This window comes from Hibiscus syriacus, unplaced genomic scaffold (assembly GCF_006381635.1).
Source record: "Hibiscus syriacus cultivar Baekdansim isolate YM2019G1 unplaced genomic scaffold, ASM638163v2 tig00111008_pilon, whole genome shotgun sequence".
Taxonomy (NCBI): Eukaryota; Viridiplantae; Streptophyta; class Magnoliopsida; order Malvales; family Malvaceae; genus Hibiscus; species Hibiscus syriacus.
Window position 1 is genome coordinate 1,705,414 of NW_024062951.1, and position 124,593 is coordinate 1,830,006.

The 124,593-nt window shown below is 33.5% G+C and overlaps 15 protein-coding genes and 3 pseudogenes across 24 annotated transcripts in view; 10 read left to right on the plus strand and 8 right to left on the minus strand.

Moving 5' to 3' along the window:
• LOC120149658 overlaps window positions 1-1,937 on the minus strand; it is a 2,637-nt gene extending 700 nt beyond the window's left edge. The window contains exons 1-5 of the mRNA XM_039162386.1: window positions 1,520-1,937; window positions 1,319-1,404; window positions 446-524; window positions 308-367; window positions 1-88 (exon numbers count right to left, since the gene is read on the minus strand). The exon at window positions 1-88 is cut by the window's left edge and continues 34 nt beyond it. Of these exons, the coding sequence (XP_039018317.1) occupies window positions 1-88; window positions 308-367; window positions 446-524; window positions 1,319-1,404; window positions 1,520-1,867 (661 nt within the window). The 5' untranslated portion in view covers window positions 1,868-1,937. The remainder of the gene's footprint in view (window positions 89-307; window positions 368-445; window positions 525-1,318; window positions 1,405-1,519) is intronic.
• A 16,620-nt stretch (window positions 1,938-18,557) lies between these two features.
• Window positions 18,558-18,896, plus strand: LOC120149740 (60S ribosomal protein L31-like). The gene has a single exon (XM_039162455.1). It carries the CDS (start codon window positions 18,558-18,560, stop codon window positions 18,894-18,896), a length of 339 nt encoding a protein of 112 aa, XP_039018386.1.
• LOC120149626 lies at window positions 18,573-44,673 on the plus strand (annotated as a pseudogene).
• Window positions 22,337-25,234, minus strand: LOC120149625 (vacuolar protein sorting-associated protein 32 homolog 2-like). Its single transcript, XM_039162362.1, has 7 exons — window positions 25,152-25,234; window positions 24,920-25,023; window positions 24,049-24,148; window positions 23,311-23,396; window positions 23,106-23,197; window positions 22,788-22,902; window positions 22,337-22,670 (listed from the first exon to the last, which is right to left on the minus strand). The coding sequence occupies exons 2-7, from the start codon at window positions 24,989-24,991 to the stop codon at window positions 22,479-22,481; spliced, it is 657 nt and encodes a 218-aa protein (XP_039018293.1). The 5' UTR covers window positions 24,992-25,023; window positions 25,152-25,234; the 3' UTR covers window positions 22,337-22,478.
• LOC120149627 lies at window positions 26,772-31,845 on the plus strand (annotated as a pseudogene).
• On the minus strand, window positions 33,118-45,752 carry LOC120149624. 2 transcript variants are annotated; one of them, XM_039162361.1, is made up of 6 exons: window positions 45,743-45,752; window positions 35,368-35,786; window positions 35,138-35,250; window positions 34,331-34,435; window positions 33,663-33,930; window positions 33,118-33,445 (listed from the first exon to the last, which is right to left on the minus strand). In XM_039162361.1, the coding sequence occupies exons 2-6, from the start codon at window positions 35,741-35,743 to the stop codon at window positions 33,396-33,398; spliced, it is 912 nt and encodes a 303-aa protein (XP_039018292.1). In that variant the 5' UTR covers window positions 35,744-35,786; window positions 45,743-45,752; the 3' UTR covers window positions 33,118-33,395. The 2 variants fall into 2 exon arrangements, with proteins under 2 accessions (XP_039018292.1, XP_039018291.1); XM_039162360.1 differs by lacking the exon at window positions 45,743-45,752 and having other exon boundaries at window positions 35,368-35,967.
• Window positions 39,343-40,359, plus strand: LOC120149741 (profilin-4-like). The gene is made up of 3 exons (XM_039162456.1): window positions 39,343-39,482; window positions 39,566-39,766; window positions 40,225-40,359. The coding sequence occupies exons 1-3, from the start codon at window positions 39,354-39,356 to the stop codon at window positions 40,357-40,359; spliced, it is 465 nt and encodes a 154-aa protein (XP_039018387.1). The 5' UTR covers window positions 39,343-39,353.
• On the minus strand, window positions 44,874-48,210 carry LOC120149621 (annotated as a pseudogene).
• Window positions 48,211-49,734: 1,524 nt separating this feature from the next.
• LOC120149620 (arginine--tRNA ligase, chloroplastic/mitochondrial-like) lies at window positions 49,735-55,532 on the minus strand. The gene is made up of 18 exons (XM_039162356.1): window positions 55,404-55,532; window positions 54,815-54,885; window positions 54,584-54,723; window positions 54,355-54,430; window positions 54,150-54,251; window positions 53,783-53,998; window positions 53,382-53,462; window positions 52,899-52,982; window positions 52,684-52,788; window positions 52,166-52,344; window positions 51,692-51,776; window positions 51,289-51,475; window positions 51,050-51,119; window positions 50,865-50,934; window positions 50,611-50,700; window positions 50,366-50,434; window positions 50,188-50,292; window positions 49,735-49,932 (listed from the first exon to the last, which is right to left on the minus strand). The coding sequence occupies exons 2-18, from the start codon at window positions 54,821-54,823 to the stop codon at window positions 49,822-49,824; spliced, it is 1,779 nt and encodes a 592-aa protein (XP_039018287.1). The 5' UTR covers window positions 54,824-54,885; window positions 55,404-55,532; the 3' UTR covers window positions 49,735-49,821.
• A 4,843-nt stretch (window positions 55,533-60,375) lies between these two features.
• Window positions 60,376-85,425, minus strand: LOC120149618 (golgin candidate 1-like). Of its 8 annotated transcripts, XM_039162351.1 has the most exons (24): window positions 85,258-85,422; window positions 83,899-83,979; window positions 83,067-83,116; window positions 82,341-82,967; window positions 82,176-82,238; window positions 81,625-81,702; window positions 81,325-81,528; window positions 80,642-80,698; window positions 80,468-80,542; window positions 80,315-80,386; window positions 79,389-79,451; window positions 79,188-79,286; window positions 78,813-78,890; window positions 78,620-78,688; window positions 77,905-77,952; window positions 77,723-77,818; window positions 77,545-77,621; window positions 76,752-76,797; window positions 76,575-76,673; window positions 76,449-76,493; window positions 76,213-76,301; window positions 76,097-76,137; window positions 61,699-61,701; window positions 60,376-60,386 (listed from the first exon to the last, which is right to left on the minus strand). In XM_039162351.1, the coding sequence occupies exons 1-21, from the start codon at window positions 85,283-85,285 to the stop codon at window positions 76,230-76,232; spliced, it is 2,127 nt and encodes a 708-aa protein (XP_039018282.1). In that variant the 5' UTR covers window positions 85,286-85,422; the 3' UTR covers window positions 60,376-60,386; window positions 61,699-61,701; window positions 76,097-76,137; window positions 76,213-76,229. The 8 variants fall into 8 exon arrangements, with proteins under 8 accessions (XP_039018282.1, XP_039018283.1, XP_039018286.1 ...); XM_039162352.1 differs by having other exon boundaries at window positions 76,097-76,301; window positions 78,813-78,884; window positions 85,258-85,425; XM_039162355.1 differs by having other exon boundaries at window positions 76,097-76,301; window positions 83,067-83,089.
• LOC120149623 lies at window positions 65,816-67,152 on the minus strand. Its single transcript, XM_039162359.1, has 3 exons — window positions 66,691-67,152; window positions 66,458-66,616; window positions 65,816-66,369 (listed from the first exon to the last, which is right to left on the minus strand). The coding sequence occupies exons 1-3, from the start codon at window positions 67,087-67,089 to the stop codon at window positions 65,893-65,895; spliced, it is 1,035 nt and encodes a 344-aa protein (XP_039018290.1). The 5' UTR covers window positions 67,090-67,152; the 3' UTR covers window positions 65,816-65,892.
• Window positions 68,686-70,424, plus strand: LOC120149622 (senescence/dehydration-associated protein At4g35985, chloroplastic-like). The gene is made up of 4 exons (XM_039162358.1): window positions 68,686-69,373; window positions 69,470-69,636; window positions 69,771-69,855; window positions 70,219-70,424. The coding sequence occupies exons 1-4, from the start codon at window positions 68,703-68,705 to the stop codon at window positions 70,397-70,399; spliced, it is 1,104 nt and encodes a 367-aa protein (XP_039018289.1). The 5' UTR covers window positions 68,686-68,702; the 3' UTR covers window positions 70,400-70,424.
• A 4,949-nt stretch (window positions 85,426-90,374) lies between the features above and the next one.
• LOC120149742 (probable lactoylglutathione lyase, chloroplastic) lies at window positions 90,375-94,963 on the plus strand. Its single transcript, XM_039162457.1, has 10 exons — window positions 90,375-90,495; window positions 91,031-91,111; window positions 92,672-92,879; window positions 92,963-93,087; window positions 93,254-93,318; window positions 93,456-93,668; window positions 93,810-93,857; window positions 94,136-94,232; window positions 94,384-94,524; window positions 94,766-94,963. The coding sequence occupies exons 1-9, from the start codon at window positions 90,375-90,377 to the stop codon at window positions 94,401-94,403; spliced, it is 978 nt and encodes a 325-aa protein (XP_039018388.1). The 3' UTR covers window positions 94,404-94,524; window positions 94,766-94,963.
• Window positions 94,964-98,448: 3,485 nt separating this feature from the next.
• On the plus strand, window positions 98,449-105,705 carry LOC120149744 (aldehyde oxidase GLOX1-like). The gene is made up of 6 exons (XM_039162458.1): window positions 98,449-98,865; window positions 98,940-98,993; window positions 99,113-99,293; window positions 99,458-99,642; window positions 105,097-105,324; window positions 105,439-105,705. The coding sequence occupies exons 1-6, from the start codon at window positions 98,449-98,451 to the stop codon at window positions 105,703-105,705; spliced, it is 1,332 nt and encodes a 443-aa protein (XP_039018389.1).
• A 1,444-nt stretch (window positions 105,706-107,149) lies between these two features.
• On the plus strand, window positions 107,150-108,996 carry LOC120149569 (peroxiredoxin-2). Its single transcript, XM_039162306.1, has 3 exons — window positions 107,150-107,372; window positions 107,489-107,568; window positions 108,664-108,996. Exons 1-3 carry the CDS (start codon window positions 107,218-107,220, stop codon window positions 108,915-108,917), a joined length of 489 nt encoding a protein of 162 aa, XP_039018237.1. The 5' UTR covers window positions 107,150-107,217; the 3' UTR covers window positions 108,918-108,996.
• Window positions 108,997-110,576: 1,580 nt separating this feature from the next.
• LOC120149745 (peroxisomal fatty acid beta-oxidation multifunctional protein AIM1-like) lies at window positions 110,577-111,679 on the plus strand. The gene is made up of 7 exons (XM_039162459.1): window positions 110,577-110,606; window positions 110,717-110,795; window positions 110,946-111,002; window positions 111,092-111,159; window positions 111,275-111,392; window positions 111,476-111,519; window positions 111,620-111,679. The coding sequence occupies exons 1-7, from the start codon at window positions 110,577-110,579 to the stop codon at window positions 111,677-111,679; spliced, it is 456 nt and encodes a 151-aa protein (XP_039018390.1).
• A 1,146-nt stretch (window positions 111,680-112,825) lies between these two features.
• LOC120149768 (rop guanine nucleotide exchange factor 9-like) lies at window positions 112,826-115,191 on the minus strand. The gene is made up of 7 exons (XM_039162476.1): window positions 114,902-115,191; window positions 114,626-114,742; window positions 114,329-114,483; window positions 114,128-114,202; window positions 113,770-114,036; window positions 113,367-113,687; window positions 112,826-113,295 (listed from the first exon to the last, which is right to left on the minus strand). Exons 1-7 carry the CDS (start codon window positions 115,098-115,100, stop codon window positions 112,984-112,986), a joined length of 1,446 nt encoding a protein of 481 aa, XP_039018407.1. The 5' UTR covers window positions 115,101-115,191; the 3' UTR covers window positions 112,826-112,983.
• A 1,760-nt stretch (window positions 115,192-116,951) lies between these two features.
• LOC120149767 (subtilisin-like protease SBT6.1) lies at window positions 116,952-122,434 on the plus strand. 2 transcript variants are annotated; one of them, XM_039162474.1, is made up of 10 exons: window positions 116,952-117,572; window positions 117,657-117,785; window positions 117,948-118,100; window positions 118,423-118,539; window positions 118,961-119,145; window positions 119,931-120,194; window positions 120,299-121,370; window positions 121,480-121,962; window positions 122,048-122,108; window positions 122,201-122,434. In XM_039162474.1, the coding sequence occupies exons 1-10, from the start codon at window positions 117,006-117,008 to the stop codon at window positions 122,287-122,289; spliced, it is 3,120 nt and encodes a 1,039-aa protein (XP_039018405.1). In that variant the 5' UTR covers window positions 116,952-117,005; the 3' UTR covers window positions 122,290-122,434. The 2 variants fall into 2 exon arrangements, with proteins under 2 accessions (XP_039018405.1, XP_039018406.1); XM_039162475.1 differs by lacking the exons at window positions 116,952-117,572; window positions 117,657-117,785 and having other exon boundaries at window positions 117,996-118,100; window positions 118,413-118,539.
• The last annotated feature ends 2,159 nt before the right edge of the window (window positions 122,435-124,593 follow it).

Genomic DNA, 124,593 nt, shown 5'->3' on the forward strand with positions numbered 1-124,593 from the left:
CCCCAATGTTGTAAAATGTAGTCGGATTCACATTTGCTCCTTGAATAGGATCATAACTTGGTTTTTTCTCTAAAGGAGATTGCGATAACTGCGGACAATACAACCAAAAAAACAATTTTTTTTCTCTTTGAGGTACTGGATATGGCAAGCTCAATCCGAATCAAAGAACATATATTCATTAGGGACTTTTGAGTATCTAGGAAGAGTAATCCAAAATATAGCAAAAAAAGACCATCTAATTAATATAAACTCATTTCCGACATTTAAAATTAATGTATCTTCATTTAAAACAGAAAAAGAAAATTACTTGCATATTCATGGAATTGCAACCACCAAGCCGCCCAATGATGTGCCATGAACGAATTGTCTGCAAACAACTAGATTATTTGCGCCATTGAATCTTTTGATAAAGATAGTACCATTAAGATTCAAGGAAATCACTTACATCACAAATTAAGGAGATATCTTTTTCCAATGGAGCATTGTAGAATTCAAACCAAATGTACGAGTTTGAGAAATCAAACCTGCCAGTGTGGACAAATAAAGAACTGATAAACAAAACAGAAATTCTGACAATTTCGATCAACCATGAAAGAAATACTAGAACACATTAGGAGTGAGGAAACATGGACTACTTGAGTGATAGGAAATGAAAAGGCAATTACAATGAAAATAAGTCCAGGAGTGGCAAAGGAGGAAAAGGTGGTTCAAGAACTTTCAACCCATTTAGTAATTCATGATCAGCTACAACAAAGCTAAATTCCACAATCATGGTGTGATTGGAAAAATGTTTATCTGGCAAGGCCTTTTCGATATCTCTTGGTCCGTTCTAACAAACTTTGTCTCGTAAAGGTCTCCACAGCTTAATTTAATAAACCATAGAACTATAGAGGTAGCACAAACATTTTCATAACTTTCCCAAACCTCCCAATTCAGATAAAATCCAATACATTTGAAAAGTAATTATTCTCCTTATAGCTAAAATGATCTGCTAATGCTGTAACAGAGTCCGAACCCCAAAATCAGCTCAACAAATGTAGATAAACTATAGAAATATTAAGACAAATCTGGATTCGATGATAAAAGTGTGAATGAATACTAAGTCAAAGCAATCAAAAGTCTATTGAAAAAGTACTTATTCTTCTAATACTCAAACGATCCACAATTCATTTCAAGAAATTTGCAGAAACTACAGCAAAGATTCAGACAAATCCGAATACGAAAATCAACAGAGAGTAAATGAATATTAGTCAAGGCAATCTAAAGTTGAATATATTTCAATTTAAAATTAAGCAAAATCAATCTACTTATGAACTCCTTGTTGAAAGTTACTTTCATGGGTGTCCCAGAACCAGTCTTTGTGTGCAAAATTTTGTTCCTTTTCTTCCTCAATCTGTCTTCCATCTGAAATGATAAATTATCTCCACAAAGTAAATTACTCTAAAAAAATTCACGAATATGCTTAAAACCCATAAATATCAGCAAAACAGTTAACAAGTTGACTCCAGTTTTCACTCACTTTTGACCGAGCTTTTTCTGGGTCATCAAGACAACTCCCAAGAATCTCAGCAAATTCAGGGTCTTTATCATAATTCTTCTCCTCTTCTCTCCCTCTTAATCCACTACTCCGTGCCTCGTATTCTTCATCATCTTCGTCTTCTATCTCTATATCGAAACTCTGGGAACTTATATCTTGGCTTCTTTTAGCTTTAACCACCAAAAACGAAGCCTTGGGTGAAGCATAATGGCTCCTTACGACGAATTTAACGGCTGAAAATGGCAGGAGAGCTTTGAAATGGAAAGGAAATTCAGGGAGAACACTGTTGAAGGATTGAATAAGAGAGGCTCCGGGGTTTAGCGTAAGCATTTTCCTTTTAGTTTTGTCTCTGTTTAATGTACAGATTTTGCTCTGTAGCTTTCCTTCGATGGTGTCTCCACAGGGTCAAAACCCAGCGAATATGATCTTATCTTTTTCTGCTTCGAACCAAAGCCCTTTGATTATCGGATTGGGTTGGGTTCGGTGAAATTTGTTTTTCTTTTGCTAATCAAGTTAAAAGTTTGGTTAATTTTTTTAATTAAAATTTGATATAAAAATAAATGCTAAAATTATATATATAATTAATTTAAAGTATTTAAATATGTTTTTGTTAAAATAGATATCTAACGTTTTTTTCGTTACACTTTTAAATATTTAATGTTTTGAACATTATCATACATATAAAATTTTATTTTAAAATACACTTAAAACTAAAATTTAACTTCATGGCTGGTAATTTAACTCCTTATTTTTCTTTATTTTTTTACCTCTTCAATTCATGGTATTGTACTCTTTTTTGGTGGATGTTCTATTGGTTTGGGTTAAATTATCACCTTGATTTCAAATTCCTTTACTTGATTTTATTACTATTTTCAACATCTGGATGATGTTTATTAATTATATTGCTAGTTTTTACTTCCAGTTGCTTGTGATAAGTGGATTAGCTATTATAATCAAGAATATAATTGGGTATCTACTGGTTTTTCATGGGGGATAAGAAATGGAACTTTAAGAGGTGGGCTTGTAAGTGATCCTGAGATTCATGATGCGTATATCCATGTCCTGGTTGTGTAACTTTTCGACTTATATAGATTCTGAGATATTCTTGTACCCATGTGAATTTCGAGCTTTGTATAATGTTTGCATTGGATGAAACTATTATCATGTCAGCATTTGTGAACAGAGATTTTGATAGCATTGTCTTGATGCAAAGTATCATATAATTATAGTACTAAATTGTTGTCCTACCGAGTCATCTTTTTTCTTGAAGTACCTATACCCGAGTGTTAAGAATAAAAGTTGTTAGAAGTCAGTTAGGGAAGTTAGAAATCTGTTAAAGGATTAGTTAGGCAGTTAGCCTTTGTTGTAAATACTATATAAGTGATGTAAATGTGATAAATTAATATATCGAGGTATTTTTAGTAATCCCTTTGTTTTAACATGGTATCAGCCTAATTTCGATCTTTTTCTTTCATGGCTTCTGTTTTTTTTTTTCCTTTTCGTTTTACCCCTTTTTCGCCTGATTACATTCTTTCCCCGTTTTTTCCTTCTTTTTCTCGATGATGCCTGCTGCAGAAGGAATTGACTTCACTCACTTACTCTATCTCCATCCATCTGATATGACTGGCCTTTTGCTCGTTTCTCAGCCACTGATTGGCTTAGAAAACAATAGTGTTTGGAGTCGTTCAATGAAGATTGCATTACTTGCAAAAAACAAGCTAGGGTTCATCGATGGCTCTTGTCAACGAAGCGATTACAGTGATGCGTTGCAAGTACAGTGGGATAGATGTAATGCTGTGGTCTTATCTTGGATCTTGAATGTCGTCAGCAAAGATTTGTCAGCCGGACTTGTGTTCGCCTCCAACGCTGCTTCAGTTTGGAACAATTTGCAAGAGCGGTTTGATAAAATTGATGGTTCTCGCATATTTTTTTTTGCATCGAGAGATTGCCACTCTCTGTCAAGGTGAATCCACCATTTCTGTTTTCTTTACTCGGTTGAAAATGCTATGGGATGAATATGAATCTTTGATCCCGTTTACTGCCTGTAGACACTCATTTTCGTCCATTTATTTATTTATCTTCATATATATCTATATTATATAGTTTGCAAATGGTTTTTGAAAATATATATATATATATAATATAATTTTGAAAACATTTATATATTATATAGTTTTCTAAAACGTTTTTGAAAATAAATATAATATATAGTTTTCAAAACATTTTTGAAAACATGTATATTATATAGTTTAAAAACATTTTGAAAATATATAATATATAGTTTTTAAAACATTTTGAAAACATTTATATATTATATAGTTTTTTAAAACGTTTTTGAAAATAAAATATAATATATAGTTTTTAAAACATTTTTGAATATATATATTATATAGTTTTTAAAACATTTTAGAAAACTATGTAATTTTGAAAATATTTTTTAAAAATATATAATATATAATTTTAAAATGTTTTTAAAAATATATATTATATAGATTTTTGGAAAATGTTCTTTTGTTTTAATTTATTTACCTTTTTATTTTTTATTTATAATTATTACTTATTTTTATTTTATTTCTTTTGTTTCATATCCGTTTGGGGTCCAATCTATCCAAGTCCAGGGTTCAATATTGGTTAAGCGGGCCTGAGCCAGCCCAACAGCAGATTAGGGTTATCACGTATGTCCAACATCGCATATGATCTTGGATCGTTGGATCTGACCCAATCCAACGGTCAAGATCTAGTCAAAGAAGGTTCCAGAAGCAAGAACGGCTGACCAAAATCCTCGGCCAAATCGCAGGAAAATCGGAACCAAGGCCAACTGTTCAAGCACAACACCCGGGACTGAACCATCCCAGAAAATCGACGAGCACCCCACGATATCCGGAGCCACAACGACCGGTGGGGTTATAAAAACCCACGGCCACAAACCAGAATACGGGGGAAGATCATGAACCCATATCAACAGAACTACACACATCAACAGTAAACCAGACAGTACCGTCATCGAGAGCCAACAAAAGAACCCAAACAACCAAACATCAAAAGCAAAACATAAACCAAAGGCCGAAGCCCCACAGTAAAAAGCAAAGCAACGCAAAGATCAGCCGCGGTGTTGAGGGAATAGCCACCGGAAGTCCGAAAGTCGGTGGACTTAAAAGGTAAAACCCGAAGGTTGAGGCGTAAATCTACGCCGTTCAGAGCTTTTTCAGGAGTTTTTGCTTTCGGATTTGGGTTGAGGGCGTTGAGAGAAAGCTTTGGGGGTATTTTGTTTTTTTTTCGGCCACCGCCGGCGGTGGCCTACGACGACGGCGGGCGGTGGCGAACGGCGGAGGCATCGGTCGATTTCTGGGTTTGGGCTGCCGTGTTCTTCAAGATGAAGAACACTGTGGAAAAGCAGAGAGTATTGAGAGACGAGAGAGATGATATTTTGGGAGAGGAGAAGAATGAGTTGGTTCTGGGCATTTTTTTTGCTTATATATTAACCCATCGAACAACGACCCGACCCGTAGGCCAGAGAGGATCCTCGTGTTCTTGGAAAGAAAAGGGTAGATTATGTTTTGGTCCCCACTTCTTTTGAAACATTTTATTTGGACCCCTAAATCAATCTTGTATTTCGATTCCTTCTCAATTTTACCTTCAGCTTTAGTATTATTTCAATTCCGTCCTTTTTATACTCTAATTTATATTATCTTAATTTATTTATTTTGTTTTTTTATTACTATTTAATTGATACTACTCTTATATATATATATATATTTTATTTATTTCTTTATTTTTATATATTTTATGATTTTTTTTATTATATATATTCTATATTATTTTTTAATTATTTTCTACTTCCTTTTTATTAACTCTTGTCTATTTTTACCATTTATTTTGTTCTATTTTACTATTATATTGACGTACATATGTATATTTTTTTTCCTTTTCTTATTCATTCTTATTTTTCCATCTAATATTTTTCGACATTTTCAGAGTTAATTTCAATCGATCAAAGGTAAACAATTCAAATCGGGTAATTTAAATTTTAATTTTAATTTTAATTTTCGCAATTAAAGACAACCGATGAATTAATTGGTACCGAAAGGGCGGTTCAAGGGTGCTAATCCTTCCTTGACCGTAACCGACTCCCGAACCCGACACGTTTCTGGTACAACGCATATCAGGTAAGATGGTGTCCGACCCACCTAAAGTCGTTTTAAAGTGGTCGGTGGAGACTCTAACACAATTCATTCAAGTCGAAGCCTAATTCCGGGCCCAACCCAACCGAAAGACGGTTCCGACAGCTTGGCGACTCTGCTGGGGACAGGTAAGTGAGTCAGGCCGAAATTAATTTTCGTTTGTCTTTTTATGCGAAAATGTTAAATTTAGATTTAAATTTATTTATTCGATTCCAGTTATTTACCTTTGATTATTTTTCAAATAAATAGTTGTACTAACATTTTTTAATGATTTCAGATTTTTCAAAGTTTTCATCTCAGGCTCTATACCCGACTCCAAACCCTATTTAAGTGGGGGTGAAAGCGACGCCTTCGTGTGAATTTATTCACTGTGCGGGCCTAGCAAGTAGCCTTCGGGATTCATATACCTTATGTCTTCGTGTGGATTTATTCACCGTGCGGGCATAAGGGAATGTGTCCTCTCGAGTTTAACTTAGTTCACACAAGCCTGTGATGGGCTTAGGACTAAGGGTCTGGTAAGCCCAAGGGGGCACCGGCAAGGAGAACTCGAGTACCTTTTTTAGAACCTAAACCGGGAAAGTACAAGGATTTAGAGCCCACCCCAAAACCTCATTCCAAACCCTAGGTTGTTTTGTTTCCTGCTTTATTTTCTGTTCAAAGCATGCGAACTAGACAAATATGCGGTTAGGATTTGTTTGAAGTTAGCATACGGGATAGAAATCATGTTCGGGTAGGAATATTAAGCATGTTCGGGTAGATATTATGTGGGGTAGGATCTTTCATTTTATTATTGTTTTGATTTACCTCACTAACTCTCTTATTTTTTTTTTTTTTTTTTTTGGTTCTCTTTCATTTTGTTCTCATCATTCGCATCATTTAAAAGAGGTGTTGATCCACCAAAAACGTGTTTGTTAAACATGAATAATCTGCATTAATGGATAAAGGGGTTGTAATACAAGAGATGAAAATGCAGAGGATAATCTACAAGGCGACTATGTGGTCCCCACAATTGAAGAGTATATCACTCTGGTGCATTATAAAAGACTCTGGATGAACCGGGTATACACCAAGTAATGAAAGTCTATCTTTGAAAAATTGACTGCCAAAGGTTGCAGAGCAAAACGAGGAAAAGGTTACAGACCCGGACGCTCCTTTCAAAAACTACGAGAACAAGACGGCGAAACCCTAGCTGAGTTGAATGTCATTGCTGACGAATTCAAGAAGAAAACTTCGATAGAGGGCTCCAATGGTGTTGCTGCTAGGGAACAGACTCGGTAGAGAGTGGAAGTCGGAGGTGCAGTCCTTCGAGACTCTTTTTGGGGCAAACAACTCATCATCTGCATAAGTCGGAGCGGTTCGACAGGTTATCCAACCGGTGACAGACGAAGGCAGAAGACTAGTCAACATGTCAGAAGTTGCCAGAATATTCTTGTCTCTTAAAAGATAAAACACTTTTGTCCCCAATAAGGATTATTTTTAATAACAAATACATTTTTGGATTAATGCCTCGATCATTTCATGCATCATGCATTTAGACATTTTGCATTTTGTTATTTTCTTTGCATTTTGTTATTTTCTTTGCATTCACATTAACTAACATATACATGTCTCATCAAAAGGAGTAAATACTGGATACACCGTCTCAAGCGTTGGACACACCCCATCCACATAACACTCGTTTGAAGAAGAAGAGGATGGAAGCCAGAATTACACAAATCGAGGAGAATATATTGAAACTACAGAAAGAGCTAAAAGACAAGATAAGCCAGAACAATCGAAATACTCTGGAAACAATCACAAAGAACCAAGAGTCCTTGGTTGATCAGATCGTTGCCAAGTTAGTTGGCCTACAGCAGACCAGTGCGCCTGGGGCAGGTTCACCGGAAGGGGTAACTATACAACCTACCCCGCAAGTGGTTATCTCGCCTGAAATCTTACCAGAACTTTGAGGGGACTCATCTGCTGCAAAAACAGAGCCCTTGTCCTCTGTATTTAACACTAGGAACAATCCAGGTTATTATCATGTATTGGATTTGGACGAAGATGACAAAACGAAGAAGATGGAGGAAAAAATCAAACAGTTGGAGAACCAAATGAAGGTAGTCAAAGGAGACCATGATTACCATGAAATTGATGCAGCAGAACTTAGTCTAGTCCCGGACTTAGTTCTTCCTCTGAAATTTAAGTCCCCGGAGTTCGAGAAGTTTGACGGAAACAGTTATCCATCTGCTCACATCACCATGTTCTGCCGAAAGATGACAGGATATGGAGGAAACGACCAACTCCTGATCCACTGCTTCCAGGAGAGTCTGTCGGGCTCAGCCATTCGGTGGTACAACCAGCTGAGCCGATCAAATATCAAAACCTGGAAGGACATGGCCAAGTCATTTCTAGAACAATACAAGCATGTCAATGACATAAGGCCAGATCGAGTTACGCTACAAAGCATGGAAAAGAAGCATAACGAGAGTTTCAGGCAATACGCACAAAAGTGGAGGGACTTGGCTGTGCAAGTTCATCCACCGTTGGATGAAATGGAAACCCGAAAACTTTTCGTACAGACCCTGAAGACCCCATACTTTGGACACCTAGTTGCGATCACGTCAGGGAGCTTTTCAGACTTGGTTATGGCTGGAGAAATGGTCGAGTCGGCCATAAAGCAAGGCAAAATTAAGGATGGGGAGGCCAGTAGGAAACCTCCTATGCGAGAGCGGGATGGAGAGATTAACAACATTAACCATGCCAGTAAAGGTGTTACGATCTCCAAACCGAAATCAACTACAGCTGTACCGTCAGGTACTTCTAAACAAGATTCAAGAGAACCAAGGAGGGAAATGGAACATTTCAACCCTATTCCCATGACCTACAAAGAGCTTTACCATCAACTTCTTGACACCCATGTAGTGTCACCATACCCGGTTGAACCCTTGAAACCCCCATACCCCAAGTGGTATGATGAGAATGCGCATTGTGAATATCACGGCGGAGTCCCAGGGCACACAATTGAGAACTGTTACGCATTCAAAAGGGTCATACAAAAGATGCGTAACCAGAACTGGATCGACTTCAACAACTTGGGGGCATCCAAGTGAGGGAGATTATTTCATCATTTGAGGCATTCTGTTTGAACTTGTTTTTTTTCACTTTTTCAAGTTTTTGTAAAAACATTTGAATAAATTTATGTTACTTTAATGATGACGAGCAATGAATCACATTTGTAAACTTGCAATTCTTTGAATATCATTTGAATTAAGAAACTCTGTGAATGGTTCAAAGTTTCAGATCTTTGACAAAGTAACATGTTTTAAAACAAGGACCTTGACCTTACCCAGAATATACCCTCAAACACCGTACCCTGCTCTTACAATTAACCAATACAACCTTTTCTTTTCATAAGGTGCGGACAACACGGGGCATCATTTGCATATGACAATTACTATGTTTTTTATTTAAGACGTTCAGTGACGATGATGATCCTTACAGATGGAATAGTTAAGTAAGCAAATCTAGTTTAGGTCAGTTGTTTGGAAATTGAACTCTAAAGATGAGATTCCTTGACTTTCAAAAACACCTAGACTATAACAGGTTCTTCTTGGCAATCTTAAGAAATTAAATCTGTAAAGCTGAGCTATTCCACTAAGGCAATTGGTTACAGAGGAAACTAAAAAGCCCTGGCATTATGAATAGATTACGTTCAAACCATGGCATTGCTCGAACACTTGGCGATTCGGTGTTTGCTCCACTGCTATTGTCCGGCCAAAGACTCTGCGATGAGATGAACCCTTCAGTTAACTTGATAAAAATGATTATAATGTTAAGTTGTCCCTCTAAAGCAATTGGTTAAACGCCCCGGCTTTATGGATTCAGCTAGCCATATAACGGCAAATTAAATCAAATTTATCTAAGCAAGAAATTTTCGGTAATGATGGACTAAGGGAGTTAAGGAACACCTGTTATAGTCAACTACACACGAGCACTCAAGAATTTCATTTTTAGATCGATATTTTTGCACTGCCTTTGTTAGAGGAGCCTACAAAGCTTGAACAAATGGAAGATTTCAGAGGACCGAAATAAAAGGTCTAGTAATTTATCATGCTAGTTGCAACATTTTGTCCGCACCCAATTGAAATGCCAAGGCAAATTGTGATATTTAAAAAAATGTCATTGTGGGTTACCGAAACCTTATAAAGGAGGCCAACCTAAAGCCAACTCATCCATTTGAACATTTGTCAAAGAGCTGTAACTCTGAAAGCATTAAAGGAGCTCTTGATTCCTTTGATATTCTTTGAACTCACGTTTACAATTTGATTCAATTGCGAACAATATTTTTCAGTATTTTTTTCTCTCTCTCCTAAAACAAGAAAAAGGAAAAACGTTTTCAAACAGAACAGTCTCAGATATGAAAGGTCTATAAAGCCAAAGCTCGAGAAGCAAATGGGGCACGATCCATTCCAAGGACCAGATTGATAGGCCAAACATGAGACTCCATCCAAGAAATAACACATAATTCATTCATGTTGCATGCATCTTAGACATACTTAGGTGTATCACATTCGTCATTTTGGCATACATGATTTTTTGCAGCTTTTAGAATCAAGTTTCAACTTCAGGATGAAGGATACTCGATTCACAAGCGCCTTTGAAGAACGATGGTGGTTGCTTAACTCAGCAGTGAGAAGCTACACCTCAACCGACTTGACATATCTACAAATCTCAGAATCAATTTCAGATAGGTTCGAGAACCAATGCAGAACAAATCCAGTTCAGCTAAACTCAACAATGAGCGCATGTTTCCAGTTAATGTCTTCAAGCCAGATTTCAATTCCACAACGGAAGATATCCGGCTGTCAGAATTTATCAATGGGCTTCAGGGGAATCATTCAAAGGCCCCTGAAGAACTACGACCGACTTAGACCTGTGAAGGGAAACCATTTCTTAAGACAACATTTGCAGCATGACTTAAGTTGAGAAGTGTTATCTACCAACCAAAGACCTTCGAGTTCGACTACATTCAACTACAAGGCACATCATTTGCAGCATAGCTTAAGTCGAGAAGGGCTATCTGCCAAAGACCCTCGAGTTCGATTACACTCAGCTTTGAGGGCACATCATTTACAGCACAACTTAAGTCTAGAAGGGTTGTCTGCCAATAAAAGACCTTTGAGTTTGACTACGCTCAGCTCAATGGCACATCATTTGCAGCATAGCTTAAGTCGAGAAGGGATATCTGCCAAAGACCCCCGAGTTTGATTACACTCAGCTTTGAGGGCACGTCATTTGCAGTATAACTTAAGTCTAGAAGGGTTGTCTGCCAACAAAAGACCTTTGAGTTTGACTACTCTCAGCTCAACGGCACATCATTTGCAGCATAGCTTAAGTCGAGAAGGGCTATCTGCCAAAGACCCCCGAGTTCGATTACACTCAGCTTCGAGGGCACGTCATTTGCAGCATAACTTAAGTCGAGAAGGGTTATCTGCCAACCAAAGACCTTCGAGTTCGACTACACTCAGCTCCAAGGCACATCATTTGCAGCATAGCTTAAGTCGAGAAGGGCTATATGCCAAAGACCCCCGAGTTCGATTACACTCAGCTTCGAGGGCACGTCATTTGCAGCATAACTTAAGTCGAGAAGGGTTATCTGCCAACCAAAGACCTTCGAGTTCGACTACACTCAGCTCCAAGGCACATCATTTGCAGCACAACTTAAGTCTTGAAGGGTTGTCTGCCAACAAAAGACCTTTGAGTTCGATTACGCTCAGCTCCAAGGCACATCATTTGTAGCATAGCTTAAGTCGAGAAGGGCTATCTGCCAAAGACCCCCGAGTTCGATTACACTCAACTTCGAGGTCATATCATTTACAACATAGCTCAAGGCAAGAAGGGCTATTGGTCAATAAAATTGTCGAGTTCAACTCTATTCAGCTCGACGATACCTCAATCACACTACTGTCCGGCTGCAATCAAGGTTTTCAAAGTCAAGAAGAACACCTGGGTTAACCGTGCCTTAGTGACAAAAAAAATCACTTTCCGACAGTATAGCTTAAGTCGACGAAGACCTTTTGAGTTCGGTTTTATTCAACTCAAGGGCCTATCAATCACATGGTGGAGTCAAAGAACTACTTTCCAGTCGGATTTCTAAACCAAGGTCTTTAAACCGAGAAGAAGACTGAGATTGACTACAATTGGGCAACGAGAATTCACGTTCCAATTCAAATTCTAGACCACAGCTTCAATTCCATATCATTTCAAGATGGACTCGACTTTGCGACGGAGGAGCCATCCGCAACCCAATTCGATAGGGAGTTATTCTTCAACTCCACCGAACGAAAATTTGTGTCTTTTTATCTTTGTCCTATTTTTCGTTTCACGAAAAAGGACAAAGAGGGGCAGCTGTAGACACTCATTTTCGTCCATTTATTTATTTATCTTCATATATATCTATATTATATAGTTTGCAAATGGTTTTTGAAAATATATATATATATATAATATAATTTTGAAAACATATTTGAAAACATTTATATATTATATAGTTTTTTAAAACGTTTTTGAAAATAAATATAATATATAGTTTTCAAAACATTTTTGAAAACATGTATATTATATAGTTTAAAAACATTTTGAAAATATATAATATATAGTTTTTAAAACATTTTGAAAACATTTATATATTATATAGTTTTTTAAAACGTTTTTGAAAATAAAATAAAATATATAGTTTTTAAAACATTTTTAAATATATATATTATATAGTTTTTAAAACATTTTAGAAAACTATATAATTTTGAAAATATTTTTTAAAAATATATAATATATAATTTTAAAATGTTTTTAAAAATATATATTATATAGATATTTAGAAAATGTTCTTTTGTTTTAATTTATTTACCTTTTTATTTTTTATTTTTTATTTATTTTTATTACTTATTTTTATTTTATTTCTTTTGTTTCAGATCTATTTGGGGTCTAATCTGTCCAAGTCCAGGGTTCAATATTGGTTAAGCGGGACTGAGCCAGCCTAACAGCAGATTAGGGTTATTACGTATGTCTAACGCCGCATATGATCTTGGACCGTTGGATCTGACCCAATCCAACGGTCAAGATCTAGTCAAAGAAGGTTCCAGAAGCAAGAACGGCCGACCGAAATCCTCGGCCAAATCGCAGGAAAATCGGAACCAAGGCCAACTGTTCAAGCACAACACCCGGGACTGAACCATCCCAGAAAATCGGTGAGCACCCCACGATATCCGGAGCCACAACGGCCGGTGGGGGTTATAAAAACCCACTGCCACAAACCAGAATACGGGGGAAGATCACGAACCCATATCAACAGAACTACACACATCAACAGTAAACCAGACAGTACCGTCATCGAGAGCCAACAAAAGAACCCAAACAACCAAACATCAAAAGCAAAACATAAACCAAAGGCCGAAGCCCCACAGTAAAAAGCAAAGTAACGCAAAGATCAGCCGCGGTGTTGAGGGAATAGCCACCGGAAGTCCGAAAGTCGGTGGACTTAAAAGGTAAAACCCGAAGGTTGAGGCATAAATCTACGCCGTTCAGAGCTTTTTCAAGAGTTTTTGCTTTCGGATTTGGGTTGAGGGCGTTGAGAGAAAGCTTTGGGGGTATTTTGTTTTTTTTTTCGGCCACCGCCGGCGGTGGCCTACGACGACGGCGGGCGGTGGCGAACGGCGGAGGCACCGGTCGATTTCTGGGTTTGGGCTGTCGTGTTCTTCAAGATGAAGAACACGGTGGAAAAGCAGAGAGTATTGAGAGACGAGAGAGATGATATTTTGGGAGAGGAGAAGAATGAGTTGGTTATGGGCATTTTTTTTTTGCTTATATATTAACCCATCGAACAGCGACCCGACCCGTAGGCCAGAGAGGATCCGCGTGTTCTTGGAAAGAAAAGGGTAGATTATGTTTTGGTCCCCACTTCTTTTGAAACATTTTATTTGGACCCCTAAATCAGTCTTGTATTTCGATTCCTTCTCAATTTTGCCTTCAGCTTTAGTATTATTTCAATTCCGTCCTTTTTATACTATATTTTATATTATCTTAATTTATTTATTTTGGTTTTTTATTACTATTTAATTGATACTACTCTTATATATATATATATATTTATTTATTTATTTTTATATATTTTATGATTTTTTTATTATATATATTCTATATTATTTTTTAATTATTTTCTACTTCCTTTTTATTAACTCTTATCTATTTTTACCATTTATTTTGTTCTATTTTATTATTATATTGGCGTACATATGTATATTTTTTTCATTTTCTTATTCATTCTTATTTTTCCATCTAACATTTTTCGATATTTTCAGAGTTAATTTCAATCGATCAAAGGTAAGCAATTCGAATCGGGTAATTTAAATTTAAATTTAAATTTTCGCAATTAAAGACAACCGATGAATTAATTGGTATCGAAAGGGCGGTTCAAGGGTGCTAATCCTTCCTTGACTGTAACCGACTCCCGAACCCGACACGTTTCTGGTACAACGCAGATCTGGTAAGATGGTGTCCGACCCACTTAAATTCGTTTTAAAGTGGTCGGTGGCAACTCTAACCCAATTCATTCAAGTCGAAGCCTAATTCCGGGCCCAACCCAACCGAAAGACGGTTCCGACACTGCCTGCGACTGTGATGTTTCCCAGCATAATATGAAACATCTTATTCAACAAAAATTGTTTCAATTCTTAATGGGATTAAACGAGTCTTACTCAGCAATTAGGAGCCAGATTTTGCTTATGCAGCCCTTGCCTACGGTGAATCAAGCTTATTCCATGATGATTCAAGAGGAATCACAGCGTTCTCATCTCTCTATAGCTGCTGTACCTGATTCGGTGGCCTTGTTCTCTAGTTCTGCTGCTTTCTCTGAGAGAAAGCGTTTTTCTAGTACTTGCGATTACTGCAAGATCAAAGGCCATAAGAAGGACCAGTGTTATCGTCTAATTGGATTTCCTTCCAATTACAAGTTTACTAAGAAGAAGGCAGTTTCGAATGTTGTGGCAAATTCAACAGCTTCTACTGACCCGGTGGCTGCTTCCACTCGACTTAATTCAGCAATTTCTTCTCCTCCGTTGTTCACTCAAGAACAGTATGAACAAATCTTGCAGTTGCTGAACAAACCACCTGCAGATTCTGCTGTTAACCTTGCAGGTATATCTTCTAACGATCCTCTACATTCCAATGTTTCGCTTAAATGGATTGTTGACACGGGAGCAACTGACCATATTGTATTTGATTTTAAGAGCTTGAATTCTTTTAGTCCTTGTGATTCCTCTACTCGGTTCATTTGTTTCCCTGATGGAAAAAAGGTCCCTGTTACTCATCTTGGTTCCTGTTCTCTCACTTCAGATTATAGCCTTGATAATGTTCTTGTTGTTCCACAGTTCAAACATAATTTACTGTCAGTATCACGGCTTACTCATGATCTTGATTGTTCTTTTACTTTTTACCCTGACTTCTGCCTTTTACAGGATCTCTGCACTGGAAGGGTGAAGGGGATTGGTAGGCAGTCTAGAGGATTATATTTTTTTAAGTCTGCTTCTTTTTCTTCTGGTTTGTCCATTCCTCAGCCCCCATCCTTCAATTTTTTCCTTTACTGCACCTTATATGAATTCTGCCAAGCTTGACACTTGTATTTGGCATGCTAGATTAGGGCATTCTGCTTTGTCTACAATGAATAAAATAGATTGTTTGCATTCTGTTAAATTTCAACATGATTTGGTGCATAAATGTTCTATTTGCCCTTCAGCTAAACAAAATAGATTGCCTTTTCCTAAAAGTAACTCTAGGTCTGCCATCCCATTTCAGCTTATTCACATTGACTTATGGGGTGCATATAGAGTTTCTACACACAGTGGTCATAGGTTTTTTCTTACCATTGTTGATGATCACACTAGGATGACTTGGTTATATCTGTTGAAGCACAAAAATGATGCTCTTTCCTCTTTAAAACAGTTCATTTCTTTAGCTAAAACTCAATTCTCTACTTCTGTTAAAGTAATTAGGAGTGACAATGGCTCTAAATTTTTTAATTCAGAATGTTCCCCTTTTTTTTCTTCCCTTGGCATTGTTCATCAAAGTTCTTATGTGGGTACTCCTCAGCAGAATGGTGTTGCTGAAAGAAAACATAGACACATCTTAGAGGTTGCTCGAGCTCTTCGTTTTCATTCTAATGTTCTTATTAAATTTTGGGGTGTGTGTGTACTCACTGCATGTTACATTATCAATAGGCTTCCCTCCTCTGTGATTAAATGGAAAACACCATTTGAGATGCTTTATCACAAATCACCATCTTTGTCTCATCTTAAAGTCTTTGGTTGTTTATGCTATGCAACTAAGCCACACTATAGTGATAAATTCTCATCAAAAGCCATTCATGCTGTGTTCTTAGGTTACTCTACTACTAAAAAAGGCTACATTCTTTTTAATCTTGACTTAAAAACCTTATTTGTTAACCGAGATTTCATTTTTCATGAAGATATCTTTCCATTTAAATTTGTTTTCTCCAATCAGTTTTTTTTTCCACCTCATCCTGATATACCTGACTCTGATTTTTTACAACTCTCATTCCCTTCCTCACTTAAACAAATTCCTTCCTCAGATTCTGTTTTGCCTTCAGATTCTTCAGAAAACTCCACTAATCCTTCTTCAACTGATTCAGAGGATCTTTCTAATGCTTCAACAGATGTAGTCCCAATCAGTATTCCTCAAGCTTCTGTCCCTAATCCTGTGTCTAATATAACATCTTCTAGAGTTTCAAAACCTCCATCTTGGTTACATGATTATGTTCATACCTGCCAATCTACTTCTCCTTCAGGTCAGTACCCCATATCTCACTATATTTCTTATTCTCATTTACCACAACATACACAATATGTTGTTCTTTCTGTTTCTCATTTTCCTGAACCAAAAACCTTTCAAGAAGCCCAATCTGATCCTAGATGGGTTAAGGCGATGCAAGAGGAAATTCATGCTCTTGAGTTAAATAAAAGTTGGTCTCTTGTTTCCTTGCCCCCAGGAAAAGTATGCATTGGATGTAAATGGGTGTTTCGTGTTAAGTTCAAAGCCTCAGGTGAAGTTGAGAGGTTCAAGGCAAGACTTGTGGCTAAGGGTTATAATCAAAGAGAGGGAATTGATTTTGTGGATACCTTTTCCCCTGTTGCTAAGCTTACCACAGTTCGTTTTATTCTTGCACTTGCTGGCATTTTTGCTTGGCCTTTGTGGCAAATGGATGTTCACAATGCTTTCTTGCAAGGTGATTTACTTGAGGAAGTTTACATGGAGTTGCCTCAAGGGTTTTGTAGCCAGGGGGAGAATGTTGTGTGTAGACTACAAAAGTCTCTTTATGGCTTAAAGCAAGCCTCAAGACAATGGAATGCCAAGCTCACAGAAGCTCTCATCTTAGCAGGATATAGTCAAAGCAAATATGATTATTCTATGTTTACAAGGAGACAAGGGGATTGTATAGCAGTACTTCTGGTTTATGTTGATGATCTGCTAATCACAGGAAATGATGCTAAGATGATTTCAGAGTTGAAAGGGGTGCTTCATAAGAACTTCAAGATGAAAGACCTGGGAGAACTGAAATATTTTCTAGGCTCGGAAATTTTGAGAACAAAAGAAGGGATATTGTTAAATCAGAGGAAGTATGCTCTTGAACTTATTCAAGATGCAGGGTTAGGGGGTGCAAAACCTGCTGCAACGCCCTTAGAACAGAATTCTAAACTCACTACAATGGAATATGATCATTCCCTGCAACAAGAGAACAAAGATGAGGATTGTTTAGTTGACAAAGCAGAATTTCAAAGGTTAATTGGCAGGCTGCTCTATTTGACACATACAAGGCCTGACATAGCTTTTTCAGTCCAACACCTTAGCCAGTTTATGCATAATCCGAAGAAAGAGCACATGGAGGCAGCTCTTAGAGTGGTAAGGTACATAAAGAACAATCCTGGGTTAGGGATTATCTTGAAAGCTTCAAGTAGTTGTCAACTGATGGCTAGCTGTGATTCGGATTGGGCAACATGTCCAATGACAAGAAAGTCAGTGACAGGTTTCTGTGTAAAGCTGGGTGATTCACTAGTTTCATGGAAATCAAAGAAACAAAGTACCATAGCAAGATCCTCAGCAAAAGCTGAGTATAGAAGTATGGCAACAACAACTTCAGAACTGATTTGGTTGCAAGGGTTGTTAAAGGAGCTTGGTGTCAACAATAATCAACCTGCAAAGATCTTCAGTGATAGCAAAGCAGCCCTACAAATTGCAGCAAATCCTGTGTTTCATGAGAGAACAAAGCATATCGAAATAGATTGCCATTTTATAAGAGAAAAAATTCAGCAAGGCCTAATTCAAACAGAATTTGTACCAACTGTAGAGCAACAAGCAGATATTCTGACAAAGGCTCTTGGAGTTGTGCAACACAAGTATCTCTTATCCAAGTTAGGAGTGAAAGACGTATTTCACTTCCCTACTTGAGGGGGAGTGTTAAGAATAAAAGTTGTTCGAAGTCAGTTAGGGAAGTTAGAAATCTGTTAAAGGATTAGTTAGGCAGTTAGCCTTTGTTGTAAATACTATATAAGTGATGTAAATGTGATAAATTAATATATCGAGGTATTTTTAGTAATCCCTTTGTTTTAACACCGAGGCATATTCGAATATGGGGACATGATATGCTCCTTTGAAGGACTCTCCAAATATATGATAATCTTGAAAAAAAAATTGAATATATTTGTGTCCGACACTTGCACCCGACACCGAATAACATATGTAGTAGCTTTGTGGAATGATGAAACTGTACTTCTGGTATTGAATTGATGATGACTGGGAAAAAAGTTTGGAGTAACTTATTCTTTCCTGGAAATGTTGGAAACAACACATTTAAGAAGAAGGCTCCCAAGGCAATAAAGGAGATCAGGAAATTTGCAGAAAAAGCCATGGGGACAAAGGATGTAAGGGTTGATGTGAAGCTGATCAAGCACTTGTGGAGCAGAGGGATCCGAAGTGTCCCGAGAAGAGTTAGGGTTCGCATTGCTCGTAAGAGAAATGACGATGAAGATGCAAAGGAAGAACTCTACTCTCTGGTTACATTTGCCGAAATCCCAGCTGAAGGACTGAAAGGTTTGGGTACCAAGGTCATTGATGATGATGATGAGTAATTCATTTATTTTAGTTAATGGAAGCTTGCATTTGTTGACCAAGAAGTTTACATTTGAGTTTTTAGATAAGTTTTGCATTAATCACTTGAGGCATACTATATTCCTCGTATATTTGGTTCCTTTGTTTAGCTAATTAAGTATAGATGTGCGTTTAGTCGGTTTGATTTTTAAAATCATCAAAACTGAGTAAATCATTAAACCATCAAAATTAAATAAACCAAAATAATTTTATTGCCATAACCTAATTAATCAATATTAACTTTTTTTTCGTTTTAATATTTATTTATAAAATAAAAATCTATAATTGTAAAATTAAATATTTATATATAGTTAATTAAATTATTTGATTGAATTATTTTATACCTCTGGATATTTAATTTCATATTTGGTTTAACTGAAAAAAATGTTAAAATTAAAATTTTCTTCACTTATGTGTCTAAATATTACAAGTGTTCTATTTTGTTATTGTTTTAAGATTGAATTGTCAACGTTTGTTAAATTCTCAAGAAACCAAAAATCAATATGTCATCTGATGATTGTTTGATATATGGTATAGAAAATCAATATTCCTATTTTTTAAAAATGATTTAACCCCTAAATTTATAAATTCGTAAAACCTCTCAGTTGGTAGGAGAATACAGTGTCAATTTGTTGACGATGACGAATCAATGAGCGATAATTGGGTGAAGTACAGAACGAAATTTGAGGGTTTCATGCAAGGGTAAAGAAGTGAATGACATCGGTGAGATCCGACTACAAATAGATAACGGTAATTGATTCAATGGTGATATAAGGAATTTTCAGTTTTAGGATTAGGGATTTAACAAGCATGAAATTTAGGATTCTTTTTAAATTTTAGGGTTTTAGTGATTACAAGGTAGTACTTATTCGAAAGATTCTTAATCATTTGACAATAAACGTTAAAACACCCCTATTGAAATCATGCTCAAACTCGGGATTTCTAGTTATAACAATCATCCCTTTAACTATTGAGATCGTTTGATTCGTGCTTAATTAAAACATTTAAATCATTTATTCTCACTTAAAAGAAACATATAAAGATCACAAGACAAAAAAAATGTAAGGAAGACCAAGTCTTATAATCACTAAGGCCTCACCAATTAGCTACTTAGGTAAAATACTAACATCCAATTCCTAACTTTAAACTGAAAATTAATCAACGCCATTTTTTTTCCTCTGAAAAAAAATATCAAAGATCAGCCCTACCTGGATACCTTGGGAAAGGGATAACATCCCTGATATTGTCAATGCCGGTAGCAAAGAGAATCATTCGTTCAAACCCCAAACCAAATCCACAGTGTATAACCGTTCCATAGCGTCGCAAGTCGAGATACCACTCATATGGCTCAAGAGGCAGCCCCATCTCCATGATTCCGCAAGCCATAAACCACCAAAGGAAACTGTAATGTTTACTCACTATATGTGAAAGCATGCAAAACCTAAGCATCATGAAATGAAGTTATGAACAAGGATATACTGCCTCTTACCTTTCCCGAATAACCTTGCGCGTAACGTTCTTCCCTTTGACTTCCCCCAATCAGTTCTCCAACCTGACATGTTCAGAAGATATCCACTCTCAGACATAACATAGCAAAAAGAGCTGTAATTTAAACAATGGAAATGGAAATGCACAACCTTTGGCACAAGGACATCCATGGCAGCAACAGTTTTCAAGTCATCATTAAGCCTCATGTAAAATGCTTTGATTCCTTTTGGATAGTTATAAACAATAACAGGCTTTTGAAACTTAACCTCTGTCAAGTATCTGCAAATCGAGTCGAATGCAAAAAAATATGTTAGGCTCCACGTTTGAAGCATGTGGAAAGAAACAATTTAGGGATTCACATTACCTTTCGTGTTCGGATGCTAAATCGATCCCCCACTCCACTGCCTTCTCAAATTTCTTACCACTTTTCACGGCTTCCTCTAAAAGTTCCACTGCTTCGGTGTATGATATTCGTACAAAGATTGGGAGATGACCCAGATATTACAAGAACTGAAGGTGATTAAAGCTAACTGAGTGATGTGCACAAAAAAATGATTATGATGGTTTAACCACTTAACTCCTGTTTTTTGTTATGTATTTTTTCGATCACCGATCGTCAATTGGATATTTCTTCAAGAGTAAACAACTGCATGTTTCGAGAAGGGTAATACAGTTATTTTTTATTTCGATATTCAAATGTATAAATATTAAATGCTTAATTTAATCTTAAGGGAATGACGTTCATTTCAACGGTTATACCAATCAGGACATATTTGATTCTAAAACAGTGATTATACATCATATAATTCAACTTAATTTTGATTTCTTTCATATTATATTCCAGATCAATATAATATTTTATTTTACAATCCTTTATTTCCAATAATTTAGAAGTAAATTCTAAGTTGATGCCAAAATATGATTTTAAATAATAAGATTATAAAGAGTATGATAAATTTAGAAGCCAGTCATGTCTAAGTGACTTGTTTGATAACAGGATAGACTCTCTCTTGATAGAGGCGGCTCATCCTCTCCCCAGTTCCCACTCAGGTGCTTTCAAAACCCGATGATAGAATATGAGAACTAATCTCATTTATCAATTGGATAATTAGCTAGAACTGTGGATATTGTAATGACCTAACTGCAAATAAAAAAAATTAGGTTACATGCATGATAAGAATAAATAAATAAATTTAAATATTTAGATTTTGTTTATAAGATTTGAATATTTAACTTTGTTATTTGTTAATTCATGTTTAAAATAAATGCATGAGTTAAATTAAGACTACAATAGATGGATAAATGTTAAGACTTAAATTTAATTTATCTTTAATATTTCATCACCGTTAATATTTTAATGTGAGTAAATAAAATAAAATTGCAATATAAGATATAATTTTAAAAAGATGAATAGATAATTTTTTAATGAAATATTAATATTTAATATGATATTATTATTTCAGGAATATAGTATTAATAATACTTTTAAGTATTTCAATATTTATAACATCTTTATAAAAGCAGATTTTCCACACACAAAATAATCAAAATGGGAAAACATTTTATTTTTAGTTATCCAAATATTAAAAATTCTTTATATAAATTTCCACACACAAAAACGAGACCTCCTTTTTGGTAAAAATTTGATTGTTGATATAATTAAAATTGTATAACAAAACAGTCAGGATAATTTAATTCGCTCACCAATCATTTATTACTTCGTAAAACATTTCGTTCGACATATATAATGAAATTTATGAAGGCTATTAGACTCTTTTGATATGAACATCATTCTTAAAGGAAACTTTCATTTTCGTTTTTCTTCATATATTTATGTATATAGTATATAATACAAAATAATTAATTTTGGAACCAATATAAATTGTTAGGGAGAGGGGTTATTAGTACAGATAAGTGGGATTCGTTTCGTTTCATGAAATTTTTATGTGCATCATCAACCATTAATTTTGCAAATAAATTCAGAGATGATTCAATATTACAAATATATGACCATCGGATAATTAGCTATGTTTAAGTAATTCACCCAGCGAGTGAACTAACTAGGATTAATTACCTTAAAGTGCCATCTCAGCCTGCAATGCAGCGAGTTCATCTTCCTCAGCTGTGCGCTTTGGAGGAACGGGTCGAGCTGGTTGCCTGCCAGCGGGTACCTGGACAGGAGCTGCAGGAGCAGTCGTTGCAGGTTGGAGAAGCTGCTCTTCCAACTCAGCACCTTCAAGTTCTTCAAGTTCTGCTTCCAATTCATCCTACACCATCAAAAGTAAACAACTCATTGTTAGATGCATGAAAATGCCAGACGTGACATTTATAAACATAGATAATACCGGTAAGAAGAAAATGAAGAGTGGATCAGAAAGTATAACCTCGTCAAAATCAGCTGCAGCCCCGATAGGATTTGAAAGTGCTTCCTGAATCTGTTTCATATTCTCAGTTTGTTCATTGATTTCATCCATTGTCTTGTCAACGTCATCTATATTCCTGTAAAGAAGGCCATTTTTGGTAAAACAGTGAGAATTAGCCATTGTTCGTGCTTCATGAAAATCGAAGAAAAAGCACTGATTTAGATTAGCGTGAATGCCAAGCTAGCATGCTTCAATAGTGCAATAAATAGCGATACAAAGGGCAAGTACAATTAAGAAAGGCATATTTAGGCTAACAATAAAAATATATTGGTTACACACGTTGCTTTCTGCATCGCCTTCATTGCTGCTGCTCCAGTTCTTAATGCATCTACAGTCTCAGTAGTGGCTTTGGCGCCTTCTAACAATATCATCTGTAGAAGTTGATATAGATCAGTCAGTACAGCACCATCAAAAATGGATAAGAAACTCAAAAAAGCCTCCAACTACAGGTTAAAACACTAAATTAACAAAATTAAAAGCTTACTTGATCGTGAACACGAAGCTGGAAGTTCCCAAGCTGTTCAATTTGCTGTTCATATAGTTTCTTCCTCTTCAGGCACTGTATAGCCGCTGCATAAGAGTAGCATAATGAATACCAAGAGTCGACAATATATATATCTAGCAATCACAGTGCACAACATGGTTTTAACTTTTAAATTAAGTCGTCGTTCAGATGATAAAAAGAATAAAAACTATCTAAAGTTTATTCTAGAAGATCATTGCTTGCTAAAACCTCACATGATATGAATACATAATGAATCAGAAACTCAAGAATAATACCACAGCATGGTAATGTTAGTCAGCATCAGAACATCACTTGATGTCTGACGATCAGTCATTCGGAAACCAAAGGACCCCAAAGATAAAGCTTGCAATGCGGTAATACATTTGGGTGTTATTTCATGGCATCTTCAATCTGATTTGAACTTTGCTTCCTTTTGAGAATTAAAATTAACCAGAGGTTGAAAAGGGGAAAAGCGCCCTTGGGGGTTCCAGCATTTAGTAACCTAGAAGCCATCACTTGATATTGCAGCAAGAAAGAATTTTACATCATCTAATATGACATATTGATATATAAGCATCGAGAAACCAAACAAAATAACTATATAATTCAGTATCAAAAGTCAACCAGTTGAATAAAAAAATCAAGTATTTTTTTCAACAGAGAAAAAAAATGGAAACCAAGAAAAAACATTAACTACTTGCGTGTATATAACCATACCTCTCTTATTTCTCCCTTTGGCATATTCCTTGGCCTTTTCAACCTCTGCAGCAGCCTTTTTCAGAAGTACACTTTCCTTTTTCTCTAGCATTTCAAGGGTCTACGTGATGGAGATCATCATAGGGATCAGTTTAATCAAAATATCAAAGAGAAACAATATAATCCAATGGTTTGAAATAAACCGATGCAATTTGCAGCACCAAGCGAAATGAAATCTGCCAGAATGAGTTTTTGATTACCATTGTGGAGTTTGAATGCACGTCCAGTGCACCATCAATATACCCAAATTTCCAACCTTATAAAAATGATCATAGTCCATCATTCGGTGAGACCGTTAAGGAACATGCTTACACAATGAATGTCATTCTTTCCTTTAATCCTTAAAACCTTTATCTAATGGCATTACTCCATAGATTGTGCTAGAAGCATAGGAAGAAAATTCCATTCATTGATCTATATTGGTATCCCGAAAACCATTAAAAACTATCGCAAAATTTTCACCTTCGAATCGTCAACAAATGACCAGTTTCCCCGACCAAACATGAACTGTTTAACAAAAGTGAAAAACTCTATTTGATGCATTCCAGTGAGATATTCTTTTCTTTTTCCCTTTTTAAAGAAATCTTATACACACTTCAGTTGTTTTTACAGTACTTCCAAAATGTAATCAAACAATTTAAGAATCCACCAAATGAATTGCCAGCAATTCAATTCTTTCAAGCAAATCCCACAACTCCCAACAAATTATGACTGATAAATTCAATCCACCGAGTTCACCAAACGCAAATTTCAAACCCCCACAATTCACACAAATTATATCAACCAAAAAAAACTAACTTCCTAATTAAAATGGGGAAAATCGAGGAAATACCTCATTTAATTTGTCTAACGTGGTTAGAGCATTTGTTTCCGGCTTGGTTTTCCCAAAAAGCCCTTTAAACATGGTTAACACTCGGCAATTAAACCCCCGATCTTCTGTTTAACAACAATCACCAATACGATCAGATGAAAGATCTGTCACATAATCGATCACTCGTTAAGAGCATAAAGGATACGTTGGAAAAGTTCAAAAAGAAAAATACTGCAAAAGGAGAGAGTCCAACCAAATCTGCAGAATTTGAGAAGTTAGGGATTTTTGAGAAATCTGTGGGAAGAGAGAAGTTTTGGGAGTGGGATTGACTTTTAATCGACGGTGTCGGCTTTCCACGTGTCGCTTTATGGAGATCGGTCCCCATCTCCACACAATGTATTGATTTATACACTCGATGAGCAATACGCCGTCGTTGCTAATACATTTATTTGCAGTCGTAGTCAACGTATTTGCTCGAATATTTCATGCTAACATATAAATATTGAAAATACAATGGCAATATGTCCATGTTTTGATTTTTTAACAGTTTAAAATAGTTATAAGTTAATATTTTAAAAAATATTTTAATATAATAAAATATACATATTTTATCGACATAATTATTTAAAAAAATTAACATTTATAAGTTATTATTTTGGTGATAATACATTTTTAATCTAGATTTAGTGTAACTATCATTTGATTTATTGATATTATATAAACTTTTATAGAATCCATTAATAAATAAAAATAAAAAAGTATTCAAATTACAATAAATGTTTACAACTATATCATAAACTAAATACATAATAAAGATAACACAAGAAACTAATAGTTTAAAATCACACAAATAAACGCTAAAAACCCTAATTAAATAAACTCAAATAAAATGTAGATACTCCCATCAATAATTTATCATCAAAATATATTCTTTAAAAATAATATTATAATTATATTTTATAATTTTAGGTTGTATTTTATTTATTAAATAATGTTACAATGTGAAAGAATGTAAATATATATATATATATATATATATATATATATATATATATATATATATATATATATATATATATATATCTTATTTGGTTAGAGAAATTTAAAAAATGGAACAAATTTATATCATAATGTCATAAATAATTATAATTAAATTTGTATGACAACTAGAATAATTCAACTCGAATTTTATAAATTCAATCTAATTTATTTTAAATAAAGTTTGATTCATAAAATATGCATAATCAACTAAATTAACTTAAACTTTTTAACTTGAATCGATTTATTTCTCACCCCTAATTCAAATTATATTTCTCTCACGTGTCAGGAGAAAACTCCGCACGTGTCAATTCCTCGTCAATGGCGTCCATAGTCCCTGTACTATATGTACCAGCAACAGTTTATCTGGGGAAATATGAAAAACCAATTGCGGTGATTGCTTTCATTGGTACTGGTGCAGTTGAGACAATCATGAATCCAGAAATACTCCATCCCTAATGGTGAAAGCCTCATACCAGATATTTCAATTCTGCAGCAGATCAGACCTTTGCAACTCATCTCATCAGCAAGTCTATTACTATTCAATTTTTCCAGGATGTTCTTTTACGACCACAGTCCTTGGATCACAACTTCCTGGAAAAGATTTGGTTGTATGTTTTGATCTATATACCAAGGCAAAACTCTTCCAGAATACAAACAAATGTTTAAACCATTTGTAAAAAATTTCAGATTATATTTGATGGAGACAAAGGAGAAAATCTCTTGTACTATTGCAGAACTAAGTCAAAAACTTGTACAGAATCACATGAAGAATTTTTGTCTAAATGCGATCATCCATTATGGAAAAATTCGGAGTTCTTCGTCCAATTACCACATACCGAAGCTGAGCAAAACACCAACGGCTCAACCGAGTCGCTCGCATCTCCCACAAAACCCTTCGACATCCATACCAGACTGAATTCACAGCGTCCGTACGATCTAAGGCTTTTCGGAGACCGCCGATCACTATGTACCGAACCGCGGCTTCTCTCATCCGGTCTCTCAAGGTAAGTTCAGTTGTTTCCGAAACCTTAATTTATGATCGCTGATGATTCGATCTCGCTATTGCAATTGGTCTCATATCTCGAGTATAACAAGGCTAATTCGATTCGATTCTGCTTTGAGTTTCTTATTAGTCAATCTGCGGTTGGTTTCGTTTTTAGTTGATAGATATGTTCTTTTATTTGCTGCTAATTCTTAGTTGTTACTTATATTTATAATTCAATTAATCTCATCTTTTTGTAGAAATAATAAATTGGACTTGATTACAAATCTGAGCTTCGTTCAATTCCAGACTATATGTTTATTGAGTGATTGTCTCATTTGTTTGGTTTTTTGTATTCGATTTTGTTAATTGATTTATCGAGTGACCATGCCTTTAGAATTCTAGTTTCTAGAGCAGCTTTATATTGTATAACAGTAACAGTTTTATTAGTTTTTTTTAATAATTTGAATTTATTTAGTCTAAAGAAAAGGGGATGGGGGGAACTAACTTGCTTGGATAAGTGCAAACTGTAAAAAAAAAACTACTCATCCTGAAATGTGTAGTTCCTAGAAACAAAAGAGAGAATAATGCGCTAGAGTTTTGTCCTAAAATCTTGATTCATATAAAGCAACTGATTAACTTACTAACATTATTGAAAGATTGTTGAGTCTAAATATCGATATATTATTAATGAATCAACATATGCCTGAGTGTGTTTTGTACTTTATCCATCGCCTTCTAAAGGAGTGCTTTATAAGCAGTCCTAGAAAGCGTAATGCTCAAGGACAAAAGTCGGCTGTGTATTTCCCGTTAGACCTTTTTCAGTCTGTTGGAATTTTGAGGATCAATTCTGACCTGCCTATATTTTAGAGAGATACACGATGCTTTTTGCTCGACTCTTTACAGAAAGAGCATGGAACATATGATATCTAGATTTATCCTACTAATTGCCTAAAGCTGCTAGTGCTTCGCAAAGAAATTTCCCATCAGTTCTTTATCTGTGTGGGAAAGGAAGCTTGTACAAGATAAATCTGTCCATCACCTAATTTATACTTGACCATAGGTTTTGGCCATAACTTTCTTCAGTTTCTTGCTACATTTATGAGGGTGAAGGCCTGTCAAAATACTTCTGTTTTTCTTTTATTGACATTTCTTCTTCTGCTTTTTTATTTATAATTGTTTTATTTGTTTGGGAGGAAATTTTTTAAAACAAGTTTGGGATGTCAACTTCAAAAGGGTTATTATTGTGAAGATAGCCGTTTTTGAGTTATGATTCATTTGGTAAAGTTTTCCACATACTGATGGTCTGACTGCTTGGAAATGTTCTATGTTTGCATGAATGTTCGAGTATAGGGTCACACATTATGCATAGAACCTAGAAGGTTTGCAAGTTCCGCTACTGTTGCTACAACATCATCCTCTTCTGGCGGCCTCTTAAGCTGGCTAACTGGAAGTCAGTCCAAGTCCATACCACCACTAGATTTTCCCCTACCTGGTGTTGCCATACCACCTTCATTGCCTGATTATGTTGAACCTGGTAAAATTAAGATTACAACTCTTCCAAATGGCATCAAAGTTGCTTCGGAAATCTCAGCAGTATGTATTCTTTTGTGAAGAATGTTTAATATAGAAGTTCTCTTCTTTTAGAAAGAAGAGAACTATTTTTCTAGTTTATTGAGGAATTGACTATTGTTTTTGTTGCCGAGCAGAGCCCTGCTGCATCAATAGGCTTATATATTGACTGTGGCTCAATCTATGACTCACCAGCCTCATTTGGGGCCTCACACCTGCTTAAGCGTATGGCCTTCAAAAGCACAACAAACCGAAGTCATTTGCGTATAGTGAGGGAAGTAGAGGCAATTGGTGGCAATGTGAATGCTGCAGTTTCTCGGGAGCAGATTTGGATATACCTTTGATGCTTTGAAGACAAATGTTCCTGAAATGGTAGAGTTTCTTATTGACTGTGTGAGAAACCCTGCTTTCCTGGATTGGGAGGTCAATGAACAGGTAAATGTCTTAATCTTGCTGCTTTTGCGCTAAATAATTCTGTGCAGCTTCAGATTAAATGCCCTTGTGAAATTGCAATTTGGTATTTGACCTTGTGCAGCTTCAGAAGGTAAAAGAAGAAATTTCCGAAGCTGCAAAGAATCCGCATGGCTTGCTTTTAGAAGCCATTCACTCAGCTGGTTATTCTGTTGCATTGGCAAATCCTCTTTTAGCCCCAGAATCTGCTGTTAATTTATTGTATAGTACAGTTTTGGAGGATTTTGTTGCGGTGAGTCTAATATAACTTAATTTGCTATGCTTTAACCATTAATTGTGTATCGTATTACACATTGTATATCCTCCTCACTAGTAAGCTTGTTTTGCCATGAAAATATTAGGAAAATTTTACTGCTTCTCGGATGGTACTGGCAGCAACGGGTGTTGAACATGAAGAATTGTTATCTATTGCAGAACCACTTTTGTCAGACCTTCCCAAGGTCCCTTTTGCTCAGGAACCAAATTCTGTGTACGCTGGAGGAGATTATCGTTGCCAGGCTGATTCAGGGGTATGCATCATAATAAATACTTAGAAAGTGAGTTTTTCTTTTATTTTTCTTCCCAGTCTGAGTCTCAAATGATTATAAATTGCAGGATCTAACTCATTTTGCTCTTGCATTTGAACTTCCTGGTGGTTGGCACAATGAGAAGGAAGCTATGATTTTAACCGTTCTTCAGGTTTTAACGTTGGATTTCTTTATCTGCTCAATGTCCTTGTTATGCGATGTTATAATTTTTGATGTAGTTCATAAAAGATCTTGCTATCTTGCTTGCTTGATTTTTATTGCATTTTTTTGTTCTCCCTGCTTGCTACCATGATTTCAACATAGGAAGATTGATAAATGATAAATCTAATTGTTCTCTAGATTCTAATGGGAGGAGGTGGAACATTTTCAGCCGGTGGCCCTGGAAAAGGAATGTATTCAAGACTATGTAAGTTGATTGTGTTGTATACTCTTTATCTTTCAGTATATGACATTTATAGTTTCAGAACAAAGGTAGAAAGAGCTTTTGTTATTTTAGTGAATACTTTTAACTTTTTTCTGCAACTCGACATCTAATTTTTTTAAATAGTTTAGCCAATCTGTATAATTCAGCTTGAAAGTGTTTTGGTTAGAGCAGATCTTCGCATCTTGAATCAGTATTCACAAGTTCAGTCATTTTCACCATTCAACAACATTTACAACCATACGACTTATTTGGGATACAAGCTACAATTATAAGTCTGCTTTTGAACCTTTCATTACTAATTCTTGTATAGTTCTCTATTACTTCTTCTATCTTCCCCGCTGCAATATGTCTTTGTGTAGCAAAAGCTCAAGTAGAGAACTTTCTTTTATTGATTTTCACATTGTTCTGCACGGATTTTTGGGCATCCTTTTTTTGCTGGGGAGAGATACCTTTTTTTTCCTTTTTATCTCCACTGTTACTCTTCTTTCTTTTTGTCTCATTTTGCTATTTCTTCTGGCACTAGAGATGTTGCAGCCACAGGCTTGGCCAAAACTATAGAATAACAGATCAAATTTGATGGTGTTACGGATGGTGTTAGGGATAGTGTGTTCTGGAGTTTATATTTCTTTTGGTAGATTGAATTAGGAAACCTTTTGGATGGTAAAGCTTGTAAATCATACCAGTTAAATGATATCAAATGCTAGCGATTTGCAATTACAGCCAAGTGAAATCGGCAACTTCCATGTAAGTTAACGTTAGGGACTTTCACAACTAAATCATTGATAGTTGATTTTCTTGCAAGACACCTGTTTGTTAAATGCTAGTAATAGGCTTGGTTAAAAAGGCCACAATGACCTGCATTTGAATGTTTTCTTTGCTTAACCAATTGTTCTATATTGTTACTCATCTGTTCCCTCGAGTCTCTTTTCTTGGACTTTTAACTAAATTGATTATAGATTTCCAACTGTACAGATACTGTTTGCTGGTAGTACTAATCTTTATGACACTGATGTTTCTGGACCCAGAGTTCTGATTTTGTACCATCTGCTATCGATGTAGCTGTCAAGGAGCTTATTGCTGTTGCAACACCTGGAAAAGGGTAGCAGCTCTTTATTCTGGAAATTACTTGGTATTTTCTACAACACCCACTCGATATTGCCTGTTACTGAAATACTTTTTACTGTTTTCTTTACAGTTGAGCAGAAAGAACTGGACCGCGCTAAACGGTCGACCAAGTCTGCCATTTTGATGAATTTGGAATCCAGAGTATGTAAACCGATCTCTTTAGTTTTTTTATTATAGTCAAATTCAATTTTGCTCACCTAGGATTCATATTCTCCTGTCAAGTTTTGCTGTTTACCCGCGAGGTGTTTTCTGCTGGCGGTTGCTTCAGAAGATATTGGTAAACAAATCTTGACATATGGTGAGAGGTATGACTATTTATAAGATTCTCAGCTTTTTACCATTTCCGTGATCGACAATGACACTGCTAATTAGTTGCTTCTCATCGACATCTATGTGTATTACTGCTTGCTTTTCATATTAAAGTTTATGCGTAAACTATTATGATATTTCGTGTAACCAAATTGTCTTGAATTTATCACGAAGCCTGTGGTGCATTTCTTGAAGATCGTTGATGAAATTACACCCAAGGATATTTCTTCAGTAGCCCAAAAGCTTCTATCTTCTAATCTCACAATGGCATCGTATGGGAATGGTAGTTCTCTGTTTAATTTACTTTAAAAACACTGGATTTCATTTGTTTTATTAGAATGCCATTTAAAAAGATTAATTCGATGGTTTTGCACGTGTTTTGCAGTCATTAACGTCCCAAGATATGATTACGTTAGCAGCAAATTCAAGGGACAATGAAACTGGTTAGTTCAGTCAAACTCGGGTATTTCCTCTGTTTCCCGACAGAGCTATTTTTCGCGGGATATGGTTGAACAGGAGTTAAGGTTGTGCCATTTTGAAAAATAAATTGTGTGCCCCTTAGCTAGTGAAACAATAAGGTTGGCATGTTTTTTTGCTTAATTCGATGATTTGGGTCTGCGTATTCTTTTTACTTTTGTTTTATTACACAAGGTGAACTCAACAATGGTTGTTGGACTTGGAGCACAAAGTTTGACTGGAAATTGCTTTGGTCTATTTATGTCAAGACTTATGAGATTACTTTGTTTACTTTTAGGCAAGCCAGACTTATGACACTTAACTATCACGTGCTACTCTATAACTGAAAAAACTTTGTTTACTCTTTTAATGAATGGCACCTAGCCTGTATAATTTTACTCTTTCTGTTTAAATGCATGGAAAATTAAGATTATGCGTATTAAATGAAATGAAATTATGAGAATTTTGGAAAATCGTCTCTTTTAAAAATTGATAAATATACAATATTAATTTGGACTATCCAGATTCCTTATTAGAGTTGTTACAAAATTGAAATTCCTTCCTCGAAATTAATAGGTTGGAAAGAAGTCCGTTGATGTATATTTATATAGAACTTTGTTTGTTTATGCTTTACAGGATGGTTGCTTGTATTTTTATGTTATTTCTGTTTGAATCAAAGGAAAAATCAATTCTTAAAGAGCATTAAAGGCTGGGTTTTGTCCACGAGTGTTTACTAAATCAAATTCCTGATGTATTCAATCCCAAGGCTCCTTAAGGAATGGACCATGGCTAAGATGATGTCTCACTGCAAACCAACAAGATGACAATGAACAAATAGTGGAAGAATAAATGCTCTCAACAATTTATATAAATTATGCACTTACCGTATGATATCTCTCCAGTAAGGGTTGCTACATTATCCACAAGATCTTCCCAAGCTTCAAAGATGGTTGAAGTGAATGAATATCAATTGGTTTGACGTTCAGGTGAGTCTGGAACCAATGCTGGAAGCTTATTTGCAGGAGATGCAGATGCGATTTGATGGTTTTCGGGGTCTTTCCTGGTTGCTGATATTCACTTAACTCTGGTTGATGTTGTGAAGTTTACAAAACCTGGCTGTAATTGAGTAAGATCATGTGGAGCAAAAAAGCCAAATGGAAGATTACCGTTCCCTTGAAGCTGAGAATCTATTGAAAGGAGTTCAAGCAGGTGGAAAGTTGGTCCTTCTACAAAATTCATTGCATGCTTGGTAGTAGTTCCCAGAAATTGAATTATGTTATGATTGCTAGAATGTTGAAAATCATTTTCTATATTACGCTACCAGAGTGAAAAGCGAAATTTGATTCAACAGGTTTACATGAGTGATTGCAAACCATCAAATTGTATCTAACCATGAATCAAAATCATTCAAGACTTTTGACTTTGTGACCGGTTGTGAGGATGAAGACTGAATATTGTTCTCAGAAGCAACCTTTTTCCCAGACAAACCATTTGGGTTTACCATTTTGGATGTTTCTTGTAATAGATCATCAAGTAAATCTTCAGAAGCTGAATTAACTGCTGCACTGTTTGATGAATCAATATATCGGTTTACCGATGTTGAAGTATCTTGTAACAAATCATCAAGTGAACCATCAAAACTGGAAGTAAAGCGTGGAACTTTGTCTGACCCAACACCCTTTCTTGCATATTGTGGAAGAGATTCACTTGAGGATTTTTTGGAACTTGAGCTGGGAGTATCGAGAATTTTAGTATCACTGAAAGAATTAAGAAGCATATCCTCTACAGGTGCCGCTTCAAATGTCAGCACTTTTTTGTTGGACACAGATGTAGGATTAAGGCTGTCCGGAGCTCTACTCTCACTGAATTCACCATGTTGACCATAAATAGAATCACCTTGAACTTCAGGCATCAAACCCAACCCTCTGTTAGACAATATTGCATCTATGGGCTGGTTGCCAGTGCCAAACGACATATCCTCAACAATTTTAGCAGCGAAGTTGACCTTCTCAGGTAAATCGTTAAGAGTTATTTCTTCAGTTATCTTTGCTGCCCCATTTCGATCAGATGCCGCTTGCATTTGCTGTGATTCCTGATTGTTGTTTAGCCTTGAATTCTCAGGACGCTGGCATACAAACCAGATAATACGTCATTAGGTAGTCAAGTCTAAATTATAAACATATGAAGGTCAAATTAATAAAATAAAAGAGAAAGAACCGGAATTTTAATTCAACTATAAACTATATAAAAAAAAAAGCATCAGAACAGTACGAAAAATGTAAAACGAAATGGCAAGATTTTTGGGAAAGCTTTATCTCCCATTTACTACCAAAGACCTTCAATCCTATTCATATCTTAAGGCTTCTTAATAATGATCTCTATAGTTATTAGTAAAAGACTCGAACACCATGTTTTTACTTTTAGCGTCCACTGTCCAGAATTGCAGTTTCCTCATCCTCGAGGCATTGAAGTATGGATATGAATCAACAGTAACGTGAACATCAATGAAGGAGAATTGCACATACCAGATTTGGTGGTAATAGATCTTCTTCAATGAAAAGCCTCTCGGATAAATCTACTTTTTCAAGTTGTTCAGCAAGAGCATGCAAATTAAGGGAGAGAAACGAGGCCTACACGAGAAAACACAAGGAAAAGGGGGTGAAAAGATAAATAAAAGCTAAGGCATTTGATGCAAGGCCAATGGCTGGCAGTAAAAGGTCTTTATAAAGAAAATGGAAACAGATAACTAACCACCGGTTTCACACTCCTATAGTTATATTATTGAAGTGTATTTCAATTTTCTTCGGACTTTTGACGTCATAAACTTCTATGCCCATAGCCTATTTAAAAAATAGCTTTAAACGAGTACTAAAACTTTGACATGGATACTAATTACTGAAATACATTCTATGTGGAGTTGACAATTAGCAAAGGGTACATGTTTATAACTTCCTAATTAAGATGACATATCTTTCACTAGTATCAAATATACACACCTATCGAACATGTTTTCCTTGCACTTTTAGTGCCAAATATACATACATATATAATATGTATATATGGGCAGTAGTGAACCCGGAATTTAGCTAAGTTATTTTATATAATCATGTTTAAGAGGTGAGAGGTGACGTTTAACAGGTGAGGAGTTCAACTCTGAAACCGCGGGGGGGGGGGGGGGGGGGGGGGGGGGCAGGTGATGGATCACAATTAAGATAGCCATAAATACTTTCCAAAATAAATTCCAATTCCAGACACAAAATCTTCTGTGATTATAGATTTGTAATTTCTAACTCTGAAAACAACAAAGAAAATAATAAACTAAAAGCAACTACCTCAGGATTTGCATTTGTACCGTCATCTACCAAAAAGTTATCATTACCAGTCCATGACAAAATACCCTCTCCCCTGACTGCAAGCATAGAACCTACAAATTGATTGAAATCTCCTGAAAAATGCAAAAAGACATTGAACATCACTATGAAAAATGTTTTAAAAAATACATAATTATTAAAAAGAACTTCCATAAAATAGAAAATTGATAGAACAAATCTAATATAAGTACCGGGAAGTATTTCATCTAAAGAAGATAGGTTATCTGAATGAGGATTTGAGTGGGATTGAGATTGAGCCTCAGCAATCAGGTGACGGAAGTCCGCTCCTTTACTCTTGGGCACAATAATATCGGGATCTTGACTTAGATCTTCAGAACCTGAATCAAATTCTTCCTCGTAACGATTCCGATTCGATGGTAATGCAGATATACGCTGCGCCTGCAGAGTTTTCTCTGTGATTTGTTTGAATTTCTGCTTTTTCGAATTCGCAGGGTCGTTAACACCGGCTGATGATGGAGGGTTTGACTTTTTAATCGAATGAGGTTTTTTACTATGGTGTTGAGAATGAGCTCTCTTTGATTTCGCCAATGCTTTGGTGTCCATCATTAATTCCAAATACTTCTGGAAGAGATCTTTTTAAAAGAAAACCCTAAGCCTATAATTTTCGGTGAATATTTGCTGCAGAGAGTGGCTTCGATGCGATGAAGGAAACTACCGGAGAAAAAGGAAACTGTAAACGCCGTTATCGTGACCGGAATAGAACAGGGAAACACCCAACCGATCTGCCCAGGGCTTGAGGGCGAACTTCCAAATGAAGTCGGAAACTTAAAAAGAAAGAAACCCTAACGAAAAACATAATAAAATTCGATATATCAACTTATGGGTTAATTCTGTGCAAGGCCCTAAACTGTACCCTTTCTTTAGTTTATACGTTAGACTTGGTAGATATTCTCTACCAACTTATCAGGTTGAGCAATCGAGTCGAGTCAAAAAAAAATTGAGTTATTTGAGTTGATGAGTCTTGTTTTATAACTCAAATTTGATTTAAAAATTTTTATATTCGAGTCGAGTTTCTATTAAAATTTAATTGTACATATTTATAATATTTTGATATTATTTTATTCTAATTTAAATGGTTTTTTATAATTGTATACATTACATATATATATATATATATATATATATATATATATCTTCATATTTTTTTATATGTGATATATCATACAGAGTCGAGGCACTCGGCTCAAACTTGAAAATCAATCCACTAATTACTCAAAATTTTGAGTTATTCAAGTTACTATTCGAGTTATTCTAGTTGTATTTTATAACACGATTTGAACTTCAAATTTTTTCAAGTCGAGTTTATAAAATTATAGCTTGAAATCAATTTGAGTTGAATTTTTTTAGTCGAGTCGAGTCGAAAATTTTTTTTCCCCTGTAATCCAAAATGTTATAACCCAAAAATATAAGTAACCAAAACTAAACTTTTTTTAAAATTGATGACCAAAATTGAACAAACTAAAATCAACAGGGTTCATATGTGTAGTTTACATTTAATTCTAATACAATTCTAAGAACAATTCATTAATTGTAATGTTAGTGTGTTGTATTAATAATGTATTTCGATGTGTTATATTTATTCTAGAATTTTCTCTATTTTAGACTTAATTAGTAATAAGATAAAATTATTAAATTAAATTTTAAATGATTTTTAATTAAATAACTTTCCACAATGTTAATGAGTGTTGGCAAGTGGTTGAGATACATGAATTTGAGTTTATAAGGTTAAGTTCGAATTTTAGTACTGTTAATCTTGGTGAATAATCTGTAAATTCCTATGTTAATCTTAATTGGATATTAGATATGACATGACCCTGAACTGAGGAGCCACCCCTGACTTAAATTTTTATGTACCCAAAAAAAAACCTTTCCACAATGTATTTCTCATTTATAAGTTATACTTGCGCACAAATTAAATTACGTTAGTAGTTAAATGAATGATTGTTATTTATATAGGTCTCAAATTCAAATACCAAAGATTGCAGGATATTTAAATGCTACTTGTCAAAGATACTATCACTTCTAAACACCATAAATTAATAAAAATAAATAAATTATGCTTGCCTTCATTCTTTAAAATGCATTTCATTCCCGAGTTATAGTGAGTTAAACAAGGACCATTTAAGCTTATTACATGGTATAGGCTAAAATATTATGTAATTTAATTTAATTTTTTTTGTCAATTAATAACGCCTCTATTATTTAAGTCAAAAAAATATTCTGCTATAATATTATGATTTAACTCACACACACATAAAAGTTTTCATCCCTTTAGATTTTGTTCATTCATCTGGTTGGATCACTTTTGTCTTGACATTTTATTGTAAATTATATGATAAGAGTGATTATTTTTAAAATAATAATTAAACAATTTAACATTGATGAATGGCCCATAGATATGTTCTATTTTCACAAATCATACAATATCATTAAGAAGATATTTTTCTACTCTTTCATCGAACTACGATTCCATATATATAAATGCATCTACATCATGTATGAGCAGCATACTCTACATATCAATCATAATGCATCAATTCCTGCTATATTAAAGTATGCAAGTCATTTATAAGAGTCCTTCACAATACTCCTTTGCCATTTAATAAATTGGAAAACTTACTCAAACTTCTTTAAATTCTCACTAAAAACTCATTATATTTTCTTTGTAATGAACTTACATTTTTAATATAACAAATATTGATAAAATGATTTTGGACTTAAATAAATAAAAATAATTCAAAGTTCAAATAAACTTGAAAAATATATTTTAAATATGAGTTAAGTTTTTTTTTTGAATGTATGGCTAAAAGGATTGATACCTTATCGAAAGAATTGATCCCTTCTTGAGGATAACAAAAATGATCATTCTCTTCCCTTGAAAGATCAATCCATTGGTTGGCAATGATCAAAATTTTTAAAACGGGCCGATCTCTTTCATAGAAAGATCGATCACTCGTACCATAAATACTTTATATCGCTCTTATGTAACAACTAGTAATTATAAAGATGATATAAAAATAAGCTCAAATCATCTTAATAACAAGAAGAAATAATATTGAAAGAATATACTGAGATCATAGAATTTTCTAAAACTTAATTTAATTATTGTAATTTTCATTGTAAAAACACTTATGAGCTTTATTTATTGTCAATATTGCTCAAGTGTTCTTCGAATGAGAGCTTAATGTTATACAAACACATTTATCTAGTGAGTTTAATTTTAGGAGAGAGCTTATAAGATTGCATCTTATCTTTAAAGGTAATAAAATCTAGTAAATTTGAGAAATTCTTAGTGTGTACAACTAAGGTAATAGATATAGGCTTAAATTAGAATATGAATCACTCTGAGTCGTTGTGTAAAATTATTTTATTTTTAGATTATTCTTATCATAAGTTTTTTAAGAGATAATTCACACCCTCTTAGCATATTTAGATTGATCACAGCTAACAACTGGTATCAAGGCTTAATTCGTTAAAAGATTTAACAACCTCTTGAAAAGATCTTTGAAGATTTGTAGTTATTTCTTCATCAACCAAGAAAGATGACTTTCACTTCCGGTTCTTACTACATTGAAAACTGACATTCCATCTCAAGGTCTTCCTAATTCAATGGTACAATCTAATTTTATCGGAAGAATATAATAATGCTATTCATTCAACAACAAATCTGGGGAGTTGCTTGTGTTTAAAAGCAAAAATGAATAGAATGATGAAGATAGAAGGTAAATACAATTAAATGTTAAAACTATGTATTTTCTCGTTTGTGTACTTAGACCGGGTGAATATAATATATTTTTATCTTTTAGAATCTTATATTTACAAATCATATTTTTATTTTAAATAATTATTATTGACACATATACATACATGCCTTATAGTAACCTAGTAATTTTGTTTAAAATCCACAAACTTAAGTTGGGGGGAAAGAGAGAGAGAGAGAGGGTCATGGGGAAATGGTTACGAAAATAATGGGGACGTGAATGGCAGTTCAAATTAAAAGGTCCAAAACCCCTCATTTTAGGCTTTCAAACCCCCACTTCCCTATTTATCAGATCCCTCTCACCCTTTAACCTTTGCCCTTTTTATCCAACTTCAATCTCCCAACATCTCATGCAAAACCCCGAATAGAATCACAATCCAATCAAAGTAAGTGAGAATGTCGTGGCAAACTTACGTCGATGAGCACCTGATGTGTGACATCGAAGGCACAGGCCAGCACCTAACAGCCGCCGCTATCATCGGCCATGATGGCAGTGTCTGGGCTAAGAGCTCAGCCTTCCCTCAGGTCCTATATCATACTAATTCTGGTCGTCATTCGGTTGTGTGATGGGTGTTTGATTTAATTCCTCTTTTTTCTTATTTTTGCAGTTAAGTGGTAGTGAGATCAGTGACATCATGAAAGATTTTGATGAACCAGGCCATCTTGCACCTAAAGGCTTACACCTTGCTGGTACAAAGTATATGGTCATCCAGGGTGAGCCTGGTGTTGTCATCCGAGGCAAAAAGGTTATCCATTCCATTATTTCATTACACCTACATTTTTTTACTGCTATGCAAATGGGAAGATGTGTAGCGCTGGAAATGAATCGAGCTGCAAATTGATTGTGAACCGTTTATTTATTAAATGAATGAAATGTTCGTTTAAATGATTCAATATGAATAAATGTTTCGTTCGTTCATTTATGTTTGTGAACATCCAGTAATATGTTCGTTTAAATTTATTCACATATGTATTTCTTACCCAGTAGCTCATTGTCCCTTTCATTTCAGGATAGATTGAAAAAAATCTTAAATCATTTAAATTTATGTTCGTTTGTATCCATATACGTTTGTTTATGATTGTTTTATTATTTTAATGAGCATCATGAACAAACTATAATCCTTAACGAACACGAACTATTTTTTTTACTTAATTGTTCGTATCTATTCATTTAAATTTAAACAAACGAATATAAATATATAATCATTTGTGTTTGTTCGATTCAATTCTTTTACATGCCTAAAGCTGTGGATGTATGTCATGGCAGGGAGCAGGAGGAGTGACTATAAAGAAAACAGGACAGGCTCTTATATTTGGTGTGTACGAAGAGCCGGTAACCCCAGGACAATGCAACTTAGTTGTTGAGAGGTTGGGTGATTATCTTGCTGATCAAGGACTCTGAAAAACCCTACCTTCCGGATCTTTAAATCTATTGTTTTGTTGGCCGATTCTCATGTCTCTTTTGATGAATAACAGGAAATTTTGAAATCTGTGAATGTATCGTTTTTGTATTGAATTTATAATAATATATATGCATTTTAGCTTCACATGATTATTTTTATAAACTACTAAAAGTCTTAGATATAGCATCGTTTATATGTTATATACAAAAGGAAACTTACGCTGGAGAGCGTTTTAAGAAGTGTTCCTCTGATATATAATTAGTTGGGTAAAATCACTCAAGTAGAAAAGTAGAAAAAAATCACTAGTAAAGAAAATTTAATAATTAATTGGATAACGCACACATCAGATATAATTACTTGAATTTAAGATCTTAAAGAAAAACAACATTCTCTTTAACTGTTACAATCCTTCCATTAATTCAATTGAGATGAATATTTATTTCTCTTGTTTGCTACTCAAATAAATTTACTCTACCTTAATTCATTGTATTTAAATTTTGCATCTAATGTTGTTGCATATTCGTCAGTTGATTATCGAACATTATTTGCATATTTATACGTTTTGTTTAAGGATATTATAATAGGGAAAGAAAGGTGTAGAAGTTGGATTATCTACCCTTTAATAGCTAATTAATATATAAATTTATTTGTACGAACTAAATAATCTTAATGAGTAGGAGATTTATTGTTATTTTTTAAAGCCTTGGATTCAAATATCACGTATGTAGAAGTATGAGCTATCGCACTTTTGTTTCAAGATATTATAATCCGGTCCATTTATGAGATTTTAGTGGGATGAGACGAATGTAGAAATTAGGCTCTTAATAACAAGTATTATAAAAAAATAATTAAAGAATAATTAAGTGCAAAGTGAAAAAATAATTTAAAAATCTCACTTTAGTATCGTTGTTAATTTTTTTAATGATGTGTAACAAAAAAATATAACGTTTAGTATGATTTCGAAGAAAAATAATAATTGGATGAGCAAAACAGGAATAGAATAATGATTGAGTGACTAAATAAATAATTTATTCTTTTTAATTATATATAAATTTATAATTTTAATCCCTGAATAAGTGGGTCCTGGGCGAGTGCCCTTTTGCCCCCAGCTAATTTTGGATCATCTACCCTTCAATAGCTAATCAATATATAAACCTATTCACACTAACCAAACAATATCAATGATTAAGAGATTTATTCTTACTTTTTAAGGTTCTAAATCCAAATATATATTACCTCATATTCACCTTAGATTTATCAAATATATATTTATTTTCGTTTTATAAAAACCAAAAATATGCCAAAAAAGTTGAATTTGTATTTGTAACAAAAACTCAATAATAAGGAGGATTATATAGTATGGTTCCACTTAATTTCAATTATAATATTCCATTCTTATAATGTTTTTATAAAATATTATATGTCATGCCATATAAGTAGACTTCATATGCAGATTTTTTTTTGAAAAAAATTAAGGATACGTCACATATATATTTTTAATTATTTTTTTATAAAATTTTAAACACATTATGGGTTATAATTGATAAAATCAAAAAAATAAATAGTACCTTTAAAAGTATAATTTTTCTTAAAAGTGAGTAAAAAAATCAAATGCCAATAATATTTTTATTATTATTATTATTTGTCATGATTATAAATTAACGTTAAATTTTTAGTTAAATTTTGAATATTAGAAAAATATTTTTAGTAAATATAAACTTACACTTTGTATGCATGTTAAATAATAATATGATTTGAATTATTAAATAGAAAATTATACTTTAATTGTTATTTCAGTATTATAAAATTATTTTTTATTAAACTGATAATTACTAAATTTTAATCATTTTTAATATTATATAAATTATATGAAGTACATATTTTTAATAAATTAAAAAGCAAACACGTAAAATCACAGGAAACGGCGAAACGCATGTTATATTAAACTAATTCTTAAATGTTACTGTCGTCTATCTAATATTATATGTGTGCTTCAAATTATTATTTAATAATTATATTATTTAATTTTAAATATATATTTTTTAATATTTTAAAATAGGGTAAAGTACATAATTGGTCCACCAATTATAGGGTGTTGCTTTATTGAGTCTAGTAACTTTTAAAAGTTACAAAATGATCCTTTGACTATACGGTATTATTTTGTTGAGTCCCTCAACTATTAAAAGTTATAAAATGGTCACCTGACTATTCATATGTTCCAAATTCATCCTTTTTCGGTAAAAAAAATTTATAGTCGTTTAAGTTTGACATTAACATATTGCATGAGATATGATAGTCGTTTGAGATTCTGATATAAGATTTTAGCATATCTCAGTCAGCAGATTAACGTTCATCTCAGACTGTCGTCAAATTTTTAACGAAAAATGATGAGTTTGAAACATATGAATAATCAAGTGACTATTTCTTAACTTTTAATAGTTTGAGGATTCAACAAAGTAATGTCTTATAATTAAATGATCATTTGTAGCTTTTAATAGTAGGAGATTTAACATTATATAATCGGGACATTTTTGTACTTTACCCTTTAAATAATAAAACAGGTTATTACTCTCGAACCGACCCGATCCGAATTGAGTGTAGACCAAACCCAAAGAAAAAGAAAAGGGTGTCGCAGATCTCGCTGTTTCAACTTCAACGCAATATTTGTGCGTCAGCTTAATCGTGCCTCCTCGGTCAAACTTACTTTTCCCCTTTGAAACAGCTACACAAGGAAGAAGAAGATGTCGTGGCAAGCGTACGTAGATGATCACTTGATGTGCGAAATCGAAGGAAACCATCTTTCCGCCGCCGCCATCATCGGCCATGACGGTAGCGTTTGGGCCCAGAGCGACGGTTTCCCTCAGGTTTTTTTTTTCAACTCTTCCTCCTTTTTCCCCCCTTCTATTTTTTGTTAGCTTTTTATCTTTCTTTGCTTAGATTTCCGAGTAAAAAAGATTGATTCTGCTTTGAGTTTGGGATCTGAGTCTTATCATTGATTTATCTTTTGCATGGTTTTTTGGTTGATCTGATTTGCTTCTAAAGGATTGGTTCACTCTTGATGGACTTAAATTTAGTGCTTTTTTATGTTCTTCAAATTTGGGATTTTTGGTATGGTTTATTTGTTTATTTGAATGAATTATTAACAGATTTTGCCCTTTCATGCTTGGGAAATCTGTATTAATTGTGGGTTCGTTTATGTTTTTTTAGTGTTTGAATCAAATGAAATGAAGATATGCTAATGGATCTGCAGAGATTACCTCAACTTTATAGATGGTGATAATAGATGTTATTAAAGGGTGAAATGTTTTGACTACGACTCCTACTGTTTGTTTCAGTTTTAAAGCTGGTTTACTGGTTTAAACACCTGGATCTTATGTTTTTTGCTCTCTTTTTCTGATCAAGGATTTGCTTATTGCTTCTCGGATTTATGTTTATATCAGTTCAAGCCCGAAGAAATTAGTGCCATCATGAAGGACTTTGATGAACCTGGATCACTTGCTCCAACCGGATTGTAGCTCGGTGGCACCAAATACATGGTGATCCAAGGTGAACCCGGAGCTGTTATTCGAGGGAAGAAGGTGATGCTCTGCTCTCTAGCTGTTATTGGTTTCACTTGTTATTACACTGAAAAAACTATTTGCACATGCAGTCTTTTACACTCTGCTAAATGGAAATCGTCTTTATGTTTTTACATTTTGTTCGGATTGTAATTTTGGTTCAATCTTTGATATGATAAAAATTATAAAATGAACATTCCATATTTCCTGAACCATTATTGGTGAAAACCCGAAACTTCGCTTTCAAACTTATGCAGCACTTAAGCTTATTATATAGTGATATATTCCAGATTAGCTACCCAAATAAGGAACGTTGATTCTGAACTTTCATGCCTACTCGATATGCACTTGTTTTTGATGTTACGTTTTTTGTATACATCTGTTATTTCAAGCCTCCCTGCTCAGATATTTCTTAGGGGAGTGTGTTTGTGATATACAATCCTCGGTATCCTGTCGCAGAAATTTTGTTTACTCTGTCATGGTTGTATTCCAAGGTTATTGACATTTTAGTTTCAGGGAACTGGAGGTGTTACTGTTAAAAAGATCAACATGGCCTTGATCATTGGAATCTATGATGAGCCAATGACTCCCGGCCAGTGCAACGTGGTTGTTGAGAGGCTCGGCGATTATCTCAACGATCAGGGTTATTGATTCTCTTCGGTGTGGACTTATTTGTTGTGATTCTTATTGGCTTTTCTATACCCAAAAAAAAGTATGACATTACTAGCATTTACAATCATGGGAACATTTTTAAGAGTTCACTCAAGTGGCCTCAATGGTTACAAGGAGTGTTTTTCTCTCTTAAGTCATTTGACCCTTAAGTCTCAAGTTCGAACAATTGCGTTCGTAGGATGTGTATATAATCAATGATTAAAAAATATTATGAACATAATATTACTTTATAATCACATCCATCCTATTATAAATGGAAAGACTTCTGATAAATGTACATTCAAAGTAGCAATGGACAGCATTTACATTATCTTCTTACACCATTTAATCATCCCTAGAAAAAATAAAATAAACATCCTCAACTGTTTTTCAGAATGATGCATCAAACACATTGCCCCGGTTGAACATAAATGAGATTAATGTCATCAGAAAGAAACCAGGAATCCATGAGCACTCGGCATGTGCTGACCGTGATGCATTAGCAAAGCCAGTCGTGTTACCAGCTGCGGTTTTGTTGATCCTGGTAATCATAATAACAACTTTAGTACATTTAACGTGGGATCCAGTGGACAATAGCCATATCGTAACATGGGAAAACGGGAGCGAAATGAAGGCAATGAAAAAATATATTCACTACATGAGATTCTTCGGAATATAAGCTTACCCTCTAGCAGTCAGATAGATGCAATTGTCATAGCCTGCATATATGATTAAGAGAATTAGTATCTTGGAAAGGAAGTTCGTCCTGAAACCGAATTCTAAACCAATCAACAAACAGTTAATGGTAGAATTCTAGACTTCAAATCCATGCCATCAGGCATATCAATCAATCATGTTGTTTGTTTATCGAAACATGGTACAAAAACTTAAGCTAAGAATAACCATCTTCAAGCCAGGTCAGCCAGTACAAATTGGGATAGATAAACATGTGCAATGCCAGCTTTTAATCAGATTTTGAAGAAAATAATTGACTTACTATGATCCTTGTCAACTTTGGTCCCATTTCTTCCAAAACTGCATGCGACGTCGGTGGCCCCATTTTGCTGGCAGTAACTGTTGAATGCAAAGGAGGCATGAGAAACTAGATTATCCGGCTCAAAACAAGGTTGACTAGGCTGAATGGCAGAGCAATCCACATTACCGGGACCGCAACCTAATCTATAGCACTCTGCAAATCCAGCTCAGATAGCACTCTGCAAATCCAGCTCAGAAGCCTTGCTAGAAGCTATACACCATGTTGTTCTGTTTGAATTGGTATCATTTGCGCTATTTGTCATATCAATGGCACCTTTTCCAGTGAAATCGAGGCTATATACACTTGTTTTATCAGGATAGAATAGACCCCAGTTTCTCTATGATTCCAGTCCGGGTTTTCTGTTCTCGTTAAACAACGAGAAAATATAGACATCTAACTCTTCACCAGGCTTGGCAGGAGTGCCAGTGCCATTGATAACATGACGAATTAGATTGGAGTTATATGTCTGAGCATTGTCCTGAGTTGCAGCTTTCTCCTTCGGTCAACCTTTTGAAGGCCATCCAGTTTCCTTGATCATGACCTTGATTGTTTTGAAATTTAGAGCCATCACTGCAAAATAAAGGGCATCTATCTGGGCATCGAACATGTTTGTGTAAAGTAGACCAGTGTTCGGATCTATGACTTCTGAGGATGACTGAAACAAATCATAATCCAAAGAGATCTTTTTCGGAGAGTCTCTAAAAGCATAATAAGGATATAAATCAATCATAAAAGGTGACTGATTCTCAGCTAGGAATTCCAACATAGGTTTCAAGAAAGATGCATGGCTGCTGTTGAAAGCCCCAGCAGAAGGCGGGAACGATTGGGACAAAACCCCTACAGAATGTACACTCAAACTTTGATCCTCTTATGCAGACCAACCTTTTTCAATGCTGTTAGGACATTGTGCATGGCAGGTACAACCAAGGCAGAGGCATTGCCAGGGCTCTCAGTGACTTCAAGTCCTACAGTGATGTACGAGATCTTTGTGGCAGGGTAGTACGGGGGAATGTTGTTCTTTAGCCATGAATCTGCATTTGATTGGAACTGGGAGAATGCTAACAAGTCTGAATTCGGAACTCCAACCATAAGTTCAACTCCGGTGTTTGCAAAGGCCTTCAACACTTGGATATTAGAATCGTAAATCCGAAGGTATTTAATGTTGTGAAGTTTTACCAGTTGTGCTACTTTATCAGGTGTCGGAAGATCATCAGCATTCCTTCCGTAGCAAACTCCGACTATGCTCCCCCTGCAGAAATCTGCCATAGCAATTGGCATCAGATAGAAGTCCTCAAATACCAACAAAAACGAATTTTTCAGCAGCTAAAAACTAAGATAACCAACCAGGTCACAGAACATACAAAAAGATTTTCAAGTTAACATAGTTTAGAGATATCACATAGTCCAAAATTCGTAACATTCACCACAAGATTTTCAAGTTCGAGATCATTTTCAATATCATTTCAGTAAACATTAAGGCATCTAAAAAGCCAATGCAAGTAGCTAAAGCAATCCCCACCTGTAGTTGAGTCGATTCTTTTAAGAAATGAACTAATGATCATCTATACTATTACTACACCAACTCTTAATTTTAACCATGTTCGATATCATTTTCAATATCATTTCAGTAAACATTAAGGCATCTAAAAAGCCAATGCAAGTAGCTAAAGCAATCCCCACCTGTAGTTGAGTCAATTCTTTTAAGAAATGAACTAATGATCATCTATACTATTACTACACCAACTCTTAATTTTAACCATGTTCGATATCATTTTCAATATCATTTCAGTAAACATTAAGGCATCTAAAAAGCCAATGCAAGTAGCTAAAGCAATCCCCACCTGTAGTTGAGTCAATTCTTTTAAGAAATGAACTAATGATCATCTATACTATTACTACACCAACTCTTAATTTTAACCATGTTCGATATCATCCTCAATATTTTCCATCTCGAATATCTGACACTCACCAACAACTCCGAGTAACATTGATTACAGACCTGATTCAGCATCCCTTCATGGAATAGATTGGTACAAAGTAAATAAGATTATCAATGGATCCACTGACTAAAACAATGCATCTGATGCCATGCATGATGTTAAGTACAAATGGATAACAGCTTGGACACTAATGCATGCAATGGTCTACAAACATTTAACATTTCTTACTATATGAAGGCAGAAACAGATAACCCAGATATCAAGAAATCAAAACTAGGAATACCCAGATGAGAAAGAGAGTAAAAAGGCAAGAGAATATTGAAATGCAAGCAGAATGCTAAAAAAGGTAAGATTTTTCAGATCAAAAGAAATGTGGGTGTCCAAAATCAAAGATTATTGCTTCAAATATATAAAGATCTAAGCAAAGATGAATATACAGAAAGTTGAACAGTGTGGATAGAAAGATAAGAGGGTCATACGTAAAAGTAAGTGGAGGAAAGAAATCGCAAAGAGAAGCTTGAATCTTGAAGCCATTTTTCATCCAAAGAAGATTATTATCTTCTACTTGAATCCTACTGGGTTTTACTCAACTTTTGGCAACGTTCTTATTCCTAGTGAATTGAAACTAAGGCATCAATGTATTTTTATTTTTTGTTTATCTCACTCTCACTCTCACTCTCACTCTCACTCTTTCAATCTTCTCAAAATGCAAAGCTCGAGAGTGAGCATTAACGGTGGGTTTGGCTGGCTGAGCTTTTTGATGCACGTTCTTTTTTTGTCTGATAGAGTCTGACAGTGTTTCGGACCGGATTTTAGTATATTTTTGTGAGTTCCATTTAAGAAAGCTTCTCGATTCCGCTACTTTTTGCCCGTTGAACATGTTTGTTCTCTTGTAAGGGGAAAATAAAAAATTAAAGAAAGAAAAATTACCGCTTTTCATCAACCCGAGATGAAATGGGCCAATATAAGCCCAAACAACAAAGCTCGGGAAACAAAACAGCCGACATGAGGTGCGATAGCAGCCCTTTAATCTTCACCAGCACAGAGTCGGGACCAAAAAGAAAAAACAAGAACGAAACACTAAATGCAAAAAAAAAATGAAAATAACCATCGATTAACAGTGATGAAATTGTCGCCCGAATAGACAAAAATTATTGCTGAGAGAATTAATTAAAACCATATTCCAAATATAAACATCACTTGTCAAATAATTTTTGTTCTATAAGTCCTTTTCAAACATTTCGACGCAATTCTAATCTCCAAAGTCTATTTTACCAAACTAAAATATACATTTTAGTGCATCTGATCATTTTTGTGAGGGGAACGGAGATGATCAGTTGGAGAAGAAACGTAATAAGGGAAGATGCACGATTGAGAAGGTTTGATCCACCGAGGATGTTTATATATTAGCCCTTAACATATACGAGTGTTAGAATTAAAGTCATGATTTATATTTGTAGATAGACAATGTAAGTAAATAAATACAATCACCGGACAATAGATTTGACTCTAACATATTTCATAGATATATCAATACTTTTATTAAAGGATTGTGATCGACTATATGAAAGTCCAATTACTATTGATTAATTGAAAATTCCTTCCAAAATTTCTATAGATGTGGTTATAAAAATTCAAATGAATATTTTCCGAGGTACAACGTTTTGTTCCCTTGATCAAGAAATTACTAAACCAAAAGAGATGAGCCACTTACAATTGTCACAGCTTGCATTTTATTAAAATAATCAAAATTTTAATTTCAAATTGAAGAATATCATCTTTTCAAGATGATCACGTGAATCAACTTAACTATAAGAGCGTTTAAATTTTATGGACATGTTCAACTGGTTCGTTAAAATTGTATTCTCATTAAAGCTGTAAATGAGATGAGATAAGTTCAAGCATCGTTGAGCTCGACTTAACTCAAAAAATTCAAAGTTAAACTTGATTCAAACTGAAAAAAAAAATTGAAGTTTGATTCAAGGTCAGAAAAACTTAAACTCAAAACATTCTTAGACTTAACTCAATTAAAGCACGAACTCGAATACAAACCTGAATTTTAAATACATGAAAATCTTATATTGTATTTTTTTTATATAATAAACATGTAAATGTTAATATTATTCATAATTTAATTTATAATTTTAATATATAAAATTCGAGGAAATTTTGAAATGCTTAAATTGCAAAGCAGGTTTATCCAAATGAAGATACAGAAGAATTCAAGAACTGTATACTATTGTCAGAGACCCACGTGATATATGAATTTACAAAATATCAAATCTTGTAAATAGGTGTAATTCCCAGGAGATCGAAGCATTTTCGCATAACCACCGCAGTAGCTTCACATAACAATAGTCGACTTGTTTCCATATCCGACCCAATAACCTGCCCAATTTTTCAACGTACCACCACTTGAATCGAAATGCATGCAAATTTATCCAATGATATCCAAGTAAAGCCACAAAAGTTTCACAACAACAACAGCAAAGCTGGTTCTGCCAATGAAACCTTGATAATTTTATAGGTGAAATAGCTATGGCTATCTTCTAAGCTATAGTTTATTCGAGTCTCGTGAGGGGAAGGTGACAATCAACAACGTACTTTTATTAAGAAACTATATAAGTTAATCGTGGATCGTACCTTGCACTCGGGGTTACTATAAAACTTCGAGAAGATTTCAGATAAATTATAGAGGTAGTCGCACAAAACATTTGGCAACAAATTGGTGCAGGCCTCTTCGACAACCTGAGACACAGAAAATCTGTAAAACTGAGCCCAGGCTAAGAAACAAGGAGCTAATTGGATCTTTAGTTCTAACCTCAGCAAACTGCAGGAGATGAAGCCCCAAATCACGTTCATCCTTGTGACCCAATACTAAGGTTCCCTTCTGTTAAAAACAAAGGGATACACTGTAATATATATTCGAGTGTTCAAAGAGACTCAACTACAGAAAGTCTCAATTATTTCTTCAAAAATTGCATGTTTTAATTTCATGTCGGTATCGTAAAGTAAGAAGCGCAAACAGAACAGAAAGTTGTAGAAATATATTTTGAGAGAATGTACATTCTTCAGTTCCTCTATGTCTTTACCAGACCTCCGGATGATTGAACAGATTCGAGCATGAGCATACAGCAAATAAACAGCGGTGTTGCCCTGCCATTAAAAGTTTTGAAAGGCGAGAATCAGATGCTAATAATGATCATAGATAAGGTAAACTGAAAATAGAACTGTCAGCAAAATCTGCAGTAAAAAAAAATGGTAAAACAAGTTAGCTTCACAAAATCTGCAGTCTAAAACAAAGAAATTGGTTTAGGCGCCTTATCATTAAGCATCTGGTCAAAATTAAATGTGTAATTGGTCAATCGGTTGTTCTTCAAGTCAGCATACCTGTAACCAAAATCCATGAATTTCAAAACAGTAACAACCTGGAACAAGATTACCAGAAGATAATAGCAATAACAGTTATATTAACAAAGAAGCTCATATGTAATAAATGGCTTACTTTACAGCACCATAGCCAACTGCTTCAGCAGTACTCTCAATCTCCTCCTCAGTCCATTCTTCACCTTTACCTGATCAGCACGCAAAGTAGCGATTTCATTTATAAGACGTTTGAAGGTTGAAAGGTTACAATTTAATAATAGCAAGAACTTGCGTTAATGCATACATGATACACCATAAATAATTCTGCAACTGTAAGAACAGAGAAAAACTTATAACAGACAGTGTTCAATCTTTTACCACGCTCAATAAGGGCGGCTTTACTTCGACTCTTGGCTTCATCAAGTAGATCGACTAACCGAACTACTTCAGTGTTACGGGTTCGAAAACGCTTTCCATCTTCTCCAAGAACAAGGCCAAAACCAACATGGCTAGCTTTGGGATATGAACTATCACCAGGAGGAAGCCACCCTGCACGCTTGGCAGCCTGAAAAGAAGAGACTAGATGTTAAAAGTTATTCTTTTTAAAAGAAACTAGAGGTTAAAAGTTGGAATAACACTTAATGGTCCTTAATTTGTTGTATTCAGCAAGCATCAATCTATTTGTGGTAAATGGAATAAAAATAGAAGTTTCACTTCATTAATAATGGGATTTTAAAGAGAACTCATCAAAAGAATTCCAAAAACAGCTTTGAGAACATACTTTGAAAAACATATCAAAATGCTGCTGCTGGCCTACATCAGTTAAGTATATAATCCACTGAGCTTTCTCTTCATTGAGCCGATACCTACAGTGAGCAAGTAAAAAGATTGAAGAAAAAGCTGATAAATTCTTATTCCTAGGCTTAACATATCTAACATCAACAAAGTAACCAGTAAACTTTATGGAACACATGTCATAAACTCATAATAAGTAACGCATTAAACTCCTCAGAGCAAATTGGTCTAACATTAACAAAGTATCCCATGAGGTCAACGTGGAGAAGGAAACAATAAGCAATAAATCATCTAAAGTTTACAAACTCTTTAAGCCTTCAAACCTGCTGTCGGTTTGTAATTTTAGCCATTGTAATTTCAGTCAGGTCTGGATGCACGTAAATCTGACCGATCTCTCAGATTCCGCAAGAAATGACAAACAACAATAGAGGCGACATCATATTCATGGAAGAAAACTTACCAAAGGGCAGCTAGATCAGTTGATGCATAGTTGAAACCACCATCACTCTTCACAACAATAAGAGGTTTATTAATGCCTTCAATAAAGATCACACGAGCTCCCTTACTTTCCTCAACCAATCCTTGTTTGGTCAAGGATTCTACGACCCCAGGAATGTATGGGTTATAAAAACTATCCCCCTGGAAATAAGGAAACCACAAGCACGTAAATTCAGAGAATCATTTGCTCTCCAAATAAAACTTGCTAGTTTTCACAAATTTAATGACATTATCAAAAACTTGCATTCAGCAAAAAGATAGAATTGATTCATTATAAATGTCATTAGAATTGTGTAACTGTATAATTGCTTGTGTAAGATTTCTGGTGATTATATGAATGTAAAGTCGATACACATGCAAAATTTACAGTTTGTTGTAGATTGAAGATGATTATATAACATGAAAAATATAAAGAGAACTTGAAAGTAAATAGAAAATAAAGAGATCTCCAACGATATGGAATTGAGGAATAGTACTCACCTTTTCTTCTAGATGGACTCCAAGCCTTTGATAGACCTTATGAAATTCATTCCGACTGATTTCACGTATCTGTGCCCATGCCCTACGATATTTGTCTTCACCACCCTAAAATGAGTAGAACAATAGCAAACAACACAAAGAGAAATCAGGTATTAATGAACCCAAAAGCAATCAGAGAGGAACGCGGAAAAGTACTTAACAAGGTAAAATTTTACCTGAAGGCACACCACTGCTTGTTGAGCTCTCTTCTTAAATGCAGGATCAGCATCAAATCTCTGCTTTGAAGCTTTATAAAATGCCTAAGAAAATCACTCAGGTGAGGATTGCAACAATCACTTGATTTTTTGTGGGAGAAATAAAAAGATGAAGAATAGAACCACTACTAAGTTCCAATATGGTTTAATCCATCTACAAGGGATATATTTTATAAAAGCTAAAAACAATTGAAGAGCACAGTTACAATAGTTATTCAAGAGATATTTGCTCAATTAGATGCCAGTTTCAAAATAAAAAATCTTTAAAAGCTAACGAGCATAGCATATGTTGTTGACACGTCCTGTAAAAAACATAGCCTCTAATTTCATATTTTTGAAAGGTGAACCAGCAAATATTTTCCTGGTTCATGCACCTGCCTAATGGCACTTATAAAACGTCATCTTAAGATTCAAATTCAAAGGAATTAGACAGTATTCTCTCACCTGCAGATCTCCGATGGCTGTTTCAGTAGCATATTCAAAGTTCTGAAACTTTTCAAAAAGGAACTCAATCAGCATGCCAAACTGCATGTCAAATAGAAAAGTCAATGAAAAATGAAAAAAGAATGTTACCAAAAGGGACATGTGATATGCTAAAAAGATATATAGGTTTCAGCTTCAACTTCGGCAGAGTTCGAGTGGAAGTGCAAGACAGTTAGAGCCTAGCTAGGTATATAGCAAGGCAAGAAGAGACCACAATAAGATGAAGTACTACAGCCCATTTTGATCGTTGACAGCACCAAATATTTGAACACAAATTTCACAATAAGATGAATGCTTAGATCCCTTATTGGGGACGAACAACAACACGTGCCTTCTATGCACAATTCAGAAACAACACCAACCTGTGTCCCCCAGTCACCAACATGGTTCCGTCGAAGAACTTTAACTTTTGAAAATTCAAGCATGCGAGCAAGTGTGTCACCAATAATTGTAGACCTCAAGTGACCAACATGCATTTCTTTTGCTATATTAGGAGATGAAAAGTCAACAACTGCTGTTTTAACTGGCATCAGCGGTGCCCATTTATCAATACCTTCAACTAGCATCTTTTGAATGCTCTGTCAAACAAGAAAACAGCCAGGCTATCTTATAAGACCAATGCAATATCTACAAGACCTAAAGCCAAATCAAGTTGAATAAAAGATAATAAAACTATTTGTGGAAGTAACTCAATGACATAAAAGAAATAGGGTGGAACATATGAACCACCTTAGCCATCCAATTCTTCGACAATACTATGTTTACAAATCCAGGCCCAGCTACAGAGCATGATTCTATCATTTCAGAGGTCGGGAGATTATTCTTGATTGCCTAACAAAAGAAACACGTAAATGAAATGAATAAACTAATGACCATCAATTGATTCAAAGTATGACACTAGAAACAAGCTCCTTCACTATCTAATCACTCCCACCTCTCCAACTGCTGGAGGTCCGCGAAATTGAGTACTTTTCCCTTTTATTTTAGACCACAGGCCCATGGCATTGTTACTGCACCAAAGAAATTTCAAAATTTGAATAAAAAACCAGCCCGTACAACAAAAGGTTGAATTGAGCCCTACTTTTAGTAACAGTCGATCTATCATGCATAACAACGTCTATGGAAAATAGTATGTTTTTGCAATAAAGGAACATATACAGTACCACTGGTAATCGCCAAATTTTCCATTGCAGGCAGCTACCAATGGCTCAACATCCGGCTCATTAGGAACAGTTACTTTAAAAGAAACTTCGAACAGTTTTGCTAACTGTCCCTTCACACTCCCTATACATTCATCATGTTCCTAGTCACAGCTCAAAATAAAATAATTAGTACACTACTAATAAACAATCAAAAGATAATTAGTGCGTCAATTTCCGGCTGCACAAACTTACTGTTGCCATGGTCGTTAATGACTGGGCCTTGGTTGCACAAACAAGTCTTCTAGATGTCAATCTCAGTAAATCTGCCTATTTTTTTTTATATCAGAACAGGATTATTACCAATGACCAATAAATTTCTGAATTTAAGAAACTACTTAGAAAATAAACCAAGCAACCAAATAATATGAAAATTGTTTGTTTAAACATATGAAAAAAATTCAATCATGTAAAGTCTCAATACTACATGGAAGATAACACTAGTACAAATTAATGCCTTCCTTAATGCATTGGGATAAGACATTCTCAACAAAGAAAAGGAAGTGAAAAAAACACACATTTAAGCTTCCTTTCTTTCATAGAAAAATTACAACAATATTAAACTTCGCAGCTATCATCCATTAAGTGATTTTAATTCCGTAACATGAAAAGAAATCTATATAACGTGAAATGTAAACTTCCATCTTAAGACATACATAAGAAAATCGACCAAAACTAGTACAGAGAATTGCGCATGGACTGTAAGATGAAGGATAAGAAAAGTTGAAAGAAGTATATCAGCTCAAACGAGCAGAGTGGAAGAATAAGGGATAAGAGGACTAACCGGTAGCGGAGGCAGAGACGGCGGCGGAGATGGAAGGAGAGAAATGAAAATGAGAGAAGAGATTGAAGTAAATAAATGAAGGAGTTGCTGGCGGCACTAAAAAGGTTGAGGACGCCCGAGCATAGCTCTCTCTCTCTCCTTTTAATTATTTATTTTCCATATAAATATTTTTACTTGCAACAGCAACTACAGAAACCCTCTTTCCCCTTTTCCCTCGTACTCCCTCCAAAGACCAATCCAATGTTTTTCTATTTTTTTTAATTTTAGGGTAAACTATGTATTTAGTCATTTAACTATTAATACAGTTCCATTTTGGTTATTTAACTACTTTTTTCAAAATCATACCTAACTTTATATTTTATTTTATTTTGGTCATCCACTATTAAAAAGTTAAAGGCAATGATGATGTGTTACCATAAGATAATATCACATCATTATTGAAAAAAAAACAAAAAATATTATATCACTAGTTCTGTTAATTTTTAACGGTGGGTGACCAAAATGAAATTAAAATATAACATTAGGTATGATTTAAAAAAATAGATGAGTGACCAACACAAAACTAAGTGAATAGTTAGGTGACTAAATATGTATTTTACCCTTATTTTAATATGTTGTAGAGTAAACTACTTGTATGACCACTTAACTATTGTCCATTTTCATTATAACAATTGTCAATCATACCACCTACCTATTTAAATGTTACAATCAAGCCCGTTAACAAAATTGATATAATTACAAATTTAATCTTTAATAATTATATAATAATATTATATAAATTTAGTTATAATTTTAATTTAGTTAAATAATTTTAATCTTCAAATATGGAGTAACATGTGTTACTGTCAGATTGAAGGATATTTTCTTGATTTTATCTAAATTGATCTCAAAAAAAATTAGACACCAATTTAAAAATATATATATAGTTTGAAAAAAAAAATTATATCGAGCATGTTGTAATTGTTAATAGGAAGAAGTACGTGCAGTCAACACTAATGGAACACACGCATGCAAATTGCAATTCTTGCTTGGGGTTAACGCCAAGTTAACATATAAAAACTAATTTAGTAATTTTGTCTTAAAAGTCAAAATATAAATTATTAATATTATAAATAAGAATAAGAAAACACAAATAATGAACTGGTGCTAGGCATAACGCAATTTATTAATGGGTCACAAATAATAAACTATTTAACAATTAAATTTATATTTATACATCGTATATTTAAATTAATATTTTTATTATTAAATAACATTTTTAGTTTAAGTTAAGAAATTAATTAAATATTACTAAAGTTATATATTATTTTTAAAAGTTGTGAGTATTAATATATTTAAACTCAATTGATGTGATGCTACTGTAAACTCTTGAAAATCACATATTCAAATATATCTAGACGTTTAATGTTATTCTTAAATGAGTATAATTTAGAATTTAATCCTTCTATCTTTTTTAGAATTTCGTTTTCGTATCTTTTAGACTTTATTTTAGAAGCTTCTCTCAATGGTTTCTTAACACCAATACCGTAAATGATACGAGATAGACCACGAGTTACTAGAGATCGATTTGATCAAAGTTTAATCAATTTTTGAATTGAATAAACTCAACTCGACTTGAGCTTGAACTCAACTTGAATTCTTAACGAGTCGAAGCAAGTTACTTGATATCTAACTCGAAAAAAATAATATATTAAAATTTTAGATTTTTAAATTAATAATATTAACATTTATATGTTGTTCTTTTTTAAAAAAAATATATAATATAAAACTTTCATGTACTTAAGGTTTAAGTTCGGGTTTGAACTTCAACCAAGCTAAATCTCATAATATTTCGAGTTTAAGTTTTTTCGAACTCAAATCAAGTTCAATTTCTAATTTTGAGTCGAACTTAAAATTTTGAAGCTCGCGAGCTTTCAAGCTGAACTTCAAATTTTTAATTCTAGTTCAAGTCGAGTTTAACAATTTTAAATTCATGAACTTTCAAATTAAATAAAACTCAATTTTAATTTTTTTAAATTAAATCAAATCAAACTCGACAATGCAAATCAACCAAATCAACAGTGATAAATAGCGTAAGAGTTGATTAGCAGTGATGAAATGTTTGAAGATATCAAATATTTCGATAGATCTTTTAAAGATATTAAATGATTCACACGACTTTAATTTAACGATATAACATTTATCTTAGTGGTCCATGATTACATATGAACAATTATTTTCCACTACGTTATTCTAATAAATTCGTCGGCTAAAAGTTTTGTGACATCAATGTCAGACTTTAATGAGGTTTGTTAATAATGGTACTTTACGTTGGCAGAGTATAAAATTTAACAGCATGAAGATTTCGAACGGTACAAATTGGACTACAAGGCAATAACATAGATCCGAAATCCCTTCGATGCTACATATTATTGCTAAACCACCATTCAAATTTTTAACGTACCTAAAGTCTACTCTACAACTAAAGGTCAAACAAAAACTATGAAAATAAAAGTTCATTGTCAAAGTGTATTTTCTACTTATTAATGGGTTCTTCCTGAAAAAACCATTACTTTCGCTATTACACTCTTTTGCATAAATTGCATAGAAACCTTTGTTTTGTTTTCTGACAAATTCTATATATTTTTCTCTTTACTAATGCTTATATACTTCCGATTGTTACCTTTATTTTCCCATCTATTTATAGAAAGAAGTATGATGTTTTTTTTTAGTTTTAGATGTGAAGATACCCACAATAACTTTACATATCAACTATTAAGTAAAATAAAACAGAGAAAGAGATGAAAACATACATGTAAAACTTCATATTGCACTATAATATAACTTGTTTTGAAGCTTTCAGCGATCGTCTCCACTCTCTAGTGAACACTAGGGTTTGAGAAAAAAAGGGGAAAATGAATATAGGTGCGAGGTGCCTCACGGGTTAACATATTGGATTTAATCTCCAAATAAAATTGGGTTAATTATAGAATTGGTCATCAGAATATCAAATTAATTAATATTTTTAAGATACTTACAAATTGGTCACCAAAATTGATTTAAGAAGATTGGGTTAAACATAAATGAATGAACATAAATGAACATAACCGAACGAACATAAACGAATATAACCGAACATAACCGAACGAACATAACCAAACGTTCACGAACGTAAATGAACGAACAAGACCTATGTTCATGTTCGTTCATTTAATTAAACGAACACAAAATCTTGTTCATGTTCGTTCATTTAATAAATAAACACACATAAACGAACTTCCCGCCACACGATTCATGAACGGTTCACTGAACGTTCAGTTCATTTACATGCCTACATTCAAGTTCCCATCTTCGCCATTTCTTTATTTTTTTTTTCGTTTTACTTTTATTAGTTTGGTCCTCATTGGGTGTTGGGCTTTTGTTGAATTGGTGTTCAGGCCTGTCATGGAGATGTTGTGTCTATTGATGGAAGAATAGTGTTTGGTTTTACGTAATCCAACAAGATTTTCTTTTGGATAAGAAGATCGAAGAAAAAACAGTTATAATTTTCTTTTTAAATAATAAAAATGAATATATATATTTATGAATTATTATTCCCTATAATGATTGCTAATTTAAAACAATATTCAATAATAGTGGTTGTCCTAATTTTCTTTTTTTTTTCTTTAGTTATATTTAGTCTTTTTTTTTCTTCATCTTTATAATTAATGGTGACATCGATTTTGGTATTGGTTATTTACCATCTATATTCATTGAATTTTTATTTTATTATAGTGTATCATTATTTTTTCTTGTTTTTAAATTTTCAATAACTTTATCTTTATTATATGTTTTTCTATACCTTTATAGCACAAATTTCTCTGTATTTATGACACGTTTTTAAGTCATTTGATTGTTGTTTTCGTTTATCTTTTTTCTTAGTATTGGATTTGACATCACCATTACTGATCAAGATGTCGCTTATTTGTTATCATGTAGATATTTTCTGTTTTGGACACTCAGATTGAATTTGGATATGTGATTTGCCTTCGTGGATAATTTTTTCATGTCATTCGATTATGATTTACGGTTTGTCGGTAATCTTTCAATAGTTTGATTCATTTTTTTTGTCTACCGATGCAATCATATCTATTCATATTTACATTTTGTTCTTTATTTGGTTAGATTTTTATCTTTTCCTTGTATGGTCTTTTTTATTCTAAGTAGTTAGTTTTCTTGTCTTAATAATTTTAGGAAATTGTCTTTATTATGTGTTTAGTTTATGATTATGGCTATAAACATTTATTTTAATTTGGATATTTTATATTTTTAATAAAACTAACGGTTTCTGTTAAAAAATTACCAAATTTTAAAATTTTTGCTATTGTAGTTAAGGAAACGCTTTTTATTTAATATTTTATTTTTTTTAAATATCAAGTAAAGATATGTGATGATTTCTTTGTCCTAATAAAATTTATTTTTTATCATTTTTTTGTTGTTTTCCCGGATTTTCAATACTTTGTATTGATTAATTTAGGTCAAACCGTGTCGTCAGGACCATCTCAAATGATGTGTAGACCTTGTGTCAATTTTTAAAATGACCCCCTAAAATATTTTATAATAAAGATTAATTTCACATATTTGAAATTATGTGGGATCTACGAGGTATTTTTTACCAAAATTCATAATGTAAAACTATTAAAGATATTGTCAAAATCATGTTTACAACTTTCTCTGCAATTTTTCTGAGAATCAAATAGAAAGTTTGTTTTTTCTTTGAAGGAAAATATTGTTAGGACACAAAAATTGGGCAAAAATGATCCTACGAGGCTTTGAAAAAAAAAATAATGGTTGATATAAGGGAGGAGAAAAATTATTTTCCCAAAAAGCTCGTTTTGAACAATGTTGCCAAAAAATGTCTGGAACAGCTGTCATCTGCAGAAAGACGGCCGAAACATATGACATCTTCAAGCTTTGCGGAACCACCATGGCTAGCCTCCCTCTCTTCTCCTTCACTGCTACAGTCTCGCTCTGCCTCCCTCTGTACTGCACATTCGAATTTAAGGCTTCGACAAAGGTGAAAAGTCTGAAGACGCCATGTGCTTCGGCCGTCTTCCAAAAGATGCCATGTGCTTCGGACTTCTTAAGATGTTCATTATAGCATTTATTCCATTTGAAGAAATATTTTTTCTCTTACCTTATATCAATCATTATTTTTTTCTCTAAAACCCCATTGGAGCAAATTTGCCCAAAAGTTATACATGGAAATACCTAAATGGCATTCATACATGTGGCCCTTAAATTTTGGGGCCTTATGATGAATCACATGTCATATTTGTCATTGGACGAGCCTACCTGTCACACACCTGATTTTGATGACTGAGTTTCTTAACAGGATTTTATGCATACACAAGAATTCAAACTTGAAACATGTTTAAGTGATATCAAGTTGTTTACTACTTGAATCAATTTCGTTGGTAAATTTATTTTTATCAATAAATATATTGGATAATATTTTATTATATTTGTTTATATTTTAAATGCTCAAAATATTTTTATGAAATTTTAACAGTAATACAGGTCATGGTATCTTATTGGCTAAAAATGTTAAATAAAAAAAAGTAAGATAAAATACATAAACGATCGTTAAATAATATTAAAATAATATTTTTATTAATTAACATTTTAAAAGCTAGATTAAAATTATAAACTATTATAAAACGATCATCGTGTATTATTAAATAGTAAAAATTTGATAAGATTATAAATTGTTTTATATTAGTTTCATAAGTCTAATAATAATAATTTAATAAAATTTAATGGTCATTTCATAATCATTTGAAAAAAAATCAATAATTTCATCAGGGATCCTTCTATATTTTACCCATAAAGTTAATAAATTAACAAAAAAGTACTTATTTGTTTAACCATTTTCAAGTCCCAAACAGATAAAAAAAAGTTTGACAGTAGCCACTGAATCTAATAATTAAATTTAAGTACTAAAATGTATATTAATCTCTTATAATTCATTAATTAATTAATTAAGGGGTCAATAAATATATAAATAAAATAAAAGTAGGAGCTGAACTTACAGGGGCTGTGTGAGCTGCCTTGAGAGTACACTTGCATCCAAAAAAATGTTAGCCACGCGTACGGTAATCAAGTCCCCAAATCTACCATTAACAACGATATAACTTAGCTTTACCAAATTTCATCTGTAAAATAAGTACTCTGTTTTTTTTTTAAAAAATTACATTGCCTTGTGTTTGTGAATTGTGATCTTATCCATACACAAATCCTTCAATCAATTGCCTACACGTCCACTTATAAGTCCCACTTCCTCTCCTCATCACACTATATAAAATTATAAACTGCATTTCCCAGAAGCCCCCAAATTAGATCTGGAAATTGAAGTGATTGCGAAGAAATGAAGCACACCGGGAAGAGTAGCAAAGGCAACAGAAAGACGTAGGCGGATGTGAGGAAAGACAGAAAATCCGGTACCGGAATGAGCGGATCGCCGAAGAAAAGAGGTTGCGGCGGAAAGTACACTTGGGCTGGAGAAGGGCTTTCGCCGGCTGAGATGGGTTGGAGAAAGAGGTTGTCGATGTTAAGGATCCTAACTTCGAAGATCCCGATGACCTGCTCACCGGTTGATTGAGCTGGGCTTTGATGGAGATCGTCATCATTTCTTCTGATTTCGCTCAGGATGATCAGATATAAATATTTTTGTCCCTGTAAATGAATAAATTGGAGTAATCGCCGTTTTCGTTTTGACGCTGCTTGTTTTTTTTTAATTATAGTATTTGTATCGAATTATCCCTTAACATATTTTTTCAAACATTTTATCACCTAAAGTTAAAACGTTACATCTTTTGTCTCAAATCTTTAACTCGTTAAAAAATATCAAAACTAAATTACACATTTAGTGACTTATCTGTTCTTATAGTTTGGATATAGTTACCCGATTTTTTCTTTCCTTTGGAAATCACTAAACTTACGTGGCTTCTTTACAAGCTATTAACTTTTGTATCTTATTCTTCCAAGCAAACCCATGCAACTGTCCATCCCAAAACTTACATCGATCAGGTTTTACCACCTAAATTACAACCTAATATATTGTCTCAAGATTCAAAGATTGGAGATGAATTCATCAACACGATCCCAACTGAAAAAAAAGTTAACAAGATATCATTGTTTCAAACAAATTCATATACTATAACAACTTTTTATTGTCTTAGAGACAGTAGTCGATAGAATGAAGATAAAACTAATTCATCCACTATCGAGCCAAATACATGCACATGAAGTTTGGGTGAGAATTGTGGTTTATGTCTAATGTATTGTCACTTACTGTAATACATAGACATACCAGTTTAGATCACCACCTATAGTATCTTTTGGCAATTGAAATTTGACAATAAGCTTTCAAGTATCATTTATCTCTAGAACTTAATCTAACATGTTATTATAACCTGAAATAATTAATACATATAGACAACAACTACATTAATTCAGATCTCATCAGATACATTAGCAGGGGTGAGCATTATTCGGTTTTAACTGATTAACCGACAACACTGACTTATGCATGTATAAGTTAGTCATTTCATTTACTAAACTATCAACACTAACTTACGCCTGTATAAGTTAGTCATTTCATTTACTAAACTATCATCACTGACTTACACTGGTATTAGCATACCTCATTAATAATTCGCTCAAATTAAAGTCAATCAATAGATCAATTGTTCACCAAACATAAATCACTTTAACTAATATCGTTAAGTAATTATAATGGATCGAAATATATTAAAATAATAATATATTAGAATTTTAATTTTGATGAGGCCGCTATCTTCCCCATGATCCAATTTAGTCCAAAAATTTTCAATAAGCCCTTAAGTATCAGGAACAATAATAATTCTTAATACTTACACATTATGTTAATTTAATCTTATTTTAATTCAATTAAATAAATTTAATATCTAATTATATGGTGACATGTATCAGTATATAATTGTAACTGAATTAAAGATGCAACTAGATTATCTTTTTAGTGTTACATTTTCATAAAATTTTTGGTTGCAAACTCTAAATATTATATAATATAACTTTTTAATTGTAATGGAAAATATTATAAATTTATATAATATTTTAAATAAAATATGAAAATATTTTAGGTTAAAAACTATATTAAATTAACAATGTCGCACAGCCAACTACCCCTAGGTAGTTACTACATTTACTTGTAGACTGAACAATCTCGCTAGTTTCAACCCAATTGGTGAACAATGTCAAAAGCTAGGTAGCAAGGAGCCAAGGTGTAGGAGCTTCGGCCTGCAATTGAGCCTGGCAAGCAGCGAATGTTCCTGCTAAACTCAGAGCCTTAGGTGCCTGTTTGGATACAGGATGAATAAGGTTGTACTTCTTCTTTAGGTTGTCAGACTTTTGCCAGAATTTCACTCGTCTGAGCATGCCATGTGACATGCACCAGTCCTATTGTGTGGTGGGGATATTTAAAATTAATGTATGGTGAGTTTTAATATAAAATTGTTTATGTTTTAAAAACTCACAATTTATAAAAATTTTATTATAATCGAAAATATTATATTATATAAAGTTTTAAATTAAAATGTTATTATGTTTGTTCTAAAAAGTCATGTAATCGATTATATATGAGAATGTCACATGAGTTTTTTGACAATAAATTTTTAAGTTGTAATCAAAATAATTATATAATTAATATAACTTATTACAAAGAGTATAATATTTTTTAACCTATAACATTATTTAATTTATTTAAAAAAATATATTTTTTAACTATAATCTTCTTTAAATTTTATATTAACTGATAGTGTTTTAAACTATGTATGACTTGATCTATCTAAATAAGTCTATAACTTTATCGTTCTTTTAGCCGACGACAGCTCAAACAAGAGAGTAATTTTGCAGTATAACCTAATAATTTAATGTTAAAAATTATGAATAACATTATCGAAAATATTATTAAAAATCATAACAACCTAAAATGTTACATTCTTCTTAATATTTTCGGTTAAATAAAAGATATTACAAAAAAGACAACATTTTATGTTACCAACTAAAAATGTTATAAAAAATAATATTTTATATTCAACCGAAAATATTATAAAAATAATATTTTAGTTTATATTTTTATTATTAGATGTTCCTTTTTAGATTTTCCCCAAACAAGACACCATTCCTAAAATAATCCCTGGTTCTCTTAAATATGATTAATTTCAGGGTGAAATTGGGTTATTATAATCTCATGGAGATGGTGCCCCATTTACTTGGCACACCTCTCCCATCTTGAGAAACCCTCCTACACGCTTCACGAAATATTCATCTATAAGCATTCGCACCGCCTAATCTGTCCCCATATTATTCTTTTTCTTACATAAATAGATTTGATAATATATTCAATAAATATAAATTATAATAAACTTAATACTATATGCTTAAATATAAATAATATAATATTAGTAAGACACTCATTTAGTGAAATGATAGACTTAACCTAATTTAGGTTTCTCACCTCAACAATAAATAAAAAGTGTGATGTGCTAATATTTTGATACGTTGTAAGAATTGTTTCATAAGTCTAATTTTAAAGTATATTGTTTATTTTCTCGAAAAATTATTTTTATTGTTTGAATTTTTGAGTAAATATTTTAAATTCTTTAAATCTAAGAAAATTCTCAAACTTCTAAAAATGATAGTTTTTTGTTTAATTTCTACGATTTTAAGTAAGTTTTGTAGAAAATCAATACTAAAAGAAGAAAGAATATTGAAATATGAATGTTTTAATATCAATTTTATTACGAAAGATGACCGGTCACGAGTCGTGATTGATTGTTTATGATGGTTGAAAAAGTACAATTAAAAACTAAAAATATTTAAGTTTATTTATAAAATTGATATACACGCAAAGTGCAATGGAAAAATGATATTGTTTTTTTCATCAATAATTGCACCAAAATAATATCGTTTTGTCCTTATCATCATATTGTTTGGATTTTAACGACCCATATACATAAATAAAGTTAAATACAATAATTGAAGAAATTAAAAGTTTATTAATATAAGCGATATATTACTTAAAGTTTAGTGACATATGGTGCAATTTATCCAAATAAAAAAATATAATTTAATAACCAAATTCATAAATACTAAAACAATAAAATATGAACTTAATTTATAATATTTTATGGGATTGAGAACGATTCAACGTATACGTCAAACCTACTTAGGATAAACGTAGAATTTATTGTAGGAGATAAATTTATAATATTTTATGTGATGACGAATATATAAAATTTTAAGGGATACAAATATTATTAATATAAAATGTAAAAAATATCTCAAATACATGATAAATTAAAATTTTCAGGGGAGGATTGCCCCTCAAATGGTCACTAGACCTAATGAATCAGAGTTTCCCAATCAGTCCACCCTGAACTTGTGAGCACCATCTCTGCATCCCAATTCCACCTCTAGATTCCCCCATTTAATCGAGAGAAAGTCTCTTTTTCGGCCCTGGCTCTGGCCTTTGCTTTGGAGCACTCTGTGACCTCAATTTAGCCTTGAATGATTGTGTCTTCACCATGTAATTTGGGCAATTCCCGTAATGTCTAAACCAGTTATCAGCAGCACACACACTCTTGGGAGCTGCAACCGAGGCATTAGGTCCACAACAACTGATGATCCGAGGTGTATTTTGCGCCGTAGAAAACCTGCATTCATAACCAGTTATAACACAATCACTGTGCTGAAAGTGTCGGCTTTCTTGTATGGATACTCGGGGTGCAGGAACTCGACATAGAAACGGAGACGAATAGGTCCGATGAAGCGGCTGGTCATTGTGAGAACCTGATTCGGAAGCGTTGTTTCTGCAAGATCTTGATTTAGGCCTACCACTGTCAACCTCCACAATTTTGGAGCTTTCATCAATGTCATTTGCAGTGTCAAAAGTGAACAGTCTCTCCTACAAATTGAGCGTTAAATAGTTTATAAATTAGCCTAAATTGAAGTCTAAAAAGATTAGAAATGATTGAATTTAAAGGAATTTTCACCAATGATTTTCGTTCTCGGATGCCGAATCTGTTGGCTTCACGGTTAACAAGTCCACCAGGTTTCCGGGGCATAATGGTAGCTTGTTTCCGCACTAAATATCCCCTAACTAGCGCTTGTATCTTAACCAATCCTTTTAAAGCTCGAAGTGCACTTCTAGCCTGTTTCGAGTCCAAAATCCGAAAATAAACACAACATAATCGAAAATCGCATAATTTTTTTAAAATATACTTACCAGATAGCCTCGAAAAACAGTTTGAATTTTAACGGCAGCCCGTGTTTCATGTCCGCCGAACATGGCTCCTCTGCCCTGACTTGTCAGCCTCACTACTGCCACGGCCGCCTTCGCAGCTGCTACTGCCGCATCAGCAGCCGCTGCCGTGGCAGCTGCTACAGCGATTGCGTGCATGTTTTGCTCCTTCTCCGTTTCGCCAGAGTATGATCTTAACCACGTTTCTGCGGGTGATATGTTTGATGGTATCATTGTAGTGTAGCGACACAATCCGCCGCTCGAATCCCTCCTTGAATGGCCAATGCTACACCGTTTCCTCTCTTTCCGATCATCGGAATTCGAGTAGTCTTTGCTGTTCTTTATACCAAATAAGCCCTTCAGCCACCTTGTACCTCTTCCCATTTCTTTTTTCCAACTCAGTACACTGAGTTCAAAGAGTAAGAGAGTGCAAGAAGTGAAATCTAAGAACGCCAATTTTGATGAGAGAGGTTAGAAACTACAAAATGGTCCCAATCTTAGGTTCTTGTGAAAAGTACCTAGAATAGGATAGTAATAATACATGTTCCGATTTCATTTATTTATATGAATAAAATCATGATGAACATGGACGTTGGGAACATATATATTATTTAAAATTATACCCATATCATAAATAGGAACAATATAATAAACTACAGTACGATTCAGACATAAAAATATAGTTACTGTACAAAAAATAAGAAAATAATAAACTGTCATGGCGTCGTGAGAAACTGCAGAACATGAATACAAAGATGCCTTCCAAAGATTCAAACGTTAGATTTTGGACGTGTATATATATAATAATAACAGCGATAGTTATTATAATTATCATGGTTGTATGTTATTGGTTGTTATAAATGATTTGATCCAATCAAAAGTGATTTAATAAGGTTTAAAGTTTAATAATAATTTTTATGTTATAATCAAAACAAAACTTATTTTTATTGAATAATTTAAGATTTATATTAAATCATTAAAAAATAAAAAATTAGATGTAGAAGTATATCTAAATCTAATAAAAGATTTGATGTTCAAATCTGGAATCTTATGATTTTGATATTCTAAATTGGTATACAAGTATTCCAAGGATGGTGACTCTCTCTTATCAAAGATGAGGTGTCAAAAAGCTAATTCATGTATAATTTAGAGACCATAATCCTAATAAACAACTTTGTACATCAACCTTAGTTTCTAATAAGTCTACTATTATTAAAAATTAGTTATTTGAGTATTAATACATATTTATCTCATACTTTATATAATTATTGAATCTTAATTGCATTGCAGGAACCAAGTATCTTTGGTGATAAAGTAATTGTTATTATTTTTTTAGGTTTCAAGTTTGAATATCTTGAATGCCAAGAATACGAGTGTTCAATGTCAATATTGTTTTATATTTACCCCAAATTAATAAAGAAAAATTTATTAAACCCTAACTAATATTATCACTATTAAATCACTTTTAATTTGGACTAACCAATTTATGATAGTAAATAGCATGCAATTACTACTTACTATATATACGATGTACATATGAATTAACGATCTCCCACTTGGAAACTAAATACTTAAACCTTGATTTAATAGCAGATCATATAGTCCAATTGGGCCAATTTGGTGAGCTTTGAGTTTCATTTTTTTTAACGAAAAAGGATAATTTGGAATATATGAATAGTCTGACGATCATGTTATATTTTTTAATAGTCGAGAGATTCAATAAAGCAACACCATATCGTCGATGAATCATTTCATAACTTTTTAATAGTCGAGATTTTTTTATTATTATACGAATTGATGTGTGAATTGAATTAATTGCATTTCAATCTCATTAATGGCTTCCACCTTATGCAACACCTTACCTGAGAATAAAGTTACAAAACAGAGAATCAATTACAGCAAAACCTTCCACTACTCTTTCTTTATTCCCTCTCCCTTTAAATCCGAACTCGGTTCCTTTCAAGAAAACGATAGCGATAGACGAACAAAACAAAGAAATGTGCTGTTTAATGCCTAAAACTTCCAAAACCTCCCCTCCGATGCAAAGCTTCTTACCTGAACCAGCAACCAATAACCTCAAACAAGAGCTTCTTCTGCAGATTCCACGATGCACGGTCTACTTAATGGACGAAGGAGAAGCCTTGGAACTCGCCAGAGGCGACTTCAAACTCGTAAAGATATTAGACGACGACATTCCGCTCGCCACCATCGTTAAAGTCACCGACGATCTTCAATGGCCATTGACGAACGACGAGCCCGTGATCAAGCTTGATTCGTTTCACTACCTGTTCTCGTTGCCTGTGAAAGATGGGAAGCCACTGAGCTATGGGGTGACCTTCGAGCGGCACGACCATGGGAAAAGCTTGGGGTCGTTGGATTCGTTTTTGAAAGAGCACTCGTGCTTCTCCGGTGCGGCCTCGACCGGGGACAAACATGTGGATTGGAAGGCGTATGCTCCGAGGATTGAGGATTATAACAATGTTTTGGCGAAGGCCATTGCTGGAGGGACGGGACAGATTGTTAAGGGAATCTTCAAATGCAGTAACGCTTATACTAGCCGGGTTCAGAAAGGAGGAGAAATCATTCTAAATCAACCTCCATCAAAGACTTATGGGATCACAGCAAGTAACAGCAACAAAAACATGGGAGCCAACAATAACCTTAAACGGTACTTTTTCTCGATTAATATTGTGTGAAAGTTGACCTAATTTTTCCATTAGAAGACAAAAGAAGCATGTTAACGTTATTATTGGCTGTGATGTAGTGTGAGAAATCTGTCGAAAATGACTGAAAAGATGAGCAAAACAATGCTTGATATGGTTGGTGTGGCTAGTGGAACAGTGATGGCTCCTCTGGTTAATTCCAGACCCGGGAAAGCTTTGCTCTCCATGGTTCCAGGACAAGTTCTTCTGGCCTCGCTTGATGCTGTTAGTGAGTAACTAACCCATATATCTAAGCTTTTTAGTACCACAATTTCATTGGATTTTTATTTATTTTGTTTTTTTTTTCTCACCTCTAAAAAAGAGTATATATGGCGACTGCATTTTCCATTTGATGTTTGACAGGTAAGGTTCTTGACGCCGCTGAAGTTGCTGAGAAGCAAGCTTTATCTGCAACATCTACTGCAGCAACCAGAACGATGACAGAAAGGTAACATGACCCCTTATGCTCCTATTTTTCATTTTATTTTTTCTAAAATCCGAACTAACCAAATTCAAATTAATTCAATCCAAATCTACCCGACTCACCCAATTGAACGTATTCTCGTTAAAAACTTGTACATATTCAACATTGACACTTGAATCTAGATAGTTTGGGGACACTATAAAATAACATATGTTCATACTTTTTTTAATCTATTAAAAATACACATACCCTTTAGGCGCAACTACTAGAATTTAGAATATCTATAAAGAATAATATTTCTTTTTATTAGGTCACTTGATGGGTTGGGTTGGATTAAAGTTTCATGTATGTTGATTGTTGTTGTGTTTGATATTTGTGAACGTGCAGGTACGGAGAAAGAGCAGGGGAAGCAACTGAAGATGTGCTAGCAACTGCGGGGCATTGCGCAAACACTGCTTGGAATATATTCAAAATAAGAAAGGCATTCACTCCTTCGTCCACAGCCACTTCGGGGCTGCTGAACAATGCGGCCAAGTATAGCAGTAACACCAGGAGCACATCTTACTAACACTTTCATCTGCTTTTGTAATTCCCTATAAACCTAAAATATCTAAACATCCTTTAAATATTATAAATAACTATAAATTAAATATATTTGTGTTAAATATAATTACTTGTAATCGTTAGATCGTGGAAAATCAGTATTAACAGATTCATAGTTTTAAATTATGGTCTGCCATGAAATTTCAACTGTGTCGCTGTTTGTTGATATTTCTAAATCACGAATATCTTTTTCTAATGACCATGTGATTCTCTTTTAATAGGGTATTTTTTTATATTTCTTTTACATAATATTTAGATTATTCATGATTTTAAAATTTTTAAATTAAAAACAAAAAACTATTTCAGCACATTGAAATTTAAGTTCTCTAAATTGTAATAATAATATCAAACGAATTAGTGTTCAAACAACCTGTTTATACATTTTGAAAATTAAGTAGGTAGATGACTTGACTAAACATAATTAAGTAGGTGTATAACTAGGGATGGACATGGGACCCCGATCCGAAGGGTTCCAACCAGACCCGATCGGGTCGAGTTTTTTTTAAAATTCAGGTTTGAGTCGGGTCAGATTGGAATTTTTAAATGTGATGTTTAGGTCGGGTCGAGTTTAAGTTTATGGTGAAAATTATCTGACCCGAAAAATATACAATTTTATCTTATATATTCAGGAATAATTACAATAATACCCATCTATATATTATTTTTTCAATTAAGTCACTGTTTTTATTGAATAAAAATAATATTATTTTAAATTATTAGGGTCGGGTCGGTTTTTTAAGTTATATATTGGGTCGGGTTTGGGTCGGATGAAATATTGTTTTGATCGGGTCGGGTCTGATCTCGGGTGGAGGATTCCTTATTCTCGGGTTGGGTCGGGTGGACCAAAAATCCAACTCAACCCGACCCATGCCCATCCCTATGTATAATTAAATATTATGTAATAGTATTTTTCCATTTTATAATTTAAAATAAAATAATTAAAAATCATTTAATTAAAGATTTAATACAGATTCAATAAAATACCATATAACTTTTTTTTTCACTTCACTTTAATAATATAATATAAATTTTAAAAATATTTGTATATAAAATATTTTCTTTAACATATAATATAAATATTATAAATATATTTATTTTTATATCAATTCATTCTTGGAGTCTTGCTTATCAGTAAGAAATTATTTAGACTGATAAGATAATATTTATTTAAAATCAATTTTAGTCATTAATAATATATACATATTCTATTAGTAGAAGATTTAAAAATATTTTTCAGGATACGTGTTATCGACAAACAGGAATGAAGACACTCGATCCTGTCGATCGCTTAATTATTACCAAAGCATTCAATGCATAAATTAATATAAGGTTATACTATATAATAAGTCATTGTATTATAAATAATTTTGTAATTGGATCATTGTAATTTGAAAAGTCACATATCACTCTATAAATTATAACAATCAAATTACTTTACTGATAAGCGTGTAACAAACATTGACTTCTTAATTATATTCAATTCATTATATTTATCGATTATAATAACTAGACCACTCAAGTATAACTCAAAGTTTAAAATTTATTACACATTTAATGATAAATTGATCTGGTTGTTATAATCAATAAATAGAATGATCCGATTATGATTTTTAAAATATATTTTGAACTTAATATTAATACAAATATTTATGGTGTAACTTACTTTTAGTTTAATAAAATTATTTTATTTGATGAAATTAATGTTGATATATACAAGATAAGTTAAAAATATAAATTTATATTTCATTTATATTAACAGATGGTTTATATCTCAAAATAAATTTAAAGGTGTCTTATTTTATTAATTAATTATTCCGCCTACATTTTTGTTCTAATTTTGCCTATTTTTCGAAAAGCATATTAGAGAATATAATAAGAATCTAAAAATTGCATTGATTTTAAATCTCACCACAATGATAAATTTATAACTTTATGGTTGCCTGATACAAAAAAAATGATAGGAATTTATAAGTTTTTACATATTTGTGCAAAAAGAAGTATATATATTCAATGGAATTTTTGTTGGTTAGAAAAAAATTTGAAAGAAAGTTAAAATTTTGTATTGATTTTAAATTTCGATAACAACGATGAATAAAAAAATAAAATATATCAAAATATAGAGATTTGATGCTTGAAGTTTAGGTAAGAACAAAGATTTGGAAATTTTAATTCATGAGGAAATATGACTTGAAAAGTAAATGTGATATGTACTCATTTAATTGGTTGGGGACGTAATAAACAAGGTTCATGAAATAATTTTTTGAGAGTAACCTTAGGAAATGAGAAGTTATTCGTTGAAAAAAGATAATGAGTTAATCTCAACCTTCTATTTCTACTCATCAATGATTCTAAATCTGTATAAAACAAAATATATTCTACATTGTGTTTGTATATCTTAACTTTATATATTATGTATGTATGTATGTTAAATTTACTTTAATATATATTTTATGGATGATGGATTTGATTTGATTGATTTGTTGTTGTTGTTATTATTTATTATTATTATTTAGAATATTTGGGTACCACAAAATATGATATTTTTTTATATAGTGGGAGAGCTTGGTTTTAAAATCAATAATTTGGAGAAAAGGAGAACCCCAAGCTTAAAGTGAACCAAATCTGTAAGTCTAACTCGATCTACTAGAAGAGTGGACTTGATCGGCACCCAGCCCAACACCGAGTCCAACCAAGTCATCGGTTCAACACCTAGTTGACTCAGTTTCAATTGTAGCTCCAGTCAACCGCCCCAGTGACCACGGTGAGCCAGCAAGGGAGCAGTTGACCAGAAGATCTCCCCCATGATGAATGAACATAATCGTCCTCTAACAACACCAAACGACCGGTGATACGAGCTCTCCCTTCGTGTATGATCTCGTCACCTACGAAACAAACCATCATTGTCTGTAGATCAATCCAACCAGAACAAACCAGAAGTAAAAAAACTAAAGGAAATAGAGAGAGCCTGACGAACAAAGGGCTAGTATTCCTCGATAACTACATGTTCATTTATGACATGCAAGCTTATTTGTATGAAATGAATAAAGTATAGTCAAATAGATATGTATTCGTTGAACTTTAATTTGTTAGTTCAACGTTGAATAGTCTCCGTTCATATACTATACAATGGATCACGATGAGACAACAATATAATTCAGAGTTTTAAAGGAAATATCAAATTATAAAAAATGTTGTCTTTGTGAGCATGTACATATTATAATTTGTTTTTGTTATTTGAATTTTGTTTATTTACGCATTTGATATTCAAAAAATAAATGAGTTTCGATTTTCTAATTTCTTTTCATTATAAATTGTTTAAATTTTTGAACAAATCATATATTTCACCTGAAAAGTCTCCAATATCTTTATATAGGGTGGATAAAAAAACAAACAGCATAATAGATGTAGTTGTTATTGACTAATGGCAAGTTAAAAGTCTACATCAACTATGTTTTTTGTTTTGTAACGGTAGGTGGCTACATCTAAAGGTGATGTTTAGTTCACGGAATGTAACATTATTATGGAAATGATGTATTATCTTGTTTGATTTGTTTATTAGGAATGTAATATTATAGTGTTTAGTTGAATGAATATAAGATTATTTGGATACATATATTATTAAATTATACCCGTGAATTTTTTTCAACAAGTTAAATTTTAATATTAAATTATAAATGGAATAAAAATTCAAAAAAGTATTTTAATTGTTACATTTTCTAACTTTTAATAAAAATATATTTAATGTATAATTACTATAATTAGTATATCAAAATTATATTTTTAAATAATTTTCATAAGGATTATATTTATTTATATAAAATATAATATTATATAAAAAATAATATCGTGGCCTCTAATGGACAAAAATATTATTTTTAAAGTATAAATTTCATTTCAAAATTAAAAATTATTTTAAATAATTATATTTTTTAAATAATATCATTTCTCACCTCATAAATTTATAAAACTATTAATAAATTAAATATTACAAATATAAAATAATTTTAAATACTTAAATTTATTAATATTTTTACTAAACCAAACTCTTTTTATATTATTATTATGTTTATAATTTTGAGTAAAATACAAAGAATAAGAATTGAGAATGATCAATATGAAAATAATTCATTATTCTATGTGTATTCTTGTCTGAAGCGGTGTGAATTGTTCATTATCTAAGAAATTGGAGGTAATGATGTTCCCACCATTTTAACAAAAAAATGATACTATTCATAATAAGTTATTACTTGATAATAATATTTTCTGCGAACCAAACGTGAGAATACAATTTTAAAAAGATATTTTTTCCGAATCAAATGCCCCCATAAATAATTATGTAATCATATTATTAAAATTGAAAGTATGATAGTCATATCAACATCAATTTTATAATTAAATGATCATTTGAGTAGTTTACCCAAAAATTTAACATCTGACCGTAAAGTAAGTTGGACCTATAATGTCGTCGTCATGTCGTCTGAACAAATAAACGTGCTTGACCGCTCACCATGAGATTGATACTTGTGGCCCACTAATTTGAGTGATTCACACTATTTAGTACTCATTTAAAGTATATTTTAGAACCAACAGTTATTTAGAATTATAAGCAATATAAAATTATTTTTGAAACACACTTCTAATTTTTAATCTAAATACATAAGTTCAAAACTTTGATTTATTATTAATAAAATTTTTGAAATTGAAATTAATTTTAATATTCATTTGTTTTGTCGATGTATTTATTGACAATTTATAAATTTATATTTCTATCAATATATAATTATGTAATCATATTAATTTTTAAAATAACTTTAAACATTATATATTTATAAAAATATCTTAAACAGGTAAAATTATTATATTTTTTAATGAAATAACATTTTTATATTTTAATCATAAATTAAATTGATATGTTTCCTATATTAGAAAATCAAATATCATTTAAATATATATTTAACTTATACCAGACTGAAATGTTCATTTATATTTTATATATATATCATTTATAAATTCTCAATCATTTAATATTAAACATTTATACACCTACATACATAATGTTTAAAACCGAAACTTCAATATCGATTCGTGTTAATTTAAACTTTTTTTAACACCTTCCCCGTGCTTTTTTAAAAATGATATCGAACTAGTCCATCATCAACCAAATTGATTAACAGAGTTAATTCTTTTTTATCAACATTGATTTCTTCGTTTATTTTATTCATTATACCTAATTACGAGTCGATTGAAATTTTAAAATAGGAATTGTATATTTATAAGAAAAAAAGTCAAAGACACCATATATATATATATATATATATTACTTGCACAACGTATTTCTTCTATAACATTCATTTTACGATGTTGATCACAAATCAGAAGTTACAGAGTTTTGCACTCGCCTGTATGTAAAAAAAGAATGTTTCATCATCATGCGAATGAATTTGGATCTACACGTTGCCTTTCATTTCAGATTCTGTCATTCACGGTTCATGTAAAAATGGTTATATTGGGACACAAGAGTTAGCAGCACCAGCCTGATGCATCTCAAACCTCATAGCTGTATAGTAGCGCTCCAATCTGCAGTATTCGACACCAAAGTTACAAACACTTTCCTAGAATATTCACATATTCAGAATGACCGCTACCTAAATTTCCGGTGTACATAACTTTCAGATGTGTTATTGGATCATTCCATGTATGCCTGCAAAAGGAAATGGTATATACAACCATGCAGATATCGAATCATACATTTTCGAGAACTCTGTCGGCACTAACTTCTGACCTTTTCGCCCCAACTATGGTAAGTTAGAGTCGGCAAGACCCATAGATTTCGCGAGTTCATTAGTAGCTAAAATGTCCGCTTGTTCCTACACACCCCATTTAACACAATGATTAGTGATGTACGGGAAATAACGTTTCCATACGGATAGTCGGTCATACTTCTGTTTTTATTGGAGGAATCCTGCAATCAACTAAATCATGAGGTAATTGTGCAAATGATGGGATAGTGGTACCTGAAGGCGATGCAACAAATACATCAAGAACAGATGGACAAACACCTGCATTAATATTTTCCACAAGGTTATCATAAAAGTAAAATTCCAACAAATTTCACACAGACAAGGTGAAACTGTTCTTACAAGATAGCATAGCAAGATTATTCGAGCTGTTGGATATCGCCACAGAAATCTGGTAGCCCTGACAGCTCCCGAATCCAGTAATTTTACAGCCTTCTGTAACTGCTTGAAGGCAAACACACAAATCATGGTAAGCAAATTGGATAGTAAATTAGTTTCAGAATATAAATGTCGGAATACCTGTATGCTTGCAGCCGCCGCTTGACGGTGATACACAGGAAGAGGCCTGCAATTATTATCTAGATAAGGAAATTTTGGGAAATATCAAAAGTAACCGCATAGTAAATTTAGAGGATGTGGAACTTTCATGAAGAGAAGCCAATGAAAATGTAAGATGGACAGGAAGCAATAATTCTCTCATTGTATTTTTTTTCTTTTAATTCATTAATCTCTCTTTCATTGTTGTTTTGCAATTATTTATTTACTTCATAAAAGGACTGGGGAGAAATTAAAGGTCGAGGGAAAAGCCAAAAAGAATAGTTCGATTACAAGCTACGAAGTCCGAGTACAATTAAATGAATAGTGTTGCTCTAATTAGAAGGAATTACAGCACAAGAAGCAATGCAAGAAAAATGGGCCATGTATCAACAAAAATTGAGCCGCTATGGTTAATAAATGGATGACTTAGCTGTTTTTTTACCACCTTTTCTCTTTTAGCTTCAACAATTTCATTCCGAAGGATAGATGCATTTAAAGTACACAGTCGTATCAGGAAACTAAAAGTTGTGCTGTGACTGAAGGCTTACAATACTAGATAGTTTGACAGATCATAAAAGTTAATATAGACCCAAATTCAATCAAATACGACTGCAATTTACAAATCACATTTCCTAAAGTGAAAATCAGATCTCAAAGAGAAGGCAATATAATTTCTTAACAGCTAATAAAAACCACATTTAGCATTCACATTAAGATGCTAAAACTCGCAGGGCGCGAGGATTGCAATCTAATAAAATGAAAAACCATAACATACTCAAGTGCTTTGATTTCAGTGTCTTCCTCCCAGGAAGATGATGCACGACGAGGAACTCTACTTCTTTCCACTTCAACCTGTTGATTGTAATGGTACATCACAGAAAACAAGGATATGGAATACCATTAGTTATAACAATAAATAGCTAATCAGTCTTGCAGCACAGGTATAAAAAAACCTGTGCTTCTTGAAGTCTCTTTATTTCCTTCTCCAACTGGAACTCAGCTGCAGCTTTTTCACTCGCCATAGCTTCTAACTGAGTTTGCTTGTAGTACTGCATAATGGTGTAGCCACAAGAAGTCAGCATAAGGAAGTAGATGTTATACGGACAAGAAAAAACAAATCTCAAGTTTCAATTACCAGTAGGTCAGTTAGTTCACGGTAGCGTTTCTCTAGTTCCATATGCTCCTGAGAGAAGGCAACAACATAAATAAGGTAATGATTGGGTGTATCTAGTTCCATGAAGAAATATACTCTTAAGAATTCACATATAGAAAACAACTACTGAATTCCACCACAATTTCAGATGAGAAGGAAATTTAAGAAATGAGATATCAACAGTAAATCAGTGTCATAGCTTCTAGTTCAGGAACTTTCTCCTTGTCTGCATACATATATAGAACATATATGAGATGTCTTGAAATACTTCAGCATGCGGAAGGCCATACATAGATGTTTTCTACAGTTAAAATTTTACAGAAGCTCAACTACATTTCACGTGCACATGTAAATGACAACTTCAAGGGAAGAGAAAAAAATTTAAGTTACAAGCAACAATAGGATGTTCTGTAATAAATTGATACCATAATATCTGACAAATTTTAGGTGTTAGTTAAACATAAAATATGCAAGAGAATAAGATCATGTAGTTTAACAGGTGATATACAGCTAGATACTGCAATAAACACTTTCAGCTTATACATCAACGATGCAATAGACATCTACACTTCCTTCTGATTAATTCACATCAATCAACATCAACACTTCCTTCTGATTACTGCACATCAATCAGGGTGTATGCATGTATTTGTTTGATTAAAGAAAGAAGAAAAGATGAATAAATTTTAACAGTTACCTGGCGTGAATAATGCTCAGCATCTCTCTTCATGGCGGCCATTTCAACCCTCATTTTCTGCACTTCAGCCTGCAGTCAGACAAATTGGTCAAAGAAAATAAATCCATCAGCCAGAAAAAGAAACCAGAATAATCTTTGCTAAAATTATAGAATGATGATTGCATTAGACAAAGAAAAGACATCTGATACTTGCCTCCAATGAAGAGAGCTTACTCTCAGCATCTCTTTGACCTTGGCGTGCACGCTCCACTTCCTCCTGCCATGCCTGTATCTAATTTCACAACCTTTAAGCCACTGCTTAATACATTAATTACAGTGGGTGCAAAAACTAATGGCCACAGATTATTCCTATATCTAAAATCCTAGATATTAAATGTCTTTTGAACTGTTTAACTTCAGAATGTTCTGAATGACATAGAAACCCACACTCCAGTAGGCCACTTGATGTATTCACTATTCGGATCATATAAGTAGGATGAATTTTATTTCCAGACTCTGGCAACATGAAAATGTTCCAAAAAATCATTAGCAAGAAAGAGTTCAGACAGTTGCATCCAATCATATTTACCTGAAGCATTTGATTTGCTTCTTCTGGGGCCTTCTTTTGTCCACGGCGAGCACGAGCTTCCATGTCTTGCAATTCTTGATTTAGAGATGCACACTCAACCTGATTTATGGATCACTTAAGCTCAAGAGGATTTTGACTTCATATTTAGCTCAGCCAGAAAGACAACTTTCATATAAAAGCACTGTATCATTTTTGTTTTACCTCAAGAAGTGCCAACTTCTGCTCAAGCTCAGAAGCTTTTGATGTCCTCTCATCGGCAACCCTCTGAACAAAGAAACAAGCAGAAATGTAAAATGCTTGTCGAAATATATATAGATGTCAAATAATCAATGTACAGCTTCGCAGCTGAACAAGAGGCACCATATTCTCCAAAAAACAAATAGTAATATTTTGATTTTCAAAGTTCAAACTGTAGATTGCATACTATTAGAAGATAGACTCAGTTTCTTAATTTAAAAGAAAATTTGACGGAAACTAGATTAAACTAAGATTTAGCATCCTAATGGTAAAACATATTTCAGGAAATGCATAAATAAGGCATAATACTATTAGATTAGCAGATATGAAACTGAAAATGATAAGTCAAAAGTACACTTCAGATTAATTTATCCTGATCATTAAACTCATGTGAATTGCTTTTTCATTTTTGCAACTTCAGCATTTGGTATTTGTGCAGATCCATTATATGTTAATTTATGCTTTTTAGTTGGAGAATCGATGTGGAAAGTTAGATCGTGGAGGTATGCTATGTTACACAATATTTATCTTAGTAACATTGCTTTACCACGAAAGAACTGCCAAACTAGAACCATTTGTTAATACAAATGCGAATATATTTGTAAATGATATTTTTCCAGAATAACATACTAAGAAATCCCAAATGTCGAAATAACTTCACCAAGCAGATTTTGATGCAAATTTCCATATCATGGCGGTAACTTGAAACAACTGTTATCCACTCAAAAGACATGGGGGACTAGCTTTGACAGGCTAATATTACATTCAGCTTAAAATATTATTGAACATCCAACACTAAGCTACTCATGTAGCAAGTAAAACAAGAATATTAAATATCAAATTAGGTGCTGATTTGCAGTGGAATTAGAAATAAAGACTCCTTACATTACCTGGATCCTAGCAAGAGCTGTGGATGTCTCAACAGCTCGATGTTCTAATTCCACTTCCCTTTCCATGGCAGCCTATTCCAAAAAATATGATATTATTATAGTGTAAGCAAGTTAACAACAAAGAATAAATACATCAATGTTTTAAACACTGGCCATTTTGGTAGCATTATGTGCTGCACGTTCTTCTTCTGCTCTCCTCTCTGCAGAAGACAGCTCCTCGCGTAGGGCCTAACAAAGAGGCATACACATAGATTACCAAGTTCATAATGAAACATGTGTGTGTGAATACACATGCACATGAAAGCAAGAAAGAACCAATTAGTCTACCTGCATCATCCTTGTCTCTGTTAATTCCCTGTTTCTCATAATAGACTCCATGTTTGCCTGATGGTAAGCAATCAAAAGTGTTAACAAACATTGCATGGTCAAAAGGTGCAATCCAAGAGGACAAAATGATAGTCTGTTGACGAAAGAGACAATGTCTAAACGTAGAAGCAAAATAAAGGAACAACAATTCAGTAGGAGAAGCAAAGGGATACAGAAGCAGATATGCATACTATAATTCACTTAGGGGGCTACGCAGAACTTGTTAAATGGGATGGTTTTTAGTTATAAGGGACATGAAATAAGCTCTTTAGGGTTATTTTTCATGACAAAAGCATGACTAAAAGAAGCATCAAGATCTATATCGTTTCATTTAGCTTATAAAGCTATTAATAGTCAGATACACAGAATCTGTGGTGATAGGAACTGGTTCTTTTAAGCTAAACACATAAATTCACCTGCTAAATCAGATAATTGAAAGCTGGTGTATATATTGCATGCAATCTTGACAATGGCTACTTTGATTAGTTCAGTCCATAATAAAGTCTAGTAGAACTGGAATGTCAAATTAGGAACTAAACTGATTTAGTTGAGGAACTAAGTAGAGACTATATTTGCATAAGATACAGCTTCGAAAGCAGGGGATTTTATAACAAATGACAACTTAGCATAGTTTGGATTCGAACCTGAAGTGAAGCCAGATTTCCTTCAGATAAAGCAGCTTGCTTCTTAAGTGCATCCATGGAATTGACAAGTGCCTCTATCTCAGAGTTCTTTGCTGCCAAAGCCTCAACCATATTTGACTCTATCCTTGTTACTTCACTCTTAGAAACAGATAAATCTTGCTGCAGTTGCTTTATACGAGCTTCATATGATTTACTCAGCTCCCTCTGTCAAGGAAGCAATTTAGTTCTAAATATTATTCCTCAAGACATGACTATAACTTGAAAATATACCAGAAGTAGAAAAAAGATAGAACGAATTACCTCAGCAATTAGAAGCTCCTCAAGTTGTGCATTCTCAGATTTGTACTCTTGAAGACGGGATGAAAGTCCAGCACAAACCTAGACATCAGTGTATAACAATTTGTTACAAAATCCAAATTACAAAATCAGCAAATAAAGAGAGATAAGGCAAAAAAAAAAAAGCACCAAAATATTTTATCTGTGAGTGGCTACTTGGAGGCACAAAAACATTCCTACTCATTTGCAAGTTAGGCTGGTTCCTTTTAAATGTTACTCTTTTCATGAGAAAAATTTTAAACAAGAACATTCTTCCAAGCAATTTAACAGAAATATTCTCAATTTTCAGCCTAATAGATGGATGGACACTAATATGATGCATTAAAAGAATATTGATAACAAAATTATGTTGAGGACACTTCATCATTTACCATCCCACTCACATATCCATTATGGTCAGGTACTAAACTATTATTTTGTATAGGTAAACATAAGAGTGACATTCAATTCCTTGAATACAAGTTAATCTCAATATTTTTCACAGAAAGGAAAACCAATAAATTCAGAGAGCTTACCCGAGCTAGTCGTGCCTCTTTTGATTGACCAGTAGAATTGGTGGTTTTAAGCAGCCCTTGAGCCTGGACAAAAACCAAAGGACTAGTGAAAAAGACTTTTAAATGGATGCAACATGAGAAGATTCCAGCATTAACTAAAATTTCAGATTTTAGTGTATTTGTCACCTCATCAAGTTGATCCTGGATCATTTTTGGAGGAGTTCCAGAATTTTTCTCTTGTGGTTTCTTTTGATTCACAGGAGTTTCAATTTTAACATCATCTTCTCCTAACTGAGTTTCAGAGTTGACATGAGAATCAGCAACTACATGTTGTGACTTCTCTTGTTCAGTCTTTGAAGGGACATCTGCAGTTTGAGATTTAGTATCTTGGCCAGCATCAGTTAAATGATCTTCACTGACAACCTCAATATCTTTGGCAGCAAATGATGATGGAGGGTGCTCAACATGAACATCAGGAGCATTCTCATTGAGAAGCTCCCCATTTGAAGTTGACAATGAAGCTTCTGCATTTCTGGCAATTGAAGAGACTTCTTCCTGATTAACACCATTTTTAACCAAATCGATATCCAATGGCTCAGATGAGGGAACTTTAGGTGTATCTTTCTCACTGTTTCCATATAGCTCAGGACTTGCCTGGACCATAGAATTAGCACTAGAGCTTCCCTCATTGTCAGAAGAAAAAGTCTCCTCTTTATCAGGTGTTACGTCAGATTGTAATACTTCTGATCTTGTTTGCTTGTGTCCAGTATCACTAGGTTCGGGAGATTTTTTTGAAGACAGTCTTTTTTGTGCCTGAAAACAAGAAAAACCATCTCATTATAACCGTCTTTATGAACATATTTACTTGAAATATACACTTAAAGCTAATTCATGGTGGCATATTTGTAATACCTTTGTCCTTGGCTTTGTTTTTTCTGCTGAAGAACCTTGCACATTAGAAGCTTTACAATTAAAAGTGGGGAGATATAAGTGTCTGAGAGTGAGATACGGTGAGAGATAGAGACACCGATAGGGAGAGAGGGAGAAAGAAGAGGCAGATATTGTAATTCAGAAAATGAAGAAGATAGTGGTGTTATGACAATATACCTCTAAAATATAGAATATTAAATTATGATTTTATTTATCTCCTCATGATTCAAGCGGATATTCTAGTTTTTGGCTTTTAATATTTCAATTCACTGAAATTATCAAAGCGTGGTTACTACCAAGGTTGGCATATCTTTCTCCTCTCAGGAAAGAAAATTCAAGTTTGATTTCTCACGGATCAAGTTTTCAAAGAAGAGTCGCACTCTAATTTAAGAGAAAAAAGGAAGCATTAAAGATCCTGCATATTATTGTTATGAGAAGCCAGGTCCTAAGTTCAACAATAAATATATTGGTGCAGCAATTGTTCATAAATACGGGTCATAAATATTGTTAAACAGTGTTTTATGTCGAGATGATACTAAAAGGAATATATATATATATAGAAAGAGAGAGAGACAGAGATTGATTTTATCTTACTAAGCATACAGTCCCATATGAGATGGCCATTTGAATGGCTACAAAGACATAATACTATAATAGACACAACACAAGCTTTCATAAACATGGTCTCTAAATTGGACTTAACACCCTCTAGATATAATCATGAACAAGAAATTTCAAGTACAAAAAGGCACCAATCCATATTTTTCACATTGATTTCTTCCAGGAAAAAAGCCCAAGATTTTGAAATCCTTACCTTGTGACTGAGAATCAGATTGCTCCTCTGACAGTTCACTAGCAACTAGCTTTGCTCTTCGATCTACAACTTCAAATAAATCTGGTCCAAAACAAACCTTCAATTACTATCAAATCAGTAAAAGGAAATGTGAATGCTATCTTTACTGATGGATAGTTTAGAGCAACAATGAGGTGCAAAAGCACATGATAAGTCTTTAGAGATTTTCCAAAAGTACTAAAGGTTCAGACCATAGCGAGTGTCACTCCTTGCCTGCCTTCATATGGACTGTTTATAGAGAATACTTTTCAAAAATGAAATGGGCAATATTTGAAAAATCAACATGCAGGGAAGAAAATAGATGAAGAACCACTTCCAACCAACAAATGCAAGGATCTTTGTCACACTCACTCTAGAGGACACCATAGATTTCAAACTAAAACCAAAATTTGAATTTGAATTTTCTATTTTCTATGGAAAGTACTTCCAAGTAACAATGAAATTCTTAAACATGGATGCAAAATCTTCTGACAATTTTTATTTTTATGTTCGGATAGATTCTATGACAATTTTAAAAACTAAACAAAGGGATTCAAAGTCTACCCCTAATATAATATCCTAACAATCACAACATCTAAAAGCTATCTATTACTTACAGCTCTACTTCTTACTTAATAGTTAATACTAGGCCTCTGATAAAAAGGTCTTATCAAAATTTTCTTAACTAATATGATGGTAAAAGAAAATGGAAAATAAAATGCATTTAGCACTCAGAATTTCATAACAAATAAAAACAACAATAATAATTTCAACACTCCTACCATTGTATCAATTTCACCCAAAGACGCTTTCTATCGACAAATGTTCATATATAAAATCAAATAACATCACTTAAACTCTTTCTTACTGTATATGGATTCCTTGACATTGGCACTACCGAGAGTAGCCCGTAATTAAGCAAAAACTAGAATTCACATCTCCAAATGAAAATCTAGCCAAAGAAAGTTCCCTTCCAGACAGGCAACTATATATGCTAAATTTCCTTGAATGAATAAACATGCCATGATCCCTCATCACGTCTCAAGAGAAAGCTTAACCATGATTCACAATTTACTTCGATCTATCAATTGCCAAATTCAAATTAGATCTCATAACTTTAAGGGGAGACAACCTAAAATCCCCCTGCTCTTGAGTTTACAAGTCACTTCATTAGTAAAACGGATAAAAATTAAATTAAGCCAGCTAATTCATTAAAATCTCACGTTTTTACCCACTTCAAGGACTTAATGGTTCAAAGCTTTAGATCAAGCCTTCAAAACTCAATTAAATATTTTGAAGTCTAAAAGAAAGGGAAAAAATGTAGGTTGAGAGGAGCCAGACCTTCGGCAACTTTGAGCCACGAAGCCATGAGTTATGAATCTGTGAGAAAATCGTGCCTAGTGATGGATCCAATGAGTTTCCATGCACCGGCGATGACTGATAGACGATGTCGGCGAGATACGGCGTTGAAATAATGAAAAGGTAAAGAGCTAGATCTCTGCTAATATCAAAATGAATTTGGAAATTTTGGAATATCGTTTAATCCTCCATTACTATTATTATTTTTGATTTGTTTTTTTTTATTTTATTTTAAGGAGTACAACAAAAAATCATTCTAATCACTTAAAACTAAAAGTTATGTTCTTTTAATAAATCTTTAGTTTGTGTTTTTTTTTTGTCAATGAAGGTTTTTTTATTATTAATCTTAGGTAAATATGATGTAGTACATGTTTAAAGATAATTTTAATTATTTGACATTAATGAGTATTATTAATGTTCGAACTCAAAACTTTAAAAAGTAACAATAATTTTTTTTATCACTGATGGTTGATTAAGATTCTAAATATAGGTTGAGTTGATTATAAGTAATTCATATCATCATTATAATTCCAACTAATTAAATACTAAAATTATGTTTTATAAAAGAAACAATTTTTTTAAAAATATTTAAGATATTAAAATTAGAGGGAATATATATAGCTGGTTGAATATAACAACATTTAAGGATTAGTTTAATATGTCAATAACGTTTTGGCTTATACGGTAGAGGTGAAGTTTTACAAATCATGAACACATTAAATGGTTATAGTGGTAAAAAAGAATGTTATTATTTTTAAAAAAATTGGATTCAGGCATTTAAATTTGTAAAATATGTATATTATAATCACCCAAGTTATTTAAAAAGTTTATGATATTTTATGTTTGTGGAAATACTATGTGCTTCTATTTATTTTAATTTATATTTAAATATATTCATATTAGGTATTATATTATGTATTATAAAGATTAATTCTTCTAATAATTATTTGGATATGTAAAATTTATATTGATGTATTTGGTGTAATCTATTTTATTAATGCTGATTAGAATATTAATGCGAAACCTACAAGGCTACAACTATTGTAAATTGTTCCTAACATCACAAATTTTGATTTGAGGAGGATATACCTTTCAAGCAAGAAATTAATGATGTTAAAGGCATTCACAAATTAAAAGAAGTAATTTCTTATTTAAATTATAGAAATGCCTTGAATGTTGAACTAGTTAATTATATATGTGTATTTTTGGCAAAAATCGTGAGATAATAGTGTGGAGAAAAAAAATTCTTGAGATAATGTTGTTGGAGAATTATTTGCTGAGATAGGGCGTTTGCTACATTCGAACGTTGGTCGTCAAGTAATCCGAGCGATTAAGGAGGTCGCCAAGCCATCCCTGCGACCTGTGCATGCGCCATGGCTGTAGGTCGCCATGCACGCCAACTACATGCATATTCATGCTTAAATCTTTAGAATTTCAACATCTTTAATATAATATTCATGCCATGGCTTCCACGTGCATGGCTTATTATTTTATTAGATTTATTTTTTATAGTATTATTTTGATTATTAAATGATATATGTTTTTATTTTATTATTATATTAACATTAATATTTTTTATAGTATTGATATATGTTTTTTTACTTTTTAAAATTTTTGAATTATTTAATCAGATTTGTTTTATATAATATTATTTTTATTATTAAATGATTAATTTTTATTATCTAATGATTTAAAAAATAGCCTATTAATATATTATTATGTGTTATTAATCTTAGATTGACTACCAAAACTGTGATGGTTTGTATAAAATAAGATTGCCTATTAGATTGGGCAAAATTCTTGAGATAATGATGTGAAAAAAAAAATCTTGAGATAATGTTGTTGAAGAATTAATTGCTGAGATAGGGCAATGCTATGTTGAGGGCAATGAAAGGGGTAGAGGATGGTGATATCTACCATGATGGTGGTTACATATTTGTTTTTTATAAGAAGAAATTGATTGGAGGGAGAATGTTTAGATTTAGTGTTTAGGATTTAGTGTTTAGGGTTTAAATTTTAGGTTTTATGGTTTTCAATAACAACTAAATATTTTAGGGTTTAGGGTTTGCAAAATCAATAATTACTGATATTATTTGTTGTATATTGATTTTGGAAGCCTAAACCCTAAAATATTTTGGTTGTTGCTGAAAACCTTTATAAGTTCATGGTATGTTGAGGGCAATGAAAGGGGTAGAGGATGGTGATATCTACCATGATGGTGGTTACAAATTTGTTTTTTATAAGAAAAAATTGATTAGAGGGAGAATGGTTAGGATTTAGTGTTTAAGGTTTAGCGTTTAGAGTTTTCAACAATAACCAAAATATTTTAGGGTTTAGGGTTTAGGATTCACAAAATCAATAGTTCCTTATATTATTTGTTGTATATTGATTTTGGAACCTTAAACCCTAAAATATTTTGATTATTGCTGAAAACCTTTATAAACTCATGATATGTTGAGGGCAATGAAGGGGGTAGAGGATGGTGATATCTACCATGATGGTGGTTACATATTTGTTTTTTATAAGAAGAAATTGATTGGAGGGAGAATGGTTAGGGTTTAGGGTTTAGGGTTTAGGGTTCACAAAATCAATAGTTACTTATATTATTTGTTGTATATTGATTTTGCAAACCCTAAACCCTAAAATATTTTAGTTGTTGCTAAAAACCCTAAACCCTAAACCCTAAATCCTAATCATTCTCCCTCCAATCAATTTTTTCTTATAAAAAACAAATCATTATCTCAAGAATTTTGCCCAATCTAATAGGCAATCTTATTTTATACAAACCATCACAGTTTTGGTAGTCAATCTAAGATTAATATCACATAATAATAAATTAATAGGCTATTTTTTAAATCATTAGATAATAAAAGTTAATCATTTAATAAAAAAATAATATTATATAAAACAAATCTGATTAAATAATTCGAAAATTTTAAAAAGTAAAAAAACATATATCAATAATATAAAAAATATTAATGTTAATATAATAATAAAATAAAAACATATATCATTTAATAATAAAAATAATACTCTATAAAACAAATCTAATAAAATAATAAGCCATGCACGTGGAAGCCATGTCATGAATATTATATTAAAGATGTTGAAATTCTAAAGATTCAAGCATGAATATGCAGGTAGTTGGCGTGCATGGCGACCTACTGCCATGGCGCATGCACAGGTCGCAGGGATGGCTTGGTGACCTCCTTTATCGCTCGGACCACTTGGCGACCAACGTTCGAACTGTAGCAAACGCCCTATCTCAGTAAATAATTCTCTAACAACATTATCTCATGAATTTTTTTCTCCACACCATTATCTCACGATTTTTGCCGTGTATTTTTTTGTTGCCCTCCCAATTTAAAGGGGATTTGTCTTGACTAATTTGGATCGACTCGCGTCACACGTCTAATTTTAATGAGTGGGTCTCCCAATAGAGATTTTTTGCATACACAATGACTCGAACTCAAGATCTTATTTAAGTCAAGTTGTTTACCACTTGAATCAATCTTTATTGATACTATATATGTATTTTAGCAAATAATAAAATTTAAAAAAAAACTAAGAGTTGTCTAGAAAGCATTTTGGTTTTATGTATTATATATAAAATTTTCAATATATTTAATAAATTATTATTTTATATATTTTTCAGATTCTTAAGGATTTTTTTAAAAGATTATTATCTTATACATTTAGTGAATTTTTTTTATCCCATTGATGCAAGTCTCGACCGAAAAAATTATTATCTAAACAAGATCATTAGTTATTGAGTATTCATTTATCGATGTTCTAGTGTTAAAAACTTACAAAGATACTAATAGTTTATAAAAAAATTACAAATTTAATAATTGAATTATCTTATCATTTTTATATTATATTATATTTTTTATTTTTTAATTTAATAAATGAATTTATACATTGATTTTTTTGTATTCTACTATGACATGAATTATTTTATTATACTTTTTTATGATGTGTTATATTTTATTAATATTTTAATACTACATAATTAAAAAAATAAATTATACAAAATTTATAGTTTATTCAAATATAAAATACATATCTGTTATCGCAAATTTACAACCTCACTCACTTTCAGTCTGTTTTTACTACAAAGACGAGCAAACAGCGACTGAGAAACGAAACACTTACACAGGTAGAGGGAGAAACGCTACAGTAACGGTAAGCGTCGTACACATATGCTACAAGTATCACTAACTCTAAAAGTTTAACGGAGAGACAGAGAACTGATTAGATTTTCATTTTTACTTATTATTTGTTCTGAAAATATAAATAAGCAATTACTATATAGCAATTCGCGAAGATGATGACGATCATTCCCATGGCGTCGTCCTCAATACGACCATCGTTCTCATCGTTTAGGTTCTCTGGTTGTGTTGCTTCCACGTGTTTGGGCGTTTCCCTTTCTCCGCTTCAATTTCCCCGGCGCTTCCTTTTCTCTCATATCGGCAGCGGTAAGCACTATTTCCTCTTTTCTTTTTGCTTTAATAAACTTTTTTCCTTTTACGCCCTAAAATTTTCTTATTAGTTTAATTATTTATTGAAGAATTAGATGGAATCGAGCATTGATGTGAAATTTCCACTGTTCATTTTAGATTAAGCGTCTGTTTGATTGGGGAAAAATATTTTACATAAAATGTTTTCTCTGTTTTCCTGTGTTTGGTTCCCGTAAAACACCAAAGTCAACGTATTTTATTTTAGAGTCAATGTAAAAGGGAGAGAAAAACACGGGAAAATGACTTACCGTTTGGAAAAGGGTAAGTTGTTTTCCATCTTTCTCTCGTCCCTTGCTCCACAACGAGAAGAAGCTTTGTTCTCCCGTCCCTTGCTCCACACCGAAAAATCGATCCATCCAGTGGCCTCCTTCTCACCGGCGAGGCAGGCAGTCGTCTTCTCAGGTATCTCTCTTTTCATCTTCTCCCTTTTCATCTTCCTTGACCTCCTTTTCTTGATTCATCTTTCTTGACCTCCATTTTCATTTTCACCGACGAGGCTGGTTTTCAGTTCTTCAGATTATTGTTTTAACATTTACATCTGATTATCAAGGTCGGAAAATTATAACCCTAGATTCGAAAATGGAAATCGATGTAGGTAGGAGCGATTTCGAGAAAGATGAAAAGGAAGACGACGACTCAGTTTCTGATCTCTTGAGAGATCGCTTTCGTCTCTCTCCCATCTCCATCGCCGAATACGAAGGTCCGTTTTTCACCCAATTCCGTTTCTTATTTCCGGCTTCTTTTTCTCAAATAAAATATTACAGAATTTCCGTTATGGACTGAATTGAATTTTCAAATCTTCAACTAATTGAAGCACAACTAAGAGAAACGGTATGGAGATTTCTTAACCAATTGTAGCTTGCATCGCCGATTTGGCCTTCAAATACATCGATAAATATGCAACATTCTGTTATTTTCTATTTCAGTTTTCCTTTTATGTTATTTCTACTTTCTTATTTTTATTTGAAAACATCTTAATTGTCAAATTCACTGGATTTGGTTTCTATATAATCGTTGTTTTATTGGGTTTAATGGTGTAGCTGAATGAATAAATTATTTTGATTTTGTGTCAATTTGCAAAATCAGCCTCTATTGGAGGTTATCATTGCTATTATATTAAGAACATCTATGAACTTGGTATTAACAATGTCAGAGTTGTTTCTGCATTTGTTGTTTGACATTATTATGAAAAAGCTCCCCTGAACCAATGAACCATTCAGCTGCTTGAGTTGCAGGTCTGCTGGCAAAGGACCTTGAGCTATTTGCACACCACACTGGTCGTAAATCCGTGACCATGGGAGATGTCATAGCTTCTGGTGAGTGTGTCACTAATCTCAAATAATTGATTTATTTATTCTTTTATGCTTTTATTTTGAGTTAGTGACGCTGACAACCATTATCATCTTCTAAGTAGTGATTTATTTCGAGAGAGATAGACCCTGCTTCTTTCATATCGATGTGTTACATTAGTAGATTCATATTTGTTTTGATTTATAGAAATATAAAACCTATTCACTTCAATTTCAGCTCATAGAAATAAACATTTTGTTGTCTCGTCGAGGTCCATTTCATATCAATAGGTTAGAAGTAGCCGAATGGTATCAATATGTTGAGGTCCATTTATATCGACAAGTTAGAAGTAGGCAGCTCATTTTGTTCAGGTCCATTGAAACATAAAATCTATTCTCGTCCATTTTCAGCTCATAGAAATGATCATTTACTGCCTCGAGGTACATCTCATATGGACATGTTCAAAGTAGCCAATTTGTATTTGTTCATATCCATAGAAACATGAAATCTACTCTCTTCAATTCTCTGCTCATAGAAATGAACGTTTAGCTATTTCTTTGTGGTATGTATCATATTGATCCATATTTTGCTCAGTTCCATTGAAACATAAAATGTGTTCTCTTCCATTTTCTGCTCATAGAAACGAACATTTAGCTGCGTCTGTTGAGGTCCTTCTGCGATGAGCTTAAAGCAAATGAACCCCAATGTGAAAGGAAGAAGAAGAAAGTACCCAGAAAAGACGATAAGGCTATTGAAGATATTGTGCATATCTCTGATTTCTGATTCATGATTTTGGATAATTAATCCTATCTGCAAATATCAGACATTACAAGTCTTTTACACACAAAAATATGCAAAACCATGATGAATGGTAATTCAATTTGTAATACAATCTACTTTCACCTTAAATTTTTATAGGTTAAGTTACTTGGTGGATTACTTGTATTACAAGATTGTTAGTTATTAAGATGAGTTCAAATTACTCGTTACTGAGTGAAATGAATTCAAATATATTAGCTCTCTGTTTTTTATAAACCTAAAATACATATTTTTGTAAACCCTACATAAAATAAACCTAAAATAGTGTATTTATAACACAATCAACATAAATTATTAATATTATTTAAAATACAAATTTTTATAAAATATAATTATTTATAAAAAATGAACCTTTAAAAATAATAAAGAATAAAACATATTGAATATGTATACTTTTATTAAAAACAGATTCTGAAAACTGTTTTCAGAAAAATTAATCAAACAATATAAAATATTTTACAATGTACCATCCAAACACTGAAAAATATTTTCTGGAAAATGATTTAAATTTCTATAAAACATTTTCCAGAATTCATTTTCCGGAAAATATTTTCAGTGAAACAAACGGACCCTAAGATTTAAAACACACATGTAAAATGATCTTTAAGGAATTTAAAACACACACGTAAAATGATTTGCATTTTTATCGCCTGTCAGATTGTGAGAATATGTAACATTATCTGGAGGTTCTGTTGAGTTTTATAGAATGGAAAAATAGATTTTGATTGTATTTGATATAAATGTATCTCTTTTGAAAAAAAATTCAGCTATTCCGCAGTCGCAGTTCTTCGGTTTCAAAGCTTCTAAGATGTCGAGAGATGGAGAAACTAAGTCAGGGATGCCTATTGTTGGGAATGTGTTACAGGCAAGAATGGCTGCCACCCAAGAGACTGCTGCCCTTGAGTGGGTTGAAAAGGACAACCGAAGAATGCTCCATGTTATTTACCGAGTTGGGGATTTGGATAGGACCATCAAGTATGTCATTTCGAGATTTATGCTTTTCATACAATCTTGCGGTTTGAATCTTTGTAACAATCTCGAATGTGTGGTGGTTGCAGATTCTATACTGAGCGTCTGGGAATGAAGCTGTTGAGGAAACGGGACATACCAGAGGAGAGATACACAAATGCCTTTCTTGGATATGGGCCCGAAGATTCTTACTTTGTTATTGAACTCACTTACAGTAAGTTATTCGATTTCTCTTTGGCTTTTCTAACCCATGTTATAAATCTGAAATGTAACTAGTTAACTATATATGAAAATTTTCATTTGCATTTGTGAAGATTAGAGTTGACAGTGTATATGAGCTTAGCTGTAGATAATTCATTTTCGTTGAATGGTGTTACCAGATTATGGAGTTGATAAGTATGACATTGGAACTGCATTTGGTCAATTCGGTATTGCTGTTGATGATGTAAGTTCGGACTCTGGCTTCTGAAAATTGTATTATCTCATTTCCATTTTAGCAAGATGATTGACTGTTATGTATCTTAGAACTGCTATGTCCATGTTTTCATTTTCCATAGCTGAATACATACTCCCCTGATTTAGGTTGCCAAGACTGTGGAACTAATAAAGGCCAAGGGTGGAAAAGTAACACGAGAACCTGGCCCAGTGAAAGGTGGTTCTACTGTAATTGCATTTGTTGAGGATCCTGATGGTTACAAGTTTGAACTTATTGAGAGGGCGCCTACTCCTGAACCTTTGTGCCAAGTAATGCTCCGTGTTGGTGATCTTGATCGTTCCATAAAATTTTATGAGAAGGTGAGAGTTGTGAATATCGGGCAACAATCTGATTAACCGTCTTTTTCTCGAACACTACTTTGTTATTATTTTAGGGGGCACAGGGATATCTACATCTTAAGTTATGCCATAGGTCTTAGTCTCTATCTCCTTTTGTTGTAGGCCTTTGGCATGGAACTTCTTCACAAACGAGATAATCCACAGTACAAGGTAAATAACTATCCTCTATTCCGTAGGAGATGTGGCAAAGAGAACTCGTTAAAATATGTATTCTGAAAAAAATGTAGAGCAGGATGAGGGGTGTGCATGTTAAAGAAGGATTCAAGTGTGTATTATGTTTCTTTGAATGTGTCCATCATATGATTCCAGAATTGCTTTGTTTATGGCTATATGTTTTTCTCATGTTAATGTGATTGAGAAAAATATTCTGTGAACCTTTCGGTATTCAGATTATATCCATTGACATATCTTTGTGAATTTTCCTTCAGTATACAATAGCCATGATGGGCTATGGGCCTGAAGATAAAAACGCTGTGCTTGAATTGACGTACAACTATGGGGTTACTGATTATGACAAAGGATCAGGTAAAAATATTTCTGCTATCTTTTCACTTCAATGTTAAAAAGATATTTTCCGTAACTGCATGCAGTATGCTTTATGATTCTACCTGTGTTTTTGAACCTTATTTCTTATGTATGGAAACAAGTTAAACGCATATAGCTTGCGTTTCTGCAGATTGCCATCGGAACAGATGATGTTTACAAAACCGCCTAGGCAGTTAAACTCTTTGGTGGAAAAAGTACCCGGGAACCTGGACCTTTACCTGGTATTAACACCAAGATTACGGCATGCTTAGATCCCGATGGTTGGAAGACGGTATACCTTTTGAAGCATTTATAGATTGATGCTTGCTTTCTGAAAGCTGAAAGAAACTTCTTTTTTACTTTGAATTGCTTCTATTAAAAAACGAAAGAAGTACATAAACAACGTTTTCTCATTCATGTGCATTGCTCCAACTCTGAGTTTTATAAGCTTTAGGGAGAAAATATTCTACTTTCAATTCGAAGAATGAGACAACTTGCTTTATTCTAATTCTCTTTATTACTTAAATTTGCAGGTTTTTGTCGATAATATTGATTTCCTCAAGGAATTGGAGTGAGTTTTGGGTGAACTCGTCTCTTATCCTTTTGACGCTGAAATCCAAATCTGAGCTGAAAGGACTTGTCGAAGAAATTCTTCGTGGGAACGCAGCGAATGATGTTTTGTAGATAAATCTTTTATGGCGACAATCGGATAGCCATTAGATTCGAGAAAGTGATGATAATATGTAAGTTCCTGTTTAGTTATCTTCATGTTTTACTTTCTATCAAGTATTTATGTTTGATTCACTTACCTGTTGGGAGACCAATGCAAGCATATAAAATGTATTACAAATTTACAATTTAACATGCTTTCTATTCTTCTTTAAATATCTTCTGACAAATTTCACAGCTATAATCCTTCGGGGTTCATTTTTCTTTAAGTTTTGGTTAGGGAAATAATGTGGGAATGAATTTGCAGTTTTTGGACTAAGGAATTTCGTTCTTTCTGCTGATAATTCAGAAATGGAAATTTTCTCAATATTTTGAATCTTAAGTTCTAGGTTTTTTTTAAGTCAAGATAGATTTAGAGATATGATCTTCAAAAGTCGTAAATGAATCAAATTTGAAGAAATGATTCATTGTTCATATTCATTTATTTATTTTTAAGTATATTCATATTTTCTTCGTGTTTGTTAAGAATTTTATAATTTTATAAACTTTTCAAGTATTAATATGCAATGTAATTAGGCGATCCTTCACATTCAACCATTGTTGTACCCTAATAATAATAATAATAATAATAATAATAATAATAATAATAATAATAATAACCATTGTTGTATCCACTGCTTTATAAATGGAGTAATTCTTTCTATTCTAACATATTAGTTTCTAAACGAACTGCATTTGCAAAAAGAGGATGCTCTTAAAATTTAAAGTATCAAATATTTTGAAGCCGAAATTATAAATGTTAAGACACTGGTAAAAAAAATTGGCTTAACGACCAAAAAGCCATTAACTTTTGTCACATTTTTTAAAGGGAAAATTGCTTCAAATACCACCAAACTTTGAACACTGACTTGTTTATACCACTGAACTTTTAATTTTACCAATTATAATACTTAACTTTGATTTTTGTTTCAATTATGTCACTCCGCTATTAAACAAGTAATGACACAGCGACATGGCTACCACACCAAAATTGTTTTGATGCCTAAAATGACGCCATTTTACTTTAAAAATTTTGATTAAATGTTGAGTTTAAGTGATATGAACCCCGACTTTTGGAATCAAAGGCTAAAGCTTATCCACCCAACCAATTTAAGTTTTTCTTTTTAATATTCTTACAAACATAATAAACATATCATACATTTCAAATTATCTATAATGTTGTAAAATTAAAATAACATTTATAATAAAAATATATGTTATATATTAATATATATATATATATATAATAAATTATATAAGAATATTATAAATAATATTAATAAAAATTTCAGAAAAACCCTTAAAATTTTCAAAATATCCAAATTCCCTTCGAAACCCAAAACTCTAAATATCGAATCCCTAATTTCACACATTGTCATCGTTGTATCAACGACCACCGCACACCACTTCTATTGTCGGACCCTTATTATCAACTATCAAACTTTCATGTCGTCAGAAATCAACAAACGACATGCTAATCGATCGTCAAAAGCCAACTGTGAAATGTTCTAGTCGAACTATGAACGACAATCGATCGATAGACAAATGATGAATGAAGTGCACGATTAGAGGAGGAGACTTCAGTGCGGTAACAACAAAATGCTATTGACGACGATGGTGGGTGAACTTAGGGATTTAGGGAATTTAAGGGGTTTTTTTAGATTTTTGAAATTTAGGATTCTTTTAAGAATTTTAGGAACTTCAAGGGTTTTATGGAAAATTATTTTTTATTCTAAATCATATATAAAATTTTTTATATATACTAATTTTTATATTATATAAATAGTATTTATACATATTAATATTATAAATAATGTTTTAGTTTTAAAACATAGAGTAAATTATAAATTGTATGAATCGTAAGATATGTATATTATGATTGTATAAATATATTAAAAAGTTTAATTTGGTCCAGTTATTAAACTATAGTATTAATTTTTAAAGGTTTTGAGTTCAAATCCACCAAGTATTTTATTTTACTAAATTTCCTCAAATAAAACAACGTCGTTTAGGTCTCTTTGGACATCAAAACAACCACACCAAAACGATGTTACTTTTGGAGTAACAGTCATGTCATCAATCGTTAGTCATGTCACCGTGTCGTTAGTGATTTAATGGCAGAGTGACATAATTGAAGCGAAAATCAAAGTTTAGTGTTAAAATTGACAAAATTAAAAGTTAAATGGTATAAATGAATCAATACTTAAAGTTTGGTCATGTCCGAAGTAGTTTTCCCTTTTATAATGGCAAGATTGGAGATAAATTGTGGCCGAATTTAGCAATATCACGTGGAAGAGCTCATTTGAAATTGTGAGAAATGGAGGGATTTTTTGGTGAAATAAAGGACCATTTTGAAGAGGAAATGCTCCTTTTTGATCGATGATATTGGTTTGATGAAAATACAAATAGAAATCGGAAAGAATTTGAGAGAGAAGTGAGTGTTTGTTCGCTCTAATTTTAAAAAATATTGTATATTAACATCACAAAGACTAAACTTTGCACCCCGTTTCAAATATGTCCCTACACCTAACTAAAGGAAGCATTTAAGAAATTGAGTTCAATTTGGTCCACAATTTCATTCCTAATTTCACCCAAATTCATAACTATAGAACTGTTTTGTTGAGTCATTTGATTATTAAAAGTTACAAAATGATCCTCGTATTATATGTAATTGTTTTTTAGTCCCCCAACTATTTAAAGTTACAAAATGGTCACTTGACTATTCCCAAGTTCCAAACTTGTCATTTTTCGTTAAAAAATGGGCGATCGTCTGATTTGGACATTAACATGTTTATTAAAATATTATAAAATCCGATTTCAAAATCGTTTAAGCTATATTTTGTGGATTGATTCTTCATTTATTATGTCGTCGAGTCAGTGTTTGAAACATTATGTTGTCAAACCAGTGCTTGAGAGTAATGACAATGCTATTAGATATCATTAAAATATAATTTTATCATATGAGAATCAACAGATATATATTCAGCTCAGACGACTGTCAAATTCTTAATAAAAAAGGATGAGTTTGTAACATATGAATAGTCGAGTGATCATTTCTACTTATAATAGTAGATGGACCATTTTATAACTATTAATAGCTGTTGAATAACACCTTATAGTCGGGGACTATTTGTGTACTTTACCCTAGATTTTATTGTTAGACCATATATATTCCTAAAACCGAGCTTTGAACGATTCATCTCGAAGAGATTGTAGCCACTGAAAATATAGCAGCGTTGATTTAATTGGCTAAAGCTTCCCTGTGAACAAGGAGCAAACGCCGAATTACTGTAAATTACATGCACTCCAAACGTTCAACGCGGAGAGGCCATGGAACTTGGAAGGCAAGCAAAAGCATATAAAAGGCGACGAACCCTTCCTGGAAAACTCGGGCAGCAGATCTTCGATAATAAAAAAAATGGAGGTTTAAGTAAAAATAATAATGGTGAATCTTTGGAGAGGCCTTATTATATTACCTCTCCTTTTTATCTAAGGAAACAGTCAATTGATGTTTCCTATTTCCTTCCATCACCCCGGCAAACCCATACTGGATTTCAAGGGTTCGCAGATTGGCCGAGGCATCAGCGGCACTGCATCCTTGGTTGTTGGAGATAGCGGATCTGCTGCTTACGGCGATGACACTGCTTCCGTTGATGGTGCCATTGACATGCAGATGTTGTTGGGGCTCAAACTACTTTTAAGGGCAGTTGGGAATTATGTCGAAAACTCGGGTGTTTCCGCCATGCATTTGGTGTTGCTTCCTAAGATCGACCAGGCTTTGATGTTCGATGCCACAATTTGGAAGATCTCCAAGCTGAAGTTACCGGGGCCACCGTGCCGAAAAGTCGAGGGAACCAATGAAGAAAATTGCTGGTGCCATTCAATTCTCATGGACGTCGAAACAGGAAAAATAAGGCCACTCAGGGTACATTTTATTTTTTACATTAGACTCAAGCTACTTACAACTTCAAGTCCTTTAAATGTGTTTTTCTCCAACAGGTTGAGCATGATACATGGTGTTCATCTGGTGCTCTTGATGTGAATGGCCGATTAGTAAGTACCGGTGGTATAATAATGGATCCGACACTGTTAGAATCCTCGACATAGCTCCCGATTCTGAATGGATAGAATATCCTGGTGCACTTGGAAATGGAAGATGGTATGCCACACAGGTAACCTTAGCCGACGGTCGATTTATGGTTTTCGGTGGCCGGGATTTCCCCACATTCGAGTTCATTCCGCCACAAGGGCAGAAGAATACTCGTAACGATGTCCACTCTTATAAATACCTTGTGGAAACCCATGATCCTGTTGAAAACAATTTGTACCCGTTCATTTATCTTTCCACTGACGGTAATTTTTTCATTTTCGCCAACAACCGTTCGATTATCCTCAACCCAAACAACCACCAAATCGTCCATGAGTTCCCCGTCCTCCCTGGTGGCGCCCGTAACTATCCCGCGTCGGGTACCTCTTGCATTCTCCCCATCATACTTAACCCCAATGAAAACCGAAAGTGATCCCGGCTGAGGTTTTGGTATGCGGCGGAACATCTCACGAGGCGTTCACAAAGGCTGATTTGCAGCGGCCTAAGGTGTCCCTCCCGGGTAACACCGATTGTGGCCGCATCGATATCACCAAGAGGAACTGTAAATGGAAGATCACTAACATGCCGTCGGCTCGTTTAATGGGAGATGCAGTGGTACTCCCTACCGGAGATGTTCTTCTTGTTGTGTAATTCGGGTTAATTTCCACCAATAACATATTTACCTTCGAAACTATTATCTAGATGACTAGTGTGAAAACGATTGTACTAAAAATCACCCCAAGGTATATTCCCAGGAAAGATGAGGGGTCACAATGGTCCCTCTTAAAACCCACTTTCCTTAGACAGAACTACCAAGACAAGTAATTTTAATAGGACAATAATTAACAACAACTATACCCGACAATAGCTATTAAATAGACATAAAAGAGAACACCAAAATATTTCACTAATAGAGGAAATATTACAAAGAGAAAGAAAGAATACAAATAACCTTTAATATAAAAGAAGGCTTATATTTGTGTGATGATTAACTAAGGAGGAGGATGGCTTTATTTATAACAAAAGAATTTCCCCTCCTCCTTACACACAACCAATGTGAGACTTTGCCAAAAACCAGCAAATCTCCACCTTGGCAAATTCCACACACATCTCTAAAAAAACAATCTTTTAATTTGTAACAATATTGAACAAGTCTAAACAATGTTTAAACTTGACCGCAGTTACCACTTTTGTCAACATATCAGCAGGATTCTCAGTGGTCCGGATCTTCTGGATTATGACTCCACCTTCTTCTAGAATCTCTCGTACAAAGTGATATCGAACATCGATGTGCTTCGTCCTTGCATGGTAAACCTGGTTCTTTGCTAAATGAATACCACTCTGACTGTCACAGTGCACTTTGATGTGCTTTTGTTCCATTCCCAATTCACCAAGAAACCCTTGAAGCCAAATTGCCTCCTTCACAGCCTCTGTAACTACCATATACTCTGCCTCTGTAGTAGACAAAGCCACGGTTAACTGTAAGTTGGACTTCCAACTGACTGGTACCTTTGCAAATATAAACACATAACCAGTAGTTGATCGACGCTTGTCCAAATCACCTGCATAGTCTGAATAACAATACCCAACTACACACTGACCGTCTTGTTTGTCCTGCTGAAAGACCAAACCAACATCAACGGTGTTCAGAATATACCACAGAATCCATTTCACAGCTTGCCAATGCTCATTTCCAGGATCATGCATATACCTGCTCACAACCCCAACTGCCTGTGAAATATCGGGTCTCGTACACACCATTGCATACATCAAGCTACCAACAGCACTTGCATACGGAACCTTTGACATGTATTCCCGTTCTGCATCATCCTTAGGTGACATTGATGCACCGAGCTTGAAATGAGGAGCAAGAGGTGTACTAACTATGCCAAAACGTTTTAGTACCTTCCTCAGATATTCTTTCTGAGACAAACAAAGTCTCCCTAATTTCTTATCCCTTGATATCTCCATGCCTAGAATCTTCTTCGCTTCACCAAGATCCTTCATCTCAAACTCCCTGTTCAATTGAGTCTTTAGTTTCGCAATTTCTGTCTGACTCCTGTAAGCTATCAACATATCATCAACATAAAGAAGAAGATATATATAGGATCCGTCTTCTAGCTCGTGTAAATACACACAATGATCATATTTGCTTCTTGTGTACTTCTGCCCTATCATAAACTTGTCAAATCGCTTGTACCACTGCCTTGGAGATTGCTTTAATCCATACAACGATTTTTCTAATTTGCACACCATCTCTTCTTTTTCAGCAACTTTGAATCCATCTGGTTGAGTCATGTAGATTTCCTCATCCAAGTCTCCATGTAAAAATGCAGTTTTTACATCCATCTGAACTAGTTCCAAATCCAACTGCGCTACCAAAGCCAACAAAATTCTGATGCAGAAATGTTTTACAACTGGAGAAAATACTTCATTATAATCATCTCCCTCCGTTTGAGCGTAGCCTTTAGCCACCAATCTTGCTTTGTAGCAGATGTTATTCTTGTCAGGAAATCCATTTTTCTTTGCATATACCCACTTGCACCCAATTGCCTTCTTTCCCTTCGGAAGACTAGCTAGTTTCCACGTCTGATTCTTTTGAAGGGATTGCATTTCTTCATTCATGGCGATCCTCCACTTTTTATGTTCTGAACTTTGAACTGCTTCATTAAAAGTGGCAGGAACGTCATCAATTGTAATTGGTGATGCAAAAGAGACCATATCAACATAACGAGCAGGTTGTCTAATGGTCCTCTTTCCCTTTCTAAGTGCAATTGATTCATGTTGCTGTGAAGGTTCTTGGGTCTGAACCTCTTCTTCTACCATAGGAGAGTCAACATCAGTTTCTTTACTGGTTGGGACAATCTTGCTTCCTTCAAACTCCACCTGTTTGGGAGTTCCATCTGTCTAGTCCAATTTTTCTGAAGTCACCTTTCTCAACATGGTGGATTCATCAAAGGTAACATCCCTGCTGAAGATTATTTTCTTTGTTTCTGGACACCAAAGACGATAGCCTTTCACACCAGAGGTGATCCCCATAAAGATCGCATTCTTTGCTCTTGGATCCAGCTTTGACTCCTTAACATGGTAGTATGCAGTGGAACCAAACACATGTAAGGAATCATAATCTGTAGCAGGTACTCCAAACCATTTCTCTAATGGTGTTTTACCACCAATAGCAGTCGATGGTAAGCGGTTGACAAGGTGACAAGCATAGACCAAAGCCTCAGCCCAAAATTCTTTGCCTAACCCAACATTAGACAACATACACCGAACCTTCTCCACTAATGTTCGGTTCATACGCTCTGCCACCCCATTCTGTTGTGGTGTACCTCTGATAGTGAAGTGCCTGACAATACCTTCCTCTTCACAGACTTTCAGAAATGGATCATTTTTGTACTCTCCACCATTGTCTGTACGGAGACGTTTGATTTTTCTGCCTGTTTGAGTCTCCATCATCTTTTTCCATTTAAGGAAAAATCCTAGCACCTCATCCTTTGTCTTCATTGGATACACCCAAACTCTCCAGAAAAAATCATCAACAAAGGTGACATAATAGTGTGTTCCTCCCAATGAAGTTATCTTGGAAGGCCCCCATACATCTGAATGAACATAATCCAAAATACCTTTAGTATCATGGATTGATGTTCCAAATTTCACCTTCTAGGCAGTTAAACCATATTATCGGTTCATACGCTCTGCCACCCCATTCTGTTGTGGTGTACCTCTGACAGTGAAGTGCCTGACAATACCTTCCTCTTCACAGACTTTCAGAAATGGATCATTTTTGTACTCTCCACCATTGTCTGTACGGAGACGTTTGATTTTTCTGCTTGTTTGAGTCTCCATCATCTTTTTCCATTTAAGGAAAAATCCTAGCACCTCATCCTTTGTCTTCATTGGATACACCCAAACTCTCCAGAAAAAATCATCAACAAAGGTGACATAATAGTGTGTTCCTCCCAATGAAGTTATCTTGGAAGGCCCCCATACATCTGAATGAACATAATCCAAAATACCTTTAGTATCATGGATTACTGTTCCAAATTTCACCTTCGTCTTCTTCCCTTTGATGCAATGCTCACAAAAAGCTAATTTGCAAGTCCGAGCACCCTTCAATAATCCTTGATCTATGAGTAATTTCAAGGATTTTTCACCAACATGCCCCAAGCGCATATGCCATAACCTGGTTACTTCTGACTCATGTTCATCAGTAGAAGCTGCCACTGCTGCTGTCCTAACAATTGTACTACCCAGAAAGTAATACACATTGTTTATTTTTCGGATTCCCTTCATTATCACCAGTGCACCAGAGATAATCCTCATAATCCCATCTTTTGCCCTCACTTCTAAACGTTTTGACTCTAAGGTTCCCACAGAGATGAGATTTCTCATTAAATCTGGTACATAATGGACACCTGTTAAGGTTTTGATTGATCTATCCTGATTCCTCAAGCGAATTGAACCAATCCCAAGTGTGTCAAGAGGGGAATTATTTGCTGTGTAGACAATTTCACCTTTTAGTTCTTTAAAATCAAAGAACCATTCTCTATTGGGGGTCATATGGTGGCTACAAGCTGAATCTAACAACCATGAACTGGAACAGCTGGTTGATGGCGTAGCAGCGAATGTGAAATCTGAATCTGCATCATCATACTCGACCACATTTGATTCTGAGACATCCTTTCCCCTTTCAGGTTTACCATTATTCTTTAGCATGTGACATTCTTTCTTTCAGTGCCCTTTTTCTTGACAAAAGGCACATTCATCATTGCTCAATCTGGACTTTGACTTCGATCTCCCTCTGCTTCCTTTATTCTGACTCTTCGAATGGCCTCTAACAACAAGAGCTTCTGCTTCGACACTTGTGTTTTCTTGTTTGTCTTTCTTTCTCAATTCATAACTATACAAGGCATCAGTTACTTCACTGAGAGACACATCAACCTTCCCATGAAGTAGAGTAGTTTCAAGATACTCAAACTCATCAAGAAGTGATCCCATCAACATCAGAGCCGGATCTTCGTCTTTAAAAGTCACGTCCATATTCATCAGATCAGTCACCAGCCGATTAAAGCTAGTAATGTGATCATTCATAGTGGTACCTGGTACATAGTTGAAGCGGAACAATCTCTTTTTCATGTAGAGTTTGTTCTGACCGCTTTTCTTCAAAAATTTCTCCTCCAATGCCTTCCACAATTTACTTGCAGAAGTTTCCTTAGAAAATGCATACTTCTGCTCTCTAGAAAGACACGATCGAATAGTACCACATGCCAATCTATTGATCATTTTCCATTCTTTCTCCTCAACATCATCTGGTTTCTCTCCTTCAATAGCAATGTCATGCTGAAATAGGGCATCTAGAACCTCACTTTGCCACATGCCGAAATGACTGGTGCCATAAAAAATCTCCACTGCAAATTTAACATTTGTCACAGCTGCTGACGACGATGTTGATGTTTTTGTTGCGTCTGTCATTTCTGCTACAAATTCTATTTAATAGCTGTCAATGCGGAATGCCAATTATCTCAAGAAATTTTTTCTGATGTGGAAGATTAGCCTAAGCCGCAACCACAGAGCATACTAAAATAAACCAAGAGCGTTGATACCAATTGTTGTGTAATTCGGGTTAATTTCCACCAATAACAAATTTACCTTCGAAACTATTATCTAGGTGACTAGTGTGAAAACGATTGTACTAAAAATCACCCCAAGGTATATTCCAGGAAAGAGGAGGGGTCACAATGGTCCCTCTTAAAACCCACTTTCCTTAGACAGAACTACCAAGACAAGTAATTTTAATAGGACAATAATTAACAACAACTATACCCGACAATAGCTATTAAATAGACATAAAAGAGAACACCAAAATATTTCACTAATAGAAGAAATATTACAAAGAGAAAGAAATAATACAAATAGTCTTTAATATTGAAGAATGCTTATATTTGTGGGATGATTAACTAAGGAAGAGGATGACTTTATTTATAAAAAAAGAATTTCCCCTCCTCCTTATACACAACCAATGTGAGACTTTGCCAAAAACCAACACTTCTTGTCAATGGTGCAAAGAGCGGTTCAACTGGTTGGGATGATGCCAGAGACCCAAATTTGAACCCGATTTTGTATACGTTCAAAACTGATGGGACCGGTTCGAAGTTCACCGTGATGAACCCGTCCAATATTCCCCGTATGTACCACTCATCGTTCACCGTTCTCCCCGACAGAAAAATTCTCATTGCAGGAAGCAACACGAACCCAGGATACATGAACAAGGCAGTGTTCCCCACTGAACTTCGGGTCGAAAAATTCTCACCCTATTACTTGGATCCGAACTTGGCCCAATTCATGTAATAGATCGTCGGTGAACACTCCGATAATCAGGTGAAGTTCGGGCATAAATTTAATGTGCAGATTCATGGAGGCGATGCAATTGACCATACAAAGCTTCAAGTGACAATTTACTCTCCGCTATTTACGACGCACGGGATCTCAATGAACCGGAGGTTAATTCAGTTGGGGATTGAGGAATTCAACAATAGAAAGATTGTTCTTCAAGCTCCCATGAACGGAAACATTGCTCTACCTCGGTATTACATGCTTTATCGTGAACTACAATGGTGTGCCTTGCCTTCGACCCATGTGGCTTCAGATTCTTCCGTAGAGATTTCAACGGGATGAAGCCTTCAATCGTTGTCACCGCTAATGTAATTATTATATAACAAGAAAAAGAAAACTATGATCTTTTGTTCACATTCTGTAATCACAACGTTGAAATCACATAATAGAACGAAAGAGTTTGTCTCTCAACGTTGAAATCACAAGTATATATAGTTATATACTCTTACCTATGCCTACAAAATATATATTTTGTGAGGAACAAGGAGTTTATCTCTCAACCAAGGATTCTTGGAGTGTCGATTCAGGAGGTCTAAGTCATAAACGAAGTCCTAATACGTATTAAATATTGCTACAATGGCCAATACAATCACAACTATCACTCTCCATCCAATTCTCATGGTAAGCTGTTTTGAAATTAACAGCTATAATGGTGAAGAAGTATTTGAGTCCATTGTATCTTTGGACTGGATCTCTCTCTTCCAATAAGCGATGCAAGCATTGGAGGAGGCGAGCCATGTATGGAACCATTGCCACGATGAAGTATAAATTTTGGTACACATCACTCTTTTTGCAAATATGCTTCTTGTGTTTAAAATCTCCCCACAAATAATAGGAAATGTAAAACTGCATGCTCCTAATGGCAAAATTCATCACAATGCTATGACGATATAACCACTTTCAAATCTAAAACTAATTGGAAAGATGACACAATATATTTTTCACACAAACCTGGCTAGGTAATTGATCAACTAAGAAGAAATCTGGGAGTGTGACCTGCAATATGAAAGATATGTTAAATCTAAAGTTACGATCAAATCTAATGTAGAAAGAATTCACATTTGATGTTTAACTTATCTTATACGAAGCAGCGCAGAAGCATGTGAGGAGGAAGAATCAACACATGATTTTTTTTTATTTTTTTAATTGTCACGTAGTACTTCCGTTCACGTAGTACTTCCGTAAAGGAGTTAACGAAAGTTAACAGCTGAAGGATTAAATAGGACGAACCAATAACTTAGGGGGACCAAAATCACTATTTTTTTTGACCTAGTAACCAAAATTGATCAGACTGAAAATATAAAAGATCATTCGTATAATTTACCCATAAAATAAAAGATAAACTACACGTTTAATATCTTAACTATCATTTTTTTCTATTTTGATCAACTTACTATTTTTTGTTTTAAAATCATACCTAACATAACAACAGTTATGTTAATCTTTTAAGACGGATGAAAAAAATAAACCAAAACTTAACGATATAATTTTAAAAAGAATAATATAAAACACATTATAAAAATGGGAGTGGTCCCATCTATAGCATAGATTTCATCACCCACCCGTTTGTTTTTATATTGCTATGCGGATTTGAAATGTGACTCCAATCCAGATAATAAAAGATATTTTTTTATAATCAAATAATCACACTATTTCAGAAGGATTTACATTGAAAATTGAAACGCTATAAATATTAAATATATACCCTCCGCTCCCTCCACTGGTCCAACATCCGAACCCTCAAATATCGCCAACCACTATTAACTCTCTCAATCACCTCACTGAACACATCCAATGGCTCCGATTGCTGTCGGTGATGTGCTTCCTGACGGTACTCTCTCCTACTTCGACGCCGAGGATAAGCTCCAGCAGGTGTCCGTACACTCCCTAGCTGCCGGTAAGAAGGTCGTCATTTTTGGAGTTCCCGGTGCCTTTACCCCCACTTGCAGGTAACGATTCTATCCTTCTACCTGATGTTTTTAACCGTCCGTTTCCGGTCAACGGCGTCTGTTATTTTTTTCTTTGTGGATGATTTTATGGAGGTTTTTGAATTGTTTTGATGCAGCTTGAAGCATGTGCCTGGGTTCATCGAGAAAGCAGATGAGCTTAAATCCAAGGGCGTTGATGAAATTATTTGCATCAGCGGTAAATTTCTATTTTTATTTTTGGTCATTTTTTTTCTAATTTACTTGAAAAAGTAATTTTCAGTTGGCGTCGAATTAGTCTGTTTTTTCTGCAGTCATGGAAGAAATATATGAAATCTTCTTAAAGTAGAATTTTAATTCGACTTTGTATATGAAACGGTAGAAGTGAAGGAAATGTGCAAGTGTTTCCATTAACAGACTGCTGAATCTAATTTTATTTCTATTTACTTTTGATTATAATTGCTTTTACGAAAGAGAAAAACACTGACCATGTCAGTATTTTTTTTTAAATGTTATCTGTTTCCCCTATGAAACAATTTCAATGAAAATGATATCATTTTTTAAATATATATGTTTTGATTTCTTTTGTAGTTCCAATCTAAATGATTTTTTTGTTTCATTGTTTATCGATTGACAGTGTTAATGTTGGTGAATGTATCTATCCGGTCTTTGTATTATAGTTAAAGTGCAATTTTATCTCTGAATAATAGAACTTGGGTATTCCAATGCATGTATGATTGATATTGGTTCAAACAAGTAAATGGAAAATGGAAAATCATTTAAATGTCGACCTAAATCTTTGAAGCTTGACAATGCCAGATCTGTAGATAGAACTAAAGCATGAAAATAATTTTTTGTTGTATGTTCTCTCATATATCAATTCAATTACATGGATTTTAGAAGTCCACATCAGTATTTATGCAATTTTTCAATAGCATTGTTATTAATGTTACTTGTCTACAATAATATTAGACATGCATAGATTAAATAAACATGGATTAAATTGCACTTTTGACTACAATAATACACAGATTGTTTAGATACTTAACCGATAATGTCCTATCTTCATTTGAATTATATAATTTTGGAAAACATTCTTATTTGAAACATAAATATTACTTCAAAATTCCGAAAGTTGGGAAAAAATTGTTTATAAGCAATAGTTAAAGGCTTTGATGCTTGATTACCTGATTTGATTAGATTATGGTCAGAAATTAGATATTGGCATGTTTGAAAGGTATGGAGACTTTAAGCTTCTAGCTTTGTATCGTTTGTAAAATCCTGTTAATCTGGCTTGAATGAATTGAATTTGCAGTGAATGACCCCTTCGTGATGAAGGCATGGGCCAACACATACCCTGACAAAAAAGATGTCAAGTTTCTGGCTGATGGTTCAGCAACATACACGCATGCCCTTGGTCTCGAGCTTGACCTTGGCGAGAAAGGGCTCGGCACTCGTTCAAGGAGGTTTGCGCTCCTGGTTGAGGACCTCAAGGTGAAGGCAGCGAATGTCGAATCCGGTGGGGAGTTTACCGTGTCCAGTGCTGATGACATCCTTAAAGCACTTTAGATTTGCTTTGTGCACAAAGGTCTGTTTTCTTGGCCTTGGAATACATAGCTATCTTCTCAAACTACTGGTTTCAGTCCTTATAATAGTGGAACATCATGGGACTGTTTTAAGTAGAACATCATGGTTATTAATAATGGCATATACCTTGCTCTAATTTTCTTCTTTGTGTTGCAATGTGAGAATGCTATATGTGATGCACTGATTGGCATTGTTTGAAAATGAATATGTAATGTTAAATGTGATGCAATTATTGGCATTCGAAAAATGAATATGTAATGATAAATGTGATGCAGTAATACGGTATTGTTTGATAAACATGCATATATATATATATATATATATTGGGTGGAAAGGTATTATTATTCGGTAGAAACAAGTCGATTTAAGTTTAAAAATCGTTTAGGTGTCTAATTTATTTTTTAAATATGATATGGACTTTTCTGCATGTGAAAGTCCATTGTTATCCAAAACTGTTTAAGCTCTAAATGTTACAATCTTGATTTGTCAGCGCAAATTAGAAAGTATGAAAATATTTTTTTATGGTTGAAAAGATGATTATTGAATAAAGTAACTTTATTATCCTCAAGTTTAAGAAAACAACTTTAATCTCTCTTCTTTTAATAACTGGGTTTTAGTATATTTTGAAAAGTTGAGATTTAGGTTTCATTAAGCGAATTTAATAGTAAAATTAGTTTTTTTCAGATTTTAAATTTAAACAATTGTATTGTTTTAAATGATTAAAAAATAGGATACACGTTTAGTATCTAAACTATCAGTTTTGATTTATTTTAGTATCTAAACTTTTTTTTTTCAAAATCATGTCTAACGTTTAGTTTTTATTTGATTTTAGTACTCCGTTGTGAAGAATTAACAACTTGTCTAACGTGTCATAATTTCGGTGGACGGATGACCAATAAGAGCGATAGATTATGAGAGAATGATAAGTCGATCAACATAGTCTAGTTTCAGACACAACTGATGGTGGATCATGGAGATCGAAGGATAAAGAAATCAAAGAGACAATCATCGATTTAGGAAGATTGAGGCGTTTTTAGTGAAACGACAGTTGGAATCATGTTCAAGGGATCAAAAAGTTATGGACTGAAAAGTTTAGGTTTCATCAACCAACGAACATGACAATAGGCGATTGTAGATGCAACAACCAATGAACTTGTCCGTTAAATTTTTAACGGCGGGGTATCAAAATAAAATAAAAACTAAACATTAGTTATGGTTTTAAGAAAAATGAAAATTTAGATATTAAAACGGATCAAAATTAATAGTTTAATAACTAAATATGTAGTTTATTCTAAAAAATCATTATAAAACAAATATTAATTTTAGGCAAAAGGTTATTTGAAGCCCTTGAACTTTTTAAGAAAAATTAATGTGAATTTTGAATTATTTAATGTGCCAAGTCAACATAAATTAAATGGAATTGTCAGTCATTAATGGAAAAACGTTGATTAATGGATCACAATGATTTTTTTGTTAAGAATGTTACATTGGGTGAAAAATAATTCAAGAGTCCTGTTAATTTATTTTTAAGTTTAAGGACCTAAAATTTTACCTATTTTTTATTTTGAAAAGTTCAAGGACCTAAGATTTTACCTATTTTTTATTATCTTAAACAATTAAAGTTTAGTGAGTTTAGTTAATATGGGTTCAAGGGTCGTATTGTTAGTCAATGTTTTTTATTTTTAGGATTGAATTTGGTATCATCACGACGACTGATTAAGATGATGTTTGTTTGTTATTATGTTGATTTTTTTTTCTTTGAATCTTTGGCTTGAATTTAGATATGCGATTTGCGTTTAGTAAGTTTAAGGTTTTCTGGTGGTTTTGATATCAATGTTTTCCAGAAAGTTCATGGAACCGGTATGAGCTTGTTAGTTAGTCAATTAATTAGACTGTTTGCAATTCTTCTTTGTGCGGTAAATTTTACTAATTCACAAGTTAATTACTTAAATTTAATGAGAAGTGGAAATTCACAAGTTCTAATTGTCTATTCCATTGCTTGTTAAACAGGTGATGTGTCGACCTTGCCCGATGTATCTGTGGAGCTCGTCACTAATGCTGTTGAAGGTTCCTGATTCCTTTACTTATTTTTAGTTTTAGTTATTTTTTTTCGCTGTTATTTATGGCCACCTTATGCAGTACTTCCATTCTTTCAGATTGCAAGAAGCCTGTTGTGGCAGCTGTTGAAGGATTGGCTCTTGGAGGTGGCTTAGAATTTGCAATGGTTTGTGCTTTTCTCTCCCAATTTGTATTTTACTTGATTAACTTCTTTTGCTAACAGTTTGTCTGTCATGATCGTAAATTTGCTCAGTTGTCTAATCTTTGTTATTCTTATGCAGGGTTGCCATGCACGTATTGCTGCCCCTAGAACTCAACTTGGCTTGCCAGAATTGTCACTTGGAGTGGTACCTGGGTTTGGAGGTATTGAAACCCCACTGTATATGTTCATAAAAACTTGTAGATGGATTCTTTTGTCTTTAGATGATAGCTGCTAGTTTGTACTTTTCATGCACTGACCGTCTTGAATTGCTCTTTCAAAGGCACAAGGCTTGTGGGGCTTTCAAAGGCTATTGAAATGAGGCTGGTGTGTTTAATAATTTTAGTGGATTGTAATTTATTCTGAGTTGTCATTTTACCTGTTGAAAATGCTGCCATTAAGTTTTCATTCCTTTGTTGTAAACCAGTTTCTGGACAGATTGAGTGGATTTAGAGAAGTTAAGTTTTCTGAAGAGAAAAATGTTTGAGATAATTGGATTTAATTTACTGTAATTGTTCTGACAATACAATGGATTAAACAGCAAATAAGCTCTCTTATTTATAGTAAGACCCTAAGCTGATGTTGTATCTTTCACCCTCTTTAACTTTAAAATGCATTTCATTGTAAATGGTTATGGAGTCCACCTTTTCACTTGGTAAATCTAATTCATGCAATTATAATGCTTTTATTTATAAAAGCCTAATATTTATATTTTAATTTATATATAAATAGAATAAATCTTAACTAAAATTAAAATTTACATTATTTGAAACTTGACTATAAGATATTTTATTTATAAAAATAATTTTTAACTAATAGACCACCTAATAAGATTACCTGAATATGTTCATATCTTATAATAAAATAATATATTCATTAAAAATATTTAAAATCATATGGACAGATAAGGATGGGTTCATATGTACAGATAACAATACACGTTCATCACGTTTAAATATAACTGAATATTCATTTTCATTGGAATAGATGTAATCAATTTGATTTGATTTAAATATTTTTTATTCAATTTGATTTGAATCAAGTTTAATTTAAAAAATTATTCTCTAAATTAATATAAAACTTATCATCAATTTTTTATTTAATATATACATGTTATATATCGGTAGTTTTGCTATGCGGCAATGTAATTTAAGAATCGAAAATGTGATAAAAATAATAACATTTTAGGTTGAGTACAACATAAAATGTTTTTACTAAAATTTTCGATTGAACACGAAAAAAGGTAATATTTTCGATTGCCAATTGAAAATGTTATTAGAAAGATAACATTTAATGTAACATTTTAGGTTGCGTACAACCTAAAATGTTATGATTTTCATCATATTTTCGATTACGCCCAAAGTTACCGTTTATATCTATTCAACAGATATACTCAACATATTTATAAAAATAATTATAGGTACCGTATTTAAAAAAATATGAAAAATTTAAAATGCTTGATTGTATCCATGTTGGATGTATATATACTTCAGTTAAATCTAAATAAAACTTCACATATTGAAAATTTATTGAACAACCTTCATGGTTAAAGAGAATACTATTTTTGTTAGAGATCTCGGATTTAAACAATTGTGTCTAGAGCAAATTGGAAGTTTGATTGCACAAATTATTGTTCCATTGAAATCTTATATGGAGTTGAATATACACATAATTAAAGCTTTCAAAACCATCATTTGTCCTTTGTGTTTGTCTCCCTGTTGTTTCCTTCCCTTCTAAGGTTGCCGGATATCATCATCCATCTATCGAGATCACTCGGATTTCTTAGGCCGGTTACGTTTCGATCTTCTCGACATGGGAAGGTATTGGCGTAGGACTAAGTGGTGGCCTGGAAGTTTTTCTGTCATTATCAACCTTAAGGAGTTTTTCCACATCAGTTGTACTTGGTGTAATATAACTCCGACACATGAAATCCAAGAGTTTTGGTGTCTCTGAAGGACTCCGCCTCGCCACTTCATCGTCGGAGTTTGAGGATCTTTGCTTAAGACTGTCCGCATGAAGGACATCTTCGATTCTAGACATGATTGTGAAAGCCAGACTCTCTATAACCCTTGAATAGCTCTCTAGGATAGCATGTCCTACATCCTGTGAAGTTCGAAGAGTTCAAGTTTTTTCAAAGTTGAAGATAATAGCAATGTCATTTCTGTAGTCTTTACCTTGTTTTCTTGGATCTTAGATATATCGAGTGCGGATTGCGGAAGCCCCGGATAGCGATGCTTAAGTAGGCCTAGGATCATCTCGACCCTCTCTTCGAAGAGTTCCCGCTTCTCTAAGCTAATGGCTGAACCCCAAGACGACCTTCCATCTTTGTGGTGCATTTTCCTCTTCCAAACAATCATCGAGGCCTCGATTCTGTCCTTAAGATCGAGAACTCTGTGTTCGGTCGACAAGTCCATGGTCGAAAGGAATTGTGAAGGATCAAAGTACTCCACTGTGATGCTTTTATAGATTGAATCACCAAGGCTTGCTCTTCCGTTCTACATTGACATCATCAAGAACATTGATCATAATCTCGAACATTGTTTAAACGTTTTAGTTTAAAGAGTTCCATTTCTTTACCTTAGGGAGCGAATCGATGTAGCTTTCGGGGATTTCGATTTCGGATAGGACTGCAGCATTGATGGCCATAGCTGCTTTTAATACCTGGTTCACGGCCTCCTTTTCGGACTGCAGCCATCTTCGCGATGTTTCCAGCAACCCATAGGGCGGAACCTTAACCACCGGATGCCACCATTTCCCTCCCCTTCGGCTGTTTTTGTTCTCAAGATTGTTTCTTTTCGAGACGTACCAAAATTCCCTTTCTTGTCCGAAGTTGTCAAGAGTCTCCTGTTTCATTACAATTTGATCATCAACACTATCACAAATCATAACCACATTTTCATCTGAACTAATCATGATAAAAGATATGGTTACGCACAATAAGCAACGAATCGAGTTTGCGCAGGCCGGGTATGTTGACGAGCAAGTCCTTCCTTTGTTTCGTGACCATAATCTATCGACGTAGAAACCGGGTTAAAAAAAAGGTGATATCGTAATCAAAATGCAACATGAAGTAACAGTTTTATAAGATTTTTGACTGATATGAACTCGAATTTTCGAAGATAGGTAGAATCTATACCTCCATGCACGTCCCGTCCTTTGATATCTGTTGCGAAGGAACAAATTCAACAATGTGATCGGTTACAGATAAAAGCCAATCCATTTCTTTTCTCCACCTTGCCTTCCTTTCTGGTGCCATTGGTGCCAATTTCCCTTGCTCTCCAAATATGGATGCTGCATGAGAGAACGATAACGACCATAAACAATTAAGCTCAAAATTATAATTATTTACATTTGATTCTGTTCTATTTCTCGAATTAATGTTTTGTCTAACATATATATTTTTTGGCATCGATAACGAGGATACGATCCGTACCAGCTAGATTAGTGACTGCATTTGACAAAGCCAAAGCTGAAGAAACACCTTTGCCTCCTCCAGACATGTCTTCACCCAAAAGCAACTTGGCAAACCTCTCCTTCATCAGTTCCAAATCTGTAAAGGGAATCATTAGCATCATCTTCATCAGTTCCAAATGTAGCTAACAAGGAAAATCTGGGCTTAGCTCGGTTAGTTCATGCTGTTCAAAAGCTAAGATCGAACTGGTTTTTAGTTCCAATCTTCAAAGTACATGGAAAGGAGTTGGAGTTGCACCTGATTGAAGGCTCTCCTTGGGGGAAGACTCTCCTGTAAATTGGTGTTCCTCCATTGATTTGCCTTCTGCATTTCTTGCCTCACTACTGCTTGATTGATGGTTGTTATCATCGTCTTCCACGGCACCATCCGTCGTCTGCCTAATGCGGAAAGACCCCCAGCTCTGAATGCTACGCCGCCGTGACAATGATTGGACCATGTCAATCGAAGCCGCTCTGCTGCTGCTGCTACTTCTTCTTCTTCTTCGTTCACACAATAAGGAAAACTAAAGGTAAAAATGATTATAACAAGGAAAAAGGTTTCCCTTTAAGTTCTTAGTTATAACAAAATCATAAATTTTACGCGGAAAAAACTGAGGTAAAAACTAAGAGTTAAAAAATAAGAAGCTAACGTTGAAAAATTTATTAGTTATAACAAATTTTGTTTTTCATAAACAAAATTTGTTAATAGATAAACATAAGCTATAAACAACAAGATGTAATTTTTAAAGGGTTTTTGTCTAAGAAAAGACAAATCAAACTAAAGTATGTCCGTGCTGTTATAATGGTAGATAAAATAACATAGTCTTGCGTTGCCTTCATCTAATTTTAGTAAAATGTTTAATTTGGTAACTTTTGTTGCATTGTAACCCCTATACTAATTTAGTCATTAATAAGGTGATTTATGATGTTCAGTATGATTAGATGTTCAATTTAAATATGTTTCGAGTTAGGTTAAGTTTTGATCTAATAATGTAATATATCGTGCTTGGTTTTTGACTACACAAGATCGAGGGAATTACAACATCAAGCACATCCGTAAATATTTAAAGAATAAGGATAAAATGTCAAAAATTATCTTTATTATTTGATAAAATAATTATTTTGACAGTTATTTTTTTTAAGTAATTTAACTATCAATATTTCTTTTATTAAAACACACATTTTTTAATAAAAATTATTAATTGACTAATGGTTAATATTTGTTACTTATATGACACCTTTACATGTACTAAAATGTTGATGTGATATGACAGAAAAAATATTTTTTAATTTTTATTTATTAAAATAATGTCATTCAATTTCTTTATTAAATTAGTGCAATCTAATCAGATGAAAAACATGCCATTACTTCATTGAAGTAAAAAGTTAAGAGATTATAAATTATAAATTAAATAATTGACCTAAGTGAAAAACACAACACCTAATCACTAAACTATATTAAAAAATTAGTATGATGTTAACAAATATGCTTTTATATTTTCATATTAATATATTTATAACATAAATATAATTTATGTTATAAATTAGTTTATAATTAGTATATGCATGTATTCAAATATTTATATTATTTATATTAATATTTTATTACATAAATAATAAATTTATAATATAAGAAGGTATTATTTATGTTATAAAATGTTAATATAAATAATATTAATATTTTAATATACAAATATAGTAATTATAAATTAATTTATTATATAAATAATATCAAAAATTATTAATTAATCAAATGATCAATGATTCTATATTATCTCATTTTATATGATTTAAATGTCCATATTTACTCGAGAATGTAAATATTTTTCCTTTTAATAAAAGAAAGGGTAAATTATATATTTAATATCTAAATTATTATTTTTATTCAGTTTTGGTACATAAACTATATTTTTTAAACTAATAAATAATACCTTACGTTTAGTTTATGTTTCATTTGGATACTTAATTGTTTAAAATTTAACAGTATATTGACGTGTCATTATAAGGTAATATCACGTCATCATTGAAAAAATTTGAAAAATATATATAACATCAGCAGTTTTATTAATTTTTTAATGGTGGGTATCAAATTGAAACCTAAACTAAACGATAAATATGATTTAAAAAATAAAGTTTAGATACTAAAATAGAAAGAAAGTAATAGTTTAGGTATTAAATGTGTAGTTTGCCCTAAAAGAAAATTAGGCAACGTCACTTACTTCGTCTTAGGGTTTTCAGTCCACGTGGCATTAGAATCTGAAAAGTTCGTTCGTGTTCTCCATTTTAGATCGACGAGGCTGTCGGAAGCCAACCGAAGGGGGAAAAACCAAAGCCATAGAAGTATTTCCTCTTTTCTTTCTCCCATGAAGGGATTTTCCCGCCAAATTAAGCTCTATCATCGCCATTATACAATTCAGCCTTACTTTCCTCTCAAATCCGTCCTCTTCGTTCTTCTTCTCTCCCTTGCCTTTCTCCATTTTAAACCCTCCTTCAACCCGACCCGTAACCAAACCCTAACCCGTAACGGTTCCCACAACCGAACCTCCCGTTTCAACTACATAATCCGCTTCACCGACTACAAACCGGCGTCCGATCATCGTTCCTACTTGGAATCCAGCCTTCGATCCAATGGTTGGTACTGGATCGAGAGGCGCAACCCGGCTGCTAAGTTACCCACTGATTTCGGGCTGCTTTCGATTGAGGATTCAGTTAAAGAAGCCTTGATTGAGGAAATTGAGAAGCTGAGATTTGTTAAAGATGTGAATGTTGATATGAGCTATAACAGGGGCATGCTTGTTGGTGCTTTTGAGAATGGGAAAAAACGACCCGGAAAGATTTTCACTTCGATGTCGTTTGGTGAAGAAAATCATTGCCACGATTCGGGTTTAAGTAATTCCTCGATCAATTGGAGTCGCCATCTTTTGATGCAGGTAAATTTCCCAAATTTGAAATTTTGTTTCCCTGAGAATTTTAATGAAGAAAGATATGGATTACTACTTATGTTGTCATTGCAGAGGTCTCAAGTTACTTCCCTGTTCGGAGCAGATGCACTTTGGCGAAAAGGGTATACTGGTGCTAAAGTCAAAATGGCTATTTTCGATACTGGAATACGTGCGGATCACCCTCATTTTCGAAACATTAAGGTTTATATAACTGGGGAAATGCTGTTGTTTAAAAAGAAAACTTTGGTATCGATATAGTTTGTTAAATTAGTTTGACATTGACGACCACTCTTGTTTTACCGAGTTAATAGTGTGGCTTTCAATTGGTAACTTTAATATTCAATAATAGATCAAACTTTTCAGGAACGTACTAATTGGACTAACGAGGATACTTTGAATGATAATCTTGGACATGGGACCTTTGTGGCTGGCGTTATTGCCGGTGAAGAAGCAGAATGTCTTGGTTTCGCACCGGATACTGAGATTTATGCTTTTCGAGTTTTCACTGATGCACAGGTAACGCATGTTGGTATTAAAAAATTTCTTTACTGTGTGTTTTGATTGGAAGTTGACCCCTGAGGCCATGACCTTGCAAATCTCACCTTTTGTCTCTCCTTGATTTCCTCTGCAATTTATCTGCTTTTCTGTTTGAAAATGCCTAGGATGCACTACATATATCTGAAGCTCTTTTGAATTGCTTATTACTAGAATAATAGAGTTATAATAAATTTTAGCTGAGAAACGGATAATGACAATGCCCTAAGATTTTCTTTTAACATTTGATTTATTCTATAAAGTTTGGTTCGATTGTGAGAATTTTGTCGTCAGCTTTTTGCAGGTGTCATATACATCCTGGTTCCTTGATGCTTTCAACTATGCTATTGCAACCAACATGGACGTGCTAAACTTGAGCATTGGTGGACCTGATTACTTGGATCTCCCATTTGTAGAGAAGGTACCACTCCCGTGGCCTGTGGATCTACTGAGGCTTAAACATCGTTTGACTTTGCCACTAAATTTTGTTTTGATAGCACGTGGAAATGCATCAATCATAATGCTTTAATTCTTTATTTAAGTTTGTTGAATTTTTTCTGCAAGAATTTTTGTCCGTGTTTAATCCATGTACTTGTGCCCATAAATCTTCTATACCTTTCTTAAATGATGATTCAAATTTGAGTTTCTCGTCAAATACTTTACATTTTGAAGGAGATTGCTCGTCTTCTTTGTACATTAATTTCCAAATAAGGAAGGGTCACTTGTGGTTTACCCACTTTGGTGGTGAAACTTGCAATATTTATGTTCACATACACTTTACCATACGTTCCTCTCTCTCTATCTTAAATATTATGCATCTGAACGCGTTTATGGATCTTCAGGTTTGGGAAATAACAGCCAATAGTATTATTATGGTATCAGCTATCGGAAATGATGGGCCACTTTATGGCACTTTAAACAATCCAGCTGACCAAAGTGATGTTATTGGTGTTGGTGGCATCGATTATAGTAACCATATAGCTTCATTTTCTTCACGTGGCATGAGTACTTGGGAAATTCCTCATGGGTAGTATATCCTTCTATTCTACAAGATTAGCATATTTAGTATTTTTGTACTTATCCAACTTGGTTTTGAAACTTTTAATAAGTATGTTGTATTTATGTCTCTCGTCCATTTCTTTTCTTTCTTTTTTATGCAATAACTTTTCCAGCCCATAATCATGTTCTCATTTTAATAAAGAAAAGCAAGATTGTCTCTCTTGGTTCCTGTCTCAGTTTAATTTGCTCAAGCTGTTTTTGCTCTGTTGACATGAAACTTATTTCAGTGTGCAATTTCTTATCAGTACAAGCCTTCTGCTGCATTTTTTTTTATCTAAAAGTGTTCAGGTCTAGGGTATGCCTTATGTAACTTACCCCTTCTTCTCATTACTGATCTTATAAAGTTGATAAGAACCTATGGTTTTATAGAAAGGGAATTGGGAAAATTAACAAGAAAAAGTAAATTTTGATCACTTCTAGTGGATCAACCTCCAAACAGTTGCCAAAAGGCTTTTTGTTATATTTTATTGCTTGAGAAAAATAGTCACATGGCATTACATATTTATAGGGTATGCAATCCTTGGTGACCAAGAATTAGGGTTCTTGAACAAGGAAATAGTAAACATTTTAAGGAAATTAAATATTCTGATATAAATTCATAAGATTAAGGAATCAATTATTTAAAATATTAAATCCTTAAAATCAATTATTCTATCAAAAGTCTTCCAATTCTCATTCTCATATTGGCTATTTTAACCTTTTAGCTAATGATTATAACATATGAAGTTTTAACTTGGTTAATTCCCTTTGCAGTTACGGTCGTGTCAAACCAGATGTTGTGGCGTATGGACGGGAAATTATGGGATCTAAGATCAGTACTGGGTGTAAAAGCCTATCAGGCACTAGTGTGGCAAGTCCTGTGGTTGCTGGTGTGGTATGCCTGCTTGTTAGTGTCATTCCTGAGAACAAACGAAAGGAGATTCTGAATCCTGCAAGCATGAAACAAGCACTAGTTGAGGGTGCTGCTAAGCTTGCTGGTCCGAACATGTATGAACAGGGTGCTGGGAGGGTAGATCTGTAAGTTCACCCAGTCATGGGGCTTCTCCCTTTTAATATCAGAATTATTTCTTTTTGGATCTATGTAGTATGTTAATAATTGATTATTTTTATTTCCTTTTCAGATTAGAATCGTATGAAATCCTCAAGAGTTACCAACCTCGAGCAAGCATATTTCCAAGTGTTCTTGATTATACAGATTGTCCATATTCCTGGCCATTTTGTCGGCAGCCACTCTATGCTGGTGCCATGCCTGTGATATTCAATGCTACTGTGCTGAATGGAATGGGTGTCATTGGCTATGTTCAGAGTCCACCGACATGGCATCCGTCAAACGAGGAAGGAAATCTTCTAAGTATTCGCTTTACTTATTCAGAAATTATCTGGCCTTGGACTGGTTACTTAGCACTGTACATGCAAATTAAGGAAGAAGGTGCACATTTCTCCGGAGTGATTGAAGGTAATGTAACTGTTAGGATATACAGTCCTCCAGCTCAAGGAGAGAGGGCTGCTCGAAGTAGTATTTGCATTCTTAAGTTGAAATTGAATGTGGTTCCAACTCCTCCACGATCAAAACGGGTTTTATGGGATCAGTTTCACAGTATTAAATATCCTCCTGGATATATTCCAAGAGACTCATTGGATGTGCGGAATGACATTCTTGATTGGCACGGGGATCACCTGCATACAAATTTTCACATTATGTTCAACATATTACGAGATGCTGGCTATTATGTTGAGACACTTGGTTCTCCTCTAACATGTTTTGATGCTAGCCAATACGGGACACTTTTAATGGTTGATCTTGAGGATGAGTATTTCCAAGAAGAGATTGAAAAGCTCAGGGATGATGTCATTAATACTGGGTTGGGGTTGGCTGTTTTCGCCGAGTGGTATAATGTCGACACGATGGTGAAAATGAGATTTTTTGATGACAACACAAGGAGTTGGTGGACACCAGTAACTGGAGGTGCAAATATTCCAGCATTAAATGATCTTTTGGCTCCATTCGGGATAGCTTTCGGGGATAAGATACTGAATGGCGATTTTACTATTGATGATGAACAGAGTCGATATGCATCTGGAACAGATATAGTAAGGTTCCCGAGAGGTGGGTATGTACATAGCTTTCCGTTTTTGGATAGTTCGGAAAGTGGGGCCACTCAAAATTTGTTACTGAATTCTGGCATGAACAAGGTGATTAAACGTAGATGTCTTTAAATTATTTCGGTACATGTGGCATTTTCTTGTTTTAATCATCAATGGTCCGCAAATATTCAAATTTATGTCCAATTGGCAAATGCAGGCAAACTCACCTATCCTTGGTTTGCTAGAAGTCGGTGAAGGTCGTGCTGCTGTATATGGAGACTCGAACTGCTTAGACAGCAGCCATATGGTTACCAATTGCTACCGACTTCTAAGAAAAATACTGGATTTCACTGGTTCAAATATCAAGGATCCAGTGCTTTTCTCGAAGTCTGCTAAGCAAGATACGCCATTGTATGAAGATGACAACCACTTGTCGTCTAGAAGAACTGATGTAAATTTCTCTCTCTATTCTGCTGTCATTGGAAAGGATTTAATCTGTCGGAGCGACTCTAGATTTGAAGTGTGGGGAACTAAAGGATACAATTTACACATTAGGGGAAGAAACAGAAAACTACCAGGCTATCCTGTTATTGATTTGGGGAGAGGCTTAAATTCAACTGTTGATACAATAAAATCTAGGCACCCCAAGTTTACAGAGAGAAATACGGACAATTCTTTCGGAAACAGGTACTTGGGCGAGGTAAGAAGCAGAAGATTTGGCCTAATAGATCCATTCTTTTTATTTTGAATCTAAAGACTCATAAACTTACCTCTCATTTTCGCAGCTGGATATGCCGGAACTAGTTGCTAGTCAGTGGCTTATACCTGTAGTAGTTGCATTTACAGGTTGGTGAATGTCTTAATATACACATACATGCATACATATCTTCTTGCATTTTTTGGCCTAGTATTTGATCAATGTCTCTGCTGTTCTTCAGGCATTGTACTGTTATTGAGCATTTGGCGGATTCGACAAAAACGAAGGAGACGGAGGCGATCCAGCTCAACTCGGTCAGCGAGTCTGTAGTTAAGGGGTAGGTTTTTTGAAGCTAGGTTTTATCTTCTCATAAATTTGCTACCGTACCGTTCTACGTTTGAAAGTTTTGACATCAGCAGGCACCACACAAGTTAATCTTGATCTCATGCAGTTTAGTAACAATTTTCACGGTTCATATGCTTGTCTCTGTGTGTGTGTGTATGCAATGAAAATGAAGTAATATGAAAGAAGGAAAAGATTTTATATTAGACTTCAATTCAAGCACATTGACATGAAAGATTTAACAACAAATGGAAGGAGAACAAATCTGATATTAGCATTTAAGCAGCCAATAAAAGAATCAACCAAAGTATTTCCATTTTTTTTCACTTCTGTCTGAATCTCTAATGAAAAAAAATAAACCCATAATATCAAGATTTAATGGGTATAAGCTCGTACTGTTGTCTCATTTAAAAGCATGTCAATCTTTGCAGTCATAGTACGAGTGATATCGCCAGCCTAAAACCTTGGCTGTTCTTGTCATTCTCATTTCCATTTCCCAGGTGGTTCGGCCTTCCACTACTCGAGCCAGAAGGGTTCGAACCATATTCGTCACTTGGCTTACTGTGCTCACTGCTAGCACCAGTGTCCAATGGGCATTCTCCTGGACCCTTCTATGTCTTGATCGTAGCTTCTTGAGAGCTGCTGGTCTTATCCCGTCATTAACGTTGCATCTTCTTCTAAAGCTCTACTCTCTCGGCTACAATGAATATGACATGGAAGTAAATTATGAGGTCTAAAACTATGGTATCTCTGTTATCCGGATTCAAAGGATCTTTGAATGAACTTCCTTTAGCGAGAGGATTCCTAAGCAAAAATTATAAGAAGCAAATAAAATTTCATTAGTATAACAGTTATATGATGATATTAAACTTGTTAATTCTAACTCAAATAAAGATTTTATCCGATCAATCATAATTAAACTTGATTTAACCTAAATTGATTTAAATAAATAACTAGAAATGACTCTAACTCAAAATACTTCAAATCATAATCAAATATAACCTGAATCATAAATGAACCGAAATTGAAACTAAAATTAACTTGAAATTATCTAAAAAAATTAAAATTCAAATTGATTCGATCTAAATTTGAAAGATTATACTTAATTTAAAGATGTACGAATATAATCTTAAAAAATTCTACAAATCATATACATATAGGATATCTTTCAACCGATTCTAAGTAATATTAAATCTTATTAAGCCTCTGGTTAAAAAATTGATACGCTTCGTTTTATATAAATAAGAATGTGGCAGTCTTTTTAACTCTGGTGAAATGGCGTTGTTTCACAATTGGGGTTAAAAGTATCGATGCCGGCTAGGGTTTTTCTATTGTGAATGTCATGGTTTTTTTCTCATTGAACTTTATTTAGCTCTCTATCTTACTCTTCTTCAATCTATTGTTATCTTCGGCATTTCATTCTTAGTTGGTTGCCGTTATATGATGAGGTAAAGCATTAAGCGAATTACCTCTATCTTCGGGATTTATTTAGACTCAGCTTTCAACTTTTTTGTATTGAAAAATATATAGGAATATTAACTTAATTAGACCTCCAATTTTAATTTATTTCAACTTCACCCTCTATTTTCTATGACTATTAAACTTTCCTCCCTTGAGTTTGATTTATGGCTCTGTGACCTGCCAATGTTATTATACCTTCTAGAGCAATATCAAAGGTAAACGATGAGTGTCTTGAAGAGAAGTTTGAACAATAGAGAATTTAACAGATTAAGACAGAAAGCAAATGGATTTCTCTAGTGGTACAACTTAGGACTGAACTTATGTTAGTTCCTTTATTTAATCCTTGAGTTCAAAAATTATTTTCGAACGACGAGAATTTGATATGATCCATTTTGTTTAAATAATAAGTCTTGATATAAAAAATATATTCAAACTATACCTCTCTTCTTATTTAGGTGTTTATACTTTTATATAATTAATCTGAGTATTTTACATTACAAACATTATTATTTAAAGTGTGTCGATTGTAACGGTTGTTAAAAAATTATGTTCAGTGGCATGTGTTATATTTATATAATTTTAAAATTTTATTTAAAATAAAAATAAAATAAAATTATACTTTAAAAAAAACCTAGATAAATCTCAAAACTTTGAAAACTTTAATTCTAATCTTCAATTCCATGATTCCCGCCACCTATCACTGTTTACTACGCCGATCAAACCTTCACCAGAACCTCCTCCTGATGACAAGATTAACTCAATGGCCCAGAATATAAAAACTCAAAGTCCCCCACAAACCTGATGAACCAAACTTTGAAAAATCACCACCCA

What these genes read in the sequence shown, in the direction of transcription:
- LOC120149740 (XM_039162455.1), top strand. Translation starts at nt 18,558, where the DNA reads ATGACTGGGAAAAAAGTTTGGAGTAACTTATTCTTTCCTGGAAATGTT.
- LOC120149625 (XM_039162362.1), bottom strand. Translation starts at nt 24,991, where the DNA reads ATGTTTAAAGGGCTTTTTGGGAAAACCAAGCCGGAAACAAATGCTCTA. An exon ending in CAAAGGGAGAAATAAGAGAG is followed by an intron (nt 23,397 to 24,048) that starts GTATGGTTATAT and finishes ACTCTTATGCAG; the next exon opens with CGGCTATACAGTGCCTGAAG. An exon ending in AAGGCGATGCAGAAAGCAAC is followed by an intron (nt 22,903 to 23,105) that starts GTGTGTAACCAA and finishes CCTTCTTTACAG; the next exon opens with GAATATAGATGACGTTGACA.
- LOC120149624 (XM_039162361.1), bottom strand. Translation starts at nt 35,743, where the DNA reads ATGATGGACACCAAAGCATTGGCGAAATCAAAGAGAGCTCATTCTCAA. An exon ending in GTACAAATGCAAATCCTGAG is followed by an intron (nt 34,436 to 35,137) that starts GTAGTTGCTTTT and finishes TTTCTCGTGTAG; the next exon opens with GCCTCGTTTCTCTCCCTTAA. An exon ending in ACATGGTGAATTCAGTGAGA is followed by an intron (nt 33,446 to 33,662) that starts GTAGAGCTCCGG and finishes CTTTACTTCCAG; the next exon opens with TTTTGATGGTTCACTTGATG.
- LOC120149741 (XM_039162456.1), top strand. Translation starts at nt 39,354, where the DNA reads ATGTCGTGGCAAACTTACGTCGATGAGCACCTGATGTGTGACATCGAA. An exon ending in AGAGCTCAGCCTTCCCTCAG is followed by an intron (nt 39,483 to 39,565) that starts GTCCTATATCAT and finishes TTATTTTTGCAG; the next exon opens with TTAAGTGGTAGTGAGATCAG. An exon ending in CTATGCAAATGGGAAGATGT is followed by an intron (nt 39,767 to 40,224) that starts GTAGCGCTGGAA and finishes ATGTCATGGCAG; the next exon opens with GGAGCAGGAGGAGTGACTAT.
- LOC120149620 (XM_039162356.1), bottom strand. An exon ending in GACCTCCAGCAGTTGGAGAG is followed by an intron (nt 54,252 to 54,354) that starts GTGGGAGTGATT and finishes TTCTTTTGTTAG; the next exon opens with GCAATCAAGAATAATCTCCC. An exon ending in CAGCCATCGGAGATCTGCAG is followed by an intron (nt 52,983 to 53,381) that starts GTGAGAGAATAC and finishes TGATTTTCTTAG; the next exon opens with GCATTTTATAAAGCTTCAAA.
- LOC120149623 (XM_039162359.1), bottom strand. Translation starts at nt 67,089, where the DNA reads ATGGGAAGAGGTACAAGGTGGCTGAAGGGCTTATTTGGTATAAAGAAC. An exon ending in CTGTTTTTCGAGGCTATCTG is followed by an intron (nt 66,617 to 66,690) that starts GTAAGTATATTT and finishes GACTCGAAACAG; the next exon opens with GCTAGAAGTGCACTTCGAGC. An exon ending in TCCGAGAACGAAAATCATTG is followed by an intron (nt 66,370 to 66,457) that starts GTGAAAATTCCT and finishes CTCAATTTGTAG; the next exon opens with GAGAGACTGTTCACTTTTGA.
- LOC120149622 (XM_039162358.1), top strand. Translation starts at nt 68,703, where the DNA reads ATGTGCTGTTTAATGCCTAAAACTTCCAAAACCTCCCCTCCGATGCAA. An exon ending in GCCAACAATAACCTTAAACG is followed by an intron (nt 69,374 to 69,469) that starts GTACTTTTTCTC and finishes GCTGTGATGTAG; the next exon opens with TGTGAGAAATCTGTCGAAAA. An exon ending in GGCCTCGCTTGATGCTGTTA is followed by an intron (nt 69,637 to 69,770) that starts GTGAGTAACTAA and finishes GATGTTTGACAG; the next exon opens with GTAAGGTTCTTGACGCCGCT.
- LOC120149618 (XM_039162351.1), bottom strand. Translation starts at nt 85,285, where the DNA reads ATGGCTTCGTGGCTCAAAGTTGCCGAAG. An exon ending in GTGGCTCAAAGTTGCCGAAG is followed by an intron (nt 83,980 to 85,257) that starts GTCTGGCTCCTC and finishes GTTTTGGACCAG; the next exon opens with ATTTATTTGAAGTTGTAGAT. An exon ending in CGGCGGCTGCAAGCATACAG is followed by an intron (nt 76,674 to 76,751) that starts GTATTCCGACAT and finishes GCCTTCAAGCAG; the next exon opens with TTACAGAAGGCTGTAAAATT.
- LOC120149742 (XM_039162457.1), top strand. Translation starts at nt 90,375, where the DNA reads ATGGAAATCGATGTAGGTAGGAGCGATTTCGAGAAAGATGAAAAGGAA. An exon ending in CTCCATCGCCGAATACGAAG is followed by an intron (nt 90,496 to 91,030) that starts GTCCGTTTTTCA and finishes CTTGAGTTGCAG; the next exon opens with GTCTGCTGGCAAAGGACCTT. An exon ending in TCGGTATTGCTGTTGATGAT is followed by an intron (nt 93,319 to 93,455) that starts GTAAGTTCGGAC and finishes CCCCTGATTTAG; the next exon opens with GTTGCCAAGACTGTGGAACT.
- LOC120149744 (XM_039162458.1), top strand. Translation starts at nt 98,449, where the DNA reads ATGTTTCCTATTTCCTTCCATCACCCCGGCAAACCCATACTGGATTTC. An exon ending in CATTTATCTTTCCACTGACG is followed by an intron (nt 99,294 to 99,457) that starts GTAATTTTTTCA and finishes GAAAACCGAAAG; the next exon opens with TGATCCCGGCTGAGGTTTTG. An exon ending in TGTTCCCCACTGAACTTCGG is followed by an intron (nt 105,325 to 105,438) that starts GTCGAAAAATTC and finishes TTTAATGTGCAG; the next exon opens with ATTCATGGAGGCGATGCAAT.
- LOC120149569 (XM_039162306.1), top strand. Translation starts at nt 107,218, where the DNA reads ATGGCTCCGATTGCTGTCGGTGATGTGCTTCCTGACGGTACTCTCTCC. An exon ending in GCCTTTACCCCCACTTGCAG is followed by an intron (nt 107,373 to 107,488) that starts GTAACGATTCTA and finishes GTTTTGATGCAG; the next exon opens with CTTGAAGCATGTGCCTGGGT. An exon ending in TGAAATTATTTGCATCAGCG is followed by an intron (nt 107,569 to 108,663) that starts GTAAATTTCTAT and finishes TTGAATTTGCAG; the next exon opens with TGAATGACCCCTTCGTGATG.
- LOC120149745 (XM_039162459.1), top strand. Translation starts at nt 110,577, where the DNA reads ATGGGTTCAAGGGTCGTATTGTTAGTCAAT. An exon ending in CGTCACTAATGCTGTTGAAG is followed by an intron (nt 111,003 to 111,091) that starts GTTCCTGATTCC and finishes CCATTCTTTCAG; the next exon opens with ATTGCAAGAAGCCTGTTGTG. An exon ending in GTATATGTTCATAAAAACTT is followed by an intron (nt 111,393 to 111,475) that starts GTAGATGGATTC and finishes GCTCTTTCAAAG; the next exon opens with GCACAAGGCTTGTGGGGCTT.
- LOC120149768 (XM_039162476.1), bottom strand. Translation starts at nt 115,100, where the DNA reads ATGGTCCAATCATTGTCACGGCGGCGTAGCATTCAGAGCTGGGGGTCT. An exon ending in CAAGGAGAGCCTTCAATCAG is followed by an intron (nt 114,743 to 114,901) that starts GTGCAACTCCAA and finishes TTCCCTTTACAG; the next exon opens with ATTTGGAACTGATGAAGGAG. An exon ending in TGCAGTCACTAATCTAGCTG is followed by an intron (nt 114,484 to 114,625) that starts GTACGGATCGTA and finishes TCTCTCATGCAG; the next exon opens with CATCCATATTTGGAGAGCAA.
- LOC120149767 (XM_039162474.1), top strand. Translation starts at nt 117,006, where the DNA reads ATGAAGGGATTTTCCCGCCAAATTAAGCTCTATCATCGCCATTATACA. An exon ending in ACTTGGGAAATTCCTCATGG is followed by an intron (nt 119,146 to 119,930) that starts GTAGTATATCCT and finishes TTCCCTTTGCAG; the next exon opens with TTACGGTCGTGTCAAACCAG. An exon ending in TGTAGTAGTTGCATTTACAG is followed by an intron (nt 122,109 to 122,200) that starts GTTGGTGAATGT and finishes GCTGTTCTTCAG; the next exon opens with GCATTGTACTGTTATTGAGC.